Genomic DNA, 133,405 nt, shown 5'->3' with positions numbered 1-133,405 from the left:
GGGATGAACTCCATCTCCGAGCAGAGCGCTCTGAAGGGATCAGCAGCTCCCCTAGGAAAGGGAGGTGGGCTCCCAGCTGGCTGGGAATGGGAATTGTGTTGGGAATTCCCCAAATCCCATGGAATGGAGGTGATTTGGGAGCTCCTGGAAGACACACACAGTGCCTGCAGCCAAGGGTCCTGTGGTGCCTCTGGTGCAGCCCCACATTCCCTGCAAAACAAGGGTCAGGTGGGCTCAGGGGGGGCCCCACTGAGGACCCCCAGTCCCAGTTCCTCAGGGAGGGAATGGGAGCACCCAGATGGGGAGAGCAGGTGGGACACACTTGTGGACCAATTATCCCCCAAAATCCCACAGCTCCCTTTCCTGTGGCATCCTGAGAAGGATCCATGAGGCCTCCAGCTCCCTAAGGATGGGGTTCACTGCCAGAAGGAAGGAGAGGCTGGCAGCAGAAACCCCAGAGGCAATGTTCCCATTGCCTGATCCCAGAAACATCCAAACCCTCGGGAATAAGGGACTTGAGGCACGGTGCAGGGAGCTCTGCAAGGCTGCAAAGCAGCCCCAGAAATCACACCTGCCCTAGAAATCACACCCTTGGGACAAATCCCATCCCTGCTGTGAGGCTGGAGGAGGAGGAAGAGGAGGAGGGGAGGAGGAAGAGGGGAGAAAGGACAGGAGAGTGGGGAGGAAGAGATCTTGATGGGACAAGAGGGTGATCAGTGAGGAAAGGTTGAAAGAATTCAGGCTGTTTACCCTAGAGAAAGAGAGAATGGTGATAACATCTTCAGGGAGATAAAAGAGGGTTTGTGTAGGGAGAGAGGGATGGAAGAGGGAGGAAATGCCCTGTTCTGCCTTTCCACAAGGGATGGGCAAAGAGCAATGGACAAATCACCTGGAGAAAGACTCAGACTGGCTCTTTGGGGAGGCTGTTCAGATGGGAGGGAGTGAAGGAGTCACTCCACCATCAGAGGGTTTTCAAAGCCGGAAAAAGGAGTCCTGGGTGGTCACTGTGCCCACTCTGTGCCAGCAGGGCTCTCCCACCTTCTCTGGTCAGAAAGAAACATTACTTGAACTGGAGAATGCTGGAGCTGCAACAGCTCCATTCCAGCTTCATGTGGCACACTGTCCATGGCAGCAGGGTTGGAACCAGGTGATCTTTAAGGTCCCTTCTAAGCCATTCTGTGATTCTGTGATTCTCTGCAAAGGGGGGGTTAAAGTTAATGCCAGGCACAGCCTTGCAGGTAAATCTCAGCATGGACACTCAGCAGGAAGAGTCCAACCCAGTCACCAGGAGAGGAAACTGCAGGAACCAGCTGGGGCTTGGAAAGGGGGGAAAAACCCTCCAGCCAGGAAAGAAAATAACCTGCTGGATGGAGAGCTGCCTGTCAGTGATGGCTGTTTAAACATGGCAGAGAATCAGAGCGCTCGAGGAGCTGGATGTGTGTGCAGGAGGACAGGAGATGGAGGTGCATGCCAATATTTTCTGGCAGGGCTGGGCTGGAAATATCCTTCAGCTCCTTAGATAGCAAGGCGGAGATTCCGAGGCGGAGGAACGCGCCGCCAGACGCGGCCCTGCAGCCGTGGGAGGCTGGGAGGAGAAGCCAAGGCCCGTGGCAGCAGGATAGGAAACATCCTGGAGACAAGGAGAAAATCAGGTCAGTGCTCTGGAGTGGCTGGAACAGGCCAGCAGGAAGCTCTTGGGAAGGGGAATGGCACGGAGGGGGGAATTGGTTCAGGTGAGGTCACCGGGGATCCCACCGAGGGATTGGGGGAGCCCCGCTCCAAACCACAGAGAGGTTTCACAAGGGAGGTTTAGTTTTGGATATTGGGGAGAAATTCTGAGCTGGGAGGGTGGGCAGGCCCTGGCACAGGTGCCCAGAGTAGCTGTGGCTGCCCCTGGATCCCTGGAAATGTCCAAGGCCAGGCTGGACAGGGCTTGGAGCAGCCTGGGATGGTGGAAGGTGTCCCTGCCATGGCAGGGGTGGAATGGGATGGGAATTAAGGTTCTTTCCAACCCAATCCATTCTGGGATTCTCTGGTGGCAGAGATCATGGAATTGTAGGATCCTGGAATGGTTTGGGTTGGAAGGGACCTTAAATCCCATCTTGTTCCACACCTGTCATGGGTGACACCTTCCACTATCCCAGGTTTCTCCAAGCCATGACCATCATGGTGTGCAGACTTCCAGGGATGCAGGGGCAGCCACAGCTTCTCTGGGCACCTGTGCCAAGGCCTCACATCCCTCACAGGGAAAACTCCTTCCCAGTATCCCATCCATCCCTGCCCTCTGGCAGTGGAACCCAGCACAATGAAGGTGGTTATTCCCCGTGATGGATGTCATGGCTTCAGCTGGGATCTGCCAGTGAGAGCCCTGGCGACCAGGAACTGAAGGAACAGGCAGGAAGGTCAGTGCCACCTTCTCAGGGATGGATGGGGCGCTGGGCAGATTTGGCATCCCAGCCCAGGCCCTGCTGCTCTCCCACCTTGGGAAGTCAAGTGATGAACAGCCAGAGATTTATCACCTTGCTTGGCTCCCAAAGCTCTCTGCACCAAGCACTGGCTGCTTTAGGGAAACCCCATCCCCATCCAACAACCACAATCCTGACACATCCTGATTTTTTTTTTTTCTTAAACGGAGAATCCATGAGGTTGTGCTGCCAGGGTATTTATTCCAAGCCTCTGGTGCCCTGTCCTTCCTTGCAGGGCTGTGGAGTGGCCAGGCTTTGCTTCCAGCTCTCCAATGTGTTTGACACTGGAGATGCTGCCAGCTGAACAAGGATGGGTTATCCCAACATTTGCTCCTTCCAAGGAAACACCTCTGCCTCCTCCTCCTCCATCTCCCAGGCAATGACACCGGATGGTGACAGAGCCAGGACAAGACAAGAACTGTGATAGCAGCACTGGAAAGAATAAGGGAAAAACCCACAGTAAAAACCCCCAAAGTTCCATCAAATCACCATGGAAATTAGGCACAGTGGAAATTAGGCAGTGAATCCTGCATGGGGATCTCCAAGGAGAGGTCCCCATGTGGAGGGCTGGCCATAAGTGACCTGTCCTTCCTGGAACAGACCCCAGTGGAAAGGTGGCACCTGCTGCCCAGCAGAACCAGCCCCTCCTCAGGAGAATGTCACAGACATTTCTTTTATGAAAAATCCTCTCTTAGGATTTTCCTGCTGAAGCTGAGAAGTTCAGCAACCAGACATAAACAATGGGTTACCTGCTGCTGTGGAATGTGGCAGGTCTGCCTGGATTGGCCCAGTTTGGATGTTTGGGGTTGGTGACCAATCCAGAACTGAGATCTCTCGGACACAGTCTGAGAGACCTGGTTTGTTATTCATTCTTTACTTTTCTTAGCTTAGCTTAGCAGCTTCTGGAAACTCTCTTTTCTTTTTCTTTTTAGTATAGTATAGTATATGTATATATCATAAAATAATAAATCAAGCCTTCTGATCATGGAGCCCATCTCGTCTCTTCCTTCATCCCAAAAACCCTTGTGACAACCGTCAACAGGAGAAGCCAAATCCTGGCAGCAGCACCTCAGCCATCTCAGGTGGCTTTGGCAGTGACACCACAGCTGCCACCCTCCATACCCAACCTGTGCTCGTGGCAGGTGACATCCCAGGTGGCACAGGGAAGGGCAGACTCCATGTTTTGGGGAGGTGCAGGGAGAATGAGAATCCCAATTTCTTTTCCCTGGGAGAGGTGCCAGGATCAGGCAGGGCCACCCTGCTGTGTCCTCGTGTGGCTTCTGCCACCAACCCACCACCAGGGCTGTGCTGCTGGAGAGCCACTCAGCTGGAACAACTTTCTCTGGAACATTCCCAGTGTGGAGAAGCCCAGAGTCAAGTTTCCAGGCAGGGTTGTAGGAAATGAGAAGTGCTACAGGAGAGACGCTGGCGTGTTCCTACCATCCTGCATCCCACAGGATCAAACAGATGGGGGTGTCCTGTGAGGAAAAGCAATTTCAAGAGGAGGAAAATAAAAAGGCAGGAGGTGTTCTTTGCAGGATAGCTGCTCCAGAAATCATGGGTGACATTTCCAGCAGGGCAAGGAACGCTGCAGGGTCAGATCCCAGCTAATACAGGGAAGATTTGGGCTCATTTCCAGGCACTCTGGCTCCAGGCCAGCCACTCAACTCTCAGCATCTCAGCTCCTGCAGCTGGAGGAGAGAGAGGCAGGGCTTCCTTCCCAGCCTCTGGCATCTCCTGGGCTGGGAGGACTTTGGGATGCACATCCATGAGTGTGGGGGGACGCTGGTGTTCAGACAGCCACTCCCAGGAAGTGCCCCTGGAATGATCTTAGCCTGCTGCTTTTGGGGAGCTCTTTCCTTCCCTTGGCCACGTGCTGGGAGCTGCCCATGGGACGTTGGGAGCACTGGGGTGGCTCCTCACTCACCTTTTCCAAGGGAATTTGGCATCAGTGGGGAAGGTGTGGGGGTCAGCACAAGGTGGCTCTAAAGGAATTCCAGGAGGGACAAGTCTGTCTGTCTGTCCATCCCTGAAGGATCCTTCACAGGCAGCATCTCCCGTCCTTCACTCACAGCATTCCTGAAATCAACAGACAAAAGGCCGAGTTCACCTAATCACAGAATCACAGAATATCCTGAGCTGCTTAGAATTGCAACTACTGTGCCAAGAATTGTTTTAAATAGCCTCAAATCTCTAAAATAGACCCCAAGATTAGCTCAGATACCACACTACATTCAGGTCACATCACAAACACTGATTAAGATTGTTTTATTCAAAAATCCTCTTCTGAATTAAAAGAAAAAGAATTATTTGGAGTACATTATGCCTCAGATATTGAAAACTACCCTTGAAGAAACACACATATCTTAGGATCATCCAGTCCAGCTCCTGGCTCTGCACAGCATCCAGGAGAGAGATCTCTTCCAAATTCCCTCAGGCAATTCCCAGCACAGCAATCCTCACACAAAATGCACCAGAGTGGGACTTCCAGGCTTCTGGAAAAGCATTTCTGTGGCAGGAGAGCTCCCAGAGACTGCCAGCAGCCAAACTCCAGGTGAGCATCCTGCTGCTCCTTCTCTCCAGGACGCTTCTCCCAGGAGCTGGGACCTTCCAGAACTCACAGAGCCGATTCCCAAAGCTGCCTGCAAACTAGAAAACCTTATGTCAGGAAGAAGTCACAAGGCATCCTAACCAGAAACATATTTGGGGAGTGAGTCAGTGGAGGGGGAAGCAAAAAAGAAAGTTGCACCCTTTAAGTTGATGAAAAAAGCATATGGCAACAGCCAGTATTGTGAACAACATTCCCTGCTCCAGCAACTGAGCCAGGGAAAAAAGTCATGACTCAATCATTGCATTTCATCCAAATCTAAGGAAAAATCTTGTTGAGGATGGGGTATTTGCAGGGAGAGCCAGCCAGAGCTGAGTTAGCTGGTTAATTAAATAATTGTTTGGAGAGGGGGGGGAATTTTGCAGCAGGTTTTAGGCTTTAAAAGGCCTGATTGAAACACAGCTTTGGCTGTGGAGTAACAAGTGAGCACTGCAGATGTAACTGATGCACAAAATAAATCCATCCCTGCTCAGATTCCACACTCAGCTTCTCCTGAGGGCACAGCATAAACCCAGGAGCAGCCTGATCCAGACCCAGGAACAGCTTGCAGCCAGAGCTCCTGCTTCCCCCACCAGGCTGGGAACGTGTCCCCATAAATCCTGAGCCCAAGGAGGCCAAGAATGCCATCAGGATTATGAAGGAGAACTAGAAACTGGCCAAATGTTTGCTGCAAAATCCATATGACTGTGCTTTCCTTTGGGGATGCATTGCAGGGCTCAGGGCTGCAGATTTCCCAGGCATTCCCAGGCTGGGGCCACTCAGAATTGAAATTCACTGCAGGAAGAAGCAGTGAAACCTCAGTTTTTATTTTTTTTTCCCCTTGTGGCTGCAGATGTCAGATGTCAGAGCTGTAACCCTCAGGGAGCCCCAGGACTTGGGAAGGGAAGTGAATAATCCCTAGAAAGCAGCCTGGGGATGCTGGGTGGGAGCTGCCACATCAGCCCCTCCTGACCTCAGCCATCCATCAGTGCCTGGGGTTGGGTGGCTCTGGGACAGGAATCAGCTGCTCCTGAAAATGGGCTAGAGATGGTGCAGCAGGGCTGGGACAGGCTCAGAACCATGGAATTGTTTAGGTTGGAAAACCCCTCCAAGATCGAGTGCAGCCATTCCCCCAGCACTGCCAAGGCCACCACTGTCCCCCGTCCCCAGGTGCCACATCCACAGGGATTTTAAATCCCTCCAGGGATGGGGACTCTACCATTGCCCTGGGCAGTTGTGCCAGGGCTGGACAACCCTTTCCATGGAGAAATTTTCCCTGATATCCAATCCAAACCTCCCCTGGTGCAACTTGAGGCTGTTTCCTCTTGTCCTGTCCCTGCTCCCTGGGAGCAGAGCCCAGCAGTTCCCTGGACACAGACTGTGCTGTGGGCCCTGGGAGATCCCATCCAAGCACACAGGACATGCAGAACTCTGCTTGGCCTGAGTGTGGTCACTGAGGAGTTAAATCCCACCAGGACAAGCCTTGGGATAGCCACGATTGGGGTAAGTTCAGATGTGCTCGGGGTGAGTAGAATTATAGAAGAATAATTGGTGGGACAAAGGCTGATGGTTTTGAACAAAAAGAGAGCGGATTAGATTAAATATTGAGAAGACATTTTTCCCTGTGATGGTGGGGAGGCCCTGGCACAGGTGCCTAGAGCAGCTGTGGCTGCCCCTGGATCCCTGGCAGTGCCCAGGGACAGGGCTTGGAGCAGCCTGGGACAGTGGAAGGTGTCCCTGCCATGGCAGGGGTGGCACTGGGTGGGATTTAAGGTCCCTTGCAAGCCAAACCATGCAGGGATTCAGTGAGTGAGAGGGTGCTGTGGGCAGAGCTGAGCTGCCACCCTGCTCCTGCCCACGGCTCCGGCTGGGAGCATCAAGCTCTGACATGTGCTGCACACGTGCTGTGCTGGCTGATCCCCATCAGGCTGTTCCCCATCAGGCTGTTCCCCAGGCTGCCAAACTTCTCCTTGATTTAATCAGCTCCTCTCCTGCCTGGGCTGCCTCCCCTCCTCCCTCCCCGGGCAGATGTGGTGTCTCCAAGGCGAAGGTGGATCCGTGACAGCGCTGCAGGGAACGGTTCTGCCCTCTTCCCTTTCCTGCAGCCACCACAAAGCAGCCTCACCTCCCTCCCCAGCTCCTGCTGGTTTTTAATACCTCAGTTTTATACAAAAATAACCCCCCCACACACTCAGTTGCATGCGAGGAGGGGCAGCCTGGAAGGCAGAAAGGAGAAATTCCCAAGGAGTTTGCCAAGAGACAGAACCATCCCGTCTGAAGGGGCTTTGGAAACACAAAATATTCAGCTGCTGTCTCAGTGTGAGCCCTCCCTGCAGAGCACTCAGGGCCACGTCCCAGATCCTTAAGGATTGCTTTTCCAACAGGATCTCACCTTGTCCAAAGCACAGAGCCCAGAAGCTGTGAAACTATTTGGGAAAATGCTGCTGGAATGCAGTGGGGAGATTGCTGGAACAAAGGGCTGCAAGGAAGCAACTGGAAAATGGAATCATAGAATTGAAAAATGGTTTGGGTTGGAAGGGACCCTAAAAACCACCCAGTGCCACCCCTGCCATGGCAGGGACACCTTCCACCATCCCAGGCTGCTCCAAGCCCTGTCCAGCCTGGCCTTGGGCACTTCAGGGATCCAGGGGCAGCCCCAGCTGCTCTGGGCACCCTGTGCCAGGGCTCCCCACCCTCCCAGCCAGGAATTCCTTCCCAATCTCCCATCTAAATCTCTCCTCTTTTAGTTTAAAACCCTTCCCCTTTGTCCTAGAAAGTGGAGTTTGTTTTGGAAGTGGTCTGTCCCTCTTTGCAAATTACTCTAACCTAAATTTCCATACTGAAAGTGCTTCTAGCAAAGCTGAAAGTACATCAAAGTTATTTTCAAGCTTCAGTACTGGTCACTTAAAAGTAATTAGGAATGTGAACATTTCTGACAAATCTTGCAATCATAAAGATCCTGGAAAGTCATCAGAGCAGGACACTGGCATTATAACACTCAAAGTATGGATGTTCCTCATTTGGACTTTCAGGTCAGCACAGCAGGAGTGGGATGGAAAGGTGGGAAGATAAAACATCTGTGCATGTTTTGGCTCTTCTCATCTTGCAGAGGTTTTTTTTTTTGCCATTTTGCATTTCCAACAGGAAACCCCTGTCCTGAGAGCAGGGGGGGCTGTTCCTGCCCAGCTGGACTGCCAGTGACAGAGGGCAGGGATTGGGGCAGCCCCGCTCCAAGCCACAAGAGGAGGTTTGGTTTAGATTTTGGGGAGAAATCCTCAGCTGGGAGGGTGGGCAGGCCCTGGCACAGGGTGCCCAGAGCAGCTGTGGCTGCCCCTGGATCCCTGGCAGTGCCCAAGGCCAGGCTGGACAGGGCTTGGAGCAGCCTGGGACAGTGGATGGTGTCCCTGCCATGGCAGGGGTGGAATGAGATGGGATTTAAGATTCTTTCCAGCCCAACCCATTCTGGGATTCTCTGGTGGCACCACAATCTCATTTTGAGCTTTGGGAAGGTGTAGACACCAGCAGGTGAAAGAGTCCCCAAATCCCAGCTCAGCAGAGTTGCTCTCCTTTCCCTCCTCCCAGGGCTTTGGTTTCCAGCCAGTCTGAGCTTGGCAGGCAGAGGGATAGGAACAGAAAAGCAGAATGGAGCAGTGAGACAGAGCTGCCCTTTGAGAGCACAGTCTGGGACTGGTCTGAGATGAGATCCTGACTCTCTGGAGATACTGGAAGAGCCATAAAATGAGCAAGAACAACCAACTGGATGTGGGGTCCTTGGAGCTTGGAGAAGTTTGGACCTCCCCTCTCCCATCTCAGCCCCACTGGGGGTTGGAATCAAATCATCTTTAAGGTCCCTTCCCAAACCATTCTGGGATTCTCTGTCCATGCCCACAATCAGTGAGGCCCCAGGGAACGGGCAGCAAGAACTGGTATTTTATTTAGCAAACAAAGAGAGGAGTTAATCCGTGGCAGATGCTCCCAGAACCATCAAATGAAGCCCCTCTCTTTTTGGATAAATCATCAAGGATTTCCAAACCACCAGAGAGGGCTCCTGGGCCAGCTGGTTTTTGCAGGGAGATTCTCACTCCCAAAGGGGAAGGAGTGGCCAAGGTTTGCTGGAGAGCTGCAGAGGGAGAGAGGGGAAAATTTGCTGGAATTTGCTTCCCAGTGGCAGCAGAGAGCACTGACCCCCAGGGTGACCTGAAACTTTTCCAGGTATTCCTCTCCCTGGTTTGGGACTTCTCTTGGAAGAGGAGAAGTGTTGACACGCTCTGAGCTGTGCTGGCAGCGCTGGAGCTTCTGCAAAGGCACGCAGGGAAACACAAAACTTTGGATTTCTATAGCAAAGTGGGGGTCAAATGGGTCCCCAGGGATGCAGGAGAAACATGAGGAGCAAGGAGTCAGCCCTGGGAGAGCCCAGCCCAGCCCCAGTGCTGGCTGAAGTGCCAAAATTCATTGACAAGGACAGAAAGTGCTTTGTCAGTGCTGGGAGCAGCAGCCAGAGAGGCACAAACACAGAGAGGGAACATTGCAAAGCCATCCTGGGAGCGAACACATCCAGAGGGGATTTGCTGGCGCTGAGCTCTCAGCAGAACTCGTGGGGATCACAACAGCACGATGGGCCTCTTGGGGGTCAAACGGGTTCCAAGATTTCCCCTAAAAGTCTTGAGGATGCTCAGACAAGCATGAAATAAATGGTGATTCCAGCAGGCAGGAATCCAGCAGGAATGAAATCCCAGCACTGCAGAACAGGTTGGAGTGCAGTGGGGAAGAGGCAAAAACACAAAAAAAAGAGGGAGCAAAAAGCCAAACAAAGAGAAATGGTGGCGATTTTTTTTTGGAGGAAAATTATTATTAAAAACAGCTCAAACAGGGCCATGGTGTGTAAAAGCTTTCTGATGGTGACTGAAGGTGTTTGGCAGAGCCTGGGGAGGTGACCCTGAACAGGTCAATCACCTGCAGTCCCAATTCAGCAGAAAAAAGATGCGTGGAAGCAGAAATCTCATCTCCAAGCTAATAACAGAAAAACGGGGAACAAGGAATTCCAAATGAACTCACCTGGCAGAGGGCACACAAATATACATTAACTAACTCAGTGCAAACAGTTGACACAGTGATTCATGAACTCAGCTTGGGAAAATAAAAATCAATTCCCAACGATTCAGGTACAGCAGAGTCAGCTCGAGAGCCAAGCACGTGGGAAAGGAGCACCAGGAGAGCAGGAAACCAGGAAAAACAGGTGGCAAAACAGAAATATGGGAACGTGAAATGTGTTTCAGCTCAGCTTGATAATACTAATTAGGACAGGAGATAAAATAACTGAAGCTGGCCAGCCAGACTGTCCGTGGTGAAATAAAGCAAAGGGTGTCTGACTCCAGAGACTCTGGCACTGCAGCAGGGAGGGAGTGAATGCAAATGGAGAGGAAGCTGCAGCAGAACCAGGACAGAATAATTAGGAGCAAGGGGACAGAATTAAGGAAAAGAATAAAAACTCATGCTCATTATCTGCAAAAATGACCTTGTAGCAAAACCATTGTAAGCAACAAAGTTGGACAAAGACCTCAAGGCCAAGTGTGGAGAACAGGTCGGTATCAGGCAGAGGACTGACAGCAGTGAGGAACATTGTCCTTATCTTGGTTTCTCAAGAAAAACCACCAGTCAACACAGCTTGGAAAGCTCAACATCGTCCTTGCAGAAGAAAACAAGTCAGTAATTGGGAGCCAGGACATTCCAGCTCCATATTATGACACAGAGCATCTGACCAGAGTCTGAAGCAGCAGACGTGACCCTACTTGAATTCTGTGCTGCACCACACAACAGAAATGGGGCAACCCTTCCACCACCCTCAGCATCGGCTCTGCAAACAGGATTTCACCTCTGCAGCAGGATGAGGGGTATTTTTTGAGGATTAAAAAGATGAAAGGCTGTTTAACATCTCTGCACACAATTTAGAATGAGTCTCCACTGATTCCTTCAAGGTGTGTTTCATATTCGGAATTTAGCTTGGGAGGTTAGTTGGTGGTCCAGGAAGTTGCTAATTAGGGCAGAATCACAAATAAACACACCCATCAACTCAGGGAAAACACAAAGGGGTGATCAGGTATTGGCTCTCACTGTCCCTTCTCCTCCCAGCAGTGAGATTCACTCCCCAGCTCTGCCTTCCCCCCGATTTTCCAAGGGGCACGCACCTAAAAGTCGGATCTCCTCCCTTATATGGAGAGCAGGCAGCGAGTCCCAGCACGTCCTGAGGCCAGGGGAACAGCTATTCCATAAATCTGAAACACGTCCTGGACTACAGCAGGGTTTCCACAGACCACAAGAATTGCAGGAATTAACCCCTTTTGTTTACAGCCCTTAAAAAAGGATCCAGGGTGGATCCAGCGGTGGAAAGGGAGAAGGCAGCAGCACCACAACCCAGCTCAGAGCCCTGAAACACCAACCATGCACATTTGGAAACGTTTTGCACGTTCTAAATATAAAAGGAGATTCTCCTTTTTGTGTTTAAGTTGTCCTCATTAGCAGGAGTTGATTAAACAACTTATCTGGAGAGGCCAGTCCTGTAAACACAAGGCTGTTTGCTGGAGCAGAGGCTTCCTCCTCTCAGGGGGTTATTTTCCTTTCCTGGGATTGCTCATCCACCAGGGTAAACAGGTCAGGCAGGAGAGCTCCAGTTCTCTGAGGCCAGATGGAATTTTTCACAGATCCACACTGAAGCAAGGTCCTTTCCACCAGCTGAACGTTGCATATTCACTGCAGTGCTGTTTGTGTCATTTTCCCTTCCCTTTTTCTTTGTTTTTCCCCCTTCAGAATTATTCCCAAATCCCTAACTGCAGCAGAGAATCCAAACTCCCAATTCTTTCATGGAAGGAGCAGCCCAAATAAATAGAATGTGGGAGAAGAGCCACCCTCTCCCCCCAGGCAGGGAACTCTGGGCTTTCCACAGCTCCAGCCACTGTTCCGGGCTGATGTTGCCACATTTGTTTACACTGAGAACACACCACAGCCCGAGTTTTTTGCTATTTTACAATATTTTGCTGTTTTAACTGAAGTTTAGGCTCTGCAGCTCCCACATGTGCCATCCAGATCATAAATACCCCAGGGAGAGGCAGCTCTGAGGGCAGATATCCAACACTTCTGCTCCAGAGCCTTCCACGTTGTTCTAAAATCTCAGCAATGACCCGCTGGTGTTTTATTTGGAAATTATTCCCTTTCATCCCAACATTTCCCTCTTGGCTTCTGAATTAGTTTCAGATACAAACTTAATCTAAATGTTGGTATTCTCAGGCCTCACCAGGTTTATTTTATGGTGCCTCCCTCCCCCTGCACATAAATATACACATCCATATGTTTTTACACAAACACACACATGTATGGATTTAATTATGGTAAACAAAGGACAGCTGGGTCCTCTGCAGACCAATCTCACTTGGAACCTGAAAAAGCAAAGGCACTTACCTCTGAGAAGAATGTCACTGATGCCATTTGTGTGAAACCACAAATATTTATTTTTAATGAAAAAATACTTAAAGTGTGCCACAGTGTCCATATATTCATTTGAATAGTAGTACAAAGATATGTATTTCTGAGAAAAAGTCTTAACACTGTAGAAAATAAATGTGGTTCTTAAATTATGTCAAAAGAAATCAGTAAAAAAGTAATGTTTTATACACTGGAATAAAATGAAACGATTAAAGAGAATAATAAATTATAATTACAGTATTTCAAATATTTGCCTCATGCTTTTTTTTTTTTTTTTTTTTTCTGTTCAGCATTAGTTCCTAAATGTGTCACATAGGATAGGACCTCAGAAGCCAGCAGTTAGAATGGGCTTCCAATGTGGGGATAATTGGATGTGGAGCTGAATAAAGTCCTGGAAAAATGACACCACTGCTTGTAATTCACAGGTACATAAAACATCAGCACATGGCAGGTTTAGATTTGTACTGAACATGTATTTTGTTTTTTGTTAATGGAAATCAATTTAAGTTTGGTTTGTTGTTTTTTTTTTGGTTTTTAACCCACTAATTTTTTTTTAATATTTGAATGAACTAAACAGCAATTATGGTCATTAACAAGGATGTCACCCAAGCACAACTGCTCATGGGATGCTACAATACTGTCTTGGCTCTTTGTACAGCCCATGTTGACAGGAATTTGGAACCCTTTCAGGTCTAATTCAGCACTGCAAAACGTTGAAAACTATAAAGTGCTTTGAAATACAAATAACTTCTCCTCTTTAGAAATAGGAAAACCCCCCCAAACATGCACTTAAACCTGAAACCTCCATGCCACAGGTCCTGCAGCTCTGCAGTCAAACATCTGCTTTGTGCCGTTGGTTTTTCAAGTTTCCTCTCCTGTCCTCAGTCCAAAATTCAAATAGTGTCTAAATTGGATTTGTCAGTCTCTTCTTGGTCTTGCTTGTACATGAAGGTGAGGAGGAAGAGGGCAATATCCAGAGATGACCAGTAAGCAGTGTGGGATGTGACTGCAGACCAGTATCTGCTCTCCACGAGACCTTCCCTGAGCTCAAAGTCGATCCTGTGCTCCAGTTCCACTGGGAAATGAACAAGAAAAGGAACAAGAAAAGGAACAAGAAAAGGAACAAGAGGGATGTCAGAGCTGCAAAACCACCGGGGTGTTTCTGGTTCTGACTCTGGACAAACAACACACTCAGTCTCTCAGTGTTTACATTTCACAGGGCACTCAACTAAATAAAGATTTAATAATATAGAAATGCATTTTAATGCACTTCCTGCATTTAGCACAAACCTAAGAATGGTGCTGTGTTCAGTTAGAAAAAAAAAAGGCAAAAAAAGAAAACTAATCCTGCTCTTAGAGGTCTTTTCTGAATGATTCTGTGATTCTCAACTTGGGAAAAGACAGGGTTTTTGTTCAAGCAGCTGTTGTCCTTATAGTAACTCTATAAATATATTTATTTATACTTGTTATGATAACTACAGAGAAATATCCAGCAAATGCTGAGGCCCCACTAGGAAACTTTTGGAAATAAATGGATTTCTTGCATTTTTAGTGTCTATACAAGGAGACTACACCCAATACTATAAGCCCTTTCTGCAAAGTCATCCCTCCACAGCTCTGCTCTTTTAATATCCTGATTATTCCATTTCAGCAGTTACCCTTTTATTTCAATGGCTGCTTTGATTAATACCACATTCAAAGCAATTACCACTGCATTTGAACTGGGCCAACGTTAACCTATTGCTAAGGCACTTCAGCCGTCAGAAATCAAATAAAATAAAATAAAATAAAAAAGACAAAAAACCTAAAAGCCTGCTGAGCTACAAAAGCCAAACCCTCAGACTGAGTCAAAAATGCAGCCATTTATCAAAGGCAGTTTGAAGGAATTTGAATTCTTGGCTGGAGGAGCACAGACAGGGGAGCCTCGCATGGCAGACGCGGCCCAGATCTCCCTGATTGCCCAGGAGCATCTCCCCTCTCTGCAGCAAGGCCAGGGAGCCAGAGCCTTGGAACAGCAGCAGACAAGCAGAGTCATTTCCAAGAAGGAGAGTTTATCCACAAAAACCCCAGTGGCTGTGCAGGAAGGGCCACTCGGAGAGGCCGTTACGGGAGCTTGGGCGGGAGCCAAACCCCAGCAGAGCCCTCTGAGAGCAGAGCTTTGGTGGGGATTGCATCATTCAGCTCCCAGCCCTGCTCCACGTTCTCCTTCTATGGAGCAGGGATGGCTTTCCAGCAGGGAGGGATGTGGGATCCATGCAGGAAGCTCTCAGTGTGCCAGCCCCCCTGAAATGACCCCCTTGGCAGCTCTGTGATGTTCCCTGTCCTGCTTCTCTACTTCCCTCACGTCTAACCCCAAGCTTCCTGCCCTCAAACACTGACTCAGACAGGTTATCTGTTGCAATTCCTACGAACAGACAGCAATCCATCATGTGAATGCTTTCACAGGACACTTGTGACTCCCTCAATTGCAAAAAAAAACCAACCCTGTGTCCTGCAGCAGTGCCAAGGGGGAGCTCAGAAATAAATCCAAGGATGAATTTCCTGAGAGGAAGGACCTATGCTTTTCAAAAAACCCAGCTGCTAAAATTGCACTTTCTGTCCTGAGCAGTTCAGATCAGGACAGGGGCAGCTTCTGTTCCCAGTCATACGTGTCCTAAAATCCAGATTGCCTCAGAATGGGAAATATATGGGGGAATTGGTAGCTTAGGTGGAAAAAAAGGGTTTAAAATGTCAGAGGGCATGGTTATAGATACTGGGAGAAATTCCTGGCTGTGAGAGTGGGGAGGCCCTGGCACAGGGTGCCCAGAGCAGCTGCGGCTGCCCCTGGATCCCTGGCAGTGTCCAAGGCCAGGCTGGACAGGGCTTGGAGCAGCCTGGGATGGTGGAAGGTGTCCCTATCCATTCCAGGGGTGGGATGGGATGGGATTTAAGGTCCCTCCCAATCCAACCCAGGAACAGATTCACAGAATCCCAGAATGGTTTGGGTTGGAAGGGACTTTAAAAATCATCTCATTCCACCCCTGCCATGACCAGGGACACCTTCCACTGTCCCAGACTGCCCCAAGCCCTGTCCAAGCTGGCCTTGATATTCAACATTTATTACTTTATGGCAAACCCACAGCAGCAAACCCTGCCATGTGCAGTTATGGCATTTCCAGCTCCCCACCCCACTCTTCCCTGGATCCACAGGGTGGGCACCACTCACCTGTGGGTTCGAGGAATCCCGAGCTGCTGTGTGGCAGAGGTGGGGTCCCAACAGTCGTGGCCTTCTTCTCATCCCCCTCAGGCCCATCTTTTCCTGTCTCCATGGTCTGGGGGGTGGCACTGGACCTGCCAAACCTGGAGAAGAGCATCCCACCGAGGCCCTTCCCGATGCTCGCGGCTCCTGCATCCAGCACAGAGGGGAAAAAACCCACCCAAGATTCATCAATCAAACTGCAAACTAAAATCACTTACTAATTAAAGCCACTGCAAATTAAAGCCATTGCAAATTAAAGCCACTGCAGCACCCTTTAATTAGAACTGAGGGATGGGAAACACTCCTGGTGCTTTCCTAGGGTGGGAACATCTGGCTGGAGTGGGCTCTGTTTATCTCCAGACTCATCTCATTACAGCAAAAGCTGTAATTTGGAAGCTGTGTTTAGGGGGAAAAAAGATGCATGAAATACATCTGCAGAGAGAAATGTGGTACTTTCAAGGATGTGTTGTGATTCCTCTTTCATAAATTCTAAGAATAAGACAAAAATGCTTTCTAACAACATTGCTGCCTTCTGCACCTAAAAATCCCAACAGCACATTTAAGACATTTTTCTTCTTATTATTATATTCTTATTATTTCTTATATTCTTATTATTTCTCTTATTATTCTCTTAGGTCCACTGCCCTAACAGACCTTTAAAAATGTTACATCATCCTTTAAAAGGACTATTTGGGTTGCTCAGGAAGAGGGATATAAAAGTTAAGAGTAGTTTTGTCCTGTTTTATCCCGACTCTGCTGCCACCTCATGGACAAGACATTAAAGTTACTATAGAAGCCCCCAGAAAAGGCACTCTGCTCTGAAATACCACATTTCTCTACTTGAGGAAAAACTGCTTTTATATTCTTATTTGATTGAGAAGACTCCTGGCACTAGGATTCTCCCAAATCCCACACAGAGAGCTGAAGAAAAGCCTTGAGTCAACAAAAACTGCAAGTGCATGATCAAGTATAAGCTCCACTGAAGGGAATTTAAGCTCCCTTAAACCAGGGCTTATTTTGACTCAGAAAGCCAGAAAGGAGCAGACTTTATATTAAACCAGCCTGAATCTCCTATTGTGGAATCATGAGTTAAAGGTAACTGTAATGGGTTCCATGGTGTGATTTTTCTGCTATTGGCCAATACCAGAAAATGGAATCAGAAGACAAGCTTTAATTTAATTTTTTGCCCATGAAGCAGAGTGGAAATTGTTAAATCACCAGGATGTTACTTCAATAAGGCAGACAAAAATAAGGCAGCAATAGCCTGAACTAAATCATCTCCCCCAAGCTATGACTTCAATGCACATAAACTGGTTTTTATTTTAAAGTAAATGTCAGCTGGGATTAAACCAAGCCAGACACCTCCAGAACTCACGGAAACCATCCTCTGCCAGCAGGGATTTTGGGGGTTGGAGTAGAAGATCTCCAGAGGTCACTTTCAACCTCAGCCACTCTCTGATTCTGTGCAAGGGACAGGGATAGAATCATGGAATGGTTTGGGTTGGAAGGGATCTTAAAGCTCAGCCAGTTTCAATTCCCTGCCATGGCAGGGACACCTTCCACTGTCCCAGGCTGCTCCAAGCCCTGTCCAACCTGGCCTTGGACACTGCCAGGGATCCAAGGGCAGCCACAGCTGCTCTGGAAAAACTCAGGGCACCCTCATCCTCACAGAGAATTCCCAATTCCCAATCTCCCATCCAGCCCTGCCCTCTGGCAGCGGGAGCTATTCCCTGTGTCCTGTCCCTCCATCCCTTGTCCCCAGTCCCTCTCCAGCTGTCCTGGAGCCCCTTGAGGCACTGGAAGGAGCTCCAAGGTCTCCCTGGATCCTTCTCTTCTCCAGGTGAGCACCCCCAGCTCCCATCCCATCTCCAGAGCTGAATTTCCTTAGGATTGCACCCCAACCCCAGGGAGCAGCAAAGCTCCCCAAGGATCTCCCATCCCAACCCAGGGACAGAGGGGACATGACCTGTTGAAGCTCTGGATGCTGAGAACTTTCTGTGCTGCCAGGCTCTGACCCCCAAGAGAACCCTGCATTGACCTGAGGCCCTGGAGAAGCTTCCAGAATGGAATGACAGCACTGGGATTGTGGGTGTGGAGTTTGAATAGAAGTGTGTGATATCACAGGGTGGAAAACTTAAGAGTGTGGGGTTTTAGAATAGTAATAGATATAAAGCAAGATGGAGGTTTTAGGGTGGAGGTTGGTCCCTCTTTAACTTCTTAATGGGTTTGGTGGTTTGGTGTAATTGGACAGAAAAGTCCTCAATGCAGACTGATCGAGTGACTAGTTATTGGGTTAAAAGTGAAAATAATTCAGGTGTCATTTCTTAATTGGATGGTTTAGCCTCAAAAGACCTTGTATAGAAAGATAGTTAGGCCATTTTGTAGCTTGTTAGGACGCTGCAGAACTCACCACTTGTAACACAGATAAGAAATAATAAACACCCAAGCCTGAGCACAAAATAGCATCCCAAGCCCCTTCAACCCCGACCTCGACAGAGGCAGAAAAAGGAGCTGAGAACCAGCAGCCACCCAAAATGCTGCCTGTCCCCTCCCAGCCAGGGGCAGAGGGGCCATTCATTACCTAGGATGCTGGCTTTGCCAATGTTGGTGATGGACTCCCCGTAGTGGCGCCGCACCATGACCGGGGACGTGGTGGGGCTGGGCGCCGCCGAGGCGCTCTCGCTCTCCGGGGCTGAGGTAGCTTCTTTGCTGGGGTTGAGGAAACTTGGCTTCATGTGCTCGTAGGGGAGGGGGTTGGCTGTGTTGTACCAGTGGATCTGCACGGGTGAGATGTTGCTGTAGTGTTTCAGGATTAAGGGTTCTAATCTGTAGGCCTGGAAAGGGAATTCGGAATAAAGGTCAAACACTGGAAAAAAAAATCCTTTTCCTTCCCATCCAGAGCTCTCTCCAACCTCAAATCCAGAATACCTCTCCTAAACAATGCCTAGGAGGTGACACAGTGGTGGGGTTACAGTGTAATTCACTTTTAGTTTCACTATCACTGCCATATTTTCTGGAAAAATCCCTTCATCAGGATTTCTCTCCTGGGAAGCTGAGAAGCCTCAGAGAAAATGAAAACAATAATTATCTGATTTGCTTCTCCTGTGTTTTGCTGCTTTGAAATGTGTTTGGACATCACTTATCAACAGGTGGATGTTTGATTGGTTTCATGTGAATTGTTTTAACTTAATGACCAATCACAGCCAGGCTGTGTTGGGACTCTGGAAGGAGTCACGAGTTTTCATTATCATTCTTTGTAGCCTTCTGTCTGTATCCTTTCTCTGTTCTTTAGTATAGTTTAGTATAGCATTCTTTAATATCATATAAGATCATAAAATAATAAATTGGCCTTCTAAGAACATGGAGTCAGATTCATTAATTTCCTTTCTTCAACAGGGACCCCAGAAACTGCCACAGTTTCACAGCCTGGAAGATTTATCAGCTGCACAGTTGCCTGTGAGCTCACTGTTGCACATCTCTACAACACCTGAATTACAACACTTGTACTACACGTTGTTACCAACACACGAGTTCCTAACAGATGGTTTCACTGAGAGAACAAACTTCATGTAAAGTTAAGCTGATTCTAACACAATAAACAGGAATTGGCTATGTAAACATTTTGTTTGATGGCTCTTTGTTGATCCCCATGCAAACCATGAGCTATGTTTATTTTAAAAATATTTTCCTATTGATTATTTATTTATCTTTGTCCACTTAGATGTACAAAAGCATCTTGCATTTCTTTATTTTAAAACTAAGTGAAGTTACTATTTGCAGAGTGGAACCAATTGTCCCTGATAATCCAGGAAAATTCTGGAATAGCTGGAGCTGAACATGACCATGTTTGGATTGAAATCTGAATATACTTAAATTCAGCTACTTTAAATTTGAAAGCATCCTCAAATTGCTGTTGTAGATTCAATTCTCAATCCAATTTGCATCAGAGAAGTTACCAAGGGGATGCAGATCAAAGGTCCAGTAACTGATTTGGCAACAGCCAACATTGGCTGCTGTGGAATAAGGAAAAAGGCAAAGCTACACCAATAATCCTCTCCCAAATACTATCAACAAGCTTTTACTTGTAGGATCCTTTGGGAAAAAAAGATATCATTCTGTGCTTTTCTATATTATCTTGTAAACTGCTTGTGAAGCCTTTTTTAACAGCATAAATATCTTTGGACAGATATTTTAATGGAAGCCAAGAATTTAAACACAAAATCCTTGTCTGAAAAAGGATTATTTCTTTGGGAAAAAAAAAATCAGAATAATCCCAAATCTTTTGCTTATTACTATGAAAACAGAGGCAAAATATATGTTATTTACAGCAATTATTTGTAGGAAATGTAATTCTACAGTTCCAAACTCCCAGCCATTGTATAATAACCACGAACAAATAATCCTCTGCTGGAACACACTCGTGTTGACTCACACACTTTGAAGATCCCACGTTATCCCAGAGCTTAAAAGCAGGCAGGACAGAAGCTTGAGAGTGCAATGAGAGACTCACCACTGGATCTGTAGGATGGAAAATGTTCAGCAGGCGGTTGCAGATGGCTCTGGGCAGGATGTGGTCCTGGCTGCCGCTGGTGCCGGGACGGATCCCACGCAGGGCCAGGAACACGGCCAGGGGGGATCCCATACAGAAGAAATTCTCAACCTGGGGAGAGATTTCAGCCATGTTATAAGGATGGAATTGATGTTTCCTAACATTGGATTTGGTTTCTCTCTCCATTTCTTGGTTTCAACGGAGGCACTCGAAGTCTTGGTTGGTCCAAATAGGGAAGAACAACATAACATCAATAAATGAGGGTTAAACTGCCCTTGGCTGCATGCTGGGGTGATAAAACCAAAAATCAAGTTGGATATTTGAACTCAGAGAGGTCCACCAGCACTGGAAAGGATGGAGCAAGAAGAGTTTGGGAGACACTAAAGGAAAAACAAAGCCTGGATGTGGCACTGGGTGCCAGGGTTGAGTTGAGCTGTTGGGGCTGGGTTGGACTCGATCTTGAAGGTCTCTTCCAACCCAGTGATTCTGTGAATTCTGTGAAATGAGTCTGATTTCTCCTGGAGCTTCCCAACCTGCCAGACCTCCTCATTCTTACCCTAACCAAGTTCTCCATGATTTTCTTGCTACACACAGCTGGTGCTAAGTGAACAGAATGGTGCTTGTCCTCAGTGCCACCATGTCCCCGGAGCAGGCACAGCCACTGGGACACTGATGTCACCCAAAGCTGCTGTGACCTCACTCTCAAGTCCTGCCTCCAGCACCAGCTGAGTAAATCTGAGCTGCCACATCTGAGAATTCACTGAGCCTGCATTCTGGGGTCATTACAACCAACCTGAGGTCAGGATTCAACTCTGACCGCCCACTACCAACCCTCAGGCATCGCCTCCTAAAACCAGCAAATGGAAAACTCAGTGGTAAAAGACATTTTCCTAAGTCAAAATTACCTTTCAACCTTTGTTTTCTTAGTTGAAAAATTAATTTTACCATCATCAGATGCTCAGCCAGCAAGAGAAATTGCTGAATTCTTGCTAAATGCACGTGGAGGATCCTTGGAATGCCATGTGCCTTCCCTGTATGTCAGCACATGGAATGAGGGCAGGGGAATAATGGTCCCTTTCATCTCTTGGATTCCAGTGCTGCACAAAACATTCCTCCTCCTCCTCTGTCTTGGCACTGGTACCACCCCTCTTCCTTCCAAAAGAAGTCCCAACTTGAAAAAGTAAAAACTTGACCTTCAGCATGATTATTCCATGTCACATGTAGCACAGCACTGCTCTGTCATTAAAATTGTGACTTGGTGCAAAGCTCCTTTCCTTTCTTCAGCCCAAGCTTTACACAGATCTTGTGTTTTGGCAGCTTGGACAAAAAGGTTTTTCATCTTCCAACACAACAGAGACATTCCCAGTGAAATCCTTTAAACTGAATAAGTAACCTCCAACCCTGTCCATCTGATAATCCTGTGAGAAGCACCTGAAAAGCATAATTATGGTTTTTCTGCTTTAGGGAGGAATCAGACAGTGCCTGCCAGCTTGCACTCAGCAGAGGACACTCAAAAGAGACTGAGAAAACCCTCAGAAGGTAACTGGTTTCAGTGGTTACAAGGTGTGTGGCTTTTGTCCCACTGCTGTCCCATAATTTCTATTGATAAGCAGTGCTGGAGTCCCCATCCCTGGAGGGGTTTAATATGGATGTGGCACCTGGGGGCATGGTTTAGTGGTGGACAGGTATTTTCCAACCTGAATTCTATGATTCTTAACCCCAAATCCTTTAATCTGCAGCCATCAGACTGTCAGTGCTGTTGCAAGGTGGCTGAAGATCAGGCTGCTGTTTTATAAAACCTACTGGGAATAGAAGATCAAAATCTTTCTAGAAAATATTTATTAATTTTGGTTGTTTCTCCTGCAGTCAGGAGTGGGGCATTTTCCTGTAAATGTTAACAACACAGGAGATGTGTTTATGAAATGACCTTTGAGAGAACTTCTCTCCAGGTTATGATTCATAAACAGAAGACTTAATGAATTTATTTGTATTTTAAGCAGAAGCTGAGCCAAGCAATCATCCATTCACGTTAGCACTGCAGTATTTTCATAATTAAGTGAAGGAAAAAAAAGCTGAATGAGTCAACAGAAGAGAGGCAGCAGAGCCCTTTTGTGCTGGGCACAAAGAACACGAGGTACAGGCTGGACCTTCCTCCAGAGGAGCTTCTGCAGCCTTGGCTGAGTGAGAAGTGCTCAGGAACCCTCAAGTCTTTTGGGCCAGGACATTGCAAGGCCAGATTTAAATGGATTTCCATGGCAGCCCTACGGAGCAACTGAGGTACATCCTGCTCTCCTCTTCCCTACCATGACTGAAATTCATCCTACAACAAAAAATTCCCAATTTTCATACACCAGAGGCATGAAGGGGTTGGTGTCACACCATTCCCCATGTTCCTATGGTCTTCAACCCCTCACCCTTTAACTCCAACTCCTCTTCCAAGGCTGGTGGGGAGAAGGCTAAATCTTAAATTTACAACAAGGTGTTGGCTCTGCTTTTAACTCCCACTGCTCCTGTTGGTCCAGCAGGTAATTCCATTATCCCATCTGAGGAGAAGCAGAGGAAGAGAAACAAAAGATCCCTCCCCCTCAAGTTCCCACACTGGTGGCTTGTCCAATATTTTATTAGAGTACAACACACCCCATATCTTAATGTTTTGTGGGGTTTTTCCTCCCTGTGGTGTCAATAATTTCATTTTCTCTAATATTAAGCATGAGCCAAGCAAACTGCCGTATTTCTTCTTGCATTTGTCTTGCCAAAAGCAACTTTGTGCTTGCTCAACATCAAGCACAACTCTCCTTCATGTGGCACCAGTGACTCTGTCCCATCCTGGGAACCCTGATTTTTTTTCCAGTCCATGGAAGAGATGACATGAAGAGCCAAGGGATGGGTGGATGGTTTTTGAACAAGGCTGTTCTCTTTCAACAAACCAGTCACCCTCAGTGAGCTGGACTGCTCTGCTGATGAGCAGTTCCAGCCACTCTGCTGAAATCCTCCCTTGCCACCATTTCCATGGAAAGCTTCTCCCTCTGGAGCTCTGCCTCAAGCCATGGCAGTCACCAGTGTGAGGCTTCACAGAAACAAAACATCTCCCTGTCAGGAAGGGCAAGAAAAAGGATGAACTGCAGTGGAAATGCTGCCTGAAGATTACAGATCTGTCTCATCAATTTAGGTAGATAAAGTCCTCTTTATCTAAAGTTTCTTCCCCCTTTTTTTCCTCCTCTCCACCTAAAAATCAACTGTCCAAACACCCTTCAGTTTCAAACTAACTGAGTGAAGAATCCTTCCCAGAGCTGGGGGAGGACCAGCCTGACTCCAGCTTCCTTGATGGGAGAGATAATAACCTGACACATGCTTTCAAGCACTGATGAAAAGGAGAAGGCTGTGACAACATGAATTATGGCTGGTTTCCTCTTTTTTCATGGCTCAACATTGACCTTGGCTTCCAGGAGCCCTTCTGAACTCATAAGGAAAGAAAAATGGCAAGTTAAGAAACAATAATCCATTTAATTCTCATCTATCATGTCACATTTTTATGGTTTAATGCTTCAGGATGGAGTTGAGCAACTAGAAAGTGTTGCACATCCCACCCAGGAGCTGGAAAATGCCTTTTCCCAAAGATAAGGAATTCTAGCAATTTGTACAGCTGATTAGCAAGCAATCTGCTTCATGAGATTGAAAGTGTGCTAACTGTCAGAGCAGAATAATTTGGAAGGAAAATCCACTCCTGGAGGAAATTCAATCAGATTTGCTCAGAGATGTGACATGTTAGAAGGAGTCCCCAAGGAAGATGGATTATTCAATGGAGTAGAAGTGAAACTGTTTAAAATATGTGATTGATGTAATCTGCCAAATGGTTTTTACCTTCCCACAGAATTGTGTGTGTGTATAATAACTAGGCTTATGTATCAAAATTATTTATAATCTATATATTCACATATAGATTTACATATAATTTCATATAAACATGTATAACAGAATCCCAGAATGGTTTGGGCTGGGAGGGACCTTTTAAGCTCAGCTCATTCCAACCCCCTGCCATGGGCAGGGACACCTTCCACTACTAGACCCGGCTGCTCAAAATTTATTACAAATACAAAATTGCAATAAATAACAATAATCTGTGAATACAACAACATTTTTACATGTATGTACACACACTTCATCCAACATCCAAATTATTCTGCCAAAATCATGTCTAGGGACATGAGAAAAAATAAAAGTAAGCAAAATGACTCACACTGCAGGTGTATTTTTACAGCAAGCAGAAAAATTCAGTAGAAACCTGCTAAACATACATACCTTAAATTTTAAGACAGGTGGTTTTGATATGGTGGATGCCTTTAACTCATGTAACCTCTCTTCTATCTCTCTCAACCTAGAAAATAGAGATCTTTCTGAGATCCAATAAAAAATGCAGCTTTAACCTCTCTGATCCAAACAGGCATTCCTGTGGGGTCCAACAGTTTTGTCTGCTGGGAAGAGAGAGGGATGGTGTCAGTATTTCCTGGAGCAGCTCAACTGATTAACAATCAATATCTGTCAAATCCTGTTTCTCTGGCCACAGAAGGAATCAATCAACACATGACAATTCCCCTGTTCACCACCCCAAGCATCTGCCCACCCTCCTTCTTCAGGAGTAGCTGACTCACCTCCTGTTTCCTTGGTGATTTTGCAGCCAAATCACCTGCTTTATTTTCTTTTAAACCCCCCAAACGACAACAAAGCCACAGGACATGGTCTGGGCATTATGGAGTTCTGTATGAAAGTGGAATTTCTGGAGGATGGTGCCCCACCCTTTCAACTCCCATGAAAAAAAGGTTGTTCACCTGCTTTTCTAGCTGGCCTGAATTTAAAAAGCAGCTACAATGTGAAGCACACATATGGATGGGTGAAACTGTTCCCAGTCCCAGTGAATTCCAGAGGTTACAGGATGTCAGCAGTCTATTTCCCATCATTTCCCACTGAAGGGACAGCCACTCACTCTGCAGAAGTGCCAGTGTCAAATGACACTTGGGATTCTGTGGAAGCACTTCAGGGGATGCCTAAGGAGCTGGAGCAGAGTGTGAAAATGGCCATTTCTCCCTGATTATACGTTTGTGACATGCCTGAAGGGTCATCTTATCACTGCAACACTTCATTAGGTTTCTAAACTTCCCTTTTCTTAGAAATCCTGCACTGAGTCCAGCCCTGCAGCTGACAGAGACATCCTGCACCCATCCCTGGTGAGACACATCCTGACTGCCACCACAGCAGGGCTGCTGCTAAATTAATGCTTCCCAAGTACCACCAATACTCAGATTGGTTTCAGGCAGGAACCAAAGCCTGTGATTCATGATTTGTCATCTCCCACTTGAACGACTGAAGATGCTAATTTTAGATTCTCTCATGGGTGTCTCACAGCACCACAGTATGCCCAGCCCTGGAAATGCCCAAGGCCAGGTTGGATGAGACTTGGCAGCAACCTGGGATAGTGGAAAGTGGAAAGGAGCTGGATGATCTTGAAGGTCCCTTCCAACCCAAACCGCTCCATGAGCCTGTGTGGACTGAGAGCTTCCAGTGCTGTGTTTAGCATTATCACCCAGCCCCAGCAGAAGAACACCAAAGATAAAAGCCCTGGAGGGCTCTGGAAACACCCAGAGGGTGCTCTCCAGGGCTGTGGTTATCTCCCCTGATCCCTGGCAGTGGGGGCATTACCGTTGTTTGGTCAGGTAAAGTTCCTCGAGCAGACGCCGCTCCTCGTAGCTCATCCAACTCTCCTCCAGCTCCTCCTCCTCCTTCTGCAGCAGCTGCTCATAGAGCCTGACTGGATTCCAGCCAGTCATGATGTCATAGGTGATGACACAGCCCAGGGAGTGGGACACGATGGAGACCTTCCCTCCCTTCTCCTCGAACTCGGGGTTCCGGGAGCAGAAGAGCGAGTAGAGGCGGTTCAGCTCCTGCTGCAGCCCCTTCACCAGCTGTGGCAAGAGGGGGAGGACACAGGGTTTAGTATCCACATCTTGTTGCTCCTGTTGATGTTCAGGAATGTTCCCATCCCACACTGAGCCACTCCTGCTAAATCAGGCTGGGAAGATGAGCTCAACCCCATGGCCAGCAGCAACTGCCTGGCTGATGGTCACTGGCTCCAGAAGCTCAGCCCTCCCTCCAGAGCCACCATCAGCCACCACACAGGACACATGGTGACCCTAAAACTGCTGCACTGCACTGCCCAAGGCACCAAATTGAAATAAACACTTCAATAAATGAAACACTTCAACAGTTCAAACACTTCAAGCTGTGCTTGAAGTACTTAACAGAACGCTCTGAGGTGAGCAACACCTGGTTTTCACTGGCACACCAGTGATTGTTGGCACAGTGGCATTTCCCTTCTTGCTGGATTCTATTCCATTTTCTGCAGCACTGAGCAGAAGAGAATTCCTCTTGTATCAAGAGGTTCAGCTCTTTTTTTAATTTAAGGAGGATGGAAGGAGCCTGAGCCACACATGACCTGGAATCAACTTGATGCCTTGTTCAGGCTGCCCTAGAGCAGAGGCTGGATGGAGTTCCAGAATAAAGCAGGGATTGATTCAAAGCATCTCCTCCATGGATCCACCTTGGGCAGCACAAGAGCCCAGCCAGGGCTGCACCCAAGATGAACCAAAATGGCCCCAAAATGCACGGCCGGGCACGGGGTCTGTCCCTGGGATCAGTTCTGCTCCATTTGCACCTTGCAGTTCATTGTCCCATTCCAGCTTTAGCCCCTGCAGTCCCACCCTGCTTGTTTTTCTCTCTCCAGCCCACGGTGTTTGTGCTCTTGGGCTGAGATTTGGATCATTTGTCCTTGGTGCCCAGCTGGAGCAGGAATTGTTTTGTCTCCCTGCTCTGTGCACAGAGCTCACCATCCCCTGATATGGAGCTCAGACCCACACACTAAAGCAGCACAGAATGTGAAAAATAGAAAAGCTAAACCTGAGGCATCAACCCAGCCCATTCCACCACCTCCTAAGGCTTCTCCCACAGACTAACCAAGCTCAAACACCTCCCAGAAGAATCAATGAGGCAGCAGTGGATTGAGCTGATGTTTTCCCTGTCAGCTGCTCTGCTCCTCCAGAGGGAGCAGGGAGATGCAGCACCTGCAGCACCTTTCCCTGTCTGTTCCTGAGCAGATCCAACACTGTAACAAAGGGAACAATTCCTATTTCTTCCAGAAAAGCTGCATCAAATCCCATCCTGCCAGCTGGCCTCGGTGCACAGAGCTCACCATCCCCTCATATGAACCCAGACCCTCACACCAAAGCAGCACAGAACCTGAAAAATATAAAAACTAAAACCTGAGGCATCAAACTCACATCTCTGCCATCTCTTGGCATTACTCTACTAAACAGCTCATACCCTCTCCTCCCTTTATCCCTGTGAGCAACAGCGGACTGGGAAGAGAGAAATCCACTCAAATGGATGCGCTCAGACACTGCAGTGAGAGCCTGGATGGGTTCTGGGAAAATATCCTCAGATTGCTTTTGGGTCTCAGTAAAGCAGTCTTGAACTCATCCAGCCTTTTTTCTCCTCCCCAGTGCCTGGCTGAAAGGAGAAGCAGCTTCCTGTCCTCCTTCCCTTCCTACACCTGCACCTGCTGGAAATTATTCCCAAGGAATCAGAATGAAACAATGCTGCTAAGAAATGAAAAGCCTCATCTCAGGTAAGAGGATGATACAAGAGGAAAAAAAGGCAAAAAAGATACAAACAGAGGCAGAATTTGAACATTTGATATAAACAATGCTTAAAAAACCAGTTTTCTGGTTATATGGTTCCTGGAGGGATTTTTGGGGAAAAGCAGGAGTGCAACATGGTTCTTAAACATCACAGACTAATCCTGTAGTACTATAGCAATAAATAAATAAATAAACAAATATTGGTTCTATGTTCATGGAGTGTCTGAGAAGCTCATCTGCTCCAGACCCTACTCTGTAGGATAAAAAGATAGAGCTTCCCAGAAAGTATTTTAGAGAGAAACACTGGAAAACATGAGATTTGGGAACTGGCCAACAAAAAACAAAACAGAAAAAAAAAACCCACAAAAAGACCAAACAAACAAACAAACAAACAAAAAAAAAAAAAAAAAAAAAAAACAAAAACAAAACCAAAACCAAAAAAACAAACAAAAAAAACCCCAACCAACCAACCAACCGCCAAAACCCCCCAACCCAACAACAACAAAAACCAAAACAAAAAAAAACCCCAAAAAACCCAACACCCCCAAACCAAACAAAAACAAACCTAAAAAGCCAGCTTTGCCTGTGAAACTCAGCATGGAAACTGAGCAATGCTTCCAGGCAGTGGCAGGGAGGAGGAACAAACAAGAGAGTGCAAATCATTCCCTTGTTAGCAAGAGGAAATTAAAGCTATGGAACATATAATTTCAGCATGATTTTTCAAGAGCCTGAGTCATTACTGAATATAAATATGAATGGCACCAGAAGTGCCAGTGTTTGATACACATTTTACTGAGTGAGAATCCACACAACAAACCCTGTGCCTGAAGCACTGGGAGATGGTTAACAGAGCCCTGCAGCAGCTTGAAGAAAGGAGTATCAGAACATCCATTTTCAAGTATTTTTGACTGTGGTGTTGCCTCTTCTTCCATTTGGGTCTACACAGAGTCTGGGCACAAACTTCCACACATGAACAGGCAGAGCTGGAGCTGGAAATGCCAGTCAGGATGAGCTGTGGCTGGCTGGTATTCTCTCCATTTAAAAAGGTTTTGCTTAAAACCCAAAACAAAATAGCAAGAATCAGCTGAAATCAAAGTGTCTGGGGATTCCTGCCAGGAATAGGTAAATAATCTTCTGGCATCGTGGCATTTCCATTATAAAGATCTGATCTTGCAGTCTGAGGGCATAAAACAGAATATTTCTTGGAAAACCCTGGTTGGAAACTGAGTCCAGCCCTGGTTTTAATCCTCCTCCTTAAAAACTTGGTGTTACTGGGAAGTTCAGCACAAACAGGGACATAACTAAGAAAAGGATTTCCAAATAGGTGCTCATTTGCAATTTTGCAGACCAGAATCCAAGCACTGAATTCAACCAAAGCATCTGATGGAGATCATTGCTAAACTCCAGATCCCCCAGGTAATTGTGGAGTGGAAGATGTGCTCTGGGAAAAGCTCCAGAATTCCAGGCTGTGGGAATGGTCTGGTTTGCTGCTCTGCCAAAACCAGGAGCCCTGCACCTGCAGTGAGCACTTTTGCAGGTTGGTGTCCTGCCAACAGTCCTGTGCCAGTCCTAAGATTAGAAACTGAACCTTTGTGGTACAGAGTAAGGAAAAAAAAAAAAGGAGAAAAATAAAAGGAACTGAAAAGAAAATGAATATTCATTTAAAGTCTCAGCTTAAAACCTGCTTGGTTAAGCAGTATATGAAGTTGAGGTAATATTTATTGGGGGATGATGTTTAAGGTCCCTTCCAATCCAAGCCAGTCTATGATTTAATCCTGATTTGCTTTCTTACTCTTAAAAAGCATAAAATATTCCAACTTGTGAAAGAAAAGTTTGAACAGGGTTTTAGTCCAGTAAATTCAACATGAACTGCTTTCACATCTTTTGTAGTTACAGCTTGATATGTCCTAAAAATCCACGTAAAAATACTTCTAAAACCACTTTACATTGCCTAAAATCAGTGAATTTTTTTGTTGGATTTAAACATGAAAAACATGACTGCCTATCAAATTTTCTCTCCTGAATGGCATCACTGTAATAAATTTTTTCAGAGCTGATCTTTTTATGCATAGCTTGTTTTTCTACTCCCTCTAAAGGATCTTAATTAAAGGTTCACTGTGAAATAAAATAAAATAAAAAAAAGACAACCCCAAAAATAAAACAACTCCCTTCCCAGCCTCCCAAACCCAGGACATCCAAGTGGCTGCTCCATGTCTGCACCTCATGGTTGGGTTACAGGTAATGGGTGCCTCATCCTGAGCTTGCTGATAGCTTCTCCTGCTCCACTGCAGCTCCACCCAAGGAATTCCTGCTGAAATCAGCCCTTTTCTCACTGCTTTCCCTGCCAGCCCCAAACCTCAGCACCTGCTGCTCCATGGGATCTACTGTGCTCTGGAAGCACCTGCAGGTTCTGCAGGAATTACCCAAAAATCCCAGGAATGGTGGGAACAGTGGAATCCAGCATGACCAGACTCCTCTTTCTCTTTGCAGCTCCCATCCTCCCTCCCAGTTCCCAGCTCATTTTGGGGACAGTGGGAGCTGGTTTTCCATCCCAGGTCTCCATAGGGCATTCCTTATTAAAAACCTGGAGATTCCTTGAGTCCCCTAAGCCAGGGATTGTGGGTTTGGTCCCATCTGGGTCACCAGAAACTGATGCCTTGTGCAGGCTGCCCTAGAGCAGGGGCTGGATGGAGTTCCAGAATAAAGCAGGGATTTATTCAAAGCATCTCCTCCATGGATCCACCTTGGGCAGCACAAGAGCCCAGCCAGGGCTGCACCCAAGATGAACCAAAATGGCCCCAAAATGCACGGCCGGGCACGGGGTCTCTCCCTGGGATCAGTTCTGCTCCATTTGCACCTTGCAGTTCATTGTCCCATTCCAGCTTTAGCCCAGGCAGTCCCACCCTGCTTGTTTTTCTCTCTCCAGCCCACGGGGTTTGTGCTCTTGGGATGAGATTTGGATCATTTGTCCTTGGTGCCCAGCTGGAGCAGGAATTGTTTTGTCTCCCTGCTCTGTGCTCAGAGCTCACCATCCCCTGATATGGAGCCCAGACCCACACACTAAAGCAGCACAGAATGTGAAATATAGAAAAACTAAAACCTGAGGCATCAACCCAGCCCATTCCACCACCTCCTAAGGCTTCTCCCACAGACAAAACAACTCAAACACCTCCCAGAAGAATCAATGAGGCAGCAGTGGATTGAGCTGGTGTTTTCCTGTCAGCTGCTCTGCTCCTCCAGAGGGAGCAGGGAGGTGCAGCACCTGCAGCACCTTTCCCTGTCTGTTCCTGAGCAGATCCAACACTGTAACAAAGGGAACAATTCCTATTTCTTCCAGAAAAGCTGCATCAAATCCCATCCTGCCAGCTGGCCCTCATTTAGCATCAGCCTAAGGACAATGAAATATTTCCAAGAAAGGGCCTGGACTGAAAGGACAAGGGGGAATGGCTTCCCACTGACAGAGGGGAATATAGATGGGATATTAGGAAGGAATTCCTGGCTGGGAGGTGGGGTGCCCTGGCACAAGTTGCCAGAGAAGCTGTGGCTGCCCCTGGATCCCTGGATGTGTCCAAGGCCAGGCTGGAGCAACGTGGGACAGAGGAAGGTGTCCCTGCCCATGGTTTCGGGTTTGGAATGAGATGGGATTTAAGATTCCTTCCAATCCAACCCATTCTGAGATTATCTCTCTCTATCAGCTGAAGTTTTGCCAATAAATCCTCCTTGCAGGAAACTCAAGCCTGCAGGATCAAGTTGCTCAGAAGGCAGCAGCTCATATTCAGATGAACTGAGGTTAGAAGCTCTCTGCCCTGCAGAAACCAAATTAAAGGCAGAGTAAGGAATGCACATCCATGGGGAGCTGGCTTGAGGGCCATGCAATTCCAGGGGGAAGCCAAAAACTGACCAAGGAGCAGGAGACTGGGCTTGCTGAGGCCAAAAATGCCCTTTGCTTTCCCAGTCATGTGCCTGGCTGGCACATGGCTTCCAAGAAATCAAAAAATAACAGCCTATCCCATCCATTCAGGAATCCTGAATTGGCACGGGCCTGGGTTTTGTAAAGAGAGGGAGTCTGAGTCAGGTGACACATCCCTGTCACCTCAGGCTGAAGAACACTGATAAAAAGGGCAGCAGAATCATATCCTTTATCACCTCCTGGGTGTTGGGCAAGCCTGAACTGCTGGATCATTATGGGAACAAGAAATTGTGCAAGGAGTGAGCTGCTTCCCTTTTGTGCAGAGCATTAACAGCATCTTGTGCTGGGCTGGAAAAACCCAAACCTCTGAATTCCAGCACCAACATCCCAAAGAGCTGTTCAACCTCTGAATTCCAGCACCAACATCCCAAAGAGCTGTTCAACCTCTGAATTCCAGCACCAACATCCCAAAGAGCTGTTCAACCTCTGAATTCCAGCACCAACATCCCAAAGAGCTGTTCAACCTCTGAATGCCAGCACACCCCAAAGGCTGTCAACCTGAATTCCACACAACATCCCAAAAGCTGTTCAACCTCTGAATTCCAGCACCAACATCCCAAAGAGCTGTTCAACCTCTGAATGCCAGCACCAACATCCCAAAGAGCTGTTCAACCTCTGAATTCCAGCACCAACATCCCAAAGAGCTGTTCAACCTCTGAATTCCAGCACCAACATCCCAAAGAGCTGTTCAACCTCTAAATTCCAGCACCAACATCCCAAAGAGTCGTTCAACCTCTGAATGCCAGCACCAACATCCCAAAGAGCTGTTCAACCTCTAATTTCCAGCATCAAAATCCCAAACAGCTGTTCAACCTCTAAATTCCAGCATCCCAAGCAGCTGTTCACCCTCCTCTGAGGAAAAGCAGCCTTGAACACACCAGCATAAATGAGCATGGATAGCATGTTCCTGGCAAAGCAGAAGGAAATTGGGAGGTGTGTGTGGACAAACAGCCCCTGGACATACACCAAGGAGATCCAGAACTCCATCCCCTGCTCCATTTTAGCGGCAGATTGTTGGGATTGAAGGGGCTTTTCAATGCACACCAAAATTACCAGTGTAGAAAATGACATTTTCCTCTCAATATCCAAGAAATTTGGTTTTTTTTCAAGAAAAGAGGGAGCAGAAACCCCCTGCTGGCACCTGAGCACAGCAGTAACACAGAGCCTGAATGCTGCTCCTTTCTCTGTGCTGTCTCCACAGGATCCTCACCCACCAAACAATCTCTCCACATGAACAGTTTGAAGAAAAATAAAAACAAGTGACCTATGGAAAGGGAGTGCAGCACACCTGAGCTGTGCACCCTCTGCAGCCTGAAGAGCAGGGCAGTTTCTGCAGCTTTGTGGGGAAGGAATGTGAAGGAAATCTGAGGAACAGTGAGCTCTGCAAGCAGCTCTTCCCAAATGTCAAGAGAACTCCAGGAGAAAGTGCAAACTCCTTTGAAATTCAGCCAGCAGGAGTGTGAGCCAGCTGGAGGGGGCAGAGGCTCCTTGAAAGCCAAGGGAGGAGCTGCAGCTCAAGGGGGGATTGGGAAAGCAAAACTGAGGAGTTTTTGCTCCACGTGGCCCAGGAGAAGGTGCCAGCAGAGCTGGTGAGGCTGCTGACCCCCAAGGGGACAACAGTTGTCACATTCCCTGATGGAATCACTGGTGGGTGCCAGAGGAGTGTCACAACAACAGATGAGAGGCCAGAATGAGCTGTGGCTGTGGGAACAGATGGGAAGGGCTCTGTCTCAGTGATGGCACAGAAAAAGGATCTGTGGAGCTGCCTGAGCCTCTCTCCAGAACCCCTCCTGTGTTGAAAAGCTGAGTCCAACCCATTTCTAACAAGTTACTGTGCTCAAGATGAAGTTTAGGTTCAGGCACAGCCACTAACCAATGACTTTATAAAGCTGAGAGTACATTCAAGGGCAATCAAATTAATTAAACCAGCCATTAATTAAACCAGCCAAGCAGCTCCTTCACTATTATGTTCAACAGGATATGCAAAACTAGTCCTGAAATAGTCTCAGCTTAAAATTCCCTGCTTCCCATCTTGTTTTCAAACACACCTGAACCAGTTGCCTTTTATTGCTGAAAGGAGTGCACAAGAAAATGGTATTTCCATTGCAAAACAACCCAAAGGGATGAAAGCTCTGGTAAAAGTTAATACTTGTCCCAAATTTCAAGAGGTTAGTCATTAATTCTTCTTTTAAATATGTGTATAAGGGAAAATCATGAAGCCAGTCCAAGGTCAGGACTCTTGAGCAAGCTGTTCTAGTGGAAGATGTCTAGTTGGAATGAGATTATCCCTAATTTCCCTTCCAACATAAACTATTCCGTGATTCTAAGGTGGACAGTGAAGTTTCTCCACTTTTATAGTGCAATATTTGCATGAAATCCTTAGAAATCTTGGGAAGACTGATGTAAATTATATTTATTCTGCACTAAAGGCATTTTCTGCCAAGCCATGTATCAATAATTCACAGAATTACAATTAGCCTGCAAGTAAGTACAGGGAAGATCAGTAAAAAAAAGGCACTTAACAGTATAATGAAGGTGACAACTCTGCATTTACTATGCAACAATTGGTCTTTCTAATCTCTGCTGCAAGCATTTATTATTAAAGAAATATGAAGTTACAGTGACACAGATGTGAAACCAAGTCCCCCAGTGAGGACACTAAAACCCAAGATTATGTTACCACAGATGGACCACCAAGGTCAGGGCAGAATGTGAAATGACTGCTCATTTAGAAATAGGCCTCAGAATATCAATTTATTGCTTTTTCTTACATCTGGGTAATGTTTAAAGAGGGATTTGGTAGAGAGGAGGATACAGCAGAATTCTCTGCCACAAAACCAGCCCAGCTGAATCTGACTGGGATGTTCAGGGGGCTGTGCTGAATTATTAATGCCTGCCTGGTATCACATCACATGCCAGCAGTCAGAGGCACCTTTTGGATATTCTCCTGCCTCACTGGAGAAGAAACAATACCTGAAATCAGAGAGGGGCTCACCCACCACGCTCTGGGGGGCTCAAATGGGCAATGCAGTGCCCTGGGACAGCTCTGTGCTCTCCTGGGACACCAGGTGACAGTGACACCTTCCCCTGGGGGGACAGAGGGGCTGCCACCTGCAAACCCCATCATGAGCTGCCTAAAGAGTGCTCAGGAGCTTTAAAGAAGAAGTTGTGATACCTCTAAAATCCTTGAAAGGGGAAAGAAAATTCCCAACCAAGTGTCATCATCACATTTTCTGAAAAATCCTCTTTGCCCAGGATTTCTCTCCTGGGAAGCTGAGAAACCTCAGAGAAAAATGAAAACAACAATTATCTGATTTGCTTCTCCTGTGTTTTGCTACTATGGAAGGTGGTTGGAGATTGTTTATCCAACATATTAATTGTTTTTACTTAATGACCAATCATGGCCCAGCTGTGTCAGGACTCTGACAAGGTCACAAGTTTTTCATTGGTATCTTGTTAAGCCTTCTGTAAGTATCCTTTCTCTATTCTTTAGTATAGCTTAGTATAGCATAATATAATATCATATAATGTAATATCATATAATGTAATATCATATAATGTAATGTAATGTAATGTAATATAATGTAATATGATATAATATAATATGATATGATATGATATGATATGATATGATATAATATAATATAATATAATATAATATAATATAATATAATATAATATAATATAATATATAATATAATATAATATAATATAATATAATATAATATAATATAATATAATATAATATAATATAATATAATATAATATAATATAATATAATATAATATAATATAATATAACGTAATACCATAAAATAATAAATTAGCCTTCCAAGAACATGGAGTCAGATTCATCTTTCCTCCCCATGATGGGGGACCCCAAAAATGCCACATCCAAGTGTTGTGCCCTGGGTGCTCACAGGGTCCTGAGCTGCCCCCCTGGCACTCAGGGGAGCAGGGAGAGGATTCTGGCCCTGCCTTGGGCACAGGGGTGACTTGGAGGTCACTAGGAATGCTCTGCCAGCTCTGGAGCTCCCAGCAGCAGGAGAAGCTGCTGGAGAGAGTCCAGAGGAGGCCATGGAGATGCTCCAGGGCTGGAGGCAGGCTGGGAGAGCTGGGGGTGCTCACCTGGGGAGGAGAAGGCTCCAGGGAGAGCTCAGAGCCCCTGGCAGGGCCTGAAGGGGCTCCAGGAGAGCTGCAGAGGGACTGGGGACAAGGGATGGAGGGACAGGAGCCAGGGAATGGCTCCCACTGCCAGAGGGACGGATGGGATTTTGGGAATTGTGCCCTGTGAAGGGTGCCCAGAGCAGCTGTGGCTGCCCCTGGATCCCTGGCAGTGTCCCAGGCCAGCCTGGATGGAGTTTGGAGCAGCCTGGGACAGTGGAAGGTGTCCCTGCCATGGCAGGGGGTGGAATGAGATGTTTTCTCAGATCCCTTCCAACCCAAACCAGGCTGGGATTCTGCTCAGAGCCATCAGCTGAATGGCAGCTTCACTCTTCACCACATTCCTCAGTTTATTTCCCAGAAGCAAAGGAAATTTAATAAAATAAGCCCCTTTTGAGATCCTTTCAGGATTTCTGGGTGGAAAGCACTGGGAGTGCCCAGAGTGCACAAAGAGTTGTGTTGGGGTGATAGAGCAGTGAGCAGGGACATGAATTCTGAGCAATGTGTGAATCCTCAAAGCCAAGGCTCATCTCTGAGCTGGAAGGAGCAAAGTGCCACAAGAAAAACACACTGAAGGTGGGAAAACCATCCAGAAGAATGCTCTATCTGACACTGCTGTGTTAAACTCTGCAAAGTTAGGTCACAGAAAATAAAATGGGATAAGGAAGAGTAACTTGAGTGTACTGCTGCAAACATTTCAAGGAATTAATTTAATTTGATGAATAAAACCAACTTGGTATTTTGCAATCACATCTAATCATGCTCCTCCTATGTCAGCTCTCACACCCAGGGGATGGTGACAAACCTGTAAAACTGCAATTCTACTGAGCAATGAATTAAATTTTCATGCACTGCTGGCCAGCACACCTGAACTTTACTCACTAATCCATTTCCCAGAAGATGTCCACAGACATGCCAAGCCTCTAATGCAGTTAAAAAAATATCTGTTTTCAAGCTGCCAGGGAAATTTCCAAGGGTTGCCACAAAAATTTGTGTTGGCTTCAGGTACACAACAGGCAGGGAAACCTGAGAGACAGTGGAGAGCCCTGATCAATGAATTCTGCATTACTGAGCAGGAAGGGAGGTACAGATTTTGGTTTGAAAATCGTGTTGCCAGTCTAAAGGACTTAAACACACCTAATTTGACATTAAATATTCAGGTAACAGTTCAAAGTCTCACCTTACCGCAGTCTAACCATGCCCTGGACACCAAGGTTGCAAAAGGATTAACACTACTCCACACATAACACAGCAAACACAGAAAAAAGCTGCAATTCCTACGGAAATTAATCCCAAAACTGCCCCAGAGGGCTTTTCCAGGAAGTGTGAAACACAAGGGTGCTACTGGGGTGAAGCACTGTCCATTTTTTATGGGCTGCTTCATTTATTGAGGTTACTATCATTTATTCAAGGCTTATCATTATTTACAGGCCACTATAATTTATGATCCTATTCCTGGTTTTTCCCCTCTGGTTAATGGGGTCACTCAAGAGCTACACAGATGGGTCAAGGTGGGATGGGAGCACCCAGGATATGAACAGGCCCCTGATAAAGTGAGTAACTGGGGATCATTTTGGTGTCCCTGCAAGGCAAGTGCACACAAATGCAATCAGACTGGGCATGTTTGCCACCCCACCTGTCCCCAGAAACAGCAGAAATGAAGTGACAAATACCCACGGATTTTGTCAGAGGTAAAAAGAACCGCAACTCTGTGGACATCCAGATATGCAGAAATTAGAAAGAACAGCATTAACCCCCTTCCCATTTCTCAGCTGTTGATACAGAACCATTTCAGACATTTCTGCTCTGAATAAATGACATGGATTGTGCTTTTTGCTGTCTTTCTTCTCCTCTGTTCTTCAGGAGAAGTGAGACAGGATAAATCACTGCCAACACCTGGGACAGGAATTGCTTCAGCTGCTCCATGTGCTGGGCAATCCTGAGCTATCCAAAAATCCTCTATGGATAACTCTGTTCTGAGAAAGTAGGGAAGGGTCTGAGAGGGTATGGAAAAAAAACCCCAAAAAACCACAAAACATTTTCTACAATTATCTCTTCTCCTTGCCCTTTTTTTCTCCCTATGACACACCTACAAAGTGTTAACACCTTTGTAAAAAGGCTTTCCTTAGAAGGGAGCTTCCTTGACATTCCCAAATCCAGATTTTTCCAGCCTCTATGCCCTGCTCTGGTGAATTTACATAAAAAGCAGTTTTCCTCACTTACCTCATCCCTGTAGAGAGGGCTGGTGTAGTACATGATGTCCATGGCACTGCTGTTGAGCATGTCCCTCAAACCCCGCACTTTATCCGGGGTTATGGAGTCCACAGTGTCTGGGGAAAATAAAAAAAATGAATAAAATTACATCCAGGAGAATGATAAAACAGAATAATGGGGTGATTTGGGTTGGAAGGGACCTTAAAGATCATTCATGGGCAGGGACACCTTCCACTATCCCAGGTTGCTCCAAGCCCCAATGTCCAACCTGGCCTGGGACACTGCCAGGGATGGGAATGTTCAAAGTTGTGCAAACAAAACCAAAGAAAAAGCACAGATGAGATTTCTGGGGAGAATTCTGCAGCTGCTGGAACAGCAGAAGAACTGAGTCCTGTACCTCCATCGAGGGTCAGCTTTGATCTCCACTCCACTGGAAGGAATTCCACGTGCGTTGCAAGGTTGGAAAAATATTTTTCTTCCACTTTTCTTGCTGTATCTCGCATCCTACAACAAAGAAATGAATGTTTTCCTGTACAGACTACTCTTGGAATTCCCTCAATTTCAAGCTTTTATTATGAAATGCTTAAATTCTCATATAATGAAAAAAATTCTGTGCATTGCATGCTCAAAAAGAGTCTGAATGTATCACAGTGTGGGCTTAACACAATCCACCTAAATTCAATTCAATTGTTAATTCTGGTGGGTTTGGGGCTGAATGGGAAAGGTAAGGATTAGAAAATTAGGAAAGAATTAGAAAATCAGAAAATAGAAAATTAAGAATTTCATCTCTGCTTTGAAATCCAGAATCCACTGAAATCAATCATTTGATCAGTATAGAAGGAAAACAATTCAGTGCTTTTAAACACAAAGAAAACTCTTAAAAATATGGCTCAAAAGAGCTGAGTTTTATTTTAATTTCACATAGTGAATTGGAAGGCTTGAGAGCTCCAAGGGTGAGAAACGGGATCACTTGTGAATGTTTCAACTTGCAGGAGCAGATGGAAAGGCTTTTAAAAGACTTTTCATTTTTACAGCATATCTGAACATGAACATTGCTGCACCTCTCTCAAGGGATGAGAAAAACTTAAAATACCTCAACCCCAAAGTATCTCTGACCCTCTTTATTTGGGGGGAAAAATGGGAATAATGATAAGTTATGATATTAAAAAAATATTACTTTATTTGTGTTGTGTGAAAAACCCATCATTGAAAAAGGAAAAGCAAGAAATCAGAGAAAATATTAAATATCCAGGCATTCTATAAATAATAAGAACCTTTACCTTTGAACAGCTCATCTTTAAAACAATACCCCAAAAGTAAACATAACCCATAAACACAACTGCAAAAAAAGCTTGTGAAAAATAGGAAAGATTTCCCAATAACAGATTTCCCCAAGCAGCTGCTATTTGCAAAAATTAAGAACCACAAAAGAACTATTTTCTTGTAGAGAAATCTCCATGACATTAACAAGAGGAACTTCTCTCCCTAAGTAAACTAAAGAAAGACTATTTTAGAGGTAGTAAACTGAGTAAAATTTTAAGTTTTATTTCTTTACATTATCATTAACAAAGAAAATGCTGTAGGAGGAGAAGTATCCTAAAGGTTTTGTTCTAATTCTATATTACTAATATTGTTAGTAATTTGTTCTAATTCTTATTACTCTTTCTTTTAATTCCTATTATTAATTTTTTCTTTATACCCTTTTAAAGTTTCAAACCTACTTTACTTGTCTCCCAGTCCTACCTCACAGCAAGAAGTAAATGAGTGCATTCTAGCAGTTACACTGATAATTAACCAACACCAAACCCACCACACTCATTAGCACATCAACCAAAAAATCTCCAATTAACAAACCAAAACCACTACAGTCACTCAGCATCCAAAGCAAGGAAATTTTTTATTTTCCTTTCTTTCCTTTACCTGAATCCTGGCCCCAAGATTATTCCTATTTTTGAAGATGAGCACAACAAACCAAACCCAAGTTCCCAGTTCCAAGCATCAGATTTTTATTTATTTCAGTGTTTCAATGCATTTTCCCCCCTATTTTCAAAGCAACCCCCTGTTAATTAATTCTACAACCACAGGCACAATGACATTAATCTTCCACCTGCACTTCCACCTGTCCAAATGCTTTTTAGTGAGTTTAATCCCTGAGCTGAGGCATTTTTCCTTGGGTGTATCAATGCTCCTCTGTTTTTCAGGAGACAGGTGAGGATAAATCACTGCCAACACCTGGGACAGGAATTGCTTCAGCTGCTCCATGTGCTGGGCAATCCTGAGCTATCCAAAAATCCTATATGGATAACTCTGGCAAAACCCTGTTCTGAGAAGGTAGGAAAGGGAATGAAATTGTTTGGAAAAAACCCAAAAATACCCAAACATTTTCTACAATTATCTCTTCTCCTTTCCCTTATTTTTAAATTTTTTTTAAAATTTAATTTTTTTTTTTCCCACAGGAAAAGTTCATGATGCTACTAAAAAAGCAGATTAATCATGTACCACATTTTGGAGAGAGGCAGTGAAAACACTTTTCCATCACTGACACTTATTTTCTGATAAAAGAAAAAAAAAAGGAGGAATGGGAAAAGGGGGAAAGAAAAGTTGGGGAAAGGGAGAAAAAGGAGAAAGGAATAAAAGGGTGAAGGGGAAAATGTGCAGGGAAGGGGGAGAAAAGGGGGAAGGAGAAAAGGGGAAAGTGAGAAAAAAAGGGGGAAGGATAAAAAGGAAAGGGAAATGGGGGGAAGGGAGAAAAAGGGGAAAGTAAGAAAAAAAGGGGGAAGAAAAGGGGGGAAGTGAGGAAAAAAAAGGGAAGAAAAGGGGGAAGGAAAAAAGGGGAAGGGAAAAAAAGCTGGGAAAGTAAAAAAAAGGAGAAAGGAAAAAAGGCAGGGGAAGGAAAAAAGGGGGGAAAGTGAGAAAAAAGGGGAAAGTGAGAAAAAAGGGGGAAGGGAGAAAAAAGGGGGAAGTGAGAAAAAAAGGGGGAAAGTGGGAAAAAAAGGGGAAAGGGAGAAAAAAGGGGGAAAGTGAGAAAAAAAGGGGGAAGGGAGAAAAAAGGGGGAAGGGAGGAAAAAAAAGGGGGAAAGGGAGGAAAAAAAAGGGGGAAAGGGAGGAAAAAAAGGGGGGAAGGGAGGAAAAAAGGGGGAAAGGGAAGTAGCATCCTGTACACCCTTTTCTCCAAAGCTGCTACTGCAGGCCTGTGCAAACAGCCAAGAAATGCAACTGCTCAGCATCTCTATTTTTAAAGCCTGGTGTGATTGCACTCCTAATCTCCTGGATTCTTGTCCAAAGAGATGGCAAAGGTTTAAATAAAGCAGAATATCCTTCCCATGATAAGGGGGAAAATAATTCAGCAGGAGGATCTGCTTAAATCAGGGCTGATTCAAAGCCTGAGCTGAGCCATCCTTGCCAGGCACAAAACCTTCCCTGCCACCCCCACACACAACAGGGCATGTGAGAGTCCAAATTCAGCATGGAAATCCTAGATTATAAAGAAGATAAAATTCCAGTGAATACATGAACATTCCTGGAGTCCCTGAGTGAGCAAAATAAAGGAGATTTTTGAAAATGCTCACAGCTCCTTGGTATTGCCAAGTCAGCTTCACTCTTTCTGCATGAAGGAGGTGGTTTTGGGATAAAGTTAATTTCTTTCCTGGTAGTTGGTACAGCACAATTTGGATTTAGGGTGAGGATAATGTTGATATTTTGGTTGTTTTGGTTGTGCTCCCCCTAAATCAGAGATTTTTCAGCGTCTCATGCTGTGCCAACAAAGAGCTGCACAAGAAATTGGGGGGGAATATGGCCAGACCCAGACTTATTTCTGGATTTCCCCCCCCATTTTGTTGTTATTATTATTATTAGTAGTAGTAGTATTTGTATTATTTGTATTATTATGTTAATTATTAAACTGTTTTCATCTCTACCCATGGGTTTTACCTTTTCCCAGCTCTCCTCCCCATCCCACTGCAGCTGCAGGCTGGGGTTAAAAGTTTGACACCAGCAAAGAGGAATTCAGAAACAGTAAAGTTTAGGAGGAAATTAGCCAAGCAGCAAATTAAAATTGCTCAGATTAAAAGCAGTAAAAGCACAGAAATATTGTCTGAACAAAGCACAAAATTTTACACCACAACAACTACTTGAGGTGAAAGAAATGGTAAATAACCTGTACCTAGCAGAGCAGAAAAACCATCCACATTATTTATTATTATCAGTAGAAGCTGGAAATATTGTGGAGGAACAGCTATTGGACATCCCTAAACCTTTAAATCTTTAAATACAACAACTACAGAGCTTTTTGCTGTTTGAAAGGGTCCAGTCCTTACTAAAGCTGTTCACAAACTGAGACAGAGAGTTTTTTAAATGGAAGTCAAAGTAAGAAACAGGAGTTTGGAGAAAATAATGTGGCCTTGCAATTCTGCCAAACCTTTTGGGAAAAGCTTTGGGTCTCCCCTCCTAAAACCTGAGCTGGCTTTGTGTCCTCATCAAGGACTTTGGAAATGTAAAGGCTGATTTTACAGCTGAGGTCCAGCACAATAGTCCCAGATTTGTAAAATCCCAGAAGGGTTTGATTTGGAAATGACTTTAAAGCCCATCCAGTGCCACCCCTGCCATGGGCAGGGACACCCCCCACTGTCCCAGGCTGCTCCAAGCCCCATCCAGCCTGGCCTTGGGCACTGCCAGGGATCCAGGAACAGCTGTTCTGCTATAAAGATGAGGTTTTTTTTTTTCTTTTTTCTTCTTCTGGCTCTTCAAAATAAATTTCTCTAAGAAAATTTATTAGATGGCAAATCCCTCTACTCACTTGTTAAATTAACACCAACTGAAGCCATAAATCCTCATCTAAACAGGGAGAGAATTCACCTGATACAAATGCATGTTGAAATACTGATCCCAGAGCAACAATTACTTGAAGATATGCATTGAAACACAAGGAAACAACTCTAATTTATGGTTTTTCTAAGAAGAAAACCCATTCATGCACAGATTCAATGCACACCTTGAAAGAATTCTGACATATTGCTATTTTCCATGCAAGAAGTAATGGCCTGAAAATAGGTTCTTTGATGTACACCATGAATAAAATGTGCCTGGCTGCCTTTCCCTGATTAAAATAATAAATAACAAACCCATATTTTCACAGATATACATCCTTGCTTAAATTGAGGATATTCCAGAGGTATGTTAACATATTCAGAATTATTACTGAGGGGTTGTTTTAAATCTCATGCTACTACATTTGTGTAGGATTTACAAATACTCCATTAAAAACAGGGGAGCTGCACACTGAGTTAGCTTCAGCTGCTTCCCAAATTTTGCAGAATGATGCTGATGTTAACAGAGCAAAATGCCTGATAGCTTGAAGAAACTATTCATTTTAATGTCAAGTTATCTTTGCAGACTCCCTTCAGCCAGATGATCCATGAGAGAGAAATAGGGAATGATCTTTAAGCCTTAGAAGTGACAGCTTCTTACTCTGAACTCTGATTTCATAAAATCATTGAATTCCAGAATGGTTTGGGGTAGAAGGGACCTTAAAGCTCATCCAGCTCCACCTCCTGCCATGGGCAGGGACACCTTCCACCATCCCAGGGTGCTCCAAGCCCTGTCCAAGCTGGCCTTGGACATTCCAGGGATGGGACAACCACCTGGGCAACCTCTTCCTCAGTTCCAGGGCCTCACCATCCTCACAGTGAGGAATTTCCTCCTAATATTTCATCTAAACCTTCCCCTTGTGTCAGTTTGAAGTCACAACCCTTTATCCCATCACCCTGATTCCAAGAGACAGAGCTATGGGATGTTCCCTGAAAAAAAAACCACCTGAACTCTGACTATTCCCTGCAAAGCCATGTGGATCCATTCCTGGATTTTGGTCACAGAACTGGGGAATGATGCTCTGAACCATTCCCCAACTGCTCTCACTCCCCTGGAGCTCCCTCAAAGCTGTTGTGGTGCTTGTGGGTCCCCAGGACAAGGGAAGAGATGAGAATCTTGACTCCACGTTTCAGAAGGCTGATTTATTATTTTATGATAGATATTATATTAAAAATGCTATACTAAAACTATACTAAAAGAATAGAAGAAAGGATTTCATCAGAAGGCCAGCAAGGAATGATAATTAAAAAAACCCATGATAGACTCAGAGAGCCTGACACAACTGGCTGTGATTGATCATGAAGCAAAAACAACCACATGAGACCAATCAAAGATGCACCTGTTGGTAAACCATCTCCAGACCACATTCCACAGCCATCAGATAATTATTGTTTGCATTTCTTTTCTGAGGCTTCTCAGCAGAAAAATCCTGGCAAAGGTATTTTTCAGAAAATATGTCAGTGACAGGCAGCACTCACTGCCTCCTTGAGGAAATAATAGCACTTTATTGAGGAAATTCAGGGCTGGCCTGGGCTCAGTTTGCTAAGGTGAAGTGAGCAGTGAAAATGGAGCTGTGCTGAGAGATGAGGAAATGGGAGGGAGAGGCTGTTCCCAAAGCTCAGCTGCAGAAATGCCAACTCCACTCTCCCTACAGGCAGCTTTCAAAGAGCAACTCAAGACTCAAGTCATGTTCTGCCACTGCTGCTCTCAGAAAACTGCTGTGAAAATTGCTGCAACACACACAGACTCATCCTGCTCCAGAGCAGAGATGGAATCTCCAGGATGCAAACAAAGGAAGCACAACTGGGATCCACACTCCATCCTTTTGAAGAATAACAACAGGATTTTGCACCATCAGAGGCACTGAAGGTGCTTTGTTGGTTGATCACAGGATCCTGGGAGATGCAGGTGCTCCAGGCTCTCCTCCAGCACTGCTTTCCAAAGGGCAGCAAGGCTTTGCCCTGCAGGGACAGAGCACTGCACTCCCCGTCCCCTCCCAACTCCACTGCACCCACTCCCTGCATCTTCCAGATTTTGAGTGTTGGTTCTACCACCCAAACCCATGAAGAAGAAGGTAAAGAAGGACTAGCATCCAGATGCAATCCCACTTTTTTACACCAACTGGAGTGCTCCAGCTTACAGCTGGGATGGTGTGAGCAGGGCAAGGGCAGAAACAAGGGATTTGGGGAGGTTGGGCATAGGAACAGCCCTGGGGATACACCCAAATCCTGAGCAGGCTGCTACAGCTCCTGCCCAACACCCAGCCACGTGTTAGGTAATAAAAAAACACAAAACAAGCTGCTCCAAGAGCATTTCATGCCCCAACTGTCACCTTTTACCTCTTGCAAGGTAGGCACTGAACTTCTGAACTTCTCTTGCAAGACAGGCTCAAGTTGAAACCTGTAAGCCAATATTTACCAGCTGGGTGCTTAATTCCTGCACCACAGGATGAAAAACAAGCATTTAATATATATTTAATGCAATACAAGGATTTAAATGGAACATAGAACTACCAAATACCTGAAGAGCTAAAATTATAGAAAAGATTTTACAGGAAAATCTTCATTTGAGATTCTAGCAGCACACATTAATGCAGTGAAAGGCTTCTGAGAGGCTCTGCCCAGGCTTGCATAGCAATGGAAATGTACCAAAATAGCTATTCCAAAGCAATTATCCTAATGATAATCCACAATTAAAATGCTTTCTAATGGGACTTGCAATAAAAATGTAATTGGTGATTAGGCCAAGATGCTGGTGCTTGTGCAGACAGCAATTTTTGGGCTGTGAAGAGCAGCACAGACAAATGTGATTTTGGAATCCAAACAGGAGATTCAGACAGAGGCAGAGCCCAGCTTCAGGCTGAGAGCAGCCCAGAAGTGACACAACACTGCAGCTGCTCTGCAAAAGCACAGCAGAGCCATTTCACTCATTCCCCAAGCACAGGAGATGATGAAATTTAGTCCAGCCTAAAGGTTTAAAGCCTGCCTAAGGCAGGTGAAAGGTCTGACCTTCATCTGGGTCAGGTGAAACAACAGGAGCTTTGCAAAGGAGGGTGGGAACATGGAGAAGAACATTCCTAGATGGGCAGAGGAGGCCACCAAGATGATCCCAAGAGGGATGGAGCAGCTCTCCTGTGAGGAAAGGCTGGGAGAGCTGGGATAACTCAGCCTGGAGAAGAGAAGGTTTGGGGTGAAAAATGTGACATTGAGGGGAACTTCCAGGAGAGCTGGAGAGGGACTGGGGACAAGGGATGGAGGGACAGGACACAGGGAATGGCTCCCAGTGCCAGAGGGCAGGGATGGATGGGAGATTGGGAATTGGGAATTGTGCCCTGTGGAGGTTGAAGGGTGCCCAGAGCAGCTGTGGCTGTTCCTGGATCCCTGAAGTGCCCAAGGCCAGGCTGGACAGGGCATGGAGCAGCCTGGGACAGTGGGAGGTGTCCCTGCCAAAGGAATGAGATGAGTTTTAAGTTCCCTTCCAACCCAAACAATTCCATGATTCTAAATTATACTCAGATGTTGGAGTCCTGGATGCTGAGAATTTCAGACTTTCTGTGCTGACAGACTCTGACCCCCAAGAGAACCTGCACTGACCTGAGGCCATGGAGAAGGCTCCCAAAATTAATTAATAGCACTAAAATGGCGAGTGTGTAGTTTGAATAGAAGTGTGCAATATCACAAGGTGAAAAACTCAGAGTTTAAAGTTTTAGAATATAAGAATAGATATAAAACAAGACAGAAGTTTTAAGTCCTTCTTTACCTTCCTCTTCACCTTCTTCTCCATGGGTTTGGGTGGCAGAACCAACACTCAATATTTGTAACAACATCTCCCCCTCCATTCACCCACAAATTCAACAAAACCACAGATCAACTTCCACAGGAAAAAATCCCTTCCAGATAACAATATGTGAGTGTGTACAGTACAAAGACATCCCAAAGAGATTTATTTTAAAGCCAACACTCTGCCTTATCACAAACCAAGGAACTCCAGGATTCTGATGGCAAATAAAACCCCCTCCAATTAAGTACATTCTGCCATAAAACCTTGCTTTGTATTAGGCAGAAATACAGATTATAAAGCCTTCTCCCTTAAAGAAACATCCCTGTGGCACCAACAGAGCTCAGAGCTCCTGCTGGGGCAGCTGAATCTCTGCTCCAGCCTGGAGGAGGGAATGTCTCTTCCCAGAGAGTTCCAGGGAATATCAGTGCTGACAGGAGCAGCTTGTTGCACCAGCTGCTGTGCTACATTTAGATAATAAATGTGTTTAACTACTCAGAGAAGAAACAAAACTATGTCACATCCACCACAGACCTGCTCATCCAAGCATCCCTAAGATGCATCATCTTTTCCATTTACCTACTCAGAGGACACCCTGCAACCACAGCATCCAGCCAGGCTAATGAGGAGGTTGAGCTGCAATCCTTAATGAAATTAGCAGGGATAATCTGGAATTTCCCTGGACAAGGGGTCTCTGTTTTCAGCTCTGTAACCAGCAGGATCTGCCTAATGATGCAGCAGCACCCAGGGAGCTGCACCAGCTTCTTCTCAAGGTGGTAACCTGAGGACAGAATGTGTCAAATGAGCTCTGGTGGGGTCTAGCTGCAGGTTTGCTACTAAAAATTGTGCATTTAAAAGGCAAACCCCCCCCCCCTCCCCACTGACATCTTCTCTCCTTAGTTTTGATTTACAAGAGTGAATGGTCAAAAAATACTTTTCCTTATTAATTTTCTTTTTCAAAAGGCACCACTGTGTCCCTAATGGAAAAGCTTGTAAAAAACCACCCCAAAAACCAAACACAAATATCATGGATGAAGGTGCAAACAGAAAGTGCCAGTATGGCTTGTGAGAGCTTGGCAGACATTCCTTCTGAAATCTCTCTCTGCAACATATGGGATGTTCCTCACTGATAAGTTTTAAGTTGTTATTTGAAAAAAAAAAAAAAAGGAAGAGAAAAAATAAAGATACTTCAATCTAAAATGATGCTTTAATTTGCAAATTTTGTGCAGAATGCACAATTTATGCCAATAATTAGCATTTTAAAAGGCTATGCAATGCTGTCTGGTATTTCTTGAGGATGTGAGTGAGATTTACTGAAGCACATAAAGTCTTGTGTCCCTTTTTGAGAAAGTATTTCACATGCAGGGCTGCCAATTACAGCAGGACTTATGGAATGAATGAACATCTCTGCACTGTGACCAGAGCTGAAGTTAATCCACCCTGTATCCACGGAAAATGGAGGAGGGAGAAAGATAAAGCAGAAAAATGTAATGATTCCAAGGCTGAAGCTTTATTTCTGGTCACTGTTAAAACAGCAGCTTATACTGAGGCTATCTGCATTCCCAGTGTAATTCCATCCCACAAAAATTGAAGTTTTTACATTGATTTTGGTGACTAACTTTGAGCCAAAGGCTGTGGATCCTTTTCTCTCAGCTTTGGATTGATTTCACTCTTAAACAAAGTGAATAACAGAGCAGTGAAGTGGCAGGAAAGGGGATGGGGAGCTGCAGGTTGGTGCTCTGAGGTGACAAATGACACACAAGTGACATCAAAAGGTTTACCCTGGCACCCCTGAGGAGGCTGGAGTGGCACCAAGAGCTGTGGGGACACAAGAGGCTGATGACAGAATGTCACAGAGCACACAAACACTGACCAGAGTGACAAAGGGAGGGTGACAAAGCTCCCACCACAAAATCCCAGCTCTTCCCACAGCAGCCACCGGGTTTGTCAGTGCTGAGGGAACTTGGAGCTATTTGGGACACACCTATTGAACCATCCAGATCTGTAATTAACATCTTTTCAGCCTCCTCTTCCAGCTAGTGAGGGATTCCTCAGTGCCACCTTGTCCCCCACACATCAGGACTTGGTAATTTTTCTAGGACTCAAAACCATCTTTTCAGCTGCAAAAAATCACACATTGCTTTGGGTTGGAAAGGACTTAAAGATCATGAAGTTCCAACCCCTGGCATGAGTGAGGATGTCACCCACTAAACCAGGGCTCCAACCTGGCCTTCAACACTGCCAGAAAAAGAGCAGCCACAGCTCTGGGAAACATCATTCCTAAGAGCCATTTGCAAACCAAAACACCTTCAGTGAAGAGATTCCACAGCCTTTTTGGTCACATTTTGCTTTTCAGCCAGGCTCTGTGCACAGAACTCCATGAGCAGCCTCACAGCAACAGCTTCATCCATGGAGGGCTCCTGTCCTGCTAGGAATGACAACATTCCTGTGTCTCCCCATTCCCCCTCTTTTACAAGATGCACTACGCTTGCCCACCATCCCAAAACCCAGCTCTGAGAGATTCCATTCAAAAATTAACTTTCCCATACCACTTAATGAAAAATGTTCTGCTCAGTTCCTTCCCAGCTGTTGCACACTGAATTCACCCAGGTGAATTTGCCTGCCCACTATCCCAACACCCAGCTCTGAGAGACTCCACTCCAAAATTAACTTTCCCATACCACTTAATCAAAAATGTTCTGCTCAGCTCCTTCCCAGCTGCTGCTGAAATCACTGAATTCACCCAAGTACCACTGAAGAACAACATTCCCCAATGAGGAACCTCTCCTTGCTCAGCAAAGCCACCAACCATAGGAGCCAGAATTTCACACAGAATCCTTCAGGCTGGAAAAGACCTCCAAGCAGTCCAATCCCCACCTTGTCCTGAGAGAAACGGCAGATCTGTCTTTGAAAACAAGCTGCGGGTCTGTTGGTAGATACAACCAGCACTGGGAGATAAAAGAAACAATGGGAAGGATTCCACTGATTGATGAATGGAAAAAGAGATTTGCTTTTACAAATAAACTTCAGGTTTGCTGATAAATGAAATTAGACATTGAAAGATGAAAGAAACAATGGGGAAGAAAAACCCCTAAATTCCATAAGAATTAAAAATTAAAGGGGAGGGTTGTACATTAGAGGGGAATCTCTGGTATCAGGTGTTTTGGGAAGTCTGTACCTCTCAAGTACCTCTGCCAATGGGGAAAGAGAGAAGGGAATTGTGGTCAGGAAATTGGGATAAAAAGGAGGCTGCATGCTCCAAAAATGTGAGAGATCCCAGGGGAATGCACCACGGCCTCTCCCTTTATTCAAATAAAGCCAAAGGACTTCTCTGTCTCCTTTTTGGACATAAACCTCTGGTGTTTGTGGATTAATTTTCATAACAGTCTCCAGCCCAGAGCACTGAGTGCCACCTCCTTGGACACCTCCAGGGATGGGGACTCCAAACCTCCCTGTGTGGCATTCACATTCTTTGGAAAAATCCCTTTGCCCAGGATTTTTCTCCTGGGAAGCTGAGGAGCCTCAGAGAAAAGGAAAACAATTCTTATGTCATTTGCTTCTTCTGTGTTTTGCTCATGTGGCATGAGTTTGGAGATTGTTTACACACAGGTGATTGTTTCTTTGGATTCTGCTGGGAGTTGTTTTCACTCTTTGGCCAATCAGGGCCAAGTTGTGTTGGGACTCTGGAGAGAGTCACAAGTTTTCATTATTATCTTTTTAGCGTTGGATAAGTATCTTTTCTGTATTCTTTAGTATAGTTTAGTTTAGTATTCTTTAATATAATATAGTATTATAAGCTGAGGAGCCTCAGAGAAAATGAAAACAATTCTGATCTCATTTGCTTCTCCTGTGTTTTGTGCCTTTGGAATGTGTTTGGAGATTGTTTCACTGGATTCTGAATTGTTTTGACTTATTGGCCAATCAGGGCCAAGCTGTGTCAAGACTCTTTACAGAGTCACAAGTTTTCATTATTAGCTAATAATACATTTTCTGTCCTCTTTAGTATAGTTTAGTTTAATATTCTTTAATATAATATAGAATTATACAGTAATAAATTAGCCTTCTGAGAACATGGAGCCAGATTCATCATTCCTGCCTTCATGGGGACATTCCCAGCAAATACAAACCTCCCTGGGCAGCCCCTTCCAATGCTTAACAACCATTTCATGGAGAAATTCCTGCTGATGTCCAAGCTGAACCTCCCCTGCTGCAACTTGAGGCTACATCCTCTTCACCATTTCCCCAAAAGTCACAAGTGCTGGTGATAAAATCAGAATAAACCCTTGCTCTTCTGGCTCACAGCTGCTCTCCCTAAATCCATACATCCCAATTAATATAAAAAACAGTGTACACACAACACAATAATTAATGACTCAGCAGAAGAGGAGGAGAAGGAAAACAGGGAAAGATTCAGCCCAAACCAAAGGCTCTGCTGTCACTCACATTAAGGCTGCTTCAAACACTCCAAAGCACTCACATGGCTGTGTTTTTGATGATCCTTCCTTGGTCCATTTTCTGCCCAATGCCATGCACAACAAACACAATGTGGCTGGTCTGGGGTGGCTTGTCCTCTAATGTGGCTTCTTCTACATAGCCTCTGTGTAGCCTTGTCCCACTGCTTGAAGCTGCAGAAAGAACATAATCCCACATCAGTGACATTCTGCCAGGTGCAGTGCTCTCCTCTGCTGACAGAAGTTTGGCTTGTCTCAAGCCAGCGCGTTGAAAATCAGATTATATAATAGAGAATCATAAAATTAAAGGATTAGCATCTATTTTAAAATATGTGAGTGTGTACAGTACAAAGACATCCCGAAGAGATTTGTTTTAAAGCTAACACTCTGCCTTATCACAAACCCAGGAATTCCAGGATTCTGCACCTGACGGCAAATAATACCCCCTCCAAGTAAGTGCCTGTATTTTAAAATACAGGCACTTTTAAAGGCCTGAACGACTTGAGCAGCCAGGTGATATCAACAGCCACTTCCACTGCACAGGGAATTAATTTCAGGCATGTTTTGAAGAACAACTCTTCAGGAACCAGCTGTGTAACTGTGCACCCACTTCTACAACACAAAATCCTTCTCCTGGGCGTCTCAATCAATGAAATTCCTGCTGTCTCCACCTTACTCCCACATCATGGAAATGACCTGGCCACATAAGTGATTAAGTGTTGTCACTTTATCCACCTCAATTAAAAGAGCTGGTTGAAAACCTTTAAAATTTATCATTTTGATAGGGCAAACTTGCTTTGTTTTGAGCTGATCCAACCTGAAATTCCCCCCTTGTTCTTCAGCTCGGTGGCCAACCCCAATTCCCCAGGGTAAATGTGGGCATTTTCTCCCTGCTGTGCTGACAAACCCATGGGCACAATGTGCCTCCATCCCCCTCTAGTGACACTCAGGGGACCACACCAGGCACCAGTGCTGGCCTCAAAAACTGGAACTAACAGCTTATTTTGGTTTTAAAGAGGAGGAAAACACCCCAAACCCACTGAGGGCATTTTTTAGCCAAGACAGGTTTTGTTTACCAAGTGAATTTCTCTTCGATATTTCTCCTCCACAAATTGTTTGGGACAGATCTCATTATTTATTACACATTATCCCCATGGTGTTCTGGATAAATGACTTCATTTCTTCTGGAATTGTAGCACTGAATACTATTTTTAAAGGAAACATTAATTAAGTGTTCACCCAGGAGTCCTGGGGGGTAAGAGGGCATTAATTACAGGGCAGAGGATGCAGAATAAAGTCAGAGCTGTGACCTGACCTTGTCTCTTCAAGGAACAAACCAGATGTGCAGGTTCTTGTTCTGGTGTCCTGCACAGGACAAATTCCCATTTTCTAGGATGGCAATAATCTGCTTTTTCTTTGAGAGATCCCCCCCTCTTCCAACCATCTCAGCTTTGCCGCCTGACTGGGAGTGTTGAGTTTAAACGAGCCTGAATTTCTGCTGGAAATAATTTCTGTCTAAATGCCCTTTCCTGTCAGTTCATACTTCTGTTTTATGAACAGAAAAAAAGGCTGGATGAGGTGGGGAGAGGGAAGGTACGGTCATGTATTTAAGGAACGCATCACAATATCTAAGTACCCAGCAGTAAAATTAAGGTTGCAAAAGGAACTGTAATCCTTATATTGTTACAGGAATAATCCTAATTTTACATTGAATTCTAATTTAATTCTAATTTTAGCTTCTGGACTCTGCCACTGTAATATTTTCATGTATTTATTATGTAGTGCTAACTGCTGCATCCAAACCCATCAAAATATGGAATAAAATTAAAATATAATAAATCAAATATGCAATGTAAATAAAATAAAATTTAAAAATATTCATATCTAAATAGAATAAAATTTAAAAATATTCACATCTAGTTACAATTATTTTCACAAGCTAAGGACTCTGAATACTCATATAAAGTAAAAAATGGAATGGCCAAAGTGGGCTACTCACATTAAAACCTTTTGGAGTTAAACTTCAAATGCTGGCATTTACAATATTCTTTACAAAGTCTGGGAAAGATTTACCTTTGGAAAACCCCAACTTTTGTGTGACAGTCCTTGCAATTTTGGATGTTGTGGCATCACTGTACAGATACACCTCATCCACACTGTGCCAGTCCACATGGTTACGGCTCAGCTTTAGACTGTGAATGGCTGCAGCAAAAAAGGAACAAATAAATTGAATTTAGGTGGGGAAGAGGGAAAAAAAAACAAAGACAGAGAGAAAGAAGGGTAATTTACACACAGGTTAAAATCTAGAGCTCCATTATGCATCAATTTGTGTTATTTCTTACCTTGAGGAATTTTTATAGCTGGGTTTAACCTGAGCAGGACAAGCAGCAGTTTGAAGACCACCTGTCAGGACACTTCACATCATTCCCTTTCCCCCCTCATTTTGGAGTGGGAATTGCCCAAAATATTCCCTTAAAGGGGACAAGGTAATGGATCCTGAAATACTAAAGGTGGGTGTGATGAGCAGGTGGCTGCCCCAGGTATTTCCATCACTAAAAAGTGGAATTTCAGCCCTCTCTCCCATGCTCTGCTCTAACACAGAGGCTCCCAAGGCTGCCTTGCATTTCTCCCCTTTCAGAAATATCTCAGAGCTGGAAATGCAGCTCAATGAGCCTCTGAATGGGCAATTTCTGGCACAGAACAGAATGTAGCTCTTTGAAAAGCCACTAAGAGCTCTGGTGGTCGGGTTTTTTTCTGTGCACCGATTGTGTTTTTCCAGATTTGGAACTGATTGAGCTCTGAGCCCGACCTCATGACACACAGCCTGACTGTCAGGATTAAACAACAGGCACGTTGTGATGCAAATCAAAATCATCTCAGGCTTGGAGCTTGCAGGAGCCAAGCAGTGCCACAGCTGGGTTACAATAATTTGGATTTCACCAAAATTCGCTGCTGAGGTCTTGTTGAACGTGGGGGGCAGAGCATCTGCACAGCTGACAACAGCAATAGCCCTGTGACCAAAGAAATGGTGATTTATCTGTCACTGCTCTTGCTGGGAAGTCCAAAGTCATGGAAAACACCCACAGGGGCTGTTTTGGGGTTGTTTTTTCCACAGCAAGCAGAGCCCTAACCTGTCTCCTCCTTGAATCACCCAAATGAATTTTTTATACTCTTCTAAAAACATTCTGAGAAAGCCCGAGCCATCACAATTTCCAATTTTAACTCTGCTACAGCACAAACCAGCCAGGCTCAGCCAGATGTTGTGACTTTTCTCCAGCAAAATTTTTTGTTTCTTTGCCAAAGCAGACAGACTTGACACAGACTGATGAAAAACTAAACAAAATCTGTAAGGAGCACGGGGATTAAGAGAGGATTAGCCCTTGCCTTGTGGTAAACAACTGATTCACCAAAATAACTGGAATTACATCGTTGTTTTCCACTGGCAGAGCAGGAAGAAGAAAGAAATAAGCCTGGCTTTGAAGAGCAGAGATGGTCTGTCCAGGAGGTGCTCAGGAATTGTTCCATCTGCATTCTGCAAAATCCCTCTGAGAGAATGATCCTGGGGAAGCTGGCAGAGGAGGGGTGGAAGTTTGATCCCTTTGGAGGGTGTTGTGTTCAACACCCAAAAAAAAGAAGAGGAAGAGATGACGTTGAATCTCTGAAAAAACAGTAATTTGTAGTGCAGTGATCCTCAAATTCCTTCTGGAATCTAGTCCAGCCTCTCTAATGGAAGGAACAAAAAGGAACAAGTAGCTTTTCCCTACCCTGCACTAATTATTTCCCTTGGGAAGAACAAATTCCTCACTTTTAAGCTGTTCATGGGCATGGAAGGAACATCAACTACAAGATGCAGAAGCACCAAAGTATTTCAAATGAAGTTCAGCAGGGCCAAGTGTGAGGTTCTGCACCTGGGTCAGGGCAATCCCAAGCACAATTGAGGCTGGGATTGAAAGCAGCCCCAAGGAGGAGGATTTGGGGGTGCTGGGGGAGAAGATCAACAGGACCCAGCCATGTGTGTCCGCAGGCCCAATGTGCCCTGGGCTGCATCCAAAGAAATGTCACCAGCACAGAGTAGGGGGGGCTCAGGCTGGAGAAGAAAAGGATCCAGGGAGAGCTCAGAGCTGTTGGAACCCTGGGAATCGCTGAGAATTTCAGACTTTCTGTGCTGCCAGGCTCTGACCCCCAGGAGAACACTGCACTGACCTGAGGCCCTGGAGAAGCTTCCAAAATGGAATGACAGAAGTGGGATTGTGGGTGTGGAGATTGAATAGAAGTGTGTGATATCACAGGGTGGAAAACTTAGAGTTTAAGGTTTTAGAATGTAGTAATAGATATAAAGCAAGATGGAGGTTTTGGCGCGGAGGTTGCTCCTTCTTCTTCACCTTCTTCTCCATGGGTTTGGGTGGTTTTGTGTAATTGGATAAAAAAGTTCCCATTGTGGGCATGGGCGGTTGGTTATTGGGTTAAAAGTGAAAATAGTTGAGGTGTCATTTCTTAATTGGGCAGTTTATCCTTAAAAGGCCTTGCAGAGAGAGAGATGGGGCTCCATTTTTAGTTTGTTGGGGTGAAGTGCTGCAGAACTCAGGGTTTGTGAGGCTGTGACAGAGATAAGAACTAACAAACATCTGAGTCCCAACAAGAAACACCATCTTGTGATGACCCTGAAGATAAAAAGAAGATAAAAGTCAACACAGAGCCCCTTCCAAGGCCTGAAGGGGCTCCAGGAGAGCTGGAGAGGACCTGGGGACAAGGGATGGAGGGACAGGACACAGGGAATGGATTTTAACAAGAGTAGGTTTAGGTTGGATATTGGGAAGGAATTCTGCCTGTGAGGGTGGTGAGGCCCTGGCACAGGCGCCCAGAGCAGCTGTGGCTGCCCCTGGATCCCTGGCAGTGCCCAAGGCCAGGCTGGACAGGGCTTGGAGCAGCCTGGAAGGTGTCCCTGCCCATGGCAGGGGTGGCACTGGATGAGCTTTAAGGCCTCTTCCAACCTAAATCTTTCTGGGATTTGATTCTGTGATTATTTGACAGTGAAGAGATTATTAAAACTCTTGAGAGTTCAACCAAAAGGAGCTTCTGCTGCTGACAGCCCCAGGGGGTGTTCACAGTGAGACAGGGAACACAAAAATGTGTCTTTGGGGAGGATTTGACAGCAGTCTGAAAAGAAACATCCTAAAAAAAAAATAAAATATTCCAAGTGTGCTTTGCAGGCATGGGATTTTACAGACTAACACTGCTGGTGTGAAGCTGAGCCTGAGGAAGGGAAAGTGATGTTTCCTGAGGGTGAGGAGAGGACAGGATTGACAGAAGGACTGTCCTGCGAAGCTCCAGAGGGGCTCAGAGTGGCAGCTCAGGGTGTCCCAGGTGTCAGGGAGCCACCAGGGAGTGTCACAGCCTGGCTGAGGGAGCCCAGGGGCAGAATTCAGATGAGGCAGCAGGACAGGCACAGGGGAATCTCTTCTTGCTCATCCTCCAGGAGCACAAATTCCACACCTGAGGGGTCTCTCCAGGGTACCAGGCTGGGATGGTGCTGAGTTTCACTGAGATCTGACTGTCCATAAATCCATGGGGACAGAAATCTCCCTCTGGACCTGACTCCAAGAACTTGGAAGGGATTTTAAAAGCAGAGGAACAACTTTTTACATGGGGAGATGGAGAGAGGACCAGAGGGAAGGGTTTTAAACTAAAGGAGAGATTGAGATTAGATTTAGATTAGATAAGGAAGAAATTGTTTCCTCAGGGTGGGGAGGCTCTGAGGTTGCCCAGAGAAGTTGTGGCTGCCCCTGGATCCCTCTGCATCCTCCAGGAGCACAAATTCCACACCTGAGGGGTCTCTCCAGGGCACCAAGCTGGGATGGTGCTGGGTTTCACTGCAATCTGCATGTCCATAAATCCACAGGGACAGAAAACTCATCTGGCCCTGACTTTTCATGGATTTGTTCCTGTGTGGCACTTCCCTGGCACTAACAGCATTCCCACAGACATCCCTCTGCAGGTGCATCTTCCCCAGATGCAGAAAAGCCCAGCACACTCTTCTGGAGAAGAGAAGGCTCTGGGGAGACCTTGCAGCAGCCTCCAATGTCACTGTCATATTTTCTGGAAAAATCCCTTTGCCAGGATTTCTTCTCCTGGGAAGCTGAGAAGCTTCAGAGAAAAATGAAAACAATAATTATCTGATTTGCTTCTCCTGTGTTTTGCTGCTTTGGAATGTGGTTTGGACATTGTTTATCCAACAGGTAGTTGTTTGATTGGTTTCATGTGGATTGTTTTAACTTAATTACCAATCACAGCCCGGCTGTATCAAGGCTCTGGAGAGAGTCACAGGTTTCTAATTAGTATCTTGTTTAGCCTTCTGTCTGTATCCTTTCTCTATTCTTAAGTATAGTTTTAGCATTATGATATGATACGATATGATATGATATGATACAATAATAAATGAGCCTCCTAAGAACATGGAGTCAGATTCATCATTTCCTTCCTGCCACAGGGGACCCTGAAAATATCACAATCCAAGAACTTGGAGGGGGATTTTAAAAGAGGGGGAACAACTTCTGACATGGGGAGATAGAGAGAGGACAAGAGGGAAGGGTTTTAAACTAAAGGAAGAGAGATTTAGATTAGATTTGAGGAAGAAATTCCTTACTCAGGGTGGTGAGGCCCTGAGGTTGCCCAGAGAAGCTGTGGCTGCCCCTGCACCCCTGAAGTGTCCAAAGCCAGGTTGGCCAGTGGGGCTTGGAGCAGCCTGGGTTAGTGGAAGGTGTGGAATGAGATGGGATTTAAGGTCTCTTCTATCCCGAGCCCTTCTGGGATTTTAGTTAGGGACTGAAGGCCAAGTCCTTGGAGATGAGGCCAAATTTTGGATTCTTTTGTAGCCAGAACTTAGAAATGAAACATTTCTCAGGAACACCAACCAATACAGACTCCTACAGTTTGAGCATGTGAAAAGCTTAGCCCTGCTGGAGATGGAAGATGGGACCAGGAAATGATTTTTTTCAGCTGAAGAAATCAGTGGTTGCTATCACACAAACTCCAGTTTCGCCAAGAGAGATGAGCCCCGAGGGAAAAAAATCCCACCTAAAAAGTTGGAATATGAAAAATGAACCTTAAAACACAGAACAGATATTCCTAAAGCCTTGCAGAACCTGATCTCCATGAGGCTTTTGACTCATCTTGAGTCAAAGAAATGGAGAATAACAGAGGAGCAGAAACCCTGCACGGTGTTGTGCACATGGAAACATCCTCCCAGCCTGAGCACCTCCTGGGGCCACCTGCTCACAATTAACCACCTTTTTTAGCTAAATACCTGCTTCTCTCCTTGATGCTTCCATCCACCTGCCAAGAGCAAAGCACGGGGTGGATCTTTTCTCCCCAGAGTCTGGTGGTGCTCAAGTCAGAATCCATCCAGGGAAAAGCATCTGTGAAGTGCTCAGAGCTGACACTGCCTCCAAGGACACAGGCACTGTCATTCCAGCCAGGACAGAGACCAGAGCTTGGATACAGACTGTCTCAAAACCTCTCATGCATTCTTTATTTTTTTTCCCCAAGGATTTTTAAATTAGTCTGTCTTGCAAGCAGCAGGTGCCACACAAAAGCCTGACACGTGGTACAGGGAGCTGAGAACATAATTTGGCTGCTGTTGCTCCTTCTGAAATGAATCTCAGGTTCTGCTACATAAACCTGTAGATTTAAAAACCTTTTCTTATTTATTTTTTTTTAAAGAACCATTAAAAAGGCCATTGCTCTTAATTAAAAATGTCTCACATTGCTGTCGTTTTTTACATTGCACTTCATTACCTCTCAATTCATCGCTGTCACTATTTGTCACACAACCACCTAATTTCAATTTTTTTCTAATTTGAGCACATTTATTACCACAATTGAGCATGATTTGAGAGGAAAACAAATGCACAACATAATTTTAGAATTTCAATTTACAAAAGAAAAGGCAGAAGTCCTTTCTCATTGCTTGAATTACACTGATTCACCTTTAACAGACTTGGGCTCCTTGTGTGAGAAGAGGCAGGAAAAATTTTACTGCAAAACATTTTGATTTCAGAAATTTCCATTTGGACCCAATCACATAAAAAATAATTAAAGGAAGTCAAAAGGCAAACATTTATGCATGTCAAAATAAACTCTCAAGAGTTCACAACATCCCCAGGAGCCACAAGAATACAAGGTATGACAAGAACAACTACAAACCTACCATGTCCATTTACATTTTAAATGAAAGGTTTTAGGAGTCAGTGAAAGTTTAATCACTCCTGGCTTTAGAGGTTGCAGAGAGAGCCCAGTGACAAGAACTTTGGAGCCTTCTGCAATCATTAATGGCTCCTGTAAGATCTCCCCCCACTTTCTGAAATAAATTTGCAGGACATCAGCTGCTGCAAAGGTCAGGGCTGTTTTCTGCAGCTCAGCAGCCTTGAGCTATAATCCACACAGCTTCCCCTTTTCCAGCCCATGGCCAGGGACTCATTCCGTTCCAAAGCTGCAGCAAAAATGAATTATAACTTAAAATTAAAGATTATTATCCAAAAGAAAGCAGCAAACAAAACATTATCTGGAAGGAACCTTCCGTTCCTTCTCTGAAAGAATTAATCTCATTCCAGGCCTGCTGCAATCCCAAAAAAATAGCTTTTATTTTATTGGAAAAGCCAAATCACACCAAAGAGTGCGAGAAACAAATGTTCACAGTTTTCATCAGCCACAAACAATTCTAATAAGAATTACTGCATGACACTATGAGCATCTACTTCTCTCTAGGACTCACAACACTTCTACTTTTCCTCTAAGCTTTAGGATGCTTTTTCCTTCCCCTTGGAAAGAAATTGCACGGATACAGCTCAAAAAACTAAAGCATGTAAATCTAATATTTAATTGAGACAAGCAAACTATAATTTAAAGCTTCCTAAGCCAGGAGCACTACCAAAAAAAAAATTTAAAACAAAAAAAAAGAAATCTCCAATTACTGTACCTTGGGAATGCTTTCTCTTAAGACATGCAGCATCTGATTTCTCCTTATATCCTCTCCATTTGAACAAAGAAGGGAGGGAGAAGGGAGGGAGGTAGTAGAGAACTAAAAGTAAAAACACTGAGCTTCAAAGTAAAATTTTTAAAAGGGGTGTCATTTTTTTTTTCATTAGTATCACCATTTTTTAGGAAAAAAAAATAAAGTCACACTTTCTAGAAAGAGCTAAAATGTATATCTTAAAAAAACAAACCAAAACAAGAGATTTTGTAGCAAGTCAGGTCCCAAACTCAATTTTTTCACTCTTCACAAGCAGTTATGACATCACAACAGAGGTAAAGGCATCAGTAAGAGGCACTGGGACATGGTGCCACCAGAGCCACCTAAAGCATCATCCCTGGTACAGGGTAGAACACACTGACCCTTCCTAAATGTGCACTAAAACCTCCATTTTAAGCACAACTCTGGGGTTTTTCTCCCCCAAAGAGCATAAGAGGATGGTTAAAAGTTAGATTAGGCAAAATCTCCTGATCTTGCCCCGTTCTGCAAGGTCTCAGCACTCCCTGATCCAGCAAAGTGAGTGACATCCCACACTTGTGTCACCTGCCCCAGGTGTCCCCACAGCTCTCAGTGCAGGTGCAAATGAAATGTATTTATTGTTGCACACCACTTCTCTGGGGGGGAGGAAAATCAAAATAAATTCTCAGAGCTACAGCACTGGGGATTCCACAGAATAATTTAATTTGCAATATCGCACTGGCTTTTTACTTCCCTCAGGAAGAACCAACACAGGAAACTCAAGGGAAGTAGAAGAAAAATTGCTTTTCATGGTGAGGGTGGTAAAACACTGAACAGGCTGCTCAGAGAGGTTGTGGAGTCTATTGTTGGGAGATCCTGAAAATCCCACAGGAAACATCCTGAGCAAGCTGCTCTCATCAGAGCAGGGAGGTTGGGTTTGAGCATCCCCAGAGATCCCTCCTGACCTGCACAACTCTCCAAGTCTATGAACAGGAATTTCCCATCTAAAGGTTAACTTAGCTGTGCCAAAAATCTATATAAATTTTTTATACAGTGAGAAAATACTATTTGAAAGCGAAGACCAAAAAAAAAAAAAAATCAGCTCTTCCAAATGGAATTTTTAGAGGTTTTGTGGCCTTGACCACGCGCTGAAATTCTGTAAGAAAAACCCCAATAGAGTTCTGGTGTCTCAAAATCAATGCATTGGAATATTAATTCTAACTGACAGGATTTTTTATTTCTGTATGTCTATCATGGAATCACAGACTACTTTTTGGCAGAGGCACTGCTGGGGTTCATCTGCTCCAATCCTCTTCACAGATCAGGATCAACTTCAAAGTCAGATCCAATTTCAGGTTTGAATCAGGTTGCTTGAGTGATTTCCAGCTGAATTTTGAGCATCTCTCCGTGCAAATACAAAGAACTGTATCTGTTCCTATCCTACCTTCCTGAAACATGAGTATTTTTGAGCCAGGTCTCAAATTTTTGGAGATCTATTTCACACCCAAGACATCTCAGCTACCTTAGACTAAGGCATAAAATCAGCAGGATGGCTTCTGTGGGAGTGTTGGAAAATAAAAAAGGTTTTAATAAAAGGCAAAATAATAAACTCTTTACAGGGAAAAACTGATCTAGGTGCAAGAGGCCTTCTTGCCCCTGGTAAAACACCTCACAAAAAGTGATTGGTTTCTTTGTTCTCTGCTTTTTCTAGTAAATTACCCAGGCTGGACTTTTTGGCTTCTGTCCAATTAGCTATCCTTAAGTTTGAGGTGAAGTCCCCCAGGTTCTATGAGATGTCTTTTCACCTAATTGAGGAGAGAAACTTCTGCACTTATTTCCTTTTTAAGGCAACAAAAAATAGTTTTGTCACTCCGTCAACAAAACCCACATTCCTATACCTTCCTATCCCATAAATAAAACATTCAGCTTCACTCCATCATCACTAAATGAATATATCTGAAAAAGTCCATGGAGCAATAGAGGACAGGAACCTAACTGGTCTTGTTTTATCTGACAACAGCCTGGATAGGTCAGAAATCTTTGCAAAATGCTGCTCCTCTGATGGGCTACTTCAGATAGGAGCTGAACTCACTGTCTGCCACAGCATGAAGAAAAGGCAGTTTCTAAATCTTCTGTCATTCTGTAAACTTTAAACTTATTTACTGCCACATAGGTGTCCCTCTCCAGCTCTCCTGGAGTTCCTTTAGGCTCTGGAAAGGGCTCTGAGCTCTCATGGGGCTTCTCCTCTCCAGGGGAGCACCCCCAGCTCTCCCAGCTCCAGAGCAGGACACAGAATTCCAGAGAGGTCTCAGCAGAGCAAGGAGGGGACAGTCCCTTCCCTTGACCTGCTGGCCAAGCTCCTTTTGATCACAAAATGCCCCATTTCTGCACCCTGCCATTAAAACAGTAATTTATCTGATGCACTGAAGGGGATCAGGCACCCAGAGGAGTCACTGGCATCAGGCACCATAAACCAAGCTCATTTTGCAAGGCATGAAATTAAATGGTTTATAAGGATGAAAATCAAAATGCAAACTACAGATTGCTCAGCAAAGGAGTGATCTCCAGGCTGCCCCATGGAAAACAGAGCCTGGGGAATCACTCCCTGTCTTCTGTGCTTGCTGTTCCCTTCTGCATTTAAAGCCCTTTGTGCTCCCAAAACCGCAAAAAACTTTTTTTTTTGGTAAAGAATAACACAAATGTCAGCATGGGCATTATGTTATTTGTTGGCTGCAGGTTGGAGACCCTCCTCCTGAACAATTCTGCACTTTCAGAGGAAGTTTTGCTGGGATTAACAGTTTAATAATGGGCTATTTATCCCTCTTATCACCACCAAAAGCCCTGGATGAAGCTTGGTGATTTCCTTGTTAACCAGCTACAATCCAGGATTAATAAATGAATCAGAATTAATAAATTTAATACAATTAATAAATGCAATTACTGGAGTAATCCTTGGTACAAAGGGGCTGTTACAGCAGCAGCTTGTATTAATTTTGCTGATGAATCAGAGGACCTGGTCAGTTTTTCATCCCTCACAAGGTTTTATCACAGCACTGGGAACAGTCACTGCTTCCCAATGGATATTTCCAGATTTAGCTCAACTTTCACTGATCATAAACAACAGGTACCTGTAAACCCTGATGGCATCAAAAACTGCTTCATACAGGATGCAATTACAGCAAAATGGAGCATTTAAGAAATTTATAAACTGAATTCAGCTAATTTTGTTTATTTCACCGGTTGCAGAGCCTCTCCCAGTGCCACTGCAGATGGCATTTGTGGATGCCAGAGGCTCCAAGAGGTATTGAGAGGGAAATCAGAATGACAAAACCACTGTTCACACACTGTCAGCTGCAATTGTCCTGCAACTCTGCTATTATTACCAAAAAACCCTGCTGAAACCTACTGGTGACTTGACATATATACCACTGAAGTGATGCCACATACAGCTTGGGGTTTTGTTTGGTTTTTGGCTTTTTTTGTTTTGTTTTGTTTTTTGGGGGTGTGCTTTCTGGTTTTTTTTGTTTTGCCTTTTTTCTTTTGTGACTTTGGTTTTAGAAAAGGCACTGGCACCTGAATTTGGAGTTTCCTTTTCTGATCTTTCACATTTTCTTAAATATCAGTGGTCATATCTTCCTCATCACTCTCCCCAGTCCATCCAACATCAAATCTGAAAATTTCTGTTCCATAGTTCAGACTTTATCTGAAAAAATCCCAACTCTGACCTCTCTTATTTACTCTATAAGGAGAACCCAAGCACCAGTGCAGCCTTCCCTCAAAAATTAAACTAACAAAGGCTGGGAGCACTCAGGAATCACAAAGATTTGCTTTCCATGTAAAAAACCATAAATTCCTGCCACTAACAACCCTGAGCTTTGTGCCTCTGGGACAATAAATCAGAAATACAGGTAAAGTGCCTTCCAGAAGGATGTTTGTACAGGCAGAGAGCTGTGGCTCAGGGCTCACACCGCTTCATGCAGCTTTTGGACAGAGCTGTTCTAGCAGAAAATTGCTCTGCAGCCTTGGCCAGGTGAAAAGATCTTTTAAAGTAGCACAGAAAAGGAAAAAAAATCATAAAGGCCTCACTAGTTTTAAAGGGGAGTTAGAAACTTTCTGTAATGCTGATAAAACTTCCTAAATCAAGAAATGACACTTTGGTTTTCATTACAGTGATTACAGAATTTATTGCTAGGCTTCCAATTTCTGAACAAGGCTTTACTTGTGTGGTCACACATAAGAAATCACGGCCAAAACACAGCCATTCCCACCCTGTGTAACTGCTCTGCACAAAGCTCCACTTCAAAAATAAAGTTTCTTTGTAAAGAATAACACAACCAAATCCCTGCTGAGATATCTTGAGGGCCCTCTGTATTTGAAGCTTGTGGTTTGTAGATTGTTCAAGCAAGAGACAGCCAAAAGTGTGAAGGGCAAAAAATTCTGATTTTTTGCTGTGCAATACCTGCTCTGAGCAATCAATTCAACTGTGTACATTAAATAATAAATCAGTAATTTCAGTAATTTAAAAAATGTTCCATGCAGCAGAAAAAGATTCTCAGCAACACTACCTGAACATCCTCAGCCTGCTCATTAAAATGTAAGGACTTCCCCAACAGAATGCATGCCCAAGATTTACTGCAGCTGAAAACTAATAAATCCAGCCTGAATCAAAATGGAAAATGAAATGTGATTTTTAAAAATGATCCCACTCCCTTTAGGGCAGAATTAGGGATGCTGAGAGAATGAGGGATTGCAGAGAGCAATCAGCCAGTTTGCCTTTGGACACTGACTCCTCTTGTCCCACCAAGAGATTTTAGTTTGAAATGAGATTTCAAACACAATTAGAAGATATGAAACACAATGGGAACAAGATGTTTCTCCATAACTTTAATTTTTACAGCATTCCCCAAGCGTGCTGCAGCAGAAAATCCCACACTGGAAAATGGGAGAACAAACTGATGTTCCCCAATTTACAGGATAAAAAACCAAAGCAGATCACATTCTTACTTAGGAGAAGCAGACCTCAAGTGTCAAAAAAAATGTATGAGAGTGATCTAAACAATCTTACCCTCCTTCCCATCAACAGGTTTGGATATTTCCATATCAAAGCTCTCCTGCAGCTGCTGGCCTTTGAAGCGGTTGAGGTGCTCCTGCTCTATTAAATTACTTTCCTCCTCTTCCAGAGGTTGCCAAGTCCCATCAATAAACCACTGGCCACGCATGACAGGGATCTTTTCAGACTCTAAAAAAATAAAAAAAAAAAAAAGAGGTTTTTTTAAAGCCACAAATCACAAACTGAGAGCAGGAAATGTAGTGTAATCTGCAAACCTGAGCTAATGAGATTTCCCAGCTGTGTGTGAGGATGTGAGAGATGGACAGAAAAACAGAATTCCAGAATGGTCTGGGTTGGAAGAGACCTTAAACTGCATCCAGTGCCACCCCTGCCATGGCAGGGACACCTTCCACTACCCAAGTTTACTCCAAGCCTTGCCCAGCCTGGCCTTGGACACTGCCAGGGCACTTCCAACAACCCAAATTACACATCAATTAGCATAAATGGTGGTATTTAAAAATGCAAGTTGTTTTTTTTTTAAATTAAAATCAATGTTTTACTGAGGGCTGGTTTTGGTATCTGCTGTTCTTGTTTCAGTTTCAGTTCTCCAAATGAGGAAAGTGGGGGCTCAGCACTTGCTGTGCACCTGGCAGAAGAGAAATCTCTTAAAATAATATAACTTGGTGCTTATTCTTTATCAAACTGTGCTTCATTGTTGCCCACATTTACTACAGGGAGCAAAAACTCCCCTCTTATACCCAGGACAGTGACATCCATTGTAATTCAGCTTTGAATTCCTCCTCCTCCATCTGGAAAACCAAGGAGAAATTCAGTGACCCACAAGCCCCAAAGATCCCAAATCCAGGTTTTTATGGGATTAACACAGATTTGGGTCTGCTAAGAGCACAGAGCAGTGGGACCAGTGACCTCCAGTGCACACTTGATATGAATATATACATATATATATATATAAAAAATATATATACATACATGTATATATACATATATATGTGTATACATGCATATACACACATACATATATGTATGTATATAGATATTTTATATATAAATATATACATATATATACATATATATACCTATACACACACATATATATTGATATATATATACACACATATACATTTATACATATATATGCATATATATACATTTCTACACATATACACACACATACACATATATGTTTGTATAGACTGACTCAGTGACTCAGCCAAAACCAAATATCCTGTGTGTGTTACACTGACCACAAAGATTTAGCTCTACAAAGCAAATAAGAACTCAATCACAAAAAAAGGCTTAAAAAAAAGGAGATAAAGGGAAAAAAAAAAAAGGCTTCACTGCTCCAAGATCTGCTCTGACCTGGAACAGGGTAGAAAAAAAGCTGGGAAGGAGAAATTGGAAAAGAAACAATAGATGCAAACACACAGTACATGAAATTCAGGTGAAAATTAAACATGAAACAATAGATTTCAGAGTGCCTGAGCACAGGAGGGATCTCTGGTCTGTCAGCACTGCTGGATGGGGTGACCCAGCCACGGGCAGGGGTTTTTGGTCTGGTCCCAAAGCTCTGTGAGCACAAGCTCAGGTCCCACAAACTCCTGGTTCCGTGCTGCCTCCACTACAGACACACCACAGGTGCTGGCTGTGCCCTAAAGTCACTTCCACACCAAGTGCTGCCAGGTGAGAATGTGACAGAGAATTGAAAACACCTCCACAATTCACTCAGAACCTCTAAACTATCAAATTTTCATCCCTCAGACCACTGAATCAACACGTCACAAAAACAAAAGGAAAATCACCTCGAAATAATCTCCCCACGGGGCAAGGGAATTTCAAATTCATTTCAAGGAAATTGATCCTTGAAAATATCAGAAAAACCAAAGTTCTGAGCAGCTGTAAAATGCACAAGTTAGCAGTGCCTGCAAGTTGCATAGGAAATTCAATATTTCATGAAAATTTAGATTAATTTTGGAGTCTACATCCCATCAATGCAGGGTGAAAGATGAATATTTGTTTTTCATGAACTGAAAGTTAACCACACCAGTCTCTTTCCTTAACTTTTGCTGTAGTCCCAGACACTTTACACCTGTCAGAAATCCACATTTTTCAGTGCACACACATCCAGCCAGGCTGCCCTGCCAAACAAAGCTCTGTCTGTAGGAAGAAATGAAATGTGAGGGTCGAGAAAGGCTCCCATTGTGGCTGCAGCAGTGACAGGGCTGTGTCAGATGTTAATCCTCACTGGGAAAATCTGTGAGCAATTCCTTAATTCTTGACTAAGCAGCCTGATGAGGCTCTATTCATTGAATCCACAGGCAGAAATATGTTTTCTTCTTTTAAATAATAATCACATGAATACTATTTTGTACTCCAAACTGAGTACAAGACACCTCTTTTTCAGTTTTGAAGGGCTTCAAGTTTTTCACATGGGAATTTCCACCTACAGATTGCTAAAATTCTAACCATCAAGTATTAAAGTAAATATTTTCAGGCTCTTTTTGCCTGAGAGAAGCTTTCCCAGAGTGGTTCCTTACAAGAGCACTCAACAGCAGCTCTCAAACAGAACTTGAGCCCTTCCCAGAAAGGCTCAGATGGGAAAAACTGTTTGAAATAAGAAAAATTTTCACATGAAATCTCTGCAGAACACTTGAGTTTGGAATAAATATGATATTTGACTTTGGAAAGGGTGTTCATATGCAAATATAGATTATTCTTAGATCCAAAGACAATTAAGGAGGTTTGAAAAACCTGAGTGAGGGCAGTTCTGTTTTCTAGCTCTGTGGGATTTTGGGGGGACCAAGGAATTGCCTTTTTTTCTTTTTCCCATTCCCTCCTTTAAACAGTTGCACACTCTCAGAGCAGCCAAACCAGCCTGAACCACAAATTGCTTTGATTTCCCATCACAAGCTGGGGGGGACAGGTTTGAACCCTGAGCTACAGAAAAACTTCAAGAGAAAACCACCTGGAAGGGGAGGAGGAGGAGGAAGGCAGAAAATGACATTTCCTGCCATCAGCAGCACAGTTTGGCTCTCAGAAACATGAACACAGCCCTGCAGAGCTGAGAGCATCAAATCTGGGATCACAGCACACAAAACCACATTTTGGAGGCAGGCTGGGAGAGAACTGGGAATGTTCACCTGGAAAAGAGAAAATCCAGGGAGAGCTCAGAGCCCCTTGCAGGGGCTCCAGGAGAGCTGGAGAGGGACTGGGGACAAGGGATGGAGGGACAGGATACAGGGAATGGCTTCAAACTAAAAGAGGAGAGATTAGGAGGGAATATTAGGGAGAAATGAGGGTGGGGAGGCTGCCCCTGGATCCCTGGAAGTGCCCAAGGCCGGGTTGGACAGGGCTTGGAGCAGCCTGGGACAGTGGAAGGTGTCCCTGCCATGGCAGGGGTGGAACTGGGTGGGATTTAAGGTCCCTTCCAACCCAAACCATCCCAAGACTCTCTGACAACCTCCAATTCTATGACAACTTGTTGAGAGACTGAACTAGAAACAAATTTCAAAATATGGCCTTGCAAAAAACCAGATATTTTAGAGAATGAGAAATGTGAAAGATCCATTGCAGCAAGACCATGTGGGATAAAAACACAGATGATTGCTGTTAGAAGTAATAACAACATTGTGTAGCAAAAGTTAATAGGCAGAAAAACATTTATAAGGTATTGTGACCAAGAAATAAGTTACCCTCTGATAAAACAGCATTAAGTGTTACATCTCATCGAGACTGATAATAGAATAAAATCCTTTAAAACACCTCTCAGTTACCCCATCTCTGTAAAAGCTGAGAAAACCAACAACAACCAAAGTTCTAAAGGTCTCCAAAAGCAAGTGAGACTTCAGTTAATGAAGACAGGGAAGTGCATCAGTGGTAGTTCCATGGAATACTCTGGATGGGCTGGGGAAATAATTTCACACAAGGGATTTTTCAGTGAAAGCTGGGACACTGGGAAAGAGGCTCCTAACCACAGCTCCTCTGTTTAATCCTGCACGGGGGCTGGCACTGAAAACCCCCAGGTTTAGTTCAGAAGACTTGATGCAAACTTACAACAGTAAAGAGCATTAAAAAGTGATGAACCAGAATTGCCATTTCAGCACCCAATTTCACCAATTTTTAGCCCTCACTTATCCACCTTCAATAAATTCACTCATGTCTTGCATACTCAGGTATTTCACAAAGCTTAAACTACATTCTTTCAGTTACTTTTGTTTTATGGAAGAGTTAAAGACACTGAAATTACATCATGTGGTAATTTAATTTATTTTTTGTCAATACAGAATTCCAAATCTTTAACATGAAGCGTTATTTATCCTTATCCCTACAATCTCAATCCCTAGGAAAGGATTTGCCTTGATTTCTTTACTGCCTTAAGTCTTACACCATATAATCTGCAGCTGGCAGTGCTTCAGACTGAAAGATATCAACATATTTGACTGGTTATACACTTCCATGGTTTATTTATAAAAGAATTTCTAAATAAATCTGAATGGTGGAGATTTAAAGTAGATGAAAACCACTTAATTTTAATTAGTCACACGTATTTTACCACTTTTAGAGGAAATCAGTTTAAGAGATTTACTCTGCAACAAAGGATTTATTTATTTTTGCACAAATGGGTCTTTTTTTCCCCTGAAAATCCAAAGAACAAAAGAATACAAGTGCTGTAATTAATGGTGTGATAAGAACATGAGTGATTTGCATTATGATAATCACCAAAATCCTCTGAATAACGAGAATTATGTTAAAATAAAAACTGTAGGCAACATACAAACTGCAGCATGTGTGTGTAGTGTATGTGTATAACCCAGCTATTCCTCACATCTAATATAAATTGGATTAAAAACCCAGCTAATCCACCACAATAAAGTCATAACTGAGCAGAATTTGCCTTAATTTCCCTTCTAACACACCAATTCCATCCTTCATTTCCTGCCAGCACATTGCTGGACAGGGCATAGCCTTAAATTTCAGTTTTGCACAGCTCAAAGGAGCCTTTTCCACCTGCCTTGATTCAGGAGCACGAAACTGTGACCAAAGTGAGATAATTCAGAGATAAGAACTCACTGCTGGCCAAGCCCAGGCACTCCTGGCACTCTGCAGCCACCAGCCCCAAGACACTTATGATGATTTACCCACAAATGAGATCTAAAAGGTTAATAGAATATTCAGAGGCTCAGAAATTTAAATTAAAGCTGGTGCTTTGCTCAAATTGACAACTCCCAGCTCTCCCAGCCCAAAACCAAGAAGTGAGGCAAGAAACACGAGCGTATAAAACACCACCAGGTCGAGATGTTCTTCAGTGCACTAATTTCAGATTCCTGCTTTTTTGGGGCGGTAACATTTCCTTAAATTTGATTTCCTTCTTACTGCAGTGGCAAACAATTTGCAGCATGTGAGAATAATACCTGCACAAGCTGAAGGCAACTTTGAGGCTGCAAATGTGACATCTCAAATTGGAAGTTTTATATTAACTTTTCAGTTATAGTTAAAAGTTAACTTTTCTTTTATAAAACTAGAAGTCTTATATTAAGTTAAATAATGAAGGGCTCATACATTTACCAAGTTCCTGGCCTGAAACACTTCTCTGGGCAACCTGTGGCAGTGCCTATCTAAATAAATAAATACATAAAAATATATTCCAGAATAACATCAAGGGTGTTATTAGAGAATTTTTTAAAAGTTTGTTATCCATTCCTATTATATCAAGCCTAAAATCATGTTCTGGGTATATTTCACCAGGAACTTTAGGGACAGGACAAGGAGATAAGAGTTCAAACAGAAAGAACTGGAATTCAGGTTAGATATGTGGAAGAAATTCTTGTCTGTGAGGATGGTGATGTTGTAATAAAACGGCCCCAAACTAAAATTGCATTATTTCGTGTTTGCTACCTAACATAACACATTTAAATTTTTTTCTTAAAAAAAAAAAAAAAAACTTAACATTGCACACCTTTCTAGCTCTCCTCCACTTTATTTCAGAGCACAGCAGGTGACTGACTCTTAAATAAATGGAACCATTTGTTTGATGCCAGCCTGGTGACCTCCCTTTGTCCAACCACAACCACATGTGACCTGTCCTGATCTGCCAGAAGGAAAAGTCCTGCAGAGGAGTTCAAGGGTGAAGCCTCGGGAAGCTTCAGAGGGACACAGAGCCTGAGCTGAACAGTTTTCACTCACTGAGCAGTGAAAAATCATCATTTTGCTGATTCATCCAGTAAGTCCCAGTTGCTCCACTGAAGTAATTTGTAAATTCCAGGTGTGAATTACATTTGAGTTTCAGTCCCACTGGCACAGGTGGGATTTTCCTTCCAGAGCAGCTCAACCTGTGAGCCTCAGTGTTGGCTCCACTGCTGGATCCCAGAGGCAGGAAGAGATGTTTTTTTCTCTGCTGCAAACATGGAATTGCCTCTGATTTACCAAGACTGCCTGAAGTATTCCAGCAACAGCCTAAAAGTGTTTTTCCCTGAACTGTTTTTAATTGTTTCACACTATGAATCCAGCAATGAGGAATGAAAAGCTGCTCTGTGGGGCTGGTTCCAGACAAACACAGAAGGAACCCCACAAAAAGTGATGAATGTGCTCCAAGTCATCAACTGTAAACCATTCCAAAACACAGAATCACAGAATGGTTTGGGTTGGGAGGGAAATTCAGGATCATTTTGTTCCACCTCTTGCCATGGCAGGAACACCTTCCACTATCCTAGGTTGCTCCAAGCCCTGTCCAACCTGGCCTTGGGCACTTCCAGGGATCCAGGGGCAGCCACAGCTGCTCTGGGAATTCCATCCCAGCCAGGAATTCCCAATTCACAATCTCCCATCCATCCCCATCCTCTGGCACTGGGAGCCATTCCCTGGCTCCTGTCCCTCCATCCCTTGTCCCCAGTCCCTCTCCAGCTCTCCTGGAGCCCCTTTAGGCCCTGCCAGGGGCTCTGAGCTCTCCCTGGAGCCTTCTCCTCTCCAGGTGAGCACCCCCAGCTCTCCCAGCCTGGCTCCAGGACATAATTTTAAATCCTTAAATCAGGAAGGGTTTTCCTGCTTTGAGGTAACAGTTTATTACCATATCCACAATTGTTCTTTCCACAGATCTGATCCTGATGGTCCCAAGCCAAAATCCTAAAGCTCACTTTACAGGCCATGTCAAGCAGGAAGAACTCATTAAAAAAAATCAACTTAGACTGTCAAAACATGAAATGGGCTGCAGTTTTAAACTTAGAATTGTATTTTTACTGAATTCTCATCCACTAAAACAGTTCCCTAAACTTCAATCCTTCAAAGTGTTCTGAAGCACTTCCACCACTGGCATTTGCTGCTGGAACCACTGAGTTTGTCCTTTTATCAGCTTTTTACCGCCCAGGGACACCTGCACTTTTTAAAAACCACAGAAGAACCACTCCTGTGCCACATGACCAACACATGAGCACCTCCCAAAAGTGAGCGTGTGCTCCCAGCCCATCCCCAAAAAGCCAAAGGGCTTTTGCACAATGCCACCCTCTCATTCTGAGTGTGCTCTCCTGAAAACCCTGCTGTGCTCCCCAGCTCCGCCAGCACACACAAACACTTGGAACAAGAGGTTCCTGGAATAATTTCCAAAATAAAGAGCAAGATTGTCTCAGTGCACACCTCAGACCTGCCACTAATGAACAAGATGACAGCAAAGGTTATTATGCCCTTGCATGGCTTCAACTCCTCCCTTCTCCACCACAGAGATTATTTTTCTGTGCTCTCCTCCTGAACTCCCTTCCTCCAACTTCTCCAAGCCATCTCCAGAATTCCCCAGCCTTTCATCCCCATGTTGAAATTTTCCTTCATTTTTTTCTAACCCTGTAGGGTTTCCCCTTCCAGAAAACCAGTAGGATTTTCACAAAAACCCAGAATGGTTTTGTTTGGGAGGGACCTTGAAGACCCCCCCTACATGGCAGGGACACCTTCCACTATCCCAGGTGGCTCCAAGCCCATCCAACCCGGCCTGGGACACTTCCAGGGGCAGCCACGGCTTCTCCTGGCAACACTTTTAGTTTCTTTCATTGTAAATTTCACTGCCTGGGATCCCACTTGAACCTCGGGTTTATGTGCTCACTAATCCCGCTATTTACAACATTTATTATCTGCGGAGTCTCTCCTCCCCAGCCCCTCACACAGATCCCATCTCAGCAGTGACCTTTTCTCAAACCATTCCCTCATCCTCACTGCTTTCAACCTCATAGATTCTCTGACAACTGCTCCTGCTTCTTATTTTAATTTCTTGCTCCTGCTTATTTTAATTTCTTCCTCGTTTGCAGATTTTTTTTCCACCTAGGCCTTCTGCTCTCACACATCCTTGTGCTCCTCCAAAAGCTCTGGACAAGGTGTTGGTTTGGTGCTTTCAGCGTTGTTTTTCCCTAAAAGAGCATCAGACACACAAAAATTCACCTGACACCAATCCTTAATTCAACACTGTCACCTCCAATTCAATCCCACCCCGTTCCTTTGATCTCAGCACTGTCCAACCCAACCCATGTTCAGGCCTGAATGAAGTCAGAGCAGAACTCCTCATCCTTCTCATGCCACAAACATTTCCTGCTGCCACAGTTACAGCAGAAAACACCCCTCTCACCCACAATTTGTAATCCAAATATTCCCTACACCTCTGCCTTTGTCCTTGTGGACCAAATCCAGCAGGAGAAGTGCTGGACCACATCAAAGGACAAGCACAACTTCCCAAGCCATGTCCTTCCTTAGCTACTCTGCTGCAGCTGAACCATCCACTGGAGAATTATTTTGCTCCCATTTAAAGGAGAAAGATTAATTTTGATGAAATATGCTTAAATAAAACATAAAAGCTGAGCTCAGGGAAGAAACTTGCCCTCAGAGACACATCCCCAGTGCTGCCACCTCAACCCTGGCCTAGTGGAAGCATCTCAAAAGTCCCAAGCTCTCTCTGCTGAGAGGCCACAAGAAACAACCCTGAAAATACACACAAACAAATGTGATTTAATACATGGAACACTGCAAATCTGAAAGTTATTTCATCTAGGTGTGTTAGGTCACAGAATCCCAGAGTGGTTTGGGTTGGAAAGAACCTAAAATCCCTTCCCATTCCAACCCTGCCATGGCAGGGGCACCTTCCACTATCCCAGGGCGCTCCAAACCCTGTCCAGGAACACTTCCAAGCCTTTTGGTCCGGAAGGAATCGGCCAAAAATTAAGCTACAAGATGTTTTTGAAATGATGGCACAGTAAAAACAGACACAAAAAAGAACCCAGAGAGATTTTGAGTAGTGAAAGCAACGTTTCACCTTTACAAAGTGAACTGTCAGTGTTTTATTTGCCAAAGGATTACACACCTGGAGATAAAAAAAGCCATAAAATTTTATTCAGGACTTCAGCCTTCAATCAAAAGGCCCTTTATAGAAAGGAAACTGTTATCAACCAAGTTCAAAGACTGTCCAACACACCAAAACGTTCTAAGTGTGCTGTAAAATGACAAAAAACACTGCTAAAACCAGACTAAACCAAATGAAAGTCACAAACAATGATAAGCTCTTGATTTCATTCCCTTAATTTTCATCTTGATCAAGAAGGCAGCTAAAATGGTTTTTTAAAGCAGCCCAGTTCCAGTCTGAGCAGACAGATCTTAATTTTAAGACCCAGTGGTCCACTCTGCATTCAAGATATTTCCAGATTAAAGTCAGTAAAATATCTGTTATATCAGTACATCTTCACTCAGGGATGGTTCTACTAAACAAATCTGGTTTTAAATACAAAAACAGGCTTTTTATTTGATAGACTTCAGCTACTGTTAGGTAGAAAAATAATATACATTACAAAAACAAACAAAAAAAAATTCTAACCTTACCAAACCTTTGTCTTGGAGTGGAGTAATTTAAATAAATAGAGGCAACTTAACAAAGTACTCATGAAAAAAAAAAAAAAAGCAAATACTTGACAGAACAAGGGCTGCATGGGACAAACCCACAAGCCAGAAAAAACAGGGGAGAGTCACCCAAAAATGCACAGACCACAGATTTAACAGACTCACACAGGACTTTGAAAACTCCACTGACAAACTCCAGAGCAAAATGATTGTAAAGCAGCTCTCTTCAACTGGGAGGGCTGAAAAGGGCTGGATAATTTAAGATTTAAACAGAAGACCCTTGTATAAAATATCACTCTTGTCATCTCCACAGAAAACAAGAAACAGCCCTGCTCCAAACGACTGACTTATGTGAAAGCCTACATTAATAATTTTCATCCTCTTGAACCATTTCTGCTGGTTCTACAGCGCTAATTAAATAAATCCCAGAGGTCACAAGGTAAGGATGAAATTCTCAGTAATTAATCTGCTCAAATTGTAACTCAGGCTGATATTCCTGGCGTTACCAACGAATCCTGCAGCCAGCTTAAAATGCAGATATAAAAATAAATATTCCAGCACCTGCCAAGCTATAACCAACATTTCCCTGGCATTGTGATGCCCCAGGAATTGCCAGCTAAGGAACCAGCAGCTCAATGTGGTGGCTGTGTGAGAGTCCAGCACATACAGGAAAAAGGGCAAAAAAAACCCAAAGATAAAAGCTTTTGACCTTTGCTCTGAGCTGAACCATGAATCAGCAAAACCAGTCAGTAGTTTCTGTACTCTTCAACAAGCACATTTTAAGGCAGTTGTACTCATCATACCTCACGCCTGTGTGGTCAGAGAGGAGGATTCTCCTGCCTTACTCACAGCTGGTTTGGCATCCACGTCAGGGCAGCAGCCACCCTTTGGATCCAGAATTACACACATGCTAGCAAACAGGAATAGTATGGGAATTATGGCTCCACCAAGGCCTTCAAAGGCACAGATAAGCCTGAACCCTGGGATCTGACCTTGCTGATTCCTCATATGTGCATGCAGCAGTAAGGCAGAATGGGAGAAAGGCACTCACAGGGAATAGAGGCAGGGAAATGTGCAGTGAGGAAGTTAAACCAGAAGGCACCAGAAGCCCCTTGAAAGACCAAAAGTTGATCTCAGCCTTGCAAAGGACTGGACCTGCTAATAAGAAAAGACTTGAGCACTGCCCTTAATCAGCTTTCTGAGGGCTAGAAATCATCCCCGTCATTAGTCTGCTCAGGCCCAGGAGTTTATTCCGCCCTGCCTCTGGTGCTAACCTCTGGGAATCTCTCCTTCCCAGCACCAGAAATGGTCTCTGCACAGCCCATGCTGTCATCTGAAACATCTGCTCCTCAGGCTTAATGAGACTGAATCAGCTTCCAAAATGGACAAGGCTCGGTGTCAAGAAATTAAACCTTTAAGCTGCTGACGAGTGCAGCCTCTTGCTCCCATTATCAGGAGCAATCCTGCCTCACCTGACAGCTCTGCTCACTCCTTCCCCTCTCTCCCTAGGCACAGTTACAGGGATAGCAGCAGTTTCCTCCTTTCCTGGCTGTCCTGCATCTTCTCTTCCCAGGAACCATGTGGCAGCTGCAGCCAGTGCCAACAGCAAGGGGCTTCAGCGGGGGGACAGGGAGAAGCAGCTCCAGTTTCTGCTCAAGAAGCTGTGCCCAGGCTCCTCTAGCTCAGAATTTGTGTGGGCTGAGACCTCTGCTCGCTCCTGGGGTGATGATTTAAAAGACAAATTGTCCCACAAGTGAACTGTATTGTCATTTATGGAGCTCCCTCCTGTAAAGAGGCTGATAAATAAAGAGGGAAAACAACAGAAAGCCCTGGTTTTCATCTCTGAAAAAGCTCTGAGACCCCCACCTGAGTCTTAAGATGAGAGAAATCTGCCTGCCCCTCTGCCAAGCCCATGCCAGGACATGCTCAGCTCCTCTGCAGCTCACACTACTCCACCACATCCCCCTTGTCCTTGAGGGAATGCAGTTGGAAAGCAAATCCTCAGGACCAGCAGGTGAGCACAGCTTGTCACCCTCAGGAAAACAGGGGTTCACTTGCCCAGCAAGACCCTTGAGCCCTTCCCACCAGGGGAAAAGTGCAGGGAAATGGGATCTCTGCCCCTCTTTCACTGCTGCACCACGAGGACACACAACTGCAAGGGGAAGGGCAACACAGGGGGGGTATTCCCACCTCATTTTGAAATTGAGGGGGTGAAACAAATTTCCCTCTATTGGAATGTAGGAATTAAGGATTATGTGTGTATGAGATGCCTGTTGCAATTCCTCCAAGAGAAAGGAGGAGAAATCCCACTTCATGCCTCCTCCCAGAGGGCAGGTGATGAGAAAGGAAATATAAAGCACAAGATCATAATTTCCCTAGTGGAGAGGACAAGGGTCACAGAGGGACAACCCTTGCTTGCATCATTCCTCACTGAAGATGAGGGATCAAAGACACATCTGTGGGGAGGAGGGAGTGGACAAACAACTGATGTTTCTACTGTGCTCCTTCTGAAGGAAAGGTGTGCAGGGAGGGAACTGGGAGAGTGCTGAAGGCAAATACCCACCCTCACTCACCCTCTGCTTGGGAAAAGCAGAGCATGAGAAGGATCTCTGCCACCTTCCCTCCCACTTTCTTCCACACATGCCAAGAACCGAGCAGATGCCCAGACCTCCCTTTTCCAAGTCTCTGGTGCCAGCTGTGCATGCCCCAGATCGTGTCCTTCATGGTTGCGTGCAGGGGGAGGTGAGAAGGGGAAGATGCTCAGCTCCCTGTGCTGCTGGAGGTGGCTGATGTGCTCACAACACCCTGACTGGGGGGTACCGCTCATCCTCGGGGAGGGGGATGGCCCAGAGTCCCCTCTCTCAAGGATGCCCATGTCTTTTCCCTCACAAATATCCCTGAGCCTCGGAAGGGGAATTCCCACTCCCTGCTCGCTCAGATACCTGCTGGAGACGCGCACCGCTGCTCCTCTCTCGCTGGATAATTTACCCTAAATCCCTTATACAGGAACACACCGGCAGCGAGCGCGGCCGGGACACCAAAGGCCACCCGGTGTGTCACCGGTGTGTCACCCGGTGTCCCCGCGGCGGGGTCACCCAGCGCAGGCTCCGTGCTCACGGGGGATGCCCAGAAACCCTTCCGTGGATCACAGGGCACCACGACCACCCTCCCTCCGCCTCCTCCCGGCCGGCACGGCGGCACTCACGGTTCCAATAGACGGGGTAGCTCTCGGCGCTGGCCACGTCCACCTCGTAGAGCCCGCTCCTCACGCACACCGGCTCCACGGCCGCCGGCTCCCCCGCGGCGCCGCCGCCGCCGCTGCCGCTGCCGCCCAGGGCGCGGAAGGCCAGCTCGATGCGCAGCGAGTCGTAGCCGATGAAGGGCTTCCAGGTCTTGCGGTCCTCGCGGTAGAACCAGCGCACCTCCTCGGCGCCCAGCTCCCGCACCACCTCATAGCGGGGCCGGCCGCCGCCCGGCCGCCGCCTCTCGGGCAGCGCGGTGGCCGCCAGCGAGAAGCCGCTGCCGCCGCTGTCGCTGCTGCCCAGCCCCGCGCCCTCGCCCTCGCTGCCCTCGCCGCCCGTGCCCGTCGAGTACCGCAGCGACGCGCCGGACTCGGCCGAGTCGAAGTCTCCGGCGGCGGCCTCGTCGCTGAGGCTGCGCTCCCGCGGCGGCGCCGCCGGCTCGGGGTCGCCCTCGGAGGAGGAGGTGGAGAGCGCGGCGCGGAGCGGCGGCTGCGGGCGGCGGGGCGGGCGGGCGCGGGCAGCCGCCTCTTCCTCCTCCTCCGCCGCTTCCTCCTCCTCGCCGCGGCTCGGCCGCTCGTAGCCGCCGCTGCCGAAGCCGCCGGCTTGGCCGGGCAGGTGCCGAGCGCCCTGCGGCGAGCCGGGCTCGGGGTAATCCATGCCGCAGCGCGCCCTACCCGGCGGGGCCGCCTGGCCTCGCCCCGCCCGCCTCCGCTCCCGCCCCGCTCCCGCCCCGCTCCGCTCCCGCTCCGCGCCCCGGCCCGGCCGCGCTGCCGCAGCCGCCGCCGGCTCCGAGCGGGCGGGGGCGGCGCCGCCTCGTCACGCGCGGCGCGACGCGGGCGGGGGCGGAGCGGCGGCGGGGCGGGCACGGAACGGAACGGAACGGAACGGGGACACCGCGGGGACAGCGGGAGTAGGGACACTGTGCGGGACACTGAGAGCGTGGGGTGTGGTGTGGGACACTGAGAGTGACACGGACAGCGGGTGACACTGAGAGCGTGAGGCACTGTGTGGGACACAGAGCGTGGGGCACAATGGGTGACACTGAGAGCATGTGACACTGAGAGCGTGTGACACGGACAGTATGTGACATTGAGTGTGGGACATGGACAGCGAGTGGCACAAAGAATGTGGGACAATGTGGGTGTGACATAGTGTGGGACACTGAGAGTGTGTGACACAGTGTGTGACATGGACAGCGGGTGACAGTGTGTGGGACAGTGAGAGAGTGTGACACTGAGTGTGTGACACAGACTAGGTGACATGAAGAGTGTGGAACATAGTGTGGGACAATGTGAGTGGGACATAGAGTGTGACACGGTGTGACACTGAGTGTGTGACATGGACACATGGCAGGGACACCGAGAGTGACAGTGAGTGTGGCACACTGAGAGCATGTGACACAGAGTGTAACAGTGAGTGTGTGACATAGCGTGTGACAGTGTGGCACAGAGTGTGACACTGTGTGACACCCACAAACACAATGTGTAACACTGGGTGTGTGACATCTTCAGACACAGAATGTCACACCCTGTGAGTGACATAGTGTGTGACAGACACTGTGACATGCTCAGAGAGTGGAAAACTGTGTGACACCCTCAGACACAGCCTGTGTCCCTGTCCCTGTGTGACATCCTACAGCGCCATGGGGGGTTGAGGAGGGGGGTGAGACACCCCCAAAACTCATCCTGATGCCTCGTGGGGTTCCTGGTACCTCTTGGGGGTTCTTGATACCCCAAAAACTCATCCTGCTGCCTTGTGGGGGATACCAAACACCCCCAGCACTCACTCTGCTGCCTTGTGGGGTTCCTGGTACCCCCAAAACTCATCCTGTTGCCTCTTGGGGGTTCTTGACACCCCTGAAACTCACCCTGCTGCCTTGTGGGGTTCCTGGTACCCCCAAAACTCATCCTGTTGCCTCTTGGGGGTTCTTGACACCCCTGAAACTCACCCTGCTGCCTTGTGGGGTTCTTGATACCTCCAAAACTCATCCTGCTGCCTTGTGGGGTTCCTGGTACCCCCAAAACTCAACCTGCTGCCTTGTGGGTTCCTGACACCCCAAAACTCATCCTGCTGCCTCGTGGGATTCTTGGTACCCTCAAAACTCATCCTGCTGCCTCGTGGGGTTCCTGGTACCCCGAAAACTCATCCTGCAGCCTTGTGGGGTTCCTGACACCCCAGCACTCCTCCTGCTGTCACCCTGCCCCGGAGCACAGGGTCAACAACCTGCAGTCACCCTGGTGGGAGTGAAACCCCACCCCTCCAAATTCTCGCCATGTCCCCCAAAACTGAAAAAGGTGGGGTGCTTGTTTGTGTATGTGTGAGAGAGAGAAAGTTGCTCCCATCCCCAATCCACACCTGGTAATCAGTGGAAGGGGGTGTTGAAATGCTTATCTGTGTGATAAAACACCTGGCAGCCCTAAAGGATGAGGGAGGGTTCCCAGGATTTACAGCTGTGTGGGACAGCTCCCCACCCCAACACACACCCCACAGCTGATGAGGGGCAGCCATGGATCAGCTCCAGGTGCCAGCTCCCCCCCAGCACCCTTTCCCAAGGGCTGAGGGCTGGTGTGGGAAGCAGAGACTCCCAGAAACACACCCTGGCTTACTGGGGTGGGGTCACATGTTGATGAGACACCCCCCACTTTTTGCAACATGCCCAGGAGGGAGGAGGGCAGAGTGATACTGCTGTCTTGGGGACATCTGGATGGGCAGGGAGCTGATAGCTGCACCTCTGTCACCCCTGGGTGTGCAGTGTCACCCCTGGGTGTGCAATGTCCCTGTGGTATTTTCTGAGACTCCTGAGGAGGGAAGGAATGATGAATCTGACTCCATGATCTCAGAAGGCTAATTTATTATTTTATGGTCTATATTATATAAAAGAATGCTGTACTAAACTGTACTAAAGAATACAGAAAGGATACAGACAGAAGGTTAGAAAGAAATTAATAAAAAACTCGTGACTCTCTCTTCAGAGTCCAACACAGCTTGGCCCCAATTGGCCATTAAGACAAAACAATTCACAGCAGAAACCAATGAAACAATTGGTTTAAAACAACTGTAAACATTTGTACATTTAAACATGTACATGTTTACATAGTACGTTTACAATTGTAAACAATTGTAATCATTGTTTACCACCTGTTGGTAAACAATGTCCAAATCACATTCCAGAGCAGCAAAAACACAGGGGAAGCAAATCAGATAATTATTGTTTTCATTTTTCTCCGAGGCTTCTCAGCTTCCCAGGAGAAAATCCTGGGCGAAGAGATTTTTCAGAAAATGTGATGGTGACATGTCCCCACACACACACACCACAGCCAGGCCAGGCTGTGCCCATGAGCCAGACACACCCTACAGAACCATGGAATCCTTTAGGATGGAAAAGACTCCAAGATATTGAGTCCCCCACCTTGTCACCCAGCCCAGAGCCACATCCAGTCCTTCCTTGGACATCTCCAGGGATGGGGACTCCAACATCTCCCTGGAGAGACCATTCCAATGCCTGACAAGCCTTTCTGTGAAGAAATTCCTCCTAATATCCAAACTAAACCTCCCCTAGTGCAACTTGTGGCCATTTCCCCTTGTCCTGTCCCTGTTCCCTGGGAGCAGAGCCCAACCCCCTGTCTGTGCCCTCCTGGCAGGAGCTGTGCAGAGCCACAAGGGCCCCCTGAGCCTCCTTTGCTCCAGGCTGAGCCCCTTCCCAGCTCCTCAGGGATTCTCCAGCCCCTTCCCAGCTCCCTCAGGGATTCTCCAGCCCCTTCCCAGCTCCCTCAGCCTCTCCTGGTGCTCCAGCCCCTTCCCCAGCTCTGTTCCCTTCCCTTGAGGGGCCCAGAGCTGTCCCCAGCACTGGAGGTGCCCCAGCAGTGCCAGCACAGGGGACAGGCACTGCCCTGCTCCTGTGGCCACACCGTGCCTGGTACAAGCCAGGTGCCCTTGGCCTTCTTGCCCACCTGGGCACACTCTGGCTGATGTTCAACCAGCACCTGCAGATCCTTTTCCAGAGGACAGTTCTCCATCCTGGAGCAGTCCATGGGGTTGCTGTGACCAACAGGGGCTGTAGCTGTGCACTGATTGAACCCCCAGCCCCACCTTCCCACACCTTTTCTAGGGCAAGAACAGGGGAATGGGAATGGCTGGAATTCACCTCTGCCTGTGAATTACCCTGTGCTACCCTATGTTTTTTATGGTAGAAAAAACATTTAAAAAAAGACAGCTAATGTGCGTGTGAGTGTCCTGTGCATCCTTGTGCTCCCACCCCTCAAATCTGTGTGTGTGATTCTCCTTCTGAATTTTCAGCAAAACCCCTCTCACAGCCCCACTGTTAGTTGTGGGGGAAAAAAAAAAAGCAGGGTACAGAGCATGTGTTCCCTAATTCCCCCTTCTCCCACACATCCTGCTTGTCTCCATCCTCCAGCCTGCAGTGACAAGGGGACTTCTGTGCATTGCATGGCGCTGGATGTCCCAAAATAGGCTTGTGCTCCACCTCCTACGTTCTCTCTCAGCTGGGGAATCCTGTTAATGGAGTGTGTTAAAACCCAGAGAGAGGCCAGACTGAGTTCAGGCTGGAAAGGGAGGTGAAGCTTTTAAAAATGTTCACTGCTGGCGTGGTGTTTCCCTGAGTCATTAAAATCCTGCTGAAACACTGCACACGGATCCTTGGATGCATCAGCAGAGCTTTCCAACCCTAAAAGCTCCAAGAACACTGTGAAGAATTCAACTGAAGGAGCTCTGAGCATGCCTCTTCTACCTTTCCAAATGGAGAAAGAGGGAAAAGAGAGGAGACAAGCAAGGAACAGGCAAGGAGCCAGGGGAGGAGGCTGTGCCAGGCTGTTTGGCCCCATTGTTTTAGCAACTGGGACATGATCTGTTTGTTTAACTTATCTTTTGCATTTCTAATGAGCTGCACGAGGTAACCTCACCCTGAAGCCTTGTCCCAGATTTTTCTCCACAGTGGGGAAGAAGAAGGGAAGGTTTCATTATGTTGTGGATTGATTTTTAGACACAGATTGTGGGACTCTCGCTTTTTATCCCCATTTCCATCAATGCCAGTGTGATTTCAACATCTTTTCTCCTCTGACAAGTGCTTCACCCTTCATGTCATCCTACTCACATTTTTCATTTTTCTCCTTGTCTGAGACCAAGGGAAGATTTTCCAAATGAGCAAGGGGCACTCCAAATGTTCTTTACCTGCCTTATGTATTCTCTCAGATCATGGGATGGTTTGGGTTGGGAGGGAAATTCAAAATAATTTTGTTCCACCCCTGCCATGGCAGGGACAACTTCCACCATCCCAGGGTGCTCCAAGCCCTGTCCAGTCTGGCCTTGGACACTTCCAGGGATCCAGGGGCAGCCACAGCTGCTCTGGGCACCCTGTGCCAGGGCCTCCCACCCTCCCAGCCAGGAATTCCCAATCTCCCATCCATCCCTGCCCTCTGGCACTGGGAGCCATTTCCTGTGTCCTGTCCCTCCGTCCCTTGTCCCCAGTCCCTCTCCAGCTCTCCTGGAGCCCCTTCAGGCCCTGCCAGGGGCTCTGAGCTCTGCCTGGAGCCTTCTCCTCTCCAGGATGAAGAATCATAGTCTTAATTGAGCACCAGACGTTCCTCACAATCATCATCATCATCAAGCTAAACCACAGCACAGAGAGTTGTGATATGACTTTTCTTCCTTGCTTTTCTTTCCTTCCTTTCTGTATTCTTTAGTGTAGTATAGAATTCATTAATATAATATAGTATTATAAAGTAATAAATCAGCCATCTGAGAACATGGAGTCAAATGCATCATTCCTGCCTTCCTTGGGACACTCCCTGCAAATACAATATTTCTGGTGGATTTCACTTTGATTTTGGGAGGTCTTGGCTGGGCTGGGCTGGTGTGAATGATGTTGGAAGCCCAGACTTTTCTCATTTGAGCTCAAAAATGGATTATTTCCCCATTTTTACTTCTGGCAGCTCTGAGCTCACAGATGTGGAAGAGCTTGAAACTTTCTGGCATGACATTGGGTTCCATCAGCACAGAGTTACATGAAATGAAAAATAAGACCAGAAGTATAAATTTCATTTACCCTCAGAAGAGGAAATTTTCCTTTGAGTGGAATAAATCTGGAAGCCTTAAAGCCAAGTTACCTTTATTTTGAAAAGCCATTTATAGAGCACTGTGAATTTCCATAGAGGTCCCTTCCAACTCAGGATATTCTGTCCTAAGATGAAGAGTGGTGGATCCTGGGATCCTTTTATGATGAGGCCTTCATAGAAGACTTCAACAGATATTTATATTTATATTTATATTTATATTTATATTTATATTTATATTTATATTTATATTTATATTTATATTTATATTTATATTTATAGTTATAGTTATAGTTATAGTTATAGTTATAGTTATAGTTATATATTTATATTTATAGTAGTTATAGTTATAGTTATAATTATAGTTATATTTAAAATTATATTTATATTTATTATTATAATATATAAGTATATATACAGTTATAAATTTTATATTATATTTAGTTGTTTATGCTTATATTTATATCTATATCTATATTTATATTTAATTCTATATTTATAGTCAGATTTATAGTAATTTTATTTTTATCAATCTTTTCTCTCTGCAGAGTTAATACAGTTGGGAATTTCCTGGGAAAGCGGTAAGGAGGAGGTCCATGAGAAGCTCCTAAGGATCTCCCTTTGTCCAAGAGGAAAAGGAAAAGTAGTGAGAATATGTGTAACTGAAAGAGTAATGCACTGCAAATCATCTCTGAATATCCACTAATATTTTAATGTTACTTTTGAAAAAAAATATTTGTACAAGAAATGGACTCCTCCCTGGAGGGATTTAAACCCATGTGGATGTGGCACTTGGGGACAGGGGTGGTGGCCTTGGCAGTGCTGGGGGAGTGGTTGGACTCTGTGATCCCAGAGGGCTTTTCCAAACTGAATGATTCCATGACTCTGAACTCATTTTACCACATTCTTCTAATTTTCCTCATCGCAGCATTTTATTTACAAATAAATTTGTTCCGACCAGTGCAATTTTAAGTAGTGAAATATTTACAGTTTGGAAACTCTCTCATGATGGGAACGTCTTTTATTTTCCTGCAGTTCCTACATGAGCACAATGAATGGCACAAGTGTAAGTGCTTGCAAGAGTCCATTAGAAACAGCCTTTACTCATTGATGAATCCTTCATTTCCAAGCCACTTTAAGACCTTCCCATTAGCTATTTTTAAACCATTTGTTATGCACTCACATTGATTTTGTCCATTTTTCCCCCCTCAAACCAGGGTATTGCACAGCACTGAGCCAACACCACTCCTGATAACAACTGTGCTTGTGATTTTATTAAAGAACAAGATGAAGTTTGTTCTGTGACAGGAACAATTTGCCATGAACACTGCTGATTGCTGTCCCATCACATCCCCGCTCTCCATCTCCTTCTCAGCTGCTAAAAACCACTTCATCACAGCAGGAGAAATGCTGGACGAGCCAGCCTGAAACTTTGTGGACTTACCTGAGTCACGCTCTTCAAATATTGACTCAGTGCTGTTTTTCTTCTTGGAAAATCTCTCCTGGGCTGTTCATAAACTCTCACATTCCCACCTGGTGTGAGAACAGCCATCTGAAGAGCCAGCTCTGCAAATGATGACACACATGTCCTCTAGACTCAAAATGTTAGTTGTGCTTTTGATGTTTTTTTTTAAAAGCTGCTTGGGTAGGAAGCATTTCATCATCATTATATAACAGGGAAATGGCATTCAACTTTGTCCCAAATACAGGCCAGAAATATTTATCAAACACTTCTGCTTTTGTTTTGTTTTGTTTCACAGCTATCCAAATATATTTGGATACACAGAGAGTATTGGTAACTGGACTCTGCTAAAATATTGTTCATCAAATTAAGCAGAGTTCCAAGAAATCTTTGAGTACAATGTGATAATTTCTGCACAGGGAATATTAACTGCATGGCTGGTTTAAAAGGGATGTTGGTCAACTGATTTAAAAACCCCCTTTGTGAGTGTTTTTCTCTGCTGCCAGACATGTGAGGCTTGTCTGTTTACAATTTTTTTTCCTTGAACACCAGCACTATTGGCACTGCTCTTATGCCAAGGTCAAAGCGCCTTTTGCTGGATCTGAAATGTTCTTCCAAAGGCACAGACCCATATTCCTTTACTCCTATTCCAAGCAGCAGCAGAATATCCCCCTTGCTCCAAAAGACAAGGATTAGGAGGCAGGGAGAGGTCATTTCTGGGATATCAAATCCTGTCTCTCTCAATGCAGCTTTGTTCAATTGTGCAGCCTTTTTCTTCCTTCTTTTTCCCCCTCCATTGTTCCAGGGCAAACAAAGGAAGAAAGCAACGATCCCTGACAGAAATATTTACCCTTTCAGGCTTTGATCTGGAGAAATCCTGGTGTTGAGTTCACCTTTGTGCAGGTGAGGCTCATGGAAAGCCAGGCACAGAGAGATTCCTGGCAAAGGAACTGGAGATGTGCTGCTGCTGTGGGCTCAGCCACCACTCCAGGCTCCTCCTTGCCTCATCCTGGATCTCCAGGGTTGTGGATTTTGTTCTTGGGGTAAGGTAACCTGGCCAACAGGACAAAGTTGTTGGGATAAAGGAAGAGTTTCTGACCGTGAGCCTGGAAAATGATATTGTCAGAGAGATGTGGGATGTGAATTATTGCTCCCTCTTTTTCTAAAAAAAATGGCCCTGCATTGTCCCCCTGGAAAGAAGGGGACAAAGATGTGAAAGGTAGAAAATCTTCAAATGTGGGGCTGCGCTCCATCTTCTAGCCAAGACCCTGTGAGCATTTTTCTGAGGATTGCTACAGAAAAGCTGGTTGCAAGGCAGGCTCACAGAGGTGGTTAAAATACCTCCCCCATAAATGGGATTGCAATCCAGATGCATGTGGTGTTTTCAGGGTCCCCTATGGCAGGAAGGAAATGATGAATCTGACTCCGTGTTCTTAGAAGGCTAATCTATTATTTTATGTACTTATATTAAAGAATGCTATACTAAACTATACTAGAGAATATAGAAATATATTCTATATATAAGTATCCTTTCTCTATAGAATAGAGAAAGGATACTTAAAGAAGGCTTAACAAGACTAATTAAAAACTCATGGCCTCATCAGAGTCCTGACACAGCTGGACTGTGATTGGTCATTAAGTAAAAACAATTAATATGTTGGATAAACAATCTCCAACCACATTCCATAAACAATCTCCAACCACGTTCCAAAGCAGCAAAACACAGGAGAAGCAAATGAGATGAGTATTGTTTCCTTTTTCTCTGAGGCTTCTCAGCTTCCCAGGAGAAGAAATCCTGGCCGAGGGATTTTTCCAGAAAATATGACAGCGACAGATGCATGTCTGGGGTCACAGAATCCCAGACTGGTTCAGGTTGGAAGGGACCACTGGAAATCACCTGGTTCAAGCCCTCAGCTCAAGCAGGGCCCCCCAGAGCCTCTTAGTCAGGATTGTGTCCAGGTGGCTCCTGGATATCTCCAGTGAGGGAGACTCCAGAGCCTTTCTGGCCAGCCTGTTCAGTGCTGGGTCACTGCACGATAAAATTCTTCCTCATATGGAATGGAGGAAGAATGGAGGGAATTTTGTGTTCCATTCTCTGCCTGTTGCCTCTTGTCCTGCTGTTCAGCACCACTGAGAAGAGCCTGGACCCTCTCTGATCCCCTCCCTCAGGCTCTTCACACCCTTCAAACCCAGGTACCTCTCCCCTTCTCCTCACAGAGCATTGAGGGGTCCCATGACCAGGGATGCCAACTCTGTGAGCAGGGTTAGGTGATGCCATCTCACTCCTAGGCTATGTCCTTCTTTGCAAACTGCTCTTCCAGGAGAGCTTTGTCACCTGTTCCTGGTCCTGGGACTGGGGCATTTGCCAGTGTTAGAGGGGTTGTTATCATTGATTCATTTTCCTTTCTAGAGATGTTGAATAGATGAATGAAAATAATGAAGAAAAGGTGGTTCTGGTGTTTTCAACCAGTTGAAACAGGATGCAGAAATTCCTCAAAGCTTCACTTTCTTCAGGTCTTTCTTTTAGCCAAAGCTCTTAAAATAGAATCTGAGAGTAAATTTATTTCTTTGCATTTTGTTTTTCTTTTAGCTATTTTTACTTCCAGAGGAGATACTGAGAGTTTGGGCACAAAGGGGGCAAATAATTAATTTTGTAGGTCCAAGAACAATATATGAAGGTGACGCAGATGTTTTTTAGGGACAAAGGGAGAGGTGATGTGTTCCAGTCAGTGTTGCCTGTTGAAGGGATCAAGGCTGGAATCAAAGGCTCTGCATTTTCACAGTGGCAACCACTAAGCCAGGAGACAAAGCACTGAGATCCTCCAGAGGAAACCATCCCAGAGCTTTGGGAAAATGGGCAGCTGGCTCCTTTCTGTAGATGCTGAAGTAAAGAGTAAGAGGTTATTTTCTCTCCCACACACGTTGCTTGTTGGGCATCTGAAAGGACACAACCCACAGAGCAAGAGCTGGAAGCACCACAAGGGAAAATAAAACCTCTTTTATTCTGCACAAGACCCTCTGTCTGATGAGTGACTGAGAAGCCAAGAACAAGACACGGCTCCAAGTTGTGAAAAGCTCCTGCACACAGAGATTAAAAAAGGAACAAATGAAAATTCCTCCCTCATTCCCTTAAAACAGGGTTGGAATACACAGGGACAGGGTGAGGAGGGTTTTGTAGGGGTGTGGGGCTGTCCCAGAGTTCACAGCTATGAGGAAAAATGACATTTTAATGTCCTCAGGGCCAGAGTCACAAAGCCTGGAAGGTTACACACAAATGGTTTGTCTCACAGTAACACCCCAAAGTGCTGCTGGAGCTGCAGGACCCTGGGAACACTTGGCACTAAAAGTGACTTTGAGGTCACTGTCAGCGTGACTTTCTACTGATTTCAGCAGGGTTAAAAATTCACCTGCTCTCTGGGGTTCATCCTTTCCCTTCCCAAAGGTTTATTATTGTCAATCCCAATGCACTGGAAGTATTTCTGGCTCAAACCTGCCATGACTGTTATTCACAATGAATCATAAGAGATATTAAATGTATTACCCAGCTCTCATGGCACTCTGTTCTAGGAAAGCATGGTAGCAATGCTCATTATCCCATCCTCCATGGAGGCGCTGAGGGAAATGTCTCCCAGCATGAGACCAGCGCTGGAAATCCTCACATACAGCCAGGTATCACTTAAATTCTGACTGAAATAGCCCCTGATTGAGGAGACCTTTAAGGCTGCACAAACCTGCAGAGATGAAGAGGTTGCAGTCTCTGGGAGGTGTCACCTGACAGCAGGTGAGTGACCCTGGATCATCTGACACTGTCACACTGCCCCAAGGGAATGGGCTCGTGACTCCTGCTTTAGGGGGGACCTTTGCTGCCTGTGTGCCTCTGTGCTGGAAGGTTGTGCAGCCAAAGCCACCGTGCTGTCATCTGTCCTGAGCTGCTGGACTGTCAGCTGGTGGCTGGGACCACATTCCAGCTATAAATATTTCACTTGTTACATGGAAACGCTTCCATCAAAAGCCTCCAACTCCTACAGAAGCCTCCAGCTCCTACAGGACACTCCAGTCTTGCTCTTTGATGAATATTCCAGCTGCTTTGTTCTGCCTCCAGTGCCAATTTATTAATTCTCCTCCCCTGTTAAGAGGTCCCCTCTTTTATGCCATAGCTGGAAGGTGGATTGAGCTGTAGTTTTGAGAGGCACTAAAGGCCAAGTGTTCCTTCAGCCAGGCCAGTGGGGCAGGCAGGAGATCTCCTTTCTATTTATAGTGGAAGTTCTATTTTAGCAAGGAGTGAAGAGCCTGGCAAGGCTCCTTCCAGTTAAACTTATTTAACTTTCATATTTTCCAAGATCCTATGGGCTGAATTGAGGCAGTCTGTGCTCATATGGTACAGAGGGATCAAAAAAGGAAAAAAAAATAAAAAGAGAGAGAGAGAAAGAACCAACATCTGATGTGGAAAATCCTCCTGTGTAGAAAATATGACTCTGGTAGGAAACCTGACTGTGGTGGAAAACTTCCAAAGACCTGGATTCTGGAAAAGGTCACTTGAGGAGATTTCCTCCCTGTTTCTTTGCAGAGGCAGACAATCATCTCACCATGAAACAAACCTTTTGCTTCCCATCAACTTGCATTCACTTCCATCCATGTACAGTCCCAGAATTTCTCATTTATATAATTAACATACAAGAGTATTTCCAACCCCTCCAGTCCGAGTGCCAGGGTTGGGCACATGTGTGGCCACTCAGAGGACTGAGTTCCTCCTGCTTCTGTCCCTGAGCTGGCACAAATGCAGTAACCAAAACCTTTCAGAGTATTGTCCATTCTTTAGTGGGTTGAATCATATCCCAAAGCATCCCAAAGGCTTCCAAGGAAAGGCTGGTTGTTCATTTAAGTCCCAGGTCACAGTAGCCCTCTCCCTGCAGGGCAACAGATGATGTTTGTACAGCAGGGTGGGTCTGCAAACCAGGATCATTGCCCTGCTCCCCAAAGAGCTGCTTGCTCAGGAAAACAGGCACCAGCCCTCTCAGATTGGCTCAGAGCAGGTGTGGAATTTCAGGTGGGTGAGGGAGGAGCACGTGTTTGGTGTCACTCTCACTGCACCTGATCTCACACCCTGATCTGAGGCTTTGTTTGCGCCACGGGACTTCTATCCCTGCGTGGTTACCTGGGATTTGTGTTTCAGGAGGGAGGTTCTGGTGACACAGTGCCACACAGAGCTGGTGTCAGCTCTGCCATCAGCCTGATGAGCAGCACCAGTAATGACAGGTTCAGTGAAGTGAACATCCTTATCCAGGTGTAGTGGCTTTGGTCTGTTAATTAGAGATTTTATTGAGTTTTTCAATTTTCTAGCTAATGCACTAATTAGTGTGGTGGGTTTAGTGTTGATTAATTATTAGTGCACTCACTTCTTGTTGTGAGATAGGATTAGGAGAAAGGTAAAGTAGGTTTAAATTTTTAAAAGTGTGTAAAGAAAATTTTATTAACAGTAACTACAAGAAAGAAGTAATAGCAATTAAAACAAACTCTTTAGAACTTTTTTTTCTCTAGATAAGCTTCTTTTACTGGCAATGTAAAGAAACAAAACTTAAAATTTTTAATCAGTTTATTACTTTTAAATAGTTTTTTTTTTAGTTTACTTAGGGAGAGGTTTTTTGTTAATATTATGGAGACTTTTCTATAAGAAAAAACTGAAAAATGGACATCAGGCCATGGCATCCTGTGCCTTGCTCTCTTTTCACATTGACTTTAAGTCAGCAGTTCTGGATGGGGAGAGAATAAAACCAAAATTACATTTTGTATTCCCTCCTGGCCTGAGTGGGCAGCCAGGGTCACAGGCTGTGGCTTGGGGAGGAAAAGCAGAGTCAGACCAGGTGGATATGGGGCAGGTAGAGCTCTGTGAGCACAGAAAACCCAGAGCAGAGGGTCCGTTTGTCCATCACTTTCTGCTCAGGTCCTTAAGAGACTGGAGAGAAGATTTGACCTTTCGCTGCCTCGTGCCTGAGCCAGAGCCCAGTAGGAGTCACCCAGCACAAGGATCTGCCCTTTCTGCTGCTTTTCTGTGACCTGAAGGTGCCCCAAAGTGAGAGGCACGACTTGCTCAAGGAGAGCCTTTCCCCTCCTCATGGGCAGTGCTGTGTCCACCTCAGGGGTCCCCAGCACAGGAAGGACACAGAGATCTTGGAGTGAGTCCCCCAAGGAGGACCAAAGGGATGGTGTCACATTCACATTTTCTGAAAAAATCCCTTTGCCCAGGATTTTTCTCCTCGGAAGCTGAGAAGCCTCAGAGAAAAAAGAAAACAAATTCTTATCTCATTTGCTTCTCCTCTGTTGTGCTCACATGTGGAATGAGTTTGGAGATTGTTTACCCACAGGTGATTGTTTCATTGGTTTTCTGTGAATTGTTTTGACTCTTTGGCCAATCAGGGTCAAGCTGACTTGACCTGATTGGGACTCTGGAAAAAGTCACGAGTTTTCATTATTATCTTTTTAGCCTTCTCTAAGTATCCTTTCTGTATTCTTTAGCATAGTTTAGTATAGCATTCTTTAATATAATATAGTATCATAAAATAATAAATGAGCCTTCTGAGAGCATGGAGTCAGATTCATCATTCCTTCCTTCATTTGGGGGCAACCCAAATACAATGGGATGGAGCACCTCTCCCACAAAGGAAAGTCTGGGAGAACTGGGATTGTTCATCCTGGAAAAAAAAGGTTCCAGGGAGATCTTAGAGCCTCTTGCAGGGCCTGCAGGGGCTCCAGGAGAGCTGCAGAGGGACTGGGGACAAGGGATGGAGGGACAGGAGCCAGGGAATGGCTCCCAGAGGGCAGGGATGGATGGGAGATTGGGAATTGGGAATTCTCTGTGAGGATGGGAAGGCCCTGGCACAGAGTGCCCAGAGCAGCTGTGGCTGCCCCTGGATCCCTGGAAGTGTCCAAGGCCAGACTGGATGGGGATTGGAGCAGCCTGGGACAGTGGAAAGTGTCCCTGCCCATGGTGGGGGCTTGGAACAAGATGGGCTTTAAGCCCCACCATTTTCAAATTCTGGGATTGCTACTAGTCTTGTGAATTTTTTTTAAATTCTCCATCAATTCCATATGCTTCCCTTCTCTCCTTTTTGAAGGCCCAGGCAAAGCCAGCCAAGAATCCACTTCTTTACAAGAGCAACTGTTGTAGCTCTTGTAACTGTTTGGATGCTGGAAAAGCAATACCCCAGGAAAGAGGCCAAAGCTAGCAAAAGTATGTCAGGTTTCAGGGCTGCTGATAAGATGGGGAAAGGATCTGTTTCCCGAGCAGCCAAATCATAAATGACAGTTGAAATCAAGCAGTGATTTCTATTTTTATTCTTTATTCTATTTACTCTTTTCTATTTTATTCTTTATTCTATTTACTCTTTACCTTGCTTTCACCAAATCTTTTTGTAGAAAGAAAGGAAGATTGTTCAGCCTGGAGAGGAGAAGGCTCCAGGGAGATCTTAGAGCCTCTTCCAGTCCCTAAAAGGGCTCCAGGAGAGCTGGAGAGGGACTGGGGACAAAAGCCTGGAGTGACAGGACCCAGGGAATGGCTCCCACTGCCAGAGGGCAGGGATGGATGGGAGATTGGGAAGGAATTCCTGACTATTGCAAGGACTGTCTGGGTAAAAGCAGGGATCTGGGCTTTTTTCCATGGATCCTCTGTCAGTAACACAAAGAAACTGCAAACACATTATCCCTCCTCCTTTATTGGTGTTTTCATGGCAAACACAGGTGCAAAAGGGTTTGACAATTAATTTTTCCTCATTTTCTTCTTGGTCTGCTCAAGCTCATTTATTTATTTATTTCATCCAAACTAAACACTATGCACAAACATCCCTCTGCCATGTGACTCTCCCCAAGGGCCACGCTGCCTCCCTTTCCCTCACATCCAGCTTTTCCTCTCTATGTGGCCTGTGGATTTTTCACCTCATGGATGTGCTGGGGAACAAAAACCATCTCTGTGTCTGCTCATCATCAACAAAATGCTCCCCACAGCTCTGCTGCTCCTGCTTTTGGGGGTGGGACAAGAAGCTCATCCCCTCTTGTGCCACTCCATTGGCTCAGTTTGAAACATTTTGCTCACAGCAGACAGGAGAAGTTCCTTGTCACCCCCCTGTGCCTGTCATGAATCAGCTGATGGAGCTCGACTGGAAAGATGCTTTGGCTTGAGGTGGGTCCATCAGTGAGCTTCTTTGAGGGTTTCGTTCAGTCAGGGCCCTCCAGGAGCTTCTGTGTGCTCTTGCTTTATTTTATTTTACTCAGCTGTTGGTACCTAAGGCACTCTGAAGGGAGAATCACAGAATCCTAGAATTACAGAATCACAGAATCACGGATGTTTTGGGCTGGAAGGGACCTTAAAAACCATCTCATTGCAACCCCTGCCATGGGCAGGGACACCTTCCACTATCCCAGGCTGCTCCAAACCCCATCCAACCTGGCCTGGAACATTTCCAGGGATGGGAAGGTGACATGGGGGTCTTTTCTTTTGCCTTCATCCAAGCTTGCTGTGGGTTTCCATCCGCACCCACTGCAAAAGTCAGAGCTGGCCCTTTGCAGCCATCCCCCACCCAGTGCCCTGGAGGCACGAAACTGGTGGAGAAAGGACTGGAAAGATTGCCCCATGAGCACCCAGCCCTCTCCCCTGCCGGAGGATTGACTGATTGCCCCACAAGCACCCAGCCCTCTCCCCTGCTGGAGGATTGACTGATTGCCCCATCAGCACCCAGCCCTCTCCCCTGCTGGAGGATTGATTGATTGCCCCACAAGCACCCAGCCCTCTCCCCTGCTGGAGGATTGACTGATTGCCCCACAAGCACCCAGCCCTCTCCCCTGCTGGAGGAAGGATTGATTGCCCCACAAGCACCCAGCCCTCTCCCACCCCCAATCCTGGAGGAAGGAGGACTCCCCTGGGAGCTGGCAGGGACCATCCTTGGAGCCAGGGACCAGAAGGACAGGAAGTGCAAAGAGCAAGCACAGCCACCCTGAAAACAAACCCCTTGATGCTGCAGAGCAGCACACATCACCCAAACCATCTCCATACAGCCCGCTCCTCCTTAACCCCACAGCAACCCACCACAACCACAAGGATGTCTCAAGGCAGTAAATTTTGGAAATTCAGCTTCCTTCTGGCTTGATTCCAGCCTGGATTAACTCTTCTTTATGATCTGAAATAGCTTTTATGTCAAATTTGATTTGTACAGGTGATGTTTGTTTATTTCACATCATTCTTTCCCCCTTTTCTTTGGCAACAGCATAGCTGGTGATCCAGATATACCTGCTCAAATTATAACATATCTAGAATGTTCAGGAGGCTTTAATAGCTCTCAATAAATATGATTATGTATGATTTAAAGGCTTTAACCAAGACAGAGAATCTCTGGCCGAACAAAGAAGTGCAACCATGTTTGCTCCCCAAAATGTGCAAACTCCAAGGAGAAAATGAAAAAAATCAAGAAAAAGAAAGTGTTTAAACATACTGGCAGAGAGTAAAGCAAAACGCTGAATGATCAAATGGTCTGTGGGAGGGCACATGGGGCTCTGACAGAGTCTGGATGTAAATCCAGATCAGAAGGTATCCCCAAGCCAAATAACAGCTGCTCTCTCTCTCACATCTGCCTTCAGGGCCCCTCTCAGAGAAGGATTAGGGAAAATAACCATGGTGAAAACACCACTGCAAGAAAGGGCTGAGGGAAAGGTAGGAGGAGAACATTAATGCTGAGGAAGCAGGAGATGCATGCACAGACCTTCCAACCAGCTCAGGCTGGAGCTTTGGTTGGTTTTGGTTGGAACTGTGTCCTTGCCCCATGAAAAGCAAGCTCAGACCTGTGTCAGTACAGCTGAGCTGGCTGCACTTCCATTGTAGATAAATAGTGATTGATAAAAAGCTGTCAACTGTTTAAATGACTGCCATAGGAGTCTATTTTATTTTTGTTTTATTTAATTTTTTTTTTTTGTGTTGGAGTCTGCTAGTTTTTCTGCAGCAAGACCATCCCAAGCATTTGGAACCCATCTGCAGCTGCTGCACATCCAACATTGTCCAAAAGGATGTGATGGAGGGATCAGAGATTTAAACTTCCTATCCCCTGTGGCTCCTTACAAGAGTCATTAAAAGCAGGCTTTTCAAACTTATCCTCTGATGATGAGACACTGCTTTTTTTTCCCATCCAATCTCCACATTTTCATTTCCACATCTGCCCTTTGGCAGAAAGAAGTGCTCATGGAAAGACAGTCCTGCATCACTGCTGGTAAAATGCTGATTTTTTTTTTCATGCCATGAAGCTTCAATGAAACAGGAAATATTACAGGCTTTAGAATTCCATATAGAAATTGTAGTATTAGGGTTAATTATAAAAAATTGTCGCTTTTCTGGACCTCACATACAAATCTGTGATTTTTAAATGTGCCTTTTGTCCCTGCAGCAGTCTGAGTCTTTAGTGAAAGAAAATAAATATACAAGCAATTATAACCCTTTCTTTTGTGGAGGTTTTTTCCTAAAGTAATCCATCCTAAAGACATCGTGTACAGGATAAAATACATTGAAAATGTAAAATAAACTACACTGAAAATAAAATACATTGAAAATGTGAATACATTGTAGTCCTGAGGAATTAGAATTGCACCTGAATCCTTGCTCTGCAAAGGGCATGTAGACATATTTTGGTGCAAAAATTGGAATTTCTTGAAGGTCAATGACCACAGATAGAAATTATTATATTAGGCAACACTAATTAGACTGAGACTGCTCTAATCAAAGGTGTGAGGAGTCGGCTTTGGCAGCACAGAGCCCGTTAATCCAAGTGCCAGAGATGCTGAAACATTCCTTCATCCAGCATGAGCCAAGCCCTGCAGGCTGCCAAGAGCTGCCTCTGAAATTCATGGGAACTGGGAGTGTGGCACCTGGCAAGATGAAGCTTGCTGTAAAAACCTCTTTGGAAAGGAAGGGAATTGCATACCAGGGGCTGGTGCAGTAAATTGGCTGTGGCCTTGGCCAGCAGGAGCCAGCACTGGCATCATGGTGTGGGGAACTCATAAAGCAGCATAGGGAATGTGCAGTCTGAGCTTTTCCAGGCTGGAATTTCATTCATACAGCCCCCATCACATGGGTTTACAATAAAATGGTAAACCCCACGGTTTTACAATAAAACCTTGGGTGGTGTCTTGTGGGATTCACATTCTCTGAACCTGAGAGAAGCAGAGACAAGAATGATCAAAACAATTCTTATCTCATTTGCTGCCCCTGTGTTGTTCACAAGTGGAATGCATGGTGGAAGGTTGCTTACCTGAAGGGAATTGGTAACTGGATTCTGCTGGGAGTGTTTTGATTCAGTGACCAATTGAATCCAGGTGTGTGTGTGTGTGTCAGGACTGTCAGCTGACAGCCACGAGATTCTGGGCAGTTGAGTGCTTGTGCAGATTCAGTTTAGATGTAATGTAATATTTAATAATATAGTATAATAAAGTCATTAATTAGCCTTCTGATATCAATGGGGTCCTCCTTGTCATTTCTCCCTGCCACAGGGGTTGTGCTGAATACCACAGTGTGGGAACCCAGAACATCCCTCTGGCTGTCCAGGATGGCCAGGACCCTCCCAGGGGGCTCAGAAGTCCTGGCACAGAGCCCAAGATGCCCCTGTGGTTTTGATTATGACCTGTGGAGCAAATTACCAACCTTATATGAAGATCAGCAAGACACAACAGTTTAGGCAGAATAATAGTGAAGTTATCACAGCGTAGAAAAGTAGATTTTAGGGTTTCTGGTATGGGGGTTCAGGAGGCAAGATGGAGGGAACTGGGCGTGTCCAGCCTTTCTCCTTCTTCTTCTTGGCCTCCATCTTCTGCTGTGATGTTGGCACCTTTAGATTGGTTTAGAGTAGAAGCTCACTGTCTAACAGAGGTGATAGGTATTGGGAAGTAATTGTAAACATTGTACATGTAGTTTTGAGTATAAAGACATAACACCACCCTGGGGGCAGGCAGAGTGCCTAGAACTGTCCTGCTGGATGGACCTCAGCAGGGCAGGAGAAAGAATTTTACAGATAAGACACAATAAACAACCGTGAGACCGAGAAATGAAGAGCCCTGACTCATTCCTCAAGTGCCCGGCTGGGAAAAGAGACTTTCCAAGTTTTCTCGGGGTCGCTCTGACCAGCGAGAGATCCCGACACTACAGTGTCTCAGGAAAGTCTGTTTTGCCCAGAGAAAGGAGGAGATTCCCCACCACTGGTGCTGGAAAACATCAGTGTCTTTGCACAACCCTGCTGGGAAATGGGCAGAGGTAGCCAGCAATGCCCAGCCTTGGCACTGACCTGGAGAGCGCTGCAAGAGGGTTGAGCTTGGTTAAATCTTCACACCATTTCCAGGGAATGGAAAAAGGCAGATTTTCCCTCTGCCACCTGTTTAAGCTCCAAAGTCAAGATGCACAAAGGCAAACATGCTGATGGGATGTGCACCCACATATTCCCACTGTGCTGGCACTGCTGAGGCACCTCCAGCGCTGGGGGCAGTTTTGGGTCCCTCATGATGAGACATTGAGGGGCTGGAGCATGTGCAAGGAAGGGAATGGAGCTGGGGAAGGGGCTGAAGCACCAGGAGAGGCTGGGGGAGCTGGGAAGGGGCTCAGCCTGGAGCAAAGGAGGCTCAGGGGGCCCTTGTGGCTCTGCACAGCTCCTGCCAGGAGGGGACAGCCGGGGGGGTCAGGCTCTGCTCCAGGGAACAGGGACAGGACAAGGGGAAATGGCCACAAGTTGCACTAGGGGAGGTTTAGATTGGATATTAGGGAAAATTTCCTCATGGAAAGGATGCTCAGGCATTGGGAAGGGATGTGCAGGGCAGTGGTGGAGTCCCCATCCCTGGTGGGATTTAAAATCCATGTGGATGTGGCACTTGGGGACATGAGTCAATGGTGGCCTTGGCAATGCTGGGGGAATGGTTGGACTCCATGATGTTAGAGGGCTTTTCCAACCCCAGTGAGTCCATGATTCTGTTTTCCAAGAGGTTCCTCACAGCTCACCAGCCCCCCAGGTCTGTAGGAAATGCAGCTCAGGAATTGGTGGAGCTGTTGTAGTGGCTGGAAATCACCAGGAGAGGATGAGGTCTCATGGCCAAGACCAATGGCAGAACAGAAAACCCAAAGGGCAGAAATGGCCTGTGAAATATTTTTGCTGATATTTTGTGTTTTGAAGCTCACCCCTGCAGGTATTTTCCTGAAGCCAAATTCACTGGTGTTGTCATGAGGGTTTTTTCAGCCATTCCTGCAGCAAACCTTGCTTACCTGGCATCTGACCTCCTTTCTTACTGGTGATTCTTATCTCTGAGTTGAGCAAAGCACATGAAATATGATTTCATCTGCTTGGGAAGCAGGTAAGAAGGATAAGAAGAGATAAGAAGGAACTGGTTGGCCAGTGAGATGCAAAGGAGATTACAGGAACTTTGCATCACTCCTGCACAAACAAGGTGGCTGATGAAGCCTGTGAGAAGCAATCAATGATCAGGGCTCACCCCAGAATATCTGGTGCACCCGATGTGAATTTTGATGGGACCAAGTCTCTGGCTTGCCTTTTTTTTTGTGTGTATGTGTATGTTTTGATTATACACAAAATACCAAAATAAAATGAACAAAAAATACCCCATTATTTGCCCTGTTCCAGCCCCCATGAGCTGAACAATGAAATTTCCTAGAATCACAGAATGTCCTGACTTGGAAGGGACACTCAAGGATCATCGAGTCCAACTCCTGGCCCTGCACAGGGCACCCCAAATGCCACACCATGTGCCTGAGAGTGTTGTCCAAATGCTCCTGGAGCTCTGGCAGCTTTGGGGCTGTGACCGCTTCCCTGGGGAGCCTGTTCAGTGCCCAACCACCCTCTGTGTGAAGCAATTTGACCCAATTCTGAAGACATCTAACACAGTCCAGCTCTCTGGGGCATTAGAAGTCAGTTTAAGTGACCTCTTCTCTCCTTACACATTTACTTCCTTATTTCAACCAGTAGGTCCCATTAATTTTATTGTTTTCAGATCCCAGTTTTACAGGGGAAAATGTTTGGATTTTATTGGTATCATGTGCTGTGAAGGTTTGACCCAAAATCTACTCTGAACAAGAACGCTGTATAAAAAGAAAGTGGCCTTTTCTGATCAGAGGACCTTGCACAACAAGCCATGAACATTTTGTAACAACAGCTGCTCCAGGGGTCCTGCCAGGACATGATCCTGGCTTGGCTTTTCAGAAGGAATTCTTGGCACTGAGGGTGGTGAGGCCTTGGCACAGATTGCCCAGAGAAGCTGTGGCTGCCCCTGGATCCCTGGAAGTGTTCCAGGCCAGGTTGGACGGGGCTTGGAGCAACCTGGAATAGTGGAAGCTGTCCCTGCTATGACAGGGATGGAATGGGATGGATTTTAAAGGTTTCTTGCAATCCAAGCCATTCTGTGATTCCATGACACGAGAGCAGAGTACCACGTGGTGTTTACTCACACTAGGTAATTTCTGGACCAGAGCAGCTTTTGGAACATGCCCTGCTTTATGCCCAGAGCAGCTGTAGGTCCTGCTGACACTCTGAGTCACACCGAACAAGGCTGGAAAAAAAAATCTTGGTCCTGCTGCAATCCCAGCCAAGCTCCCATCATCTTCCCCAAAGCCAGGATGTCACCCTGGGACTCTCGACACTGCAAGCTGTTCCATGCAGATGCACCTCTGATCTTCTTCAAAGCTCCTCTGGTTTTCCTGGGGCTGCAGATGGCTCTGGGATCTGCTGCTGGAGCAAGTGCTCAGAGGAAGGAGCCAGCAAAAATGGACTCCAGCTCAGAGGGGCTGCTGTGGCTGCCCACTGGCTTTGCAGATCCTAAATCCCTCCAGAGCCCCCCTGCCTGGGGGGTGGGCAAGAAGGGATCCATCAGGAAGCAGAAGAAGACAGCAGCAAAATTCAAACCTGAGAATGTTGCTGAGCACTGCTTGAAATTCCCTGGAGCTTTCAAGGATGAGGAGGGATGTCAAACATCCTAAAGTCTCCCTTTTCCAAGCATCACTATTTTCCTCACAATGGAAAATAAAGTATCCTCTCTAATGTGTGGTGAAAAGGTCAAATCCACTGCAATTTGGGAATATAATACTTCCGACCAGGGCTTTCCTGGGGAAAACATTTCCCAGAAATTTTTGACGTTACCAATCTTGGAAAAGCACTTCTTGAGCCACGAATGGCAGTAATCGGAGGGAAAAAATTAAGCAGATGTCTTGTACGACCACGAGATGGCAGCTGGAGCCTGGGAAGTCCTTTGCAGACACAGTAGCTCCTCTGGAAAACCAAGTCATTTGCCAACCCAGCCCACAACTGGGAATATGCACCTGCACTATGTTGGCTTTGAACATTTTGCATGTGTGCTCTGGAATATCTGATTACCCCTTTCATTTCCCTGCTCCTCTGAGCCTCCCTCCATTAGTCAGTATCAAATAAATGGTTTTAAGCAAAGTAATCCCTGCTGATATGAAAACAGCAGCACATCTGGTCTGACACTGCTGTTAGGCTCCAGTCTGCTCTGACACCTAATTCAACAGAGACCTGGAGCCCGACGCCCTGCCTGCCTTGTGCCACCACCACTCCAGCCTGCAATTTCTTCTGGAGCTGGACTTTCAATGGCTGATTATGTGTGGCCACATTTCAGCAGCAGTTTAAGCAGGCCCTTGGATGCCCTTCATCCCTGCAATTTGCTTGGGCTCAGGCTCTGCAAAGCTCTGCTGGAGATGCCCCACCAAGATTTGAGAGAGGATTCACAAGCAGTTGAACAATGCCTGGATGAAGGTAGTGTGAGCCCTGAGGTCTCTCAGCCTTGTTAAAGTCCTCACAGAGACCAGAGAAATGTGAACTGCAAAGTGGTGCTTTAGGGCAGAAATTAATTATCCGGGAAGAAGGAAGGAATGATCACTTTCATGGGTGGATTTTAAGACTGTGGAAGAAGCACGTGGAGTGGTCAAGGTAGTAACTTGGAAATCCTGCTGTGAAGCCATTTGGTTTGGAGTCAGCCTACGTGAGAAGTGTCAATGCACTTGGCTGCTTTCCCCAGAAGTGACAGCTTGGTACACTCCATCCCCACCTTCCCCAGCTGTTCTGCATATGCCAATGCTGCACAGGAATTCTGCCCTTTGCATAATGGAAAACATGATAAAATGTCCATATTTCTGCCTGTGGGAAATCTTCACGTGGTGTTCAGCCATCACTGCCCATCTTTACTCCCTTCCAGCTCTGTAATTCCCTGCTGACTGTTGTTCTCCCAGCTGCGGAGTAGATAATCATGACAAAAGCTGAACAATTTCTCAGCTGAGCCAGGTAACTGCACCTGCCACTTCAGAACCACCTTAAAGAACAAAGGAAAATGGTATTCAGTTTGTAATTCCTGTTATTGTGCTGGTTGGCACAACTGGAGCTAGAGGAAGATGGAATGATTTACCCACATCCCAAGCTAGGACAGACCCAACCCCCAAAGCCTGGTAGCCCCCAGGATGACCACATTGCCCATGATATCTCCTGCTAGAAGAAAACACCCCTGTTCCTCTCCCCCCTCGCTTTCATATGCCACAAGGAGATATTTCCTAGGATCTCTCATGTTTCTCACAACAGCAGGAGGGATTTCTTGGCAATTGGCAGGCGGTCGGAAGGAGTTGCAGGGGGAATGCTGAGCAGAACAAGGAAGAAATTGTTATGGGCCCTGGAAAAAGGTGAAGGAACATCACAATGATTTCTGCACTTCTCAAACAGTTTGGTTTGTGGGATGGGAGCTGCCACTGCTGTGGGTGAATTTTAGTGAGATTTCCTCCTTCCAAAGGGTGTAAGCTGATTTTATGGGACAGGGGAACACAGCCAGATCAGAGCTGTTCAATTCGCTTTTCCCCAGCCTACTGTGAATAATTTACAAAGGTTTAGACCAAGTTAAAGCAAAGATGAATTTCAGGCCTGTGGGTTTATATTTTGCAGTTGCTTTTCTGAGGCCTGATCCAAGGACCATCTACATTACCAGGCACCTTCCCTCTGACATCAGAGGGCATTAGGATGGGATTTATGCATTTGGGAGAGGTTTTCTAATAATTTATTTAAACACTGAGAGAGCAACAGTGATTCAAGTCAGGCTGAGGGTTTAAGATTAGCACTCAACAAGAATGACAAGACCTGTGGATTTGCATGTAGTTTGGAAATGGGGCACTAACCTTTGGAATGGTACAGGAGGAATGGTACAGTCCTCAGGAGGAAGGGACAATTCCCACCCCATTCTCCCCTCATCTTCAAAGCTTTTGTATCCCAGTGACATCCCCTTGCTGTTCCTGGGGCTCTGTGGGCTCTCAGGAGCCAGATCATAGAATCATGGGATGGTTTGAGTTGGAAAAGACTTTAAAGACTATCTGATTCCAACCCTCTGCCATAGGCAGGGACATCTCCCACTATCCCAGGTGGCTCCAGCCTGGAATTGAACATTTCCAGGGATGGGGCAGCCACAGCTTCTCTGGGCACCCTGTGGCAGGGCCTCACCACCTTCACAGAGAAGAATTTCTTCCTAATCAGGCCTCACACTGATGGGTTCATACTGTTCCTGTCCCGCTGCTTTCAGAGCACTGTCCATAGCCATCAGCTGCCCATGGATGCAGACAAACTTCAGCTTCTGGAGATGGTTCACCTGTGCAATGGAATGCATTGGGCCTGTGTGTCTTGATGTGAAAGTGCTTTTGCAGCCAGGAGCTGGGATACCACTTGATGTGCCATGCAGGAGAAGGAGGGAATTAAAAAACAGGAAAGTGATCCTATAGATCAGGGATTGTGAACTGCAGAATGTGAAAGCCAGGAAAGCTTTGAAAATTTGAAAGGAAGGAATCATAGAATCATTGAAGTTTGAAAATCCCTCTAAGATCGTTGAGTCCCACAGTTCCCCCAGCACTTGGGGACAATAACCCATGTCCCCAAGTGCCACATCTACAAGAAATTGAAAGAATGCACTGAGAAAAGTTAACCACCATCATGCCTTGGTCATTGCAGAGGGCAGTGTCTCCCTGCAGCAGAGCTGTTTGCAGGCTCCAGTGATGTCACTGGGAATGCCTGGCTTGCTGTGGGATGGGACACTGGAAAGGGAATGAGCCTTTGCTGTGCTAAAACAAACAGGTCAAGTGACGCTTTGGGGTGTCCCCCAGCAGCCCCCAAGCCCCCCTCCCCTGCTCAGTATGCAGCAGACCTGTTCCATCACAGCAGTGCCTGTAGGTGAGAGCTCACAGGTGCACAGGGAGCTCCAAGAACAGCAAAATTGCTCCAGTTCTGCTCCCCCAGGGCAGATGCAGTGAGAAGATCAGTGGGAAGAGCTGTGGGCTGTAACATCCCAATTATACCCTCTGCTAGAGAGGTCCAGTGTGAGACTGATGGAGTGCTTCACAGAAGTGGGATCAGAACGAGGTGATCTTTAACATCTCTTCTGACCCAAACCATTCTGATTCTTTTGGCTTTCCTGTTCGTGTAGTGTAGACAAAAACTTGGAAGATGTCCTGGCTTAAGACCAGGAGCATGCAGAGAGTAGCTCCATCCTGCAACCTGCTCTCCTGAAGCTGCTGAGGCAGCTGAGATCTCTTCAGACACAAGCATCTGTCTCTTGTTGGGATGTTGTTTCTGCAGCCTGGCTCAGGGAAGCACTTGCACAACTTGCCAGCCCATCCCTTGGCCCAGCTCACAGAACTTGGGCTGCCATGGATCCTGTCTGACCAGGGGCAGGCTCACAGCTGTGCCCCAGTTGTGTGGGGAACTCGGGATCATAAAAAGAGCTGAAAACTGGGACACCCCTGAGGGTTTGTTTCCACAGTCATCCCCAGCCATAAATATGAGGGCTGTGATTTCTAAATCCCATCCTCCAGATTTCTTTCTGGCAGATGTCTGGGTCCTTTTCTCATTGCACTCTTTCAGTGCACTTTTTGCAGTGCCTGGTCACAAATTCCTGTGCACAGCAGGGGATGAGTTTTTAGCCCCAGGGCCTGCAGTGAGCAGGGTTCTGTCAACCAAAGCAAGAGGCTGCTGAAAGCAAGAGGAATGAAAGGCCAGGCTGGATGGGGCTTGGAGCAACCTGGGCTAGTGGAAGACGTTCCTTCAACTTGGAACAAGATAAACTTTAAGATCCCTCACAGTATTCAAATCTTTCTGTGAAACAGAGTCATTCTCACCCACAGGAAATTGGGCCAGTCGATTTTTTTCTCTGAAGATGTGCCCATTGATGCCCCTTCCTTATCTCTTTCCACGAGCAAGAAATAGAAAGATAAATCAGTGTTTTATCTGCAGTGTCCACAGGCAGAGTGAAATTCTCTGTGGAAATGTCACCATTGTTATGTTCCTTCTACCTCCAGAGGACAGTGCACTCCTGCCATCTCATGGACATTTCATGAACAGGGAGGAATTCCTCAAAAGGAAGAGGGGATTATGATGAATTTTTCTTCAAATCTGTTTCAACAGTTGAGAATTTAGCTAAGTATTAAATAGATTAATTTTTTTTTTGCCTTTTTGCAGGCTTTTGATTATGCAGTTTTCATAATGAACTCAGTGTGGTTGTTTCCGATTTGGCCCCGTAGCATCTGGCAGGGAGCCTCTGTCTGAATGCGAGACTTGCTGCATCCAGATTTGATTCCTTTTCCTTGGCACGGCTTTGCCTCCTGCTGATGGAAGCTTTAAAGAAAAAAAAATACCATGACATCTGAAACACTGCCAAAAAACATCAACATGCTTTCTGGCTGCCATCTATTGTGCAATGCAAACCTCTTAAGATTTAATATTTCTAAAACTGTGGTGCACCTGTTTGCAAGAGAAACTACCTTGTCACATGATAACGTGTTTTGCCAAATCACTTAAAAAAAATTTATTTATTAGCTTTAGAGTGTGAGTTCCCTCCCTTCCCTCCCTCTTTTTCCTTCTCCACCCCAAATTTCTCCATGCAAAAATCCTTCTTCCAAAAATTGCTATCTGTAATCATATGATGCATTTCCCACCCTCTGCTTTTGACTGATCCTTGTCTTTTACCTACAGTGAGAGCAGCAATGACTGGGTGTATTTGTCTGGTGCCTGCTGTACCCAGTTTATATCAGATAAACCCCAGTTTGGCCCAGCTGGGAGCTTGCCAGTGTCTGCAAGGTCACGTTGGTTCAAACAGCTCTTCACTACCCATCACAGGACTGAAGAGGGCTCTGCTGTCTGGCCAAACCTCTCTGCCTGTCACAAAAGAAAGTTTCTTCTTCAGCTCGAGTTTATGTCAGCTGTTTTTTAAGGTAGATTTCAGCTCCACAGCTGTTTGGCTGGGAAAGGAATCTGAGACAGAGCTGGATGTCACAGGTGGGCTCGGGTGGGCCAGGAGAGCTGGGAGTGAAGAAGTCTCTTGAAAAACAAGTGGCATCACTTCATTTTGCTCCCACCTGGTAGATCAAAGTATTGCTCAGTGATAACGTCGCCTTCCAGGTGTCACAGAGATAAGGTGCTTTGCTCAGGTTACACTTGCTTGTTGCTGGTTTGCTGTCACTAGAGCAAGCACAGACAGAGTGTGCTCACTTCAGGGATTGCTCTTGAAAAACCTTCTCTTAGTTTTCAGAAGAGTGGCAGCATGGTCCCGCTTCCACCTCCCTTTGTCCAATTGTTTCTCTGCTCTTCAGGGAGTAGAAGGGCTGGGTGCAAATTGGCTTAACTTTGGATCAGAACCAATTCAGCACTGTAGGTGTGGCTGAGTTCGGGAAGGACTTGCACAATCTAGATTCTAGAAGAGCACATGTTAGAGAAAGACAAGGAAAGATGGTTTTCTTCTTTTTTGTGGTCTTTTTCTTGATCATTTGCCTAAAGTTTGCTTTAGAAATTTGGCCTTCTGCCTAATTTCTGACCTATACCTAAATATTTACACCCTGTCTAGTTAGTTATTATTTAGCAAAATTCCTCTTGCTTCCCTTTAATACTTCCTCCTGTAAACCTCTGCTGGATTTTGCATGTCCTCTGCTTAGGCTCTCCTGGACTCTGCTCTCTGCCTCATTTCTTCTGTTCGGTAGATCCTCCACAGTGCTGAGAGCAGCAGCAGCACTTCAGCAGCAGTTCAGAAAGGACATCTGTGTGCAGGAATCCCTTCCCTGAGAAGGGATCTGCTGTGGCAAGGACCCCTCTGGTTTTCTCCTCCATGGAGCTGTTTGCATGCAGAGTGTGGGCCGATATTACCTCAGCATCGTCCCCCTCATCCTTGGGTTCCCCTTGCAGAGCCTCAGCCCCTGTGTTCTGTCAGGGCCCCTGGGCAGGTGGGACATTCCCAGAGGAGAGGGGCCTGCTGTGTCCCCATCCCCCCTGTCCCTTATGTCCCTGTGTTCAGGTGGGCACAGAGAGGATGGGCACTCCTGCCTGCCCCGCGTCCTGTCTGCCTGTCCCAGGGCAGCGGGGCTGTGATTCCTGTCCTGTGTCCCCCTGTCCCTGCTGTCCCTGCTGTCCCTGCTCTCATGGCCCACTGCAGCGTTCCACCCCCTCCAGAGCCATGGTGGCTCCTGAGCTCTGCAGGGACCTGAGTGACAGTCTGAGTGGTGGCACTCCTGGTTCTCTTGCCTTTGGCATCCCGCAGAGCAGAGGCTGGATCCCAGCACCAAAGGAACAGCTGCCAGAGGGGAGGAAAGGAGCCTCTGCATGGCCCAGGGGTGCTGTGGTGTCCCTCTGTCAGGAATTCCCCACAGCTGACACCTGAGTCCAACGTGGACACTCACAGACACAGAGTTTGTTCAGGCATTGCCTTTATTGGATCTTTGCAGTGACTGCAGCTCCCAGAGGGAAGGCACTCTCCCAAGACAGGAGGGCAGTCAGTGTCATTTTCAAATCACAATAATATATTTTAAGTATTGAAATTAACAAATTGTGATATTAGTGTTTCTTATCTAAGCTAATACTTCATGTACTGTTATATACTAATATTAAAAAATACTTAATTATTTTAATCATGAAGATTATGTAAATTTCACTGTTTAAGATAAAAATATTGCATACCTAAATTTTGTTTTATTAATATAATTCATACTACTTTTGATGAATGATAATAATGATATAATAGAAAAATAAGTGCCATTACTAAACTATTACTTATTATTACAATATTCATCTATAATTATTCTACATTAAAGTTTTTAAAACTTTGAAAAATATTTTAAATATTTAAAATATTTCGAAACTATTTAACAATTGGAATCAATTGCGAGGCATTTGGCCAGATCTTCCTTCAAATGCCTCCGTCCTCGAGCCAGTGCAAAGCTCCTGCATGGAAAAGTAGAAAGAGAGACACTAATATAGATACAGTTACTATAGACACAGAGAAGAGCTAGAGGAAGAGGGGCAGGGTGTGGCAGGAGCCCTGAGGCTCTGCCCCGGCGCAGGGCAGTGCTGGGCAGCAAGCGCAGCTCTGTGCGCTGGCTGCTCACAAAGATGTGCGGCTCGCCTTGGCCAGCCCACAGAGCATCTCCAGCAGGAAGCTTTTCTTCACACAGCCCACTGCCTGTGCTCCGCCAAATGCCTGCCCTGCCTACCTTCAGCATCCTGTTTGTATCCCTATTTATTTGAATCAGCCTGGCCATTTGCTTTTCCAGTTCTTTCATGGTCCGGCGCATTTGTTCAATTTCTTTGAATCTCTTCTGAAGGAGCCGCCTTCTCTGCTCAATTGTCTTCGTTCTCCTTCTGGCCTGTTCCTGAGCTCTCTGGGCCGCTGCTCTCTGCCTCCTGGCTGCCCTTCTGCGCCTGAGCCACCACCCAAAAAGCAGGAGCAGTGGCTGAGCAATTTGCCACAATTGCTGCAGGTACCTCAAGGCAGCCAGGAGCCGGGGTCCCCAGGCAGGCTCGGGTGGCTCTGAGGGGGCTGGTTTCGTCTCCTCTACATGGCGTGGCACATCCCCATGAAATCTGTTCACCACAGAAAGTGGGAACGGGAAGATGAGCAGCACAAGCAGAGCCAGGACTGCTCTGTCTGCCATGGTCTGCAGGAGGAGAGAGACAAGGGTTTCACTGGGGCTACCAAGGGAGCTTGTGGGGGCTGAAGTGAGGCCCGGAGGCGCAGGGATGTGAGGGCAGTGAGCAGAGGGCCCCAGGCAGCTGGCAGGCAGCAGGGCCTGTCCCAGTGGGCCAGCAGCAGCCCCGTGCCCTGGCCAAGGCGCCGGCGCCAGGGGCTGGCCCTGGATGCAGGGGGACAATGCAGGCCCGGGTGCGGCGCTTGTGCCCCGGCCCTGGCCCAGCCCTGCCCCGCCACGTGCGCACTCACCGCTTGCCCAGGCTGTGCTGGGCCAGCGTTACCTGCGGGGGCCTTTTCTAGTGGCCCCCATTGTGACACGCTGCCCCTGATGTCACAGGGGCCAGAGGCATCACAGCCGGGCCAGCCCCGCCCTTGGTGCCCAGCCCAGCTCAGGGGCTCTGAGTGGGCCCAGCAATGAAAGCCCCGGCACCCAGCAAGTGCAGCCCCTCTGGGAGGGAATGGGCCCAGGGGCTCCCTTCACAAGGCAGGCAGAAGTGCCCGGACGTTTTGTCCAAGGGAAAAGGATATAACTGATAATGTTGAATATTATACATAATATCAACTATGCAAGCAGCAGGGGTGCTTTTGTGATGGCAATGGTTTTTCTCTGAGTGGAGTAGGTGAGGGTGGCTCAGGTTTTCCTGCCTGACTATTTCTGGATCCAGTCCTTCTTAGACCTCTGAGATGCCTTTACATTACCAGACATCAGAGATAAGGAAGTGCAGCCAAACCACCTGTAGGCTCTTGAGGAAGAAGCAGCACATACTTGGATCTGTGTGCAAATGTCAGCGGCTTTGCACAAGTGTGACACAAATTGGCCACTGCTGTTGTCCTGCAAGACCCAAGCAATGTGCAAGAATCTCATGTCAAATTGCATTCATGTGCTCCAAGTTGCAGGAGCCGCCTGTTGCCGGCATAAAGAAAACCTATCCTGCAGAAGGGATCTGCTGTGGCAAGGCCCCCTCTGGTTTCCTCCTTCATGGAGCTGTTTGCATGCAGAATCTGGGTTGAAGTAATCTTAGGGACACCTTCACCTAAAATCAAGCACCGTCCACCTGCTCATCCTTGGGTTCCCCTTGCAGAGCCTCAGGCCCTGTGTTCTGTCAGGGCCCCTGGGCAGGTGGGACATTCCCAGAGGAGAGGGGCCTGCTGTGTCCCCATCCCCCCTGTCCCTTATGTCCCTGTGTTCAGGTGGGCACAGAGAGGATGGGCACTCCTGCCTGCCCTGTGTCCTATCTGCCTGTCCCAGGGCAGCGGGGCTGTGATTCCTGTCCTGTGTCCCCCTGTCCCTGCTGTCCCTGCTGTCCCTGCTCTCATGGCCCACTGCAGCGTTCCACACCCTCCAGAGCCATGGTGGCTCCTGAGCTCTGCAGGGACCTGAGTGACAGTCTGAGTGGTGGCACTCCTGGTTCTCTTGCCTTTGGCATCCCGCAGAGCAGAGGCTGGATCCCAGCACCAAAGGAACAGCTGCCAGAGGGGAGGAAAGGAGCCTCTGCATGGCCCAGGGGTGCTGTGGTGTCCCTCTGTCAGGAATTCCCCACAGCTGACACCTGAGTCCAACGTGGACACTCACAGACACAGAGTTTGTTCAGGCATTGCCTTTATTGGATCTTTGCAGTGACTGCAGCTCCCAGAGGGAAGACACTGTCCCAAGACAGGAGGGCAGTCAGTGTCATTTTCAAATCAGAATAATATATTTTAAGTATTGAAATTAACAAATTGTGATATTAGTGTTTCTTATCTAAGCTAATACTTCATGTACTGTTATATACTAATATTTAAAAAATACTTAAGTATTTTAATCATGAAGATTATGTAAATTTCACTGCTTAAGATAAAACTATAGAATACCTAAATTTTGTTGTATTAATATAATTCATACTAATTTTGATGAATGATAATAATTATATAATATAAAAATAAGTGCCATTACTGAATAATTACTTATTATTAAAATATTCATCTATAATTATTAACATTAAAGTTTTTAAAACTTTGAAAAATAATTTCAATATTTTAAATATTTTAACAATTTTAAATATTTCTGAACTATTTAACAATTCGAATCAATCTCGAGGCATTTGGCCGGATCTTCCTTGAAATGCCTCCATCCTCGAGCCAGTGCAAAGCTCCTGCATGGAAAATAGAAAAAGAGACACTAATATAGATACAGTTACTATAGACACAGAGAAGAGATAGAGGGAAGAGGGGCAGGGTGTGGCAGGAGCCCTGAGGCTCTGCCCCGGCGCAGGGCTGTGCTGGGCAGCAAGCGCAGCTCTGTGCGCTGGCTGCTCACAAAGATGTGCGGCTCGCCTTGGCCAGCCCACAGAGCATCTCCAGCAGGAAGCTTTTCTTCACACAGCCCACTGCCTGTGCTCCTCCAAATGCCTGCCCTGCCTACCTTCAGCATCCTGTTTGTATCCCTATTTATTTGAATCAGCCTGGCCATTTGCTTTTCCAGTTCTTTCATGGTCCGGCGCATTTGTTCAATTTCTTTGAATCTCTTCTGAAGGAGCCGCCTTCTCTGCTCAATTGTCTTCGTTCTCCTTCTGGCCTGTTCCTGAGCTCTCTGGGCCGCTGCTCTCTGCCTCCTGGCTGCCCTTCTGCGCCTGAGCCACCACCCAAAAAGCAGGAGCAGTGGCTGAGCAATTTGCCACAATTGCTGCAGGTACCTCAAGGCAGCCAGGAGCCGGGGTCCCCAGGCAGGCTCGGGTGGCTCTGAGGGGGCTGGTTTCGTCTCCTCTACATGGCGTGGCACATCCCCATGAAATCTGTTCACCACAGAAAGTGGGAACGGGAAGATGAGCAGCACAAGCAGAGCCAGGACTGCTCTGTCTGCCATGGTCTGCAGGAGGAGAGAGACAAGGGTTTCACTGGGGCTACCAAGGGAGCTTGTGGGGGCTGAAGTGAGGCCCGGAGGCGCAGGGATGTGAGGGCAGTGAGCAGAGGGCCCCAGGCAGCTGGCAGGCAGCAGGGCCTGTCCCAGTGGGCCAGCAGCAGCCCCGTGCCCTGGCCAAGGCGCCGGCGCCAGGGGCTGGCCCTGGATGCAGGGGGACAATGCAGGCCCGGGTGCGGCGCTTGTGCCCCGGCCCTGGCCCAGCCCAGCCCCGCCCACGTGCGCACTCACCGCTTGCCCAGGCTGTGCTGGGCCAGCGTTACCTGCGGGGGCCTTTTCTAGTGGCCCCCATTGTGACACGCTGCCCCTGATGTCACAGGGGCCAGAGGCATCACAGCCGGGCCAGCCCCGCCCTTGGTGCCCAGCCCAGCTCAGGGGCTCTGAGTGGGCCCAGCAATGAAAGCCCCGGCACCCAGCAAGTGCAGCCCCTCTGGGAGGGAATGGGCCCAGGGGCTCCCTTCACAAGGCAGGCAGAAGTGCCCTGGACGTTTTGTCCAAGGGAAAAGGATATAACTGATAATGTTGAATATTATACATAATATCAACTATGCAAGCAGCAGGGGTGCTTTTGTGATGGCAATGGTTTTTCTCTGAGTGGAGTAGGTGAGGGTGGCTCAGGTTTTCCTGCCTGACTATTTCTGGATCCAGTCCTTCTTAGACCTCTGAGATGCCTTTACATTACCAGACATCAGAGATAAGGAAGTGCAGCCAAACCACCTGTAGGCTCTTGAGGAAGAAGCAGCACATACTTGGATCTGTGTGCAAATGTCAGCGGCTTTGCACAAGTGTGACACAAATTGGCCACTGCTGTTGTCCTGCAAGACCCAAGCAATGTGCAAGAATCTCATGTCAAATTGCATTCATGTGCTCCAAGTTGCAGGAGCCGCCTGTTGCCGGCATAAAGAAAACCTATCCTGCAGAAGGGATCTGCTGTGGCAAGGCCCCCTCTGGTTTCCTCCTTCATGGAGCTGTTTGCATGCAGAATCTGGGTTGAAGTAATCTTAGGGACACCTTCACCTAAAATCAAGCACCGTCCACCTGCTCATCCTTGGGTTCCCCTTGCAGAGCCTCAGCCCCTGTGTTCTGTCAGGGCCCCTGGGCAGGTGGGACATTCCCAGAGGAGAGGGGCCTGCTGTGTCCCCATTCCCCCTGTCCCTTATGTCCCTGTGTTCAGGAGGGCACAGAGAGGATGGGCACTCCTGCCTGCCCTGTGTCCTATCTGCCTGTCCCAGGGCAGCGGGGCTGTGATTCCTGTCCTGTGTCCCCCTGTCCCTGCTGTCCCTGCTGTCCCTGCTCTCATGGCCCACTGCAGCGTTCCACACCCTCCAGAGCCATGGTGGCTCCTGAGCTCTGCAGGGACCTGAGTGACAGTCTGAGTGGTGGCACTCCTGGTTCTCTTGCCTTTGGCATCCCGCAGAGCAGAGGCTGGATCCCAGCACCAAAGGAACAGCTGCCAGAGGGGAGGAAAGGAGCCTCTGCATGGCCCAGGGGTGCTGTGGTGTCCCTCTGTCAGGAATTCCCCACAGCTGACACCTGAGTCCAACGTGGACACTCACAGACACAGAGTTTGTTCAGGCATTGCCTTTATTGGATCTTTGCAGTGACTGCAGCTCCCAGAGGGAAGACACTGTCCCAAGACAGGAGGGCAGTCAGTGTCATTTTCAAATCAGAATAATATATTTTAAGTATTGAAATTAACAAATTGTGATATTAGTGTTTCTTATCTAAGCTAATACTTCATGTACTGTTATATACTAATATTTAAAAAATACTTAAGTATTTTAATCATGAAGATTATGTAAATTTCACTGCTTAAGATAAAACTATAGAATACCTAAATTTTGTTTTATTAATATAATTCATACTAATTTTGATGAATGATAGTAATTATATAATATAAAGAATAAGTGCCATTACTGAATAATTACTTATTATTAAAATATTCATCTATAATTATTAACATTAAAGTTTTTAAAACTTTGAAAAATAATTTCAATATTTTAAATATTTTAACAATTTTAAATATTTCTGAACTATTTAACAATTCGAATCAATCTCGAGGCATTTGGCCGGATCTTCCTTGAAATGCCTCCATCCTCGAGCCAGTGCAAAGCTCCTGCATGGAAAATAGAAAAAGAGACACTAATATAGATACAGTTACTATAGACACAGAGAAGAGATAGAGGGAAGAGGGGCAGGGTGTGGCAGGAGCCCTGAGGCTCTGCCCCGGCGCAGGGCTGTGCTGGGCAGCAAGCGCAGCTCTGTGCACTGGCTGCTCACAAAGATGTGCGGCTCGCCTTGGCCAGCCCACAGAGCATCTCCAGCAGGAAGCTTTTCTTCACACAGCCCACTGCCTGTGCTCCTCCAAATGCCTGCCCTGCCTACCTTCAGCATCCTGTTTGTATCCATATTTATTCGAATGAGCCTGGCCATTTGTCTTTCCAGTTCTTTCATGGTCCGGCGCATTTGCTCCATTTCTTTGAATCTCTTCTGAAGGAGCCGCCTTCTCTGCTCAATTGTCTTCGTTCTCCTTCTGGCCTGTTCCTGAGCTCTCTGGGCCACTGCTCTCTGCCTCCTGGCTGCCCTTCTGCGCCTGAGCCACCACCCAAAAAGCAGGAGCAGTGGCTGAGCAATTTGCCACAATTGCTGCAGGTACCTCAAGGGCAGGTGGGACATTCCCAGAGGAGAGGGGCCTGCTGTGTCCCCATTGCCCCTGTCCCTCATGTCCCTGTGTTCCGGAGGGCACAGAGAGGATGGGCACTCCTGCCTGCCCCCTGTCTGCCTGTCGGGCCTGTCCCAGGGCAGCGGGGCTGTGATTCCTGTCCTGTGTCCCCCTGTCCCTGCTGTCCCTGCTGTCATGGCCCACTGCAGGTTCCACACCCTCCACAGCCATGGTGGCTCCTGAGCTCTGCAGGGACCTAAGGGACAGTCTGGGTGGTGGCACTCCTGGTTTTCTTGCATTTGGCATCCCGCAGAGCAGAGGCTGGATCCCAGCACCAAAGGAACAGCTGCCAGAGGGGAGGAAAGGAGCCTCTGCATGGCCCAGGGGTGCTGTGGTGCCCCTGTGTCAGGAATTCCCCACAGCTGGCACCTGAGTCCAACGGGGACACTCACAGACACAGCGTTTGTTCAGGCATTGCCTTTATTGCATCTTTGCAGTGACTGCAGCTCCCAGAGGGAAGACACTCTCCCAAGAGAGCAGGGCAGTCAGTGTCATATTCAAAACACAATAACATATTTTAAACATTGAAATTTACAAACTGTGATTATTGTCAGTCTTATCCTAAGAGCAATCTATATACGATGAAATATTCATAATAATAATACAACAAATAATTATTTTCTAATGAAGAGTTTTTAAAATTCACTGTTTAAAATAAAGATTAAGCATAATTCACTTATGCTTAATAAGTATAATTCCTATTATTTGGAATAATAATATTTAATCTATAAAGTAAAAAATTACATCTGTTACTTAACTATTGCTTATTATTACCATTATAATGATATTTTACTTAAGGATTATCCACAATTAAAATTATTAAAATCAGGAAAATATTGCAAAATATAGGTATTTGAAGGTAAAATAGTAAAAATACTGAAAATAGATCAAAACTATTTAAAAATTTGTATCAATCTCCAGGCATTGGGCCCGATCCTCCTTCAAATGGTGCTTTCCATGAGCAAGTGCAAAGCCTCTGCAGTGGGCCCAGCAATGCAAGCCCTGGCACCCAGCAAGCGCAGCCCCTCTGGGAGGGAATGGGCCCCAGGGGCTCCCTGCACAAAGCAGGCAGAAGAGCCCGGACATTTTGTCCAAGGGAAAAGAATATAACTGATAATGTTGAATATGATACATAATATCAACTATGAGAGCACCAGAGGTGCTTCTCTGATGGCGCTGGTTTTTCTCTGAGTGGAGTCGGTGAGGGTGGCTCAGGTTTTCCTGCTTGAGTCTTCCCAGATCCAGCCCCTCCAAGAGCTCTGTGAAACCTTCCCATTATCAGGCATCACTGAGATGGAACAGTAGCCAGACCACCTCCGGGCCCCTCTAGATCAAGCAGCAGCACACGGCTGGTTCTGGCAGAGAATTTCAGCAGTTTTGTACAAGAGTGGCACAAATTGACCCCTGGTGCTGTAGCGGAACAGCTGAGCAAGGTGCAGCAATCTCAGGTCAGAGCGCATCCATGTGCTGCAGCTGGCAGGGCCTCAGCGCCCGCCCTGTGCCCTCCCGCACGCAGGGACAGGCCGGGCCCTGCTCGCTGCCCTCACGGTGGCACTCCTGGCCCCAGCGCTCTCCAAGGGCTTCTCCAGGGGCACCTTCCTGCGGCCTTTCAGTGCCTGCCCCAGGCCCGGCAGAGACCTGCAGAGGGGCTGTTGGCAAGGGCCTGCAGGGCCAGCGCCAGGGCCAATGGCTTCCCCCTGACACAGGGCAGGCTGAGCTGGGCTGTGGGCAAGGAAGCCTTGGCTGTGAGGGCGCTGAGGCCCTGGCACAGGGTGCTCAGAGCAACTGCGGCTGCCCCGTCCCTGCAAGTGTTCCAGTCCAGGCTGGATGGGCCTTGGAGCAACCTGGCCCGGCCAGAGGTGTCCCAGCCCATGGCAGAGGGGTAGAACTGGATGGCCTTGGAGGTGACTCTGGTCACTCACAGACACAGTGTTTGTTCAGGCACTGCCTTTATTGGAACTCTGCACTGACTGCAGCTCCAGAGGGAACCGAATCCCACAAGAAATGAGGGCAGGCAGTGTCCTTTTGAAAATCTATCATATATTTTAAACATCCTCAGTAACAAATCACAATAATAATCATCCTTACGTTAAGAATTTTTTTCTATAGTGTTATAAAAGATATATGAATTAATAGAATGACATTGGTTTTTGGACATTGTAGAGTGTGAAAAGTTACTTAGTATGACAAAGATTCAACATATATCAATTATGGTTCATTGACATAATTCGCAGTTATTATTACAATTAATGATAATTACTATGTAGTTGAATGTAGAATCATTTAATAGAATTAGTAGTTGTCTCTTATATAATTACTACTAAACTGTACAGTTTTTATACTATACAATGAAATTATTTATAGATAAAAAAATAATATATCCAAATTATTTCTAAACTAAGTATGAAGTTAAATCAATGTCCATCTAATGCGTGCCTCGGCCACATTTCGGGGTATCCCAGTCTGGCTGTGGCTGCTCCGGACAGCACAGTCCTGTCCAGCACAGCCTGCCTGGACTCCCGGGCAGCTTCCAGCCGCAGGCTGCCTTAGCAAGCTCAGCTCATGGGTGATATCAGCTCTTTAGTGATTATCAGCTCATTTGTGATTTCAGCTCTTTGGCTTGCTAAGTGCCCTGGGCAGATGCAGGGAGAGAGAGGAGAAGGCTGTGTGAGGTTCCGCAGAGATGTCCTTATTGGGATCTTCTGTGAAGGTTTTCAGGGACAGCGTCTTCTGCCAAACGGGGCAAAGGAAAGGTTTTTATAGCATACAGGGGTTTTAGACATTGTTCAATAGTAAGGGTTGAGGTGAAAGTGACCTATAGTCTTAGAGAGAGATAAGCAGGGGTCCGAAGGCGGAAGAGGGGCATCTTAGGCCCAGCCATCATGACTCAGCATTTCCTATCTTAGGCTGCTGAATGCCAGGGAGGCCTTGCAGGCCCTGTGCCTGCTCCATCCATCCATCCGGCCCAATCCTTGTTCAAATGCCTCCAACCTCGAGCAAATGCAAAGCTTCTGTATGGAAAAGGGTTAAAATAGATAGAGTTACCACAGATAGAGTAAGAGAGAGGGCAGAGGGGCAGGGTGTGTCAGGAGCCCTCTGGCGCAGGGCTGTGCTGGGCAGCAAGCGCAGCTCTGTGCACTGGCTGCTCACAAAGGTGAGCGGCTCACCTTGGCCAGCCCAGAGAGCATCCTGCTCACCTTCCTGCTCATTCAAACCAGCCTGGCCATTTTCTTCTTGATCATTTTCATGATCCTCCACATTTCCTTCAAGTCTTTGCATGTCCTCATGAACCGAAGCCTTCTCTGCTCCATTTCCATCCTGTGCCTTCTGGCCTCTTCTTCAGCTCCCCAGGCTGCTGCTCTCTGCTTCATGGCCGCCCTTCTACACCTGAGCCAGAGGAAGAAAGGCAGGAACAGCAGCTCAGCAGCAGCCCAGTAGGGCCCCTGCTGCACGGCTGCCCAGAGCAGGGGTCCCCAGGCAGGCTCGGGTGGCTCTGGGGTAGCCTGCTCCAGGTCCTCTTCGCTCAGCTCTGCATTGTCCTCCAAACCGATCACCACGGGCCGTGGGAAGTGGAAGAGGAGCAGCACCAGCAGGGCAAGGACTGATTTGGACACCATGGTCTGCAGGAGGAGAAAGACAATTTGTGTTGCTTTGCACAAGAGTTGCACCCGTGTATTATTAGGGAATGGCCGCTCCTGTTGTGCCAGAATGCTCGAGCAGGGATGAGAATCTGGTGTCAAAGTGCATTCATGTGCTCCATGTTGCACAGGGCACCCGTGTGCAGGAATACAGAACAACTTCCCTCTGAAGGGATCTGCTGTGGCAAGGCCCCTCTGGTTTTTGCCTCCATGGAGCAGTTTGCATGCAGAGTGTGGGCAGATGTAACTTTGAGGTCCTTCTGCTCATCCTTGGGTTCCCCTTGCAGAGCCTCAGCCCCTGCGTTCTGTCAGGGCCCCTGGGCAGGTGGGACATTCCCAGAGGAGAGGGGCCTGCTGTGTCCCCATTGCCCCTGTCCCTCATGTCCCTGTGTTCCGGAGGGCACAGAGAGGATGGGCACTCCTGCCTGCCCCGTGCCCTGTCTGCCTGTCGGGCCTGTCCCAGGGCAGCGGGGCTGTGATTCCTGTCCTGTGTCCCCCTGTCCCTGCTGTCCCTGCTGTCATGGCCCACTGCAGGTTCCACACCCTCCACAGCCATGGTGGCTCCTGAGCTCTGCAGGGACCTAAGGGACAGTCTGGGTGGTGGCACTCCTGGTTTTCTTGCATTTGGCATCCCGCAGAGCAGAGGCTGGATCCCAGCACCGAAGGAACAGCTGCCAGAGGGGAGGAAAGGAGCCTCTGCATGGCCCAGGGGTGCTGTGGTGCCCCTGTGTCAGGAATTCCCCACAGCTGGCACCTGAGTCCAACGGGGACACTCACAGACACAGCGTTTGTTCAGGCATTGCCTTTATTGCATCTTTGCAGTGACTGCAGCTCCCAGAGGGAAGACACTCTCCCAAGAGAGCAGGGCAGTCAGAGTCATTTAAATTAAAAAATGGTGATTATAGGCATTCATATCTAAGCAACTATCTTAGTATTTGTTCATATAGATATTATAAATAATAGATGCTAGATTTTAATATTTAAAAAGAACTTAAGTACTTTAACCATAAAGATTATGTAAAATTCACTGTTAATGAAAAAATATAATATACTTCAATTTTGTTGCATTAATATAATTTATACTCATTTTGACGTATGATAGTAAATATATATTATAATTTTAAGTGGTGTAATTTAAATAATACCTATTATTCCAATATTGATATCTCACTATATTACTTTTCTAGTATTAAATATTGAAAAATATTTTAAAATAAGATATTGAAAAAACTAAAAATAGTTTTAAACTATTTAACAATTTGATTCAATCTCGAGGCATTCGGCACGATCCTCCTTCAAATGGCTCTGTCCTCGAGCAAATGCAAAGGTTCTGCATGGAAAAGTGGAAAGAGAGACACTAATATAGATACAGTGAAGAGATAGAGCAAAAACGGGCAGGGTGTGTCAGGAGCCCTGAGGGTCTGCCCCGGCGCAGGGCTGTGCTGGGCAGCAAGCGCAGCTCTGGGCGCTGCCTGCTCACAAAGATGTGCGGCTCGCCTTGGCCAGCCCACAGAGCATCTCCAGCAGGAAGCTTTTCTTCACACAGCCCACTGCCTGTGCTCCTCCAAAAGCCTGCCCTGCCTACCTTCAGCATCCTGTTTGTATCCCTATTCATTCGAATCAGCCTGGCCATTTGCTTTTCTATTTCTTTCGTGGTCTGGCGCATTTGCTCCATTTCTCTGTATCTCTTCTTAAGGAGCCGCCTTCTCTGCTCGATTTCCACCTTCCTCCTTCTGGCCTGTTCCTCAGCTCGCTGGGCCGCTGCTCTCTGCCTCGTGGCTGCCCTTCTGCGCCTGAGCCACCAGCCCAAAGGCAGGAGCAGCGGCTGAGCAATTTGCCAGAGCTGGTGCAGGTAGCGCAAGGCAGCCAGGAGCCGGGGTCCCCAGGCAGGCTCAGGCGGTTCTGGGGGGGCCGGTTTCATCTCCTCTGCACGGTGCTGCACATCCCCACGAAATCTGTTCACCATGGAAAGTGGGAAGGGGAAGATGAGCAGCACAATCAGAGCCAGGACTGCTCTGTCCGCCATGGTCTGCAGGAGGAGCGAGACAAGGGTTTCACTGCGGCTGCCAAGGGAGCTTGTGGGGGCTGAAGTGAGGCCCGCAGGCGCAGGGATGTGAGGGCAGGAAGCAGAGGGCCCCAGGCAGCTGGCAGGCAGCAGGGCCTGTCCCAGTGGGCCAGCAGCAGCCCCGTGCCCTGGCCAAGGCGCCGGCCCCAGGGGCTGGCCCTGCATGCAGGGGGACAATGCAGGCCCGGCTGCGGCGCTTGTGCCCCGGCCCTGGCCCAGCCCGGCCCCGCCACGCGCGCACTCACCGCTTGCCCAGGCTGAGCTGGGCCAGCGTTCCCTGCGGGGGCCTTTTCCAGCTGCCCCCATTGTGACACGCTGCCCCTGATGTCACACGGGCCAGAGGCATCACAGCCGGGCCAGCCCCGCCCTTGGTGCCCAGCCCAGCTCAGGGGCTCCCAGTGGGCCCAGCAATGCAAGCCCCGGCACCCAGCAAGCTCTGTGGCTCTGGAGATCATTGTGTGCTTTGGCTCCTCCAGCCTCACCTTGTTCTCGTCGGGGCTGAAGCGGATGCGCACAGGGGCAGAGGCGCCTGGGGGCACCATGTGGTGCACATGGCTGGGGCACGCCAGCTGGAAATAAGGGCAGCTCTCCATGCACACCTTCACCAGCCGAGGAACCTGCAGCAAAGACATCAAATGATGATTTTGCCACTTGTGGAAACAGGACCAGAGGAGACCTGGCCGTGCCCTGCTGACATCCCTCCTTGGCCCCTTTCCCAAAGCACTTTCAGCTGTGCAGGCACAGGCACATCATTCACAAGGGTGAGATTGAATCCCTCCTGTCTGGCTCCAGCATTGTGGCCTGGGGCAGTTGGGCAGGGTCTGGTGGTAAGGAAGGGCCAAGCAGGTCAGCACCAGCAGGATGGAGACAAAGCAGGCAATAGTCCCCACTTATAAATTTCCAATGGGAAAAGATTATCATCAATAATTTTGAGTAGGATACATATTATCAACTATGAAAACACTTGAGGTGCTTTTCCTAATGGGACTTGTTCTTCTGTGAGTGGGGTTGGGTGATGGTTGCTCAGTTTTTCTTGCTTGACTGTTCCCTGATCCAGTCCATCCAAAACTTCTGTGAAACATTCCCATTATCAGACATCAGAAATAAAGAACTGTAGTGAAACCACTTCTAGTCCCCTTCAGATCAAGAAGGTGCAGGCAGATGGTTCTGGCAGAGAATTTGAGCTGCTTTGGACAGAGTCGCGCTGCTGCGTTAGCAGGGACTGGCTGCTTGTGGTTTTCTTTGGATGAACAGAATCTGCATTGCGACCCCAGTGAACACATGGAGGTCACAACACCAGTGCCTCTTGCCTGTTCCCTGCCCAGCCAGACCTTCCAGCCCAGCTGAAATGCCCAGCATGGCCTTTGAGTACAAAGGGATTGCAGAGCAAAAAGCATCTGTGTAGCTGCCATGGAGTTCAGCGGGTGCTGCACGGGGAAGGGCACTGAGAGGAGGCCACTGCTGCTCTTGTCAGAGCGCTGCTGTGCTGGGATGTCCCTTGCCCTGCTGAGTCCCACATCTGCCCATCTTTTTGCCTGGCCTGAGGTCAGGTGGATGCCATCTGCTCCCAACAGACCCAGCTGCTCCACGGTAGATGCACAGACATGGAATCCAAAACCTCGAGTATCCCCTGAGCAGCCAGGCATTCAGCTGCTCAGTTTGTCACGGCCCACATCAGGGGTTAGAACAAGATGGTTTTTCAGATTCCTTGTGACCCAAACCATTCCAGGATTCTAGGATTTCTCCATGACTGACTTTGGTCCCCTCAAAAGACCTCCTATCTCCTCTCTTCCCTCCACCTGTGGAGAACGCATTCTGATGCTGCTGGTGGTGTTGGGACAGGGTGGTGGATACTCTTCCTGCCATCCCATGGCTGTAAGCATGACTCCTCTCTGAAGTCTTTGTCCCTGAATCAGTGCCTTCAAATAACAGTTATCTCCCCTCCTTCCTTTTCCATTCAGCACTTGAGTAGACACAGGATTTCTCATAGTTTTCCACAGAACAGCACAGCTCCCAGTTCCCATATTGTGGAGCCCTCTGCCATAAATCAGCCTGATAGGTTTATTCTCTATGTAATGGGAATGACAAATGCAGCTGTATAATCTAGTTAGTAACTCACCATAATGACTGCTTCTGGGGTGATTTATGGGTTTTGTCATATGTGAGCTTTCAGAACTTTAGAGATTACATTTTTCACACTTTTTTGTTGGAATCTCCATTTATTAGACTTTACTGCAGCATTAATCACTTGCAGTACAACCCTGGCCTTCACAAATGTATCGCATCAGCATGAAAAAGGCAGAGAAAACAAGAACTGTTGTGAATTAATGAGCCCGGTAACACACGTCTCACAACAGTGATGAAACAACCTGTGCTCTTCTTCAAGCTGCAACAGAAAGTCCCAAAGTCTGGTTATTTAAATTTTTTTTTCCACAAAACACAGGCAGCAGCAAAGAACTGAAACAACACAGCCAGGCTTGAAACCTGAAAGATCTGCAAGGCTGAGTCTATCCTAGTTAATGTTGAAATGATGTGTGAATCTGTCCTAGATGTTCAAATGAAGAAGATTGATTCACAGGTATAATATGGCTTTTAAGCAAAACACGGGATTATATAGGAGAAATGCATGTGTCATGAAACAACCAATAAATCAGAGAGACAGTTCCAAGCTCTACTGTGGCGGTCTGGGAAATGTTCAGAGTTACCATCTATGGAGTTTGGCGCAGGATAAACTGGAACAAAAGGCCATCATTACCCAAATTGATTTCATTTGGGCTGGTTTGTTGTTTTTTTTGTTTGTTTTTTCTTTTGTTTTTTGTTTTTTGTCAGATAATGTTTTAAAATACTCCAAGAAATACGTTGAAAAGGTCAGCATGATCCATCAGACACAAACAGGGGGCTGGGGTAGATGCAACATGTTCCTTGCACTGGGAGGGTGGACAGAGGGAAGATCTGTTTTGGGGTAAATCACACATGGATCAGGGAGGTGGCTGAAACCTGGGCTGGCCAAAGCCTGAGAATCACAAAATATCCTGGGTTGGAGAGGACCCACAAGGACCACCAAGTCCATCTCCTGGCCCTGCAGAGGACACCTCCCCAAGAATCCCACCCTGCCTTGGCATGTGCTGGTGGGCAGGAGCACACGGCTGGCTGTGGTTTGGGTGGGTGGGTAAGATGATATGGTGAGGAGCATCCCTGCTCCCTGAGCTCCTGGGGAGCTGCAGACACTGATAACTGGTAAGGACACCAGCAGGGGCAGGACCTGGGGCTGGTGATCTGGTGTCTCCTTTCTGCTGCTGCTTTCTGCTGAAGATAACAGCCTGTTACCAAGGTCTTGTTGCTGAGGTGATAAACGGCTGGTGAGATTCCCTCCCTGCTTTTGTCTGCACAAGTTCTTATGCTCAGCACCAGGAAGGATTGGGCCAGAATGGAGGCATTTGGGGTCTCAGTGCTGAGGCTGAGACAGCTAGCCAGGCAGAGCAGCTCCTCCTGGCTGATGCAAACATTAGCCCTGTGCTGGCCAGGCCGGTGATCCATAGTTATGGATCCATAATTATGGTGGTGGTGGGTATTCACTGGGAGAAGAGGAGGTGTAAAATGAAACTTCCGAAGCTGGTTGGTATCCTGGAAGCTGGCCAGACCCCACTTGACTACAGTGGTTGTTTGCAGCTGAAGGGATGGGATTTATTGGGCTGTGCAAGGACAGTTTTCTGTGGAAACATGAAGGACTTTCAGGGGGGATGAAATACGGCCTCATAGTAGAAACAGCTGGGCTGAACACTTTATTCCAGCTATGAATCTTTGCTCTTAAGAGCAACAGATTCCACCTTTCATTAAACCAGAATTTGTTGTTGTTCTTCTTGTTGTTGTTGTTGCTGTTATTATTTTGAGGAACATAAATGACCTTTCTTGTTTATTTTATTAGCATTTTTAAATCTTTCTTGTTTATTTTATTAGCATTTTAAATCATCTTGTCACCCATTGCATGCATGAAACATTAGATGTTACCAAAGCATAGCACCTGCAATGAGATGTAAATGCTGAATCTCCTTTTGGAGATGTGGAAGTCACAGGAAGGCTCAGGTTCTTTAGTGACCAGCAGGAGATGGGAGACAGGCATTGCACAGACACAGAAGGTGACAGACATCATGGCCAGAGCTTTGCTGTTGGGTAAAAGCAACTCTGCTTGTGCATGTTTTGATTTTAAAAACACAAAATGAGGCAAAGCCATGCTCCTGTGTTTTCTGCCTTTGGCTGGATACAGGCTGGGACAGACAGTTTCCATGAGTATGTTGCACCCATTCCGGACTTCAGGCACCAGTGCTGCTCCTCAGCAGATAAAACTCTGCTTTGCAGGAGGCATCACCACCTCAAATGGAATTTGGAGCAGGAGTGTTTGGTTTTGAGGCCTGGGCAGACACAGCCCTGCTGGGCAGCCCAACGCTGGGAGAATCACCTGTGTCCTGCTGGAAAATGTGGTGGCAAGAGGGTGAAGGCAAGTATGGAAACAAACCCAGTGTTGGGGAACACTTTGGTCATTTGGATTGAGATGGTCAATACAGAAAAAGTGGAGACCTCAGTGGATAAACCCCAGCAAGTGCCATCCTCTTCAGGTCTTGGATGATGTCAGTGGAATTTCCATGGAAACCCAGGGATGAGGCAAGCAAGAAGAGCATTCCAGGGACTACAAAGCTGCAGGTGCTCACTCCAGTATCACCTTGAGCCCAGGGACCAGCAAAGCCTCATCTGTGCCTGCTCCTGTGCACAGCCAGAGGCTGGGGCTGGACAAGGTCTTGCACCAGCTCAGCCCAGCTCTGTCTAAGCCAGCTGTACCTGGCCAAGAATAGGGTCCAACCCCAGGCTCAGCCTGTGTGATGTGGGAGGGATTTAACCTTGATCATCACAAACACAGTCTATGCTTTACATCCAGAAATGACCTATGGATGGAGGATGAAGGACATGCACACGAGAGAAAACCCAAAAAATCCTCCATGCAGCACAAGAGCTTTAGGTCTAAGCAGTGTGGCAAGGGACAAATCCAGCTCAGAGCTTGTCAATCTTTGCCTCTTGGTCTGCAGGAGGAGAGTCAGGGTGAGGAAGGGGAGTGGGGAAGATCTCCGTGTGCCGCCCTGGTGGCTGCTGGTGCAGGAAGTGATGGGCGCTCATTGCCAGCCCTCCCCCAGTGGCAGGAGCCCAGCGGTGTTCCAGCACTCCAGCACAGGCAGGGAGGCCCTGGCTGCTTGGGGCAGCTGCCTGATCTCCCTGTGCCTTGAGCCGTCCGGCTGGATGCTCTCAGCTCTGACATGGTCTGGAGCAGAGAAAACAAGAGACATTCCTGCTGTGTGAGGGGAGCACAGGGAGCAGAGCTGTCCCACAGCGCCGCACGTCACGTCCCGCTGACAGATCCTGGCTGCAGCAAAGAGGCTGCAACCCAAAAACAGCCCCTTCCCTCACCCGTGAAATGAGAGATGGGAAAGCCTACGTGCACCCACACCCCTGTGTCCTGTGCTGTGCCCCGGCAGAGGAGCATCAGGAAAGGGGTGCTCCCTGTGGCCTCCCAGGAGCAGGGTGCATGTGCCAAGGCTGCTGCAAAGATGCCAAACTGGCCTGGTTCTGCATCTACCCACTGTATGTCCCAGCTCTTGGCCTGCAGCACCACGTGCATCTTCCACCTTCCACCACCTCTGGGCCTGTCCCCATCATCTCAGAGAGCTTCTCCTCCTGGAAGGTATTTCTAGTAAGTCCCATGTGGTGTTTTACCCATATTTTTTGCTTTGCACTGAGAGAGGGCAGGGTTAGATTAGATTTTAGGAAGAAATCCTTCCCTGCGAGGGTGGTGAGGCCCTGGCACAGGGTGCCCACAGAATCTGTGGCTGCCCCTGGATCCCTGGAAGTGTTTCAAGCCAGGTTGGATGGGGCTTGGAGCACCCTGGTCTAGTGGAAAGTGTTCCTGCCCATGGTAAGGGGTTGGAATGAGATGATCCTTCCAGCCCAAATCATTCTGTGATTATGATCTTAAGATTTTATTATTTTCTATTGTAGCACAAAGCAAAATGTCCCCATTAGGCCTCCTGGCATCTTCCTGTTGCTGTGCTGAAAGTCTGCTCCTGCTCTGCTTCTTCCCTTCACCTTCCTTGGAGGAAAACTGTCTTTTATTTCCTGCTGGAGAAAATGGAGAGCACTTTTCATCCCCAGCCCTGTAAACGGGGACTGAAACATAGGTGATGGACTAATGCCATTAAAATTTCTTTGTCCCCATGCTCATATCTCCATGTCTACTCCCAGCCCAGGGGTGCTGGGTTTCCTCCTGGGTAGCAGTGCCCAGAGGGTGGAAAATTGGGGATGAATTGTTGAAAAGGCTCAGTTTGTAGCTCAAGTTGATGGCTCTGCTCTGAGGCCAAGGACCTGCTGCTTTTGCCAGCAAAAAGAGCCCAGATGTTTTCAATTTACACAGGCGAGCTCACCGAAGGCAGGTTAGCACTGTCATGCTGCAAGTTTGGGAAGGAGCCCTTCTTCTCCAAGGCCCTGGCATAAAATACACTCTGTGAAACAGGAGGTCAGAGTGCTGAAGGGAGTTAGGAGCCTTTGCTCTGACTCAAGGATTTCGAAGGGGTCTTTGTGTTTGTTGTGTTTCTGGATTCTAATATCAATGAGAGAAATAAATCATTAAAACATCAAAACACTAATGCTTTGTTTTCATTGGCATGAACCAAAATGATCTAACTCAAAAGCCATGAAATACCAGTCTTTTTTTTGCTGATGAATAATAAGATCTCTGGCTGCATGTGATAGTAAATGTAATAATGTCAGTGATTTGCAAGGTTTGAGTCCTAAACGTGAAGAAATGTGTTTTACCCCCTCCACCCTCTACCTTTTTTCTCCCTTCCCACCGCACTGCTGTCAGGAAGTTTTGTGGTAAATAAGCCAAAATGTGTAGATTAGAGCCCATCTCATGTACCAGGTGAGTGCCAAACTCCACATACCTCCAAATACCTGAGTGCAAACCTCCATCTCCCAGGTGGTCTGAATTTGCTTATAGCTGGCTCCTGTAAGCAGATTTAATATTTCATAAGCACTGCTCCATCTCATGCCTATATTATTGACACCACATGGAAGTCAGGAAATTGATTCTTTCTGGGAACAGGCTGCAGAAATATGCAGCCTGTCAGCTCCTTTCTCATGGGGTGCATTAACAGAGGGGCTCGCAATTACAAGTAATGAACCTTCTCCAGATGTCTGCAGCGACTCAGCTCCAACTTTATCTTCGACGGACAAGATGGACTTGACAAGATGGATTATTTGTGGATATAATGTAACAACTTTGCAAAACGTGGAATTCCCAATAATTGCAAGGCAAGGCGAAGCATTCGGTAGAAGCGAGAACAGCGAGGTTTATCCACTGGATAAACAACAACCCAAAAGGAAAGAAGCTGTGCCATTTCCCCCCCTCTTGAAACCACCAATGTTCCCATGCTGTTTTAATTCTTCCTCTTTACGATACTGTTTATGTTACACACATTAAAGTTAAGTCATGTCTTTAATAAGATGGAAACTGGAGGTGAGATTTTGAAGAAAAAGGAGCTCGGAGTCCTAAATTTACTCTGCGCTTGGAGGGAACAGAAAAAACAACAGAAAGGATGGGATATACCAAAGAAAGCCGTTTTAATTGTCATCTTCCATGGAAAATTGAATCCAGTCATTCCCCACCGCTGTGAATGCCAACGTACTGTGCTGTATATGGCTGGGTGCTTATTCAGAGCAGTTCAGCTGCACAGAAAAAGTGCAACCAAAGTGAGATTTCTCAGGTAAAGTTCTGCCTGCAAACGATGCATGGGGTTTTCTGGGTTGTAAATTTAAAAGCAGGTATTTCAAGGCCTGTGCCAGATAATTGGGACAAATCTCTTTTTCTTTGGGTTTGACTAAGAGTAATAATTTCATGCTAATGCCCTCTTAAGGAAAACTTGTCAGGTGTGGATAAAGAGATGCTGAATTATCTTTCTTTCAAATCTGAGGTCTCCTGGTACTCAAGTTGTAAGACTGGGGTCTCCTTGGGGAAGTATTTGTAGATCTTCTCGGGCTGAGCTGCAGGTTTGTTTGATGTGGATCTTCAAGATAAAATTACTGTGCTCCAGATGTTCCAGTTTAAATGTTTGTACGTAGGGATTTCCTTGGTTGTTGAAGAGAGGAGACTCAAAACAGACTCGATCATTCATGCATCTACTCCTAGCACATGTTTTGCTATGTTTGGGGAGGCAAATGTCAAGAGGAGCTTTTATAAACAGGCCTTTCTTTCTCAGAGCACGGTTTGTTTACCAGGTAATATGCAGAGCAGGCTTCTGCAGTGCTAACAGCAAACTGTTGATTTAAATTATCACTCCTCTCCCACCAGCTCCAAAAATCTTCCTTTCTGATCAGGATGAGAAAATAAAAGGAGAAATTCTGCTCCCTACCTGTTGCCTGCCAAGAGTGAGATATGCTGTGCCTGCATTTGCACTGGTGCCTGTTGCATCTTTTGCAGTGCCTTTTTCCAGATGTGGGAAAAACTGAGCTCTGGGGATGCTGGACCCAGCTCAGCCCCAGGTGGTGCTGATCCATGAAACCCTGCTCCCATCCCTGCTGCACTGAGGCTCCTTTTCCCGCTCAGGGTCTCCTGGGGCTCAGGACATTAATGCTTCCTCAACGAGAACAACTCACTCTGTATTGTTCCTGCAGGACACAAACTCTGTTGGCACTCGGGAGTTTTGTCCCAGTTTAGGAAGGAGCAGAGACCTTTCCCGTGTGGTTTAGTGCCAGGGAGGAGACAGTGAGCTTGCTTCCCTACTGTGACTCTTCATGGGTGTCTTCAGCAGCTGGGGACAGTGCCACATCTCCAGGCAGCAGCAAACATCTGTGGAGACAAACAGCTTCAAAGGGTGGCTGGTAATTATCAAAAGGAAGAGACAGCTCTTTGTAAATGATAAGACAACCCACTGCAGGATGGGGTCTATCCTGATGCCACTTTTGGTGGCATTGCATGCAGCAGTGGGGGAGCAGGGGTGGTCCCCTCTTTTGGGTGTCTGCAGAAGTCAGTGTAGGGGGTTGTGCTGCTTAAGGGGAAGCCAGGGGCTGCCTCAGCAGTTCCTACTCTCATCTGGTCATTTGGGTTGTCCTTGACATCCCAAGTATGGCTTTGTCAGCCTGAGACGCAGAAGAGGTGTTTAATTCTTCACTTCCATGTATCCACAAGCCCTGGTTTTGACAATAATTCAGAAATTTGGGGAAGAACAGACAAATTAATTAAATGTGTGGCAAAGCAGATGCAGAGACAAGGAGATGAGCAGCAGGGTGGTGGAAAGGAGCCCTGCTCTGAGGCTCATCCACTCCTCTGTGCCCCTCGGCAAGGTGGGGAAGGGGCTGTAAAGCCCCCTTTGAGCTGAAAGCACGAAGCAGCTGCAGTTCTCCGGATCTTCCGAGGGAAGAGAGAAGTGAGCGCCGCACGGAATTGCAAACCACAGCCCTGCAGCACCGCGCTCCCCTCTCCTCCTTCTCCGTGCGCGCAGCCCAGCGCCGGCCACAGGGCAGGGTGACCCCGCCGCCTGCGGCCCCCTGCACCCGGCACAGGCGGCGATCTGCAGCCCCCCGCAGCATCCGGGGCTCCGGCTGCCTCTGTCCGGGCACCTCGTCGCTCTCCATCCATGGTGGTGGTGCGGGATGAGCCTGCGGCCGCCCAGAGCAGCCTCTGCCCGCGGCAGGAGCAGCGCTGCCGGCCCCGCGCTGCGAGCGGGCGGCCCCGGCGGCTGCTTCCCGAGCGGCTCCGGGCGTTTGGAGTGAGAAAGGAACGTTCCTCCTGTCCCGGCCCATCCCCGTTCAAAGCCCTGCGTTTCCCAGCCAGCCCTATGATTCCCTTCCCAATATATTCTTCCCTTCAGCTGTATGTCGCTATTTTAGGGGTTTCTCTAGCCTGTAGTAACATAGCCAGTCTTTATGCTGGCTCAGGGGAAACATTTCCCTGCAAGACTCAGAGCTGGAGCTCATCTCCTTGCCCGAGTGAGGGATTTACCTGCAAAGTGCATGCAGACGCCTCTGTGACTTTTGTACAAAACTTGCCTGTGGCTGGGTCTCCATGGGCTGTGCCTCTCTGCCTTGAAGCCATCCGTGTGGGAGTCTGACACCACAAAGGACTGTCCCAGGTGTCCCTGTGCCTCGTGTCACTGTCCTTGGCTGGCCAGCTGTCCCCTTTGTGGCCTGGCGTGTGGCACAGGGGGCTCAGACCCTGGCAGGGCTGCGCAGCCGGAGCAGCAGGGCTCCCACCGCCCCATCCCGGAACACTTTGTCCTTGGATGCCGCTCTCGGTGCGAGGACAAAGACCTACGAGCCAACATAAATCATCGTTTGAAGTCTGCAATGACAGCATGGAGAAACACTAATGGGATCATTTAATAAAATGCACATTGTTTCCTTCGGGAAGCTGAATAAACAGCGCTATCAGGAGCTGCCTCAGCCAGCCCTTGCAGGCCAGCAGTGCGTGCTGTTGGGATCATGCTCCTTGCACGCGGAGGGAGGCAGGGAGCTGGATCGAAGGGCTGATTAATCAAACGGTAGTTTGGCTCTGCTTTGGCCCACATGGAAGCTGGGATGCTGCACAAACACGCCCTTCCCTTTGGTGGTGAGCTGGCCACCTCCTCAGGCCCAGCTGTAGGTGAGGGATGCACAGAGGAATGTGTGACGCCTCTTGTTTGCATTCACCCTCACATCCAGGGAGGACCCTGTGTCCCTCTGTGGCTGGTCCTGGCTGAGAATCCCCCTTGCTGCTTTTTCTGTGGAGAGCAGCTCAGTTAATCCATGCCAGCTTCTTCTCTTCCTGCCCACTGTTGTCTGGGGACTGCCAACCCCCTTTCCCTGCTTGACATGTTTGGAGTAAGGCTGGGTGTGGGCATGTTCATGGAATCACAGAATCCCAGATGGCTTCAGGTTGGAAGGGATCTTAAAGCTCATCCAGTCCCACGCCCTGTCACAAGCAGGGGCACCTTACCCTATCCCAGGTTGCTCCAAGCCCATCCAGCCTGGCCTTGGACACTTCCAAGGATGGGGCAGACACAACATCCACATCCACAAATATTAATGACTTTTGACCTTGAGCCAGCACCTAAATCCATTCCTCCTTTATTAATCTGATCCTAAGATGCATTATGATCCAGGGGAATCAAGGAGTTCTCAATGCCTACCCTTGTATCTCAGTTCTTGGAGTCATGTGACTGAGAATTTCAGTGTTTATTTAAAAACTTTTCTCAGATAAGGTGTGAAGCTTGAGATCACTTTCAAGACTCAAAATTTTTCTATCAAGAAAATTAGCTTTTAAAAAATGCTGTGGTTTGAGTGAGTGTCACAGTTTCAGGGAGTTTCAGGTGAGGATTCCACAGCCCATCAGTGCCAAGCCTCCCTTCTTGTAAGAACATCTTCCCCCCTTTTCCTCCTTTCCCACCTTAAAGAAGTAGCTGAGGAAGCTGGAGCCAGTGCTGCTGTTGCCATCACTGCTTCTGGAATTTCCTTGGCAAGTGTGGCTTTTCTCCCATTTCTGTCCCTGCTGACTTCATCCTTTCAGCCCCTCTCCTACTTCTGGAGGTCTTGGTGGACTCCAACCTCCAAAACCTCAACTGGCCTTTTAGGAAATCTAACATTTCTTCCTGTGAGTCCTCAGTTGAAACCACCAGGTGGCCATTGCACCTTTCAGTGAGACCAAAACCCTCAATTTATATCCACTTAAACTTATTTCTGACTCCCACAATTAGTTTATCTTGCATTGATGACTGCCCATTCTGAATCATGGATCTGTTGCATTCAGTGCATTCAGACCAAGGGGTCTCATGACTTTCCTTAGTGTTTGGGTTTGGACTCTGTCCTGGTGCAGTTTTCATCAGATTTGGACCAGAGGGTGCTGGACTCTGGAACAGACTCCCCAGGGAATGGTCACAGCCCCTGTGAATTCAAGGAGTGTTTGGCCAAGGCTCTCAGACACGTGGTGGGATGTCCTGTGCAGGGCCATGAGTCACACTCATGATCCCTGTGAGTCCCTTCCAGCTCAGGATATTCTTGGATTTGTTGGAGTCAGTCATGGATATGGACAGGACACCTCTGGGTGGATCCCTTTCTCTGCTCTCTGGTATTCTGCTGTTTCCTGGCTATCTCCAAGAAAATTGCTTTGCACTAATCTTTTTTTATCAATTGCAGCAGCTTGCTGGGTTTTCTTCTAAATCTTCCAGATGTCTTTGATCAGCCATGCAAAACACTTTTTATTTTCTCCTGAACTTTGCTTTTCTCTTGAATAAAAAGTGCAGCCAGGCTTGCTTAAGAGGTTTTCTTGAGATAGTACCACCTTCCTTTCTATCTTGTGGACCGTGTTTTGCCTTTTAATTTCACCAAGGTGACACCTTGATTGGACAGGGCCAGGTGATTGCTGCATTTGGATCCAGTGGGGCTGGGATTTCCAGCCCTAAACTCCTTGGACTCGGGTACCAAAAATCAATTATAACATCACACAGCAGCACCAAAAAAAAAAAGCAATTCACTTCCTGGGTCCATCATTAAACCCAGACACAAATCCAGGGGATTTAGACAATGCTGTCAGCAAGGTGGAGGTTGTTCCTACCCTGCTCCCCCTTCCCAGAGCTCTGGGAACAGCACATGGCAGAATAAGCTGATCTTTATGAGAATTTGCTGGTTGGTTTGTTAACTGTTTGGCAGCCTTCATCTGCCCAAAATGACACTGTAACTTAGAAGAGCATAAAGGAAAACAGAAGAGAGAAAGAAAAATCTTTGTTGAATCTAATTAGTTGAATCTAATCAAGGGCTACAAACACAACCATGCTCGAATTATAACTGCGTCATTATTTCTTGACTGTAGGGCAGAGTTAAAGAAAGAATATCCTGAATGAACACACCCTGGACTGGTTTGGATTTCTTTCCCATTGCA

At 46.5% G+C, this 133,405-nt stretch overlaps 1 protein-coding gene across 2 annotated transcripts; it reads right to left on the bottom strand.

The window, feature by feature from the left end:
- Positions 1 to 12,536: 12,536 nt before the first annotated feature.
- DDHD1 (DDHD domain containing 1) lies at positions 12,537 to 79,299 on the bottom strand. Of its 2 annotated transcripts, XM_030950414.1 has the most exons (13): positions 78,562 to 79,299; positions 65,496 to 65,669; positions 60,419 to 60,520; positions 53,518 to 53,646; positions 51,471 to 51,618; positions 38,748 to 38,854; positions 38,360 to 38,466; positions 26,010 to 26,272; positions 24,615 to 24,690; positions 20,277 to 20,426; positions 18,348 to 18,600; positions 15,734 to 15,913; positions 12,537 to 13,603 (listed from the first exon to the last, which is right to left on the bottom strand). In XM_030950414.1, exons 1-13 carry the CDS (start codon positions 79,253 to 79,255, stop codon positions 13,422 to 13,424), a joined length of 2,565 nt encoding a protein of 854 aa, XP_030806274.1. In that variant the 5' UTR covers positions 79,256 to 79,299; the 3' UTR covers positions 12,537 to 13,421. The 2 variants fall into 2 exon arrangements, with proteins under 2 accessions (XP_030806274.1, XP_030806275.1); XM_030950415.1 differs by lacking the exon at positions 60,419 to 60,520.
- Between the last annotated feature and the right edge of the window lie 54,106 nt (positions 79,300 to 133,405).

The sequence above is a fragment of the Camarhynchus parvulus genome, chromosome 5 (genome assembly GCF_901933205.1).
Source record: "Camarhynchus parvulus chromosome 5, STF_HiC, whole genome shotgun sequence".
Lineage (NCBI taxonomy): Eukaryota > Metazoa > Chordata > Aves > Passeriformes > Thraupidae > Camarhynchus > Camarhynchus parvulus.
Note: the sequence above shows the minus strand (reverse complement) of the source record. Positions and strands in the feature narration are given on the sequence as shown.

What these genes read in the sequence shown, in the direction of transcription:
- DDHD1 (XM_030950414.1), bottom strand. Translation starts at nt 79,255, where the DNA reads ATGGATTACCCCGAGCCCGGCTCGCCGCAGGGCGCTCGGCACCTGCCC. An exon ending in CTTTACCTGACCAAACAACG is followed by an intron (nt 24,691 to 26,009) that starts GTAATGCCCCCA and finishes TCTATTTTCTAG; the next exon opens with GTTGAGAGAGATAGAAGAGA. An exon ending in GGGATTCCTCGAACCCACAG is followed by an intron (nt 13,604 to 15,733) that starts GTGAGTGGTGCC and finishes TTCATTTCCCAG; the next exon opens with TGGAACTGGAGCACAGGATC.